Here is a 144,179-nt window from a genome sequence, read left to right on the forward strand (position 1 = left end):
TCCGGGTTTTCTTTACGGCATTTGCGTGTGTAAAAAAACCCGTTAAAACAGGCCGACTTTGTCCGCGATTTACAGGCAGACTACGACCCTGCCATAAAATATTTTGATATGGTTAGAATCTGTAGAGGATCTTCTTTACAACGGTACCATTATAATTAATATCGGACGGATAATAATGAAGTTATAACCATTTATATCGGTTCCGGGTTTTCTTTACGGCATTTGCGTGTGTAAAAAAAACCGTTAAAACAGGCCGACTTTGTCCGCGATTTACAGGCCGACTACGACCCTGCCATAAAATATTTTGATATGGTAAGAATCTGTAGAGGATCTTCTTTACAACGGTACCATTATAATTAATATCGGACGAATAATAATGAAGTTATAACCATTTATATCGGTTCCGGGTTTTCTTCTCGGCATTTGCGTGTGTAAAAAAAACCGTTAAAACAGGCCGACTTTGTCCGCGATTTACAGGCCGACTACGACCCTGCCATAAAATATTTTGATATGGTTAGAATCTGTAGAGGATCTTCTTTACAACGGTACCATTATAATTAATATCGGACGAATAATAATGAAGTTATAACCATTTATATCGGTTCCGGGTTTTCTTCTCGGCATTTGCGTGTGTAAAAAAAAAACGTTAAAACAGGCCGACTTTGTCCGCGATTTGCAGGCCGACTACGACCCTGCCATAAAATATTTTGATATGGTTAGAATCTGTAGAGGATCTTCTTTACAACGGTACCATTATAATTAATATCGGACGAATAATAATGAAGTTATAACCATTTATATCGGTTCCGGGTTTTCTTTTCGGCATTTGCGTGTGTAAAAAAAAACGTTAAAACAGGCCGACTTTGTCCGCGATTTACAGGCCGACTACGACCCTGCCATAAAATATTTTGATATGGTTAGAATCTGTAGAGGATCTTCTTTACAACGGTACCATTATAATTAACATCGGACGAATAATAATGAAGTTATAACCATTTATATCGGTTCCGGGTTTTACCATAAAGATTTCCGGATAGTTCCGGGTTTTATACCTGCCCCATTCGATAAGGGATTTGTTTACGTGCGCACCGCCGGTAATGTGATTTAAAGGTTAAGGTTGTTTACATTTAAATGTGAAGGTCAGTAAGTAAAAATTTATTGATGATTTCCAAAAATATGCTAAATGACATTTAGCAGTTAATTCGAGAATTGTTTTTTTGTGCCATATCCACTGAATTGTAATGTTTGCAGATATTTTCAAAGTCGCATTTACGTTCTTGCATGGTCAACAATGTTGTTAATGTGTTCGGATATAGATTTTCGGTCGGGTTTCGGACATATGTCAAAAGTGATAAATGATTAAAATAATTATACATAATAAAAGAACGATTATTATATAAAGAAAAAGTGTGACTTTTATGCAAGTAAGTAAGACACTTCATAACATTTATTTGCAATTAGACAACATTGCAAAAATATTCAAACTTATAGTTTTACATAACCAAGACAGATATATGTTATGTAATAGTAGTTAGTACTACTACTAACATGGATACAGCTCTACTAGACTAGGTTAGGGCAATGAGACATATTATATTATTATTATTAGCTCGGCTGTTTTTCGGAGAAAACCCCAGGTATTGTCATAGCCAGCTCGTCGTCCGCCGTCGTAAATCAAAGTGCTTCCACCTACAACTTTAAAACTTCCTATGTAAATGCACCTTGATGAGTTCTACATGTCACACCCATTTTGTGGTCACTAGGTCTAAGGTCAAGGTCACTGTGACCTCTAAAAAAAATATTCTGACAAGCTTTCATTTATTTAAGACTGCACCTGCAGGCAAGCGTGGCACCCAATATGCGGTGCTCTTGTTACATGTATATTCATACTGTACTTATATTTCTTGCTATATATATATACTTTTAAAGCCAGTGCAAAAGACTACATAAGAAGTGTATACAATCCCATTACCAAAGCATTCAAATGTTACATGCTTACAAATATTATAGTACATCCAGGCCCTTTCCTGGCGTATTTAACTTTTTTTAAAGGAAGTGTCATGTGATTATTATAGCTCAATTTTATTTCAATTACATATTGTTCTTTCAATCTGAATTATTATAAAGAAAATGTATTTTTCCCAAAATGATGAGGAAAAGGCTTGACACCTTGTGCATATGTTTACTAACTTTTTTTCTGCACAAATGCAAGGATGAATCTGTATAGTTTTAAGAGCATTGCTATTATCATTTAAAGGAATATCTGTTGAATGTTTATTTTGTTATCATAATCATTTGAATGTATTTTGGAAATAAATAAATTTTACATTCTATCAATTTATGCCAAAAAATTGTATCTGCTTTTAGGTAAAATAATTATAACACTACAGCACTTGAATGAAAGCAGCTATGATAAGACAACCCTGTTTCCGCTCATGTGTGCACCTTAGAAATGCCTTAGAAGTTCATGAGAAAAGTACAGCCTGCACTTTTCAAAAAGGCCGCCAAAAATGTTATAGCACACAAACAGAAAACAAAATAACCACAGTTGAGAAGAAGAAACCAAAAAGAAGGATGAAAGCTTGGTACATTTACCAGTATGGAGGTATTTACTTCTACATGTTCACTCCTTTGAGTTGTTTGAATTGTTTTTGTTTCAAGGTCAGAATTTTGCTTTCCAAAATAAAAGTAGATATCGTTATTAAGACTCTTTGTATGAAAATAACTTACAAAGTATAACTGCAAGTACTTGTATCATAGATGAGGTGATTAAAAAGTTTTAAGTCTATCTGCACTATGCAATATAGTCCATTAATTGACTGATTGTTGGCATATACCATAATGATGATGAATGAAGATGTACCTTAAAGTAACATTTAAAAATAAATCTGCCATTATTATTGGTATGGCATATGCACAACTGTTTCAGGCAATGAAGAATTAACGCTGTCAGAGGAAGCAAAAATCCCTGAGATCACAAGTCCTAAAGATCTTCTGATAGAGATCCAGGCTGCCAGTGTCAACCCAATTGATGTTGTTATGAGAGGTGCTATATGGATTTACTTTCCAACAAAGAAGAGATACAATCTTTCATTTCAGATTTCCTAACTTTCTGTTATGTAGACTTGATTAAGTGTTTTAAAGTAACTTTGTTACAATTAACATTTGGATTAGTTTTGCCTTATACAGCCCATAGGTTAAACAATGCTCTCCGACTGTCTGTATCAGCTGCTTTTCATTAAACAACTTTGCCATCATAGGTATAATTACTGACATGTGCTCTGCTGCTCTTATAGTGAATAATTTAAACCTGTTTCATCCTTATTCTCATTCCTATAAATATTAACAAATTTTGATACATTGGGCATGTACTTACTTATATTCCATTAATTTGGATCCGTATGTAAACTCATTAGGTATTTTCAACTCTCCTTAATAGCAAATAAAATATTACTTGTTATTTAAATGAGGTTTATAGGGATTGATTGTTATGTTGCTGAAAAAACACTTGATTTCCAATGACGCTTTTCATGGGGAATAATGACCTCATAGTTTATAAATAGAGTCAAGTTCTGAGAAAACTGGGCATATTGCTTATGCGTAAAGTGTCATCCCAGATTAGCCTGTGCAGTCCGCACAGGCTAATCAGGGATGACACTTTCCGCTTTTACGGTATTTTTAGTTTCAAGGAAGTCCCCTCTTACCGAAAATCAAGTTAAGGCGGAAAGTGTCGTCTCTGATTAGCCTGTGCGGACTGCACAGGCTAATCTGGGATGACACTACGCATATGCATTAAGCCCAGTTTTCTCAGAACGACTCATACTATTCCAGGAGGATACGGCAGGAATCTCATTAACAAGATGAGGACCTGGCTGGGCAGGGGGTCTGGTTCAGAGTTCCCACTGACACTAGGGCGGGACTTCTCAGGTATCGTCCAACAGACCGGTCATCTTGTAACACGCTATAAGCCTGGAGATGAGGTGATTTATTGACATTGTTGGTGTGTTAGGCAGTTATAAACTTTAATTGCTTTTATATAATTTAAATCAAAATGTTTCCTAAATTGTATTTTGTTGTTCTTTTGAAAGGACATGTGAATAGTTTATAGACATACATTTTATTTCAAACTGAACAAAATAAACACATGTTATTTAAAAAAAGAATGTGAAGTTTTGCCCCTAATGACAATCAGCAGAAAAGTGAAATAAACTCTGTCAGAATACAGAATGTGCAGAAATACAAATATTTTGGAATGCCATTCTGCTTCAAAGACTAACAAGACTTTTATCATTGAAGGTGTGGGGAGCACTAGCAGGGCAGAGGCAGGGAACACACGCCCAGTTCTGTATTGCTGGAGAGAATGAGGTACTACATACCTTATGTATGCATGTACAGTTTGGGGTATTACTGAATATCTCACCTCCTACAAAAATGACCTAATCTGATTGGCTTAGAGCGGTCACGTGCCCATGGAGTATTTTCCATACACCCCGAGTAATTTCCATACTACCTGAGTTATCGAGTAGTCGGTTGAGATATAATCGTTACACCGTTAGTAACTGAGGGTGTATGGGATATACACCCTCAGTAATTTAATACCATACTCGAGCGAATTACAGAGGGTGTATATCCCATACACCGACAGTTACTAACGGTGTAACTAATATTATCTGAGTTTTGGGTATTATTGATTATCTGGTACAAAGTTTTAACAGTTCACCAAAATTCACAATTTGCATAGTTTTCTCTACATCTAAGCGATAAGAATTACAAATTGATTGAAATACTCTATACAAATCAAAATTACCTGTGTTTGTTTTATCCCCTTGACTGCTTAAGCTAAAGTTTCTGTGTAAAGTTACTTCCCTTGTAAAATGTCTCGTTTATTAAAGCGAGATTATACGATGTTGTCAAATACATTGTATTTATGAATTTATATAAAAATACCGTGATAAGATGTGTAAAAAACTTATACATATATTTAAATATAAATTAAAATAAAAGTTAAGAAGAACATGTGTAGAAAAATGCGAAACAAGCCACATATTTAATTCTGAAACTGAAAATGTCTGTACAGTTGAATTTGCCAGCATGTATATCATGCATGTACGATGTGAATCTCAATTTAGTTTAATGGTGCATTTTAAATTCCTGCAACGATGTATATGCATACGACACACGAAGACTAACTCCGATCCTTATAAAAAGACGAATACTTCGGTTATTGTAGGAAAATATGAACGAAATATCTTCGTCACAATCGGCTCAGGACGCTTATTTGTCTTTGCTGCATTTTATGAAATTCTTCTTCAATGTATAGTTTTTCTTGCCTATTGTATGTTATTTTAACATAATTTTATCAATAAATTACAATTTAACACATATAAAAATGGTATCATCTCGCTTTAAACTCCTTAAAAACTCACAGAGTCATTATCGTGAGTCAGATCATCTTTAATTTTTTAAACTTCGATTTGTTCATTTCAAACCTCGTAGTAAAAGTAAATATTGGTAACTTTTTGACAGAAAAACCAAAATGCTTGCAACAACAGACACTGTTTTTGAGTTCTTGGCAAAAGTGGAAATAAAAGAAAAAGAATAAAAGCAACAACAAACAAAAAACGCTCTATGATTTAAAGGGATCTTTTCACGCTTTGGTAAATTGACAAAATTGAAAAAAGTTGTTTCAGATTCGTAAGTTTTCGTTTTAGTTATGATATTTGTGAGGAAACAGTAATACTGAACATTAACCATGCTCTAATATAGCCATTATATGCATCTTTTGACGATTTTAAAACCTAAAAATTATAAAGCGTTGCAACGCGAAACGATTGAATAATTTGGAGAGTTCTGTTTTTGTCGTTAAATTTTGTGAAACTACGAAGATTGCTTATATAAGGTATAAAATACGTCAAGAATGTGTACTCGGCGGAATAGCTCAGTAGGCTAAAGCGTTTTTACTTCAGGACTCTGGCAGGACTCCAGGGGTCACTGGTTCGAAACCTGGTCCGGGCAATGTTCTTTTCCTTTTTTAAATTTTTTTCTTGATTTTTTACTGGAGCTTTTATGATCCAATGTTTACATTTATCAATATAAAGCATTTAATGAATAAGTTAAAAAAATGCCAAAATCTGTGAAAAGGCCCCTTTAAAATAGACGATGTTATTTCTTTGTGGAAATAATTATTTTTATATTGTTTCGCTTGTTATACAGTGTTTGATTACTACTTCAGATTTCCAAGAAGCCCAGTTCTCTGTCTCACATTGAGGCTGCGTCTCTTCCATATGTTGCCACGACAACCTGGGCTGCACTCATCACCATGGGACACATGAGGGAGAACAGTTTCCATGATAAAAGGTGGGAACAAAAGCAAATGAAAGTAAATTGATAGTTTGATTGTTTCAGTGCTAGATTTTAAGTATTTAAGTGTAAAACATCTTAGTATTCGGATTTATTAATTAGCTTTAAGAATTCAGATGGCCACTTGTTATGCCCCCGATAGGGTGGCATATAGCAGTTGAACTGTCCGTCCGTCAGTCAGTGTGTAAGTCAGTCTGTCCGTCCGTCTGAAAACTTCAACATTGACCATAACTTTTGCAATGTTGAAGATAGCAACTTGATATTTGGCATGCATGTGTATCTCATGAAGCTGCACATTTTGAGTGTTGAAAGGTCAAGGTCATCCTTCAAGGTCAAAGGTCAAAAAACAAAATTCAAGGGAAGTAACAAGCTTTAAAGGGAGATAATTTCTATTTTATTTCATTTGGCAGGTACAGATCATTTTCACAAGGGAAGTAATATTTTGTTAAAGAATATAATCTGAAACAAATGTTAAGGTCAATGTCATCCTTCACCATCAAAAGTATAAAAATACAATCCAAGGGAAGTAATAAGCTTTAAAAGGGAGATAATTTCTATACCTGCCAAATGATATATTGAAATTTTATGTCAAAGCAGTGCAATAGGGGGCACTGTGTTTCTGACAAACACATCTCTTGTTCTTTCAGAATTTAATGCGTAAAGTAAATGGTATTTTTCTCAGAAAATGTACAGGCCAAGAACAAAATTTAGAGGCCAAATCTTTGTTTGCCTTTGCTCATTTGATAGGAAAGTTATATTGGATTTCAAAATAATTTACAATCACTTGAAAATGACAAAGTAATAAATAAGCCTGGATGATGGACAATAATAATCATGTGTTCTTTTTTCTTGAAGAACATTCTATTTTCTTATGCATGAATGCAAACCTTTGCAATTGGATCCACAATCCTGGCTGTTTCATGTACCAACCAAAACACATTTTTCGTGTCATATATCAACAAATATCAACATATTTAGTACTGACAAAATATATAATGTCACAAAAGTCTATATGAAAATACATTATCACATGGATTTAGGTTGTTATTATTTTTACATAATGTAAATAAGCATGAAAACCAGTTTATCACTGATTTCAAAGTGCACATGGGCAGTTTATTGGATATTTCATTGAACAGTATTTAATATGTTATATTTAAGGGTTTTAATTCATGGAGGGTCAGGTGGCATTGGAACTTTTGCTGTGCAAGTGAGTACAATAGAATACAATATTGGTGTCACCTGTACACTAGCAACTGAAAACTGCTGTAACTTTCATCTATTCTTTAATTTGAACCATTATATGCAAAATGACATTGTTTTCTATTGCTAGTTCATGACATTTAAAGCTGAAATTTGTATATAAATAGAGATAGTACAATTTCTTTATTAAACATGGATATTGTTCATTTAATGCATAGCTACTTCATAAGTGTATAATGTTAGTGTTTGTTGAAAAAGGACTTTTAATTTTTAAATTTAATTGGTGTTCACTTTGGCAAAAAATACAAATGATTTCTTTTACATGATATGATAGCAGAATGATAACTCAATTTTGCGTACAGTTTACTATTATTTGTATGTTATAAAAAATTGTCAATGGTGAAATGACCAAAATATTTCAAGGGCAGCTTCCAAAATGCTTTCTTCAAATTATAAAACAAATAGGTATGCTTAAATCATGTACTTGTACCTTATTTTAAAGAAAATAGTTTACTGTATGTTCCGTCTCTGTCTCAGTTAATTAAGGCGTGGGGTGGTGAGGTCGTGGGGACCTGTTCAACTGATGCAGTGGCCCTTGTGAAGCATATCGGCGCTGATTATGTGATAGACTACAGAACTGAGGACGTCCTGAGTCGTCTTGGAGATATTGGGAAGTAAGTTGTCACACTTCTGCTGTAAACCATGATTAAGGAGCTTTAAACAGTAATCCCCCTGCAACCAACCCATCCCTTAGACAAAGTAAAGTGGGTTTTAATTCACCATTAACACTGTCTGTCTATTCTTAGAAACAAATGGTCAGACCAAGTATGCTAACCCTTTTAAACATATTATACTCAACCTTGCATGCAATTCTGTGTATGGTATGTAATTTGTATGTATGTAATATTTAATAATCTAGGTTTGAATGAGTTACATTTGTATGCCCGTTTTTTGTGTGTTTTTTTATGCCCCCGGCAGGGTGGCATAGCAGTTGAACTGTCAGTCTGTTTATCTGTCTGTCTGTGTGTCCGTCCGAAAACTTTAACATTGGCCATAACTTTTGCAATATTGAATATAGCAACTTAATATTTGGCATGCATATGTATCTAATTAAGCTGCACATTTTGAGAGATGAAAGGTCAAGGTCATCCTTCAAGGTCGAAAGTTTAAAAATACAATCCAGGGAAGTAATAAGCTTTAAAAGGGAGATAATTTTTAAACCTGCCAAATGATATATTGAAATTTTATTTCAAAGCGGCGCAATATGGGGCTTTGTGTTTCTGACAAACACATCTCTTGTTGTTTTTGAATTTCTATGACATGATTATTAGAACTTGCAAATATGCAGCGCTGATGTAGGTGGGATTAGTAACTTGCAATCTCTAGTTTTGTGCTGTGATTAGAGGAATTTTTCGAAACCAATCTTTTTTGTTGTATGACAGATTTACGGTGCTTTTTCTGATTTTGATTTCCATTTTTAGAGAAATATATATGTATTGAGAAACAACTTTAAAGTTGACACATTAATCTTCTTTAATTCCATTGAATCCTTATCTCGAATTTAATTACTGGTAACGAGAATTTTTGAATATTTGAGAACAGACTTGCCCAAAATCAATAAATCAAAGACCAATGCGACACTCAAAATGCACTGCAATTATCACTGGCAGGTTGGACCTGATACTTGATCCAGTGGGAGGGGAAGCCCAAGAGGCCACCATGAAGTTTCTGCGTCCCTACCATAACTACGTCACCTTAGTATTCCCCCTGCTACCTAACGCTGATAAGCACGGTTTCCTTGCTGGAATGGCAAAATCTGCTGTCGACTTAAACTTTGGAATAACTAAGGTACCACCGACTGAAATGATATCAAAGATATGAGTCACACTCTTCGAAAACAGGGACAGTGTATCTGTGTAAAGTGTCGTCCCAGATTAACTTGTGCAATTTGAACAGGCTATTCAGGGTCGACACTTTCCACCTAAACTGGAGTCTTGCTAAGATAAACTTTGCTTTATACAAACAATTCCATAAAAGCGGAAAGTGTTTTCCTTTAGTAGCCCGTGCAGATTGCACAGGCCAATATGGGACAACACTTCATGCAAAAGCATTCAAACCCTTCTCCCAAAGCGGGGCTCATATTGAGCATATTTGTTTTAGATTTTTTCAGTGCGATAGGTTATTCAAGCATCCTTGCAAGGAAGGTCATTAATGTTTTTATGATGACTTTATTAATGAAAATTGTCGTTCCTTGCTGTAAAAAAATGATATTTGCATTTTGGCACCAAAACCTAACACTTTATTACATTTTTTGTATTTTTAGCTCACCTGAGCACAACGTGCTCATGGTGAGCTTTTGTGATCGCCTTTTGTCCGTTGTGCGGCGTCAACATTTGCCTTGTTAACTCTCTAGAGGCCACATTTATTGTCCAATCTTCATGAAATTTGGTCAGAAGATTGGTCGTAATTATATCTTGGATGAGTTCGAAAATGGTTATGTTTGCTTGAAAAACATGGCTGCCAAGGGGCGGGGCATTTTTCCTTATATGGCTATATATGGCTATAGTAAAATCTTGTTAACCCTCTAGAGTCCACATTGATTGTCTGATGTTAATGAAACTTGGTCAGAAGATTCATCCCAATAATATCTTGGACGAGTTTGAAAATGATGCCGGTTGCTTTAAAAACATGGCCACCAGGGGCGGGGCATTTTTCCTTATATGGCTATAGTAAAACCTTGTTAACACTCTAGAGGCCACATTTATTTCCAATCTTCATGTAATTTGGTCAGAAGATTGGTCTCAATGATATCTTGGATGAGTTTGAAAATAATTATGTTTGCTTGAAAAACATGGCTTCAAAGGGGCGGGGCATTTTTCCTTATATGGCTTTAATAAAATCTTGTTAACACTCTAGAGGCCACATATACTGTCGGATTTTCATCAAACTTGGTCAGAAGATTCATCCTGATAATATCTTGAACGAGTTCAAAAATGATGCCGGTTGGTTGAAAAACATGGCTGCCAGGGGGCGGGGCATTTTTCCTTATATGGCTACAGTAAAACCTTGTTAACACTCTAGAGGCCACATATATTTTCCGATGCTCATGAAACATGGTCAGAAGATTTGTCCCAATAATATCTTGTTATTTCAGATGAGCGACTTTGGGCCTTTCAGGCCCTCTTGTTTTGGAATTCAGTATATTACATTAAAAAATAGTATTTTTTTTACATTTTCTCATTTCCATTAAGTTTTACTCTAAAATATTCTTGTTCTCTGTTATTCAGTACATTTTACTTTAAAAGACAGATTGCCTCTTTGATTATCTCTATTTCACTACTTGCGTACAATCAATTAATATTTTTTATTCTATAATACATGTAATCATATCTTAATGTTGTTTTACCTAGTGATTTCACCATGAACATCACCTGCATAGATTGATTTTATTATTGTGGTGTACTGATCAATTGAAAGCCAAGAGTACTTTACAAATACTGGGTAGTTAACTTCACTGAATCAATTAAGAAGTGTATATGTGTGCACACAGTAAGTAGTCCGAGAATTAATATTCCACTTATGTTTTTCTACAGTGATTACAGTGTCGCCAATGACATCACGGCATAACACTCACATGGTCTGATTTATTCACCATGTATCAATACTCCTTATCATAATTTGTGGACTGATAAACTACCATAAATATATAATTATTTTTATTTTTTTCTAGGGTATATCAAAGGGGCTTACTAGTTACAGATGGGCCTTCTTTATACCAAACGGTGAAGCACTCAAAAAGGTTGCTGTTTTAGTGGACTCTGGAAAGGTAATAATATGAACCCTGCTACAGAAAAATGGGGCTTAATGCATTAATGCAAAGTGCTGTTCCAAATTAGCATGTGCAGTCTTCGAAGAAGAGGGGGTATATTGCTTTGCTCATGTCGGTCTGTCGGTCGGTCTGTCGGTCGGTCCGTCCACCAGGTGGTTTCCGGATGATAACTCAAGAACGCTTGGGCCTAGGATCATGAAACTTCATAGGTACATTGATCATGACTCGCAGATGACCCCTATTGATTTTGAGGTCACTAGGTCAAAGGTCAAGGTCACGGTGACCCAAAATAGTAAAATGGTTTCCGGATGATAACTCAAGAACGCTTAGGCCTAGGATCATGAAACTTGATAGGTAGATTGATCATAACTCCCAGATGACCCCTATTGATTTTCAGGTCACTAGGTCAAAGGTCAAGGTCACAGTGACCCAAAATAGTAAAATGGTTTATGGATGATAACTCAAGAACGCTTAGGCCTAGGATCATGAAACTTGACAGGTTGATTGATCATGACTCGCAGATGACCCCTATTGATTTTCAGGTCACTTGGTCAAAGGTCAAGGTCACAGTGATCCGAAATAGTAAAATGGTTTCCGGATGATAACTCAAGAACGCTTATGCCTAGCATCATGAAACTTCGTAGGTAGATTGATAATGGCTGGCAGATGACCCCTATTGATTTTCAGGTCACTAGGTCAAAGGTCAAGGTCACGGTGACCCAAAATAGTAAAATGGTGTCCGAATGATAACTCAAGAACGCTTATGTCTAGGATCATGAAACTTCATAGGTACATTGATCATGACTCACAGATGACCCCTATTGATTTTCAGGTCACTAGGTCAAAGGTCAAGGTCACGGTGACCCGAAATAGTAAAATGGTTTCCGGATGATAACTCAAGAACGCTTTTGCCTAGGATCATAAAACTTGATAGGTAGATTGATCATGACTCGCAGTTGACCCCTATTGATTTTCAGGTCACTATATCAAAGGTCAAGGTCACGTCGACCTGAAATAGTAAAATGGTTTCTGGATGATAACTCAAGAATGCTAATGGCTACGATCATGAAACTTCATAGGTACATAGATCATGACTTGCAGATGACCCCTATTGATTTTGATGTCACCAGGTCAAAGGTCAAGGTCATGGTGACCTGAAATAGTAAAATGGTTTCCGGATGATAACTGAAGAACGCTTATTCCTAGGATCATGAAACTTGATAGGTAGATAGATCATGACTCGCAGATGACCCCTATTGATTTTCAGGTCACTAGGTCAAAGGTCAAGGTTACGGTGACCTGAAATAGTAAAATGGTTTCCGGATGATAACTCAAGAACGCATATGGCTAGGATCATGAAACTTCATAGGTACATTGATCATGACTGGCAGATGACCCCTATTGATTTTCAGGTCACTAGGTCAAAGGTCAAGGTCACAGTGACAAAAAACATATTCACACAATGGCTGTCACTACAACGGAGAGCCCATATGGGGGGCATGCATGTTTTACAAACAGCCCTTGTTATTATACTGATATTATTATATTCCTTTAGTTGGGATAGTTCTTCTATTGTAAAGCATGTGTATCATACACTTAATTTTTAACTGTATTTTTTGCTTGGCAACATCATTCAATTTAGTGCAAATTGATTCTAGTAATTAAGCAATTAAGCAACCTCTGGGGAAAACTTTACTGATCAGTTTCGTAAAGTTTTATTCCAGATTAGCCTGTGCAGTCCACACAGGCTAATCACTGACAGCACTTTTCACTACAAAGGAATTATACGTTTAGAGGATTCTCTTTTTAACAAAAATCCATTCCAAGCGGAAAGGATCATCCCTACACAGGCTGATCATTGATTACTCATTACGCACATGCATTCCACCTGGCTTTCTGTGTGATTTATATGCATGTTTAGTGAACCCTGTTAGGTTTGCAAACTAGTTTATTTTGTATTGTTCATATGTATGCAAACACTAGTTAATTTTGTATTGTTTTTAAGTGTTTGTTGATTAATTAGGCAAGATCACTACTCCGTGAGCATCCCACGAAAGTAAGTGGGTCACTCAGGGGCGACCTGTGCCATCACAGAAATTCTTCAGAGATATTTGTACTCTGAGGCCTGTACTCCTACAGGCCCATTATTTTCCTTACTCATTAGTTTAAGGCATACCTATTATCGGCATTATTTTGTTTATAAATCGAGGAATTATATTCAGGTAGTATTGCCTTTTATTGAATTAGAGGCAGCTAAATTAATTGTATTTAGTTGTTCTGGAAGAAAATATTTGTTTATGACGTGATTTATAGGCCATTGGTGTAGTTTCTATTCAACAAGGGAGTTAATATATCGTATATGATAATGGTTGTAATTTGTGTAAGGGAGGTAAATGCAAAAAGAAAATCGTTTGCTGAACGTAGTGTTAAAGCGGGTATATACGATTTAGTCAAATATTTATGAATTTATATAAACTGTGTAAAAAACTTATTATATATATATTTCAATATAAATTAACATAAAAGTTAAGAAGAACATGTGTCAAAAAATGCGAAATAAGCCAGGTATTTAATTCTGAAATTGAAAACGGCTGTACAGCCGAATTCGCCAGCATGTATACCATACATGTACGATGTGCATCTAAACTTAGTTTAACGGTTTATTTGAAATTCTGCAACGATATCTATTCATACGACACACGAACACTATCTCCGATCCTAATACAAAGACGAATGCTTCGGTTATTGTAGGAAAATATGTACGTCACTATCGGCTCGGGGCACTAATTTGTCTTTGCTGCATTTTATGAAATTCGGCTTTAATGTATAATTTTTCTTGCCTATTTTGTGTTATTGTAACATATTTTATCAATATATTACAATTAAACACATATAAAAAATCGTATATACCCGCTTTAATCTATACAGCGTTCGCTAAACGTTACACTGTAAGAACATTCGAGTTCTTTTGACTTGTTTAAACCACGTAAATTGAATTGGATAATATGTATAATGTAAACAAAGATTATACGTAATGAACTAAACAAAACCAAACAATAATCAGCATCGTTTGCTATGACTGCCTGTGCGTATTTCAAAGTATACTTATTACTGCCAGTTTGCTTCGACCCTTTCTACTGTCTGTTTTCATCTCATTCTGTTTAGCATCTGTTTTATACTATAATATAACATAAAGAACAATATATTGTCTCTTTTCCTGTATTAAACTATAATATAACATAAAGAACAATATATTGTCTGTTTTCCAGATTCAGCCCGTCATCGATAAAGTGTTCAAACTGGACGAGTTACCCCTGGCTTACGAGAAGGTTGAACAGAAACATGGACGGGGCAAAACAGTGATTGACATGCGTGCTTGAAACGTGGACGGGACAAAACAGTTTAATACATGCATTTTGAAACATGGACGGAACAAAACAGATATTCACATGCATCTTGAACCATGGGCGGGACAAAAGCTTGATTAATATGCGCAAGTGAAACATGGTCGGAACAAAATCGTGATTGATATGCGCGGTTGAAACATAAATGCAAAAACCGTGATTTACTTGCGCGTGTGAAATGCTGTCAGCGTAAAACAGTAATTGACAAACTGTACCGTATTTGCTTGAAATATGGGCATGCAAAAGCTGTTAAAACAACGTGCACGCTTTAAACATGGGCTGGACAAAACGGTGATTGATTGGCGCTCTTCTATAGTAGAGCGAGTATAGGCTGGACTAAATTCGCTTCGCTGTTTTGGTGCAATGAGTTAAAATAGTTTTACATGTACTTTGATACAATAATTTTGTTGAGCATGATTTTCATGTGTGTTTTTCTGGTGTTCTTATAGTTGTTTTGACGAGTAGTGTTTGATGATTCACGCGTAATTTGATGCTTAATCTCACAAATAAACAGGGGCGTCCGCACATAGGGGCAAATGGGGTCAGCTGACCCCCCCCCCCCTGAAAAATCGATGAGCGAAAAAGATAGTTAAATATGGAAAAAATCTATACGTGTACAATTATGATTCCTGAATTGAACAATTTGGGTCAGAATGACCCCTGGTTAGTTTCACACGAACATCAACTCCCATTTACATGTAAACAAGTCATGGATGCGGTTATTGCACAATTTATTAACTCTCAAAACATTGTTTTAAACATGATTCATTCTTGTTCCTGTTGTACCATGACATTGCGTCTTGTTCAAAATTATCGATTTTTTAAAATTCGTCGATGGTTAGGACTGTATCTTTATAGTCTGATCGATAGAAATTTTGATGTGGTTCGGATGGAGTTGATATAACATGAACGCAGGCATACTAAATTATGAAAATCGGCTTTCTAGAGACTGGATCAGTGAGTCCATGTACGGAATATAAATCGTGCGTCGATATCATTCTTCACTGGTTCCACCAACATTTGCTCGGTTACTTGACGGCCACATTGCCGTGGTATTGTCACCAATATCCTCGGCTGATTTTAATGCCGGGCCGAATATATCCTCCGCGAAAATCGAATCTGCATTTTCTAGATGATCGGTGAACATCGATGTCAATTTATCAACGTGTTTTTTGACACTGATTATGTCTAATTGAACAGCCTGAAGTACTTGCGTGATGGGCTCTAAAATGGACGAATATTTGGCTATTATGTGGAGCGTTATCACAAATGTCGCCGTTCCCCATGCCGTCCATAGCTGATGTGCAGTCTGTCGTCCTATTGTATTCTGTTCGTTTTGCGCTTTATATTTTAACTGACGGCGTATTTCGATGAAATGGTTAGCAAAGATTCGTATGCATTACACCTTGTTTCGCTTTACAATGGTTTGTTCGGAACTAGCCGTCTTCTCTTAGGGCTCTCTCTGAAATACTTAATGTTTGCTTTCACAGCCCCTTTGTGCGTCAGAAATTGTATTTATATTATATATGAGAAAAGTCACTATGATCAAAGGAGAGAAAAATAGGTATAACCTACTCCAATACAGTCAATTTATCAATTCCAAATCCTAACTCGTAACCTTTCAAATATACTTCATGATGCACCATTATCTTGCCTTATTCTCAAAATTTTCTACGCCTCCGGCGGCAAAGAGGAAAAAAACCTTGACCCCCCCTAGGAAAATTCCTGCGGACGCCCATGCAAATAAATGAATGTGGCCCTATATCCAGATAATAAGTTAATGAACTGGTTCATTGTTTTCAATTCTTTTGTTCTAATTGTATGAGAGTTGTTGCAAATATATGTTGTACAAGGATTTTACGGATTACTGGTAATGCTGTTACATGTCACGTCACGGGAACGAAACAAAAAGCAGTTACATGTCATTACGGAGACGCCATTTCAGTAGCATTTTTACGGTATATGTGTATTTCAAAGCTAACCATGACAATAACCGAATTTATATTAAAAGTTTTAATGTAAAAGTATTGTTCTTATCTTATTTAATCATATGAGTTACATCACGTTGAACACAACAATTACGAATATTCTTATTTTAAGTAGATTCTAAATGAAATATATTTTGAGTTGTTTCCAACGTCAACTGAGTTGTGACGTCATATCCGTAAATAACTTGGGATTTATCCGTGCGCTTTTGTCAAATTATTTTTTTCTCGACCTGGAAATTTTAGATGTTAATTCGCCAAAATATCGCTTTACTCAATGAAAATAGAGAATATTACATGACTGTGGTGTTCCAATGCGTTGTGTTGCACGAGAAGATTGTGTGACCTCGTATTTCACGAGCCCTCTGAGCACAGTTTAGAAATTATTAGTGTTAAGTTTATTTATTATGTGTACCCTGTTATCTTAATGTGTACAGTGAAATTATAGGGAAAAAACTTAACACGTTGAGTTTTTGTACAAAATGCCTTAATTTCCATAAGACAAATAATAAAGTTAAAAACAAAACTTATTTTACAAATTTAGTTAGACTTAACGTTATAGCAATCTAAAGGTAATGATGTGGAGGTGATGTCACAATTATGGCGATGTAATACATATAAAAAAGTGAAGGCAGTATTTTTATTTTAAAAGGTAAAGGCAGTATTTTTTTAATAATAACTCCTTCGATAAAAAATGTTTTAATCTAAAAAGTTTCCCAAAATATGTGATTAAGAAAGATTTTACCGAAATAGAGGACATTTCACGAACATTACAAGTCATACTCTGAAATGTCGTGTAGGTAAGAAAAGTATGTGTTCAGACGTTTTTGCGAAAAAGAGGTAATGAAGTTTTAAGTTCGTCAATATAACATGTTTACAGTTGACTCACTTCAAATACTAATAGATTTTAGTTTCAATTATTCATCGGGAAATATCCATAACAAAAAGTGCTCTAGAATTTATACCGTTCGAGAATGGTTTCCATGAGGCTAGGTCCTCTGAATCTGAATCGATACGTTGCATGGCGTTGTATGGCATAGGTAGGAAGGGAAGAGGAGATATTAATCCAACGGTGGATTATTCAGCGCAGTCTTGAATCCATTGACGATGGCACGATAGGTAATTTCTAATTAAACATAAATCCAAAGTTTGTTCAAAATAGTTCACGTCTTCGATATTTGCTGGAGAATATTTATACAGTGGTGAATCTTAATGTTCGATGGTGTAAATAAAACTAAAAGACTATGATATCAGTAGTGTGTATTGTCGTATTTTAGTTTGTTTTCCACGCGGCTCGTTTTTAAAACGGCGTCAGACCGTTTAACACCACGTGCAACATTTCCTTTTTGAGTTGGAAACTCCACAGTCGCATTTTACTGCTATACATTAATATATAAATGCAATTAAATATCCTTGGTGTACAACTGTATATAGATGGAGGTAATGCCAGTACGTTATTGCCAAAAGACGTATTGGTTCGATTTATGAAGGATTGTGCGAGGTACATGATACGTCCAGTTCCATAGGCTGTCAATAGGCGGCTGTGAAGCACATACAACACTGCACAAGGTGCAATTTTTTTAACGATAAGTCAGTACATTTGGGTTAAGCGGGTCCCGAACCAGCGACCCAAGAATTATTGTGCCATTGTGTCGACATAATTGTCGTAGCTTAGCTTAAATAATTGGGTAAGGCGAATTTTAGGGGGGTGGGGGGTATTAGGGCATTTTCCCGGTTAGCATTCATTCCTCGAGGGATTTTTTTTTTAAGAAATGAACATGTTTTTCAGACCACATTATAGTTAGATATAGCTCATATTAATAAGCACCCTTAAAGCGAACATATTTGATCTTATTCATATAGTGTCTGTTTTTAAAACAGATATACACTTTTATGAATATACTGATTCAAAATAGAAAGTTAAGAAGAAGTAGAACCAGAAAATCAACGAAATAAGAGTTAATACGACTGCAAATAATCTAGTATCTCCAGCGTTTACTCGCCGGCGGAAAGCTGAAGGAAGATTATTGAAATGCCCATCGTCAGTTTGTCCATTACACTTTCGCTTCCGCTTCATAACTACTATATCCTTGGATAGATGTTCATAAAGCTCGCCCCAAAGGTTAATGGCATTGAGACTGAAGGTCAGTGTTTTACTTGTATGTCAAAGGTTTTAGCCATTGTGATGTCCGCTCCAATTCTCATATACCCTTAAAAGGATTTTCTTGAATTTTGCATCAAACGTAAAGGGTATTATGCCGATTTGCAAATGGCATAATTAGGTCAGTCATCCCGCATAAATTTCAAGTCGTTTTTCAAGGTCAAAAGTTTAATCCACCACTTTCGAGTCCGCTTAATATCTCATACAATCTTTTAAGCTTTTCCTTAAACTTGGTTGCATTATACCGGTAAATGACATTGATTCGATGCTATGAAGGCATGAGTCAGACTCGCTGACCCAATTGGAAGGATATACTTCAATGTCAAAAGTTAGAGCCTTTATTTTCGTATCGACTTAATATTCCCTACCCCCATTGTAGGATTTGACATGAATCATGACTCAAATGTTGAGGTCATTGAAACGTGCCGCCGACTCAAGGTAAAGGTCACGCGTTAAGGTCGAAAGTTTGAACCTCGTTTGTTATGTCCGCTCAAAAGCTCCTATATCCATTATCCGTTGGAAGATTTTTATGAAATTGAGCTTCAATCTTTACACAGTAGATCAAAGGGACGGTTTACAGAAGGCATGAGTCCGTCATGGTTGCTCAAGGCAAGTCACACTTGAAATAACGACTTTAACCTTCGTATGCTTCATATTGAATGATTTGCATGAACTGTGTATGGCGCGAAGAAAGTGTTTGGAAGGCAAGAGTTAATCGTTCCGACTCAACGTCAAGGTCACCACTTCAAGGTTGAACGAATCTCGGCGGAGGATTAAGCTGTCTCTTGGACCGCCTTGTCCTTTCTACAATCAACAACTTAAAAATGTACAAAACACGGTTGGGAAATCTCCTTTAAGCTCATACACATTTGATTGTTTCTTTAGCGTCCGGTTATTTTTTTAGACCTACCATCCAAGGAGGAAAAACAGTACATAAAAACACTTTCCTTTAAAAACTTTTACAGGGTAGAGCTAAAGTGTAGAACTGTTAACTATTAATAATTAGAGTTAGAACAATTACGGATATGTTTTTAGCGAAATAAACCGGTGTTGTTTACATTTGTTTAGTTAAGGACATTATTCATACTCTTTATAACTTGATTTTCCACATTGTTCAAATTTTGTTGTTTTATTGTTTTCAGTCAGGCTCTCATACGCAAAAAGTATAATCGAAATCGTATTGTCAAGAGTTGTTCCTTAATGTGTCGTTGTGATCTGTGTTTATTTACAATGAACAACATTCAGTTCATGGTAAAATTAGAAAAGAGTTCATGAATTTCAACAGTCATACTTCATTTTTTAAATACAATATTAACATCGAAATTGTATCTGCTCGCTTTGAAAACCATTGACCATTTACGTGGGTCCATTTGTCATTCTTTGTTTTCTGATACATCAATTACCCATATGCATTCCCGTCACTTATTTCAGTACAGTATTTGCTTTATTTTATTTCATTTTTTTTCAGAGAAAACTGTTGACCGCGGCCTTTAGGAAGCTGCGCCCTTGATCACTGGTCAATTAATTATTGATGCAAATGCGAAGACCATTTGAACCGCTAGCACAGAGCTTCGGCAATCGAGCAGTAGGGCTGCGCACGCGGTCTCAGTACGTCAGAAAGTTGCCGTCGTGTATAGATTCCGCATCCCCATCTTTGGCAGTTACACATATGAATATTAAAACACATCTGGTAAAGTACAAATCAGAAGCGATTTTACTTTTATCTAATACACAATTAGTATTCCCTAAAATGGAGAGCAGCTGAACGGATATAAATAAATCGATACTTTTTGCAAGAAAAAATCGAACACATTGTTATGATTGTGTATATATGTTTAACTAGTTTATAGTTGCTTAATATGTTTGTATGCATGCATAATCTGTTGATAATCTAAGGTATTTAGAAGTGTATTCACGTAAGAACTCTTCATTCAGGAGTGTTTCATACCCGTTCAGGGGTAACTTACCGGGAAAATAAGTATGTCAGACACAGCGTGCACACACTACATATGAATGCACACTGCATTTGAAGACTAAGAAACCAAGCTCAATAACTATTGCTGTTTCTTTGTATTTGTGTCAGAATTGAAAATTCTTTGTGGAAAGGTTTATAAGCGATTACATTTCATTGAACAGATGATGCTGATGACTCTCCATGACCACCACACCTTTACCTCCATCGGTGGAAGACCCATCTGCAACTTGAGATTCGCTGATGACATTTAACTCATGGGTGGCACCAGTAGTGAACTTCAAGGTCTCACCAACAGAGTCTATCAACGAGCAGGAGCATAGGGGGTGGAGGTCAGCCCAAAGAGGTCTAAGATCATGGAGAAAAGCACAACCAACACCAGCGCAGACATCCAAATAAACGGCGAGAAGCTACCAGAAGTGCTCAGCTTCAAGTAATTGGGCGCAACCTTCTCCATGGATGGTATCAGTACCGCTGAGATCCGAATAAGAATTGCCATGGCGACCGCAGCGACTGAGTTTTCCACCAAGTACAGGCTCTACAAGTCCACCGGCCCGTACATCCTACTCTAAGGCTGCGAGACCTGGGCCCTTCACGGACAAAGAACGCAGAATACGAGCATTTGAACATAAATGTTTCCGATACATGTACTTATTGGTCCACAAGAGCCCTTACTGGCGATTTATCGACGAAAGCTAGCTTGTTTTGGACACGTCACCATGCACGACTCCCTGCAGGGCCGTACCCAGGAAATTTAGCCTGGGGGGGGGGGGCAAACGGGGAGGGTGCGGTTGCCCCTCCCGAATTAATTTTTTTTATTAGGCACTGTTCAAGGTGAATTTTAATGCGTATACAAACGTTATTTTGTGCTATACATTTTTGGTATATATCAAGTAAATCAGCACCTTTCTGAAGTCTAAAGCTTTAACCATTGGTGTGAAACGATGTTTAAAGCTTTAGATTTCAGAAATGTATAATGTTTTATGAAGAAGGAAACGCAACCTCTAAAAATCAAAAACCTTTATTAAGAAATGTAACATAACGTATGACTCTAGAGGAGGTTTGATTTCAAAGAGAACATACTATTTATGGTTATATGTCAGTCACTGACATATAGCCTACTAGTATTTTCTCTTTGAATTCAAACCTCCTATAAAGTTTCAAAGTAAATTCATAATAAAATGTTTATCATCTACAACACAGTTTTCACAGAAAAGTATCATCAATTAAGAATGACTCTAAAGGAGGTTTGAACTCAAAGAGAAAATACTATTATGGTAATATGTCAGATAGATGAAGCAATGAGCACAACGGGTAATTGACAGATCGGGGATGTGTGTACAAGGTGATAAGAAAACATAGCCTAGGGGCTTATCTCCACTGGCGAGTAAATTAGCGCTAATGCCCTTTTGTATCAGGGGCAATAAAACACATCTGCGCATTTGTATTGCGGGGAAGTGTACTGTGGACCCTTTCATGTGAGAAAAACTTGCAGTAGGCCCATTATTAAAACAAATCATAACTCGACAGACAGCCGGGGGGGGGGGGGGGCCCGGGCCCCTGGGTACGGGCCTGCCCTGTGCAAGACTGTCCTCAAGGACATGCTAGAAGGAGGTCGACGTCGAGGCCGTCAGAAGAAAAGCTGGGTGGACAATGTAAATGGTGGAATCCCCTCCCATGGATGCATTACTCTCAGCAGCACACAACAGACTGACCTGACGAGGATTTCTGTATCGTCGTCCCCCATTTACCCTAACGAAACCGGTCAAGGGATTGATGATGATGTGATTAAGAAAAAACTTTGCAGACGAAACAATTTGTCTGATGGTGTTTTGTAACCCTGATAAAATGATCCAATGAAATCATTCCATCTGTAATAAATCTTTAAACACCTAAAACATCAATGTACAAAGTATTGTGCTGAAAATACGTAAAACAATAATGAAATTATATCATTTTATGCTTACGCTACAGCCAATATTTGTTAATTCGTATTTAAAATCACTTTTTTAATACTAAATGCTTTAACCGGAAGTTCATATATTGGCGGAAGTACACGGTCACTTGTCAAGGGAGACAATCCGTCACGACACATGAAATGAAACCGGTTAGGTGATAGTGAAAACTACACGTAGTGAGTTTAAGTCATGGGGAAGAGTCCGTTTAGAGTGATTTTAAGAATAATTCACTACGTTGTAGCCCTGACCACGTTCGTTAAACAATGGCTGCTGAAATACCCGGTGTTTCCATTCAAGAAAACAGACATTGCCAGTGTTCAGTCTGATGCAAGAAAATTGAAGAAACTTCCATTACATTTAGGACTGTTAGTGTTAGAGGACGAGTTCTCATACGCAGATATTGCTAGGTTAATATTGTGGTCATCAGCGATGGGAATATCATTTGTCAGTGTGTATGACGTAAATGGTAATTCATTTTTAAACTTTGCAGATTTATATCCTGTCATACTCTTAAGTCTAACCCTTTATACCCCCTGGTGGGCTATTCTATGGGTATTTCATTTTAAACCCGCAGTGATAATTTTTCATTTTTAACCAATGAGATTTAAAGTGCACATGTGCTGTAACAATGAGCTTTTTCCAAAAACAATGAGCTTCTTTCGTTTTCAAATTATTAATAAAAAAAAACTTGAAACATAGGGCTTTCCTTAGACCTCAAATCTCAAGAGTCAATGACTCTTAGGACCAAATTTTCAAGAGTCAAAATCAACTTTGTATGAGTCATAATTTTAACGCAATTATCTAAACATTTATTTCTTATATTCCAGTCAATAAAAGAGATAATGCAAACATACAATGTGACCAACATTGTGAGCATAGTGAAATCAATACGAAAAAAACACTCGCACTTGTAGAGACATAATGAATATCAGGGCTGTCAATTGTCCCAAATTCGAAATACGGCAAATTAAGCAGAGATTCAGAGACTGTAGGATAAAGGGAATAGAGGACAGAGCCCCTCGAGCCCTTGCTTATTGTTATTCTTTATTTTCTTTCTATGTGCAATTACTTGTGAGTATAATGCGAAATTTTATCAATCAGACCATCCGTAACACGGCATGTGTATTCGTCATTCTATAAAAAATGTAATCAAGATCGTTGGGAATAAATTAAAATCGACTAACCATACCGTATCCGGTAAGGACTGTCCGAAAACAGGTAGAGATGCGTCGTTTGCGAATGAAATTAAATGTGTTTTGTTTTTCTGCAGAAAATGAAAGCCAGTAATAAGTAACCTAGCAAATACGCAATTTATATATAATTCGGTTGACATATTGTTTTAAGTATGATATTGCAGTGCTTTACTTTGCTAATAGATAATTTATAGTTGGCAGACATTAGCAACGTTCGTAGAATGGTACGTTTACCATCAAAATACCTCTTTAAACTAACTAATCGGATTAACATTTATCTCAAAATCGACCCTGTGCCATCTTTACGGAAGACGTGCGACAAACACGCCGATTTTCTATGCCGTCTCAAATGGTCAATTATTACACCTATGTTGTAATCAATTAGCACATGCAGCATCCAAATTTGTCACTTTGCCACACGGTCAGTTATGCCAGTTCTATTGTTATTTTAGCAACTCTGATGCAAAACGTGTAAATTTACGTTGTAGACAGTACATATGCCAGCTTAACTTTGGCGTGTTTTTGAACGGAGCAAACATGGAATAAAACAGGGTTGGGTACACTGTATTCAGCATTGAAAATACATTCTGACATATTGTGGAAGTATTTCTCAAAATATTGCGGATATGGATGTTATAATTATATATTAGATTTTAAAACTGAAGCGGGTGAGTCCATTCTGATTTAGTGGGTTTAATACATGTCATTTCTGCAAACAGCTGATAACAAACGCTCAGATAAATAAAGGAACGTTGATACACGTGTCATCGAACCAGCAGTGTTTTAATTGGTCATTACTAGATTTCTCAATGGGCAAAACTCCGCCTACTGGGCGGACTTGTGCTTCAATGATTGGAAACGGATGATAACGGTTAGCGTCTACCATAAGATACTCCGCCCCAAGCCAATTATCGATTACTCTTAACAACTTTTGATCTCTTTGACGCAAGTCGGTACATTCCCCCGGGTCAAATGTGACGCATGACGTAATTTTCTCAAGAGTCAAACTAGGGTATTCTGTAATTTTCAAGCGTCAAAACCAGGGAGCTCAGGTCAAAGGAAAGCCCTGAAACATCAACGAAGTTTTAATTATTCATAAACAGTTTAATGTCGAAAACTTTAAAAGTAACTGTTATAACTAAAACACATAACATTAACACTGAGTTCCGAGTTTGTTGTAACTAAAAACACATAACATTTAGGCAAAAACTTGTTCGAAAAAGTAGATGTACTTGCCTCGCTGACGCTCTCAGATGATGCTAAATGTTTATTACTTTTGGCAAGTCCATATGCAGCCTTCAAAGTTAATTGATCTTGACAGGGTTTTATTTTTTTTGGGGTGGCATTTTGACAGTTCAGAAAGCAAAAGCGGATGCGAAAGTTTGGATGGTTCTACGTCGTCTTATTCAACCTTATAGTTCACGCACAAAGAAGAGAACCAATATTAAACGCAGATAAGAATGACGTAGTACTTATGACGTAGTACACATATGTTACAGTAAAAATCATGCGCAAAATTCAGACCGTGTTAAGTATTGACAAGTATCTTTCCAGTTTTGTCTTTCATGAGAATCCATGTGCTTTTTTAGACGCATATATTTTTGTCACATGCGATTTTGGTAATTTAAATGAGCAAATAACACAAAACGCAGAAAAATTATCAGTGAATTGCCCTTTTGCTTTTGTTTGCAAACAAACCTGTTCAACATATAGTTTCTTTATCTGAAAGGAAACAACTCTCGCTGTCAGTTTTAATCAATGCTTTAAATGTTTATACATTTTTGAAAGCACTTTTTGTATGATATTGATTTTTTATTTTATTTCAAAAAATAAATAATGATGCATTTGAATTGCACAAGTTTGGTTGTTGTTTAACTTTTGATCATGTATATGATGTTTCCAGGCCTGGTGAAATTTAATGAAAAAGTACTCGCTGCAGAAGTGCAGAAGCAGAAAGGTCTACAAACAGATTCAGAGAAAATAAAAACTGACATTTACATATGTTGTGGAATTAAAAGAGTCGATGCAAAGCGTAAGCATCTTATGTTTGTGATGTCAGTTAATTCAGGAAAACATAAAACAATTACATTTTTTTAAATTGCACTGTCTCTTAAAACAGTGTTGGTATTCCCTTATTTTTCAAAATTGTAATAGAGTTGCTTTAAAGAATAATAACATAATTTAATAGTATAATTTAAATGGGGTTTATTTCATTCATTATGTATACATCAATAAGTTGTCTTTGTACAATTAAAAAAGGAATCTTTTGATGTCTGGGTTGGATTCCACAGTTAACATTTGAGAAAAAACTGATTCTTTATTCTTGTAGGTCTTAGCTCACCGCAGACCACAGTGTTCCTTTTATCGATGGATGATGGGTTTCAGTCGATCGTAAACATTACCAGAAGTATATATAGTCGAGTAAAATGTAAACAGATGAAAGTGTCCGAGATAGATCCTCATTCCTTAGATACTGTATTTCAAGGTAACTGTTAAGTGATTTAAATACAGCAAAATAACACATACTTGCAGTGCTGACTAACAGAAAAGCAAATTAGTTCACAAATGAACTTACAAAATGAGATATATGGATGATAGAAATGACCTTATTGAGCTAGTTTAGAAATATCTTCTGCGGGATTTGTTTCAATCGATAGTCACTCAGAAAAATAAGCATAACATTTTTTATCAGTGAGTACGCAATGGCTCGGAGTGTATTTAAATTGCAAAAAAACGCGAGCATTGACACATGTTTAATTGGGCTTGCGCTAATTATATTATTCATCATTGACGGTCTTGTGACATTTGCTTTGTCAGAAGTAAAAGTCTGGCAAGCATAATTATTCTTGTATACTGTAAATTTTCATTAATGTTCAAACAGTTATTAGTCACTTTAAGTATCTGGAAGTAAATATATTTTAATTTAGTTGTTAACACATCTCTTTGCATGCTGGCGTAAGAATCAAGTTATATAAAAATGCTAGTGGGCATAATCTGGTTTGATTTTGTTTTAACTTTTTTCTTTGAAATACCCGAGGTTGTCTCACAAAGAAGTAAACATGACTAAACCTGTTATTCAATATTACGCAACATTTGCTCTGTTTCAGAAGAGACTGGCTACCCAGATCCTGACATGGTTATTAGGTTTGGTCAGACAGAATCCCTGCTTGGCTTCATGCCTTGGCAAGTGCGGCTCACCGAAATATTGTAAGTTCAGTGCTAACTCTCTGTCATTTCTTATATTCTGTTGTAATCTTAACAAAAATGATACCTGAACACAATGACGCATTGTTAAGTGGAGCGGTAACTCTTTTCTTGTATTCAGTGCTGCTTTAAAAAGAAAATGATAACCAAACACACAAGGGTATAAAATGCTCTTTAATAAGCTTAACATGGCAATTTTAGAGTGCAATTTCTGGCATTGTGAGTTGGATTTTAGTTTGCAAGAGTTGCATATTAGATAAACACAAAAGTCAGGATATTCAAAACACATTTCAATTTACCTTAAGTCTCAACCTTTTAACTAGACTGAGCTAAAGGATATAGGGTAAAATACTATTCATGTTTTTTAACAGTTATTTTGCATATTGCATTTGGGTTTATTGATGAAGCCTTGTTAAGTTGCTTGACAAATGTTCAACAAGACTTCCAGTTGAAGTGAATGTTTTTGTTGTCTTTATCTTCAGGTCATTACCATCTCATCAATGTCTAGAATACAAAACATTTAGGTCGGTGCTTCTCAGTTATGGCAATACACAGCAGCGATTTGGAAAATAACTCAGACACCAGTCGGCAACTTGCCAAAAGTTTTTGTCACAATATCTCATGTGTCAGTGTGATTGATGATGAAGGCTGGAAGAAGTTACAGCAAAGAAGTTCCTATTCATTTGCTGGAAGAATAAATGAAGATTATGTTTCATTCACAGTCAATCATGCACAAATGCAGTTTTATGCCCTCACTTTAATGATTGGCGGCATATAGGTATGCCCAAGTCTGACGGTTGGATTTTTGTGTCCTGCATACTTCGAAAAGTTTAACAGCTTTACTGGTGAAACTGAATACTACATGAATTCATATCAACTTGTAAATTTGAGCATTTGGGTATTTAAGTGATTGTTTTGAACATCTGCAAAGTTTTGAAACAAAAGTGCAATATAATATGTACATCCTTGTCACCCAGATGCACAAATTCGTTTAAAAATATTGTGTCATGACCTCAAAATGTAATTGGTGTTGTGTCTGTTCTTGCAAGAAAATTCTGTAATGGCATTTTGTTTAAGAAAGAAAATCTGCTGAAGCTAAAAATTTAATGTGTGATGGTGTGTATGTTTGTTTGGTTATTCAGTCATATCAGTTATTAATATTTTTTTAAAGCTTTGGCCAGTATTGGTATATAAACATCAATTTAGAACTATTTCTTGAAAGTTAGGAGATTGAATAATCAGAATTGAACAAGTGATGCATTAAACAATTTAACACTTATGACTTAACTTAAATGCTATATGCTTTAAAATATTTGATTTCTAAGATGCAAGTTATTTTGGAATTATGTAAATTTCACTGGCTTAAACCATATTTTTCACATGAGTGGTTTACTGCAGATAATTTTTCATATGCAAAATGAACCAGTAGACAAAATTGTGTAACTTCTTAGAATTTGTATATTGACCCACCTGACCATGACATCATGTTTTTTTGTTGATTTCTGGTTGTTCATTGAAATTTTTGAACATACTTGAAGATAGTTTATTAGTTTTTATTAGCTCATCTATTTTTTGAAAAAAAAATATGAGCTATTGTCATCACCTTGGCGTCGGCGTCGGCGTTGGCGTTGGCGTCGGCGTCCGGTTAAGTTTTGCGTTTAGGTCCACTTTTCTCAGAAAGTATCAATGCTATTGCATTCAAACTTGGTACACTTACTTACTATCATGAGGGGACTGGGCAGGCAAAGTTAGATAACTCTGGCGTGCATTTTGACAGAATTATGTGCCCTTTTTATACTTAAAAAATTGAAAATTTTGGTTAAGTTTTGCGTTTAGTTCCACTTTTCTCAGTAAGTATCAATGCTATTGCATTCAAACTTGGTACACTTACTTACTATCATGAGGGGACTGGGCAGGCAAAGTTAGATAACTCTGGCATGCATTTTGACAGAATTATGTGCCCTTTTTATACTTAGAAAATTGACAATTTTGGTTAAGTTTTGTGTTTAGGTCCATTTTATTCCTTAAGCATCAAAGCTATTGCTTTCATACTTGCAACACTTACTAACTATCATAAGGGGACTGTGCAGGCAAAGTAATGTAACTCTGACTGGCATTTTGACAGAATTATGTGCCCTTTTTATACTTAGAAAATTGAAAATTTGATTAAGTTTTGTGTTTAGGTCCACTTTATTCCTACAGTATCAAAGCTATTGCTTTCATACTTGCAAGATTTATGAACTATCATAAGGGGACCGTGCAGGCAAAGTTATGTAACTCTGACTGGCATTTGGACGGAATTATGGGCCCTTTATACTTAGAAAATTGAAAATTTGGTTAAGATTTATGTTTTGGTCCACTTTACCCCTAAAGTATCATAGATATTGCTTTCATACTTGGAATACTCACAAACTATCATAAGGGTACAGTAAAAGGACAAGTTGCATAACTCTGGTTGTCATTGTTACGGAATTATGGCCCTTTTTTGACTTAGTAACTTTTAATATATGGTTAAATTTTGTGTTTCGATCCACTTTACTTCTTAAGTATCAAGGCTATTGCTTTCAAACTTCAAATACTTACATGCTATCATGAGGTTACTGTACCTGGCAACTTGAATTTTACTTTGACCTTTGAATGACCTTGACTCTCAAGGTCAAATTATTAAATTTTGCTAAAATTACCATAACTTCTTTATTTATGATTAGATTTGATTGATACTTTGATGAAACTACTCTTACCTGACATACCACAATAGACTCCACCCAAACCATCCCCCGTGCCCTCCCCCTCCCCCCCTCCCCCCCCCCCCTATTTTTTTTTTTTTTTTTTTTTTGTAAGATCATCTCACAAATGACCACCACACCCTCACACTATACCCCCACCCCACCCCCCCCCCCCACCCCCCCCAATTTTTTTTTTTTTTTTTTTTTTTTTTAAGATCATCTCACAAATTACCACCACACCCTCACACTATACCCCCCCCCCCTCCCATTTTTTTTTTTAAACTGTTATGTTTGAAATACCGTCCAACCATCGCACCCAAACCCCCCCCCCCCCCCATCGCCCCCCCCCCCCCCCCCCCCCCCCCCCCCCCCCCCCCGATTTATTGATTTATTTATTTATTTTTCGCTTTTTTTGGAAGATAACGTAATAAATGTCCACAACCCCACCACACTATACACCCCTCTTCACTCCACTCCTCCCTCCTTTGTGATTGAAAATGAGAGTCCCTTCACCTTTAAAAAGAAAATAGATGAGCGGTCTGCACCCGCAAGGCGGTGCTCTTGTTTTATTACTGGGTTAGTTAAACGAAGTCATAGAGGATATTTTTCTATGATCATGAGTGAAATAACAAACGATCTTACACTGACATGAACAAATTTTCTGTTTCTTTTATGCCCCTTTTTCAAGAAAATAATTAATAGCTGTTTCCCTTTTGCTGAAAAGTTACCCTTTCTGGGAGTTTCTCCTGTGGTGTGCCTCAAAACATTACAAAATGACATTAGTGTGACAAAATGATGTCATTATACCAGCGAAATTTTCCAGTTAAACTCTTTTACAATGTAAAAAAACGGTGAAAAAGCATAAAATACATTGAAAATGTGTTGGATTCGGTGGAATATTGATTTTAATTCACTCGTGATCATAGAAAATATATATAAAATTATTTATGATGATCTAAAAATAGAAAAAGGAGTTCCAAAAATTTGTTCTTTTCATCGGTGAAAATAACAATTTGTTCTTTTCACTGCTGTTATTTCACTTCAGAAATGTCCTATTTTATCATTAGGTATACAAGAAAATTGTTTATTTATATTCCTGGCATTACTTTAATATTTTCTCCAGCCCCCTTGCAAAAAGCTCGATATAGCTCATAAAATGGTTTAGTGTATTTGTATGTGCACATGTGTAGGCCCTTGTCGAGACTGGTACTTCGTCATTTATTGTGCGTTAATAAAATAACTAAATGCAAATTTTCAACATCATGAGAAAACATGCAGATTGTAACAACCTTCACCTTTTGACCACAAATGTCTACGGTCAAGGTCATGCTTAGAGGTCGATTGTCAAATTTGGCAATAAAACATCTTGTGCAGACTGTAACTGTGTCATATTGTCATGTGTAACAACAGTCTCCCTACCTGAAAGGTCAAGGTCACACTACAAAGTCTTAAGGTCAATACATTTTGCCATAAAAGGCTTTTCCAGACTGTAAATTCAACATGCAACTTTAAAATAAATTTCCTAAAGTGTTAACCTTTTGGATGAGGGGGAGTGTGCCCTTAGGCAAAGGGCACATTTAAGGCCAAAGGTAAAACATGTGCATGGTTCTGCTTGTTAAATGATTAAAAGCATTATTGAAAATTGGCCTGACATGTTGGGATCATGTATCTAGTAAGTCTGATATTGTTTAAAAAACTATGCATTTAATAAACCTCTTGTAAAGTGATCAGTGAATATGTTCAATTGTATACATTTATCAGTGATTTAAATCAGCAAAAGGCAGGAAGCCCCTACACAAGGTAATTTCAAAGAATCAATCAGTTTTATTCAGATGGGCTTGTAACATTCATTGTTTTTCTTTCGCTTGATTATTAACATATGTGGGTTTTATTGATAAGTCTGCTACTTAAATGACTGCAATTATTTGATCTACATGCAGCAGGCATGCATACATATTTGAAAGGGCATTTGTGCTTACTGTAATACACAGACTAGGTTTTAAGAAAGCTTGGCACATGTAACTATGCCTAGTTGTTACAAATATTACTTATTATTAGTGACATTTGTTATTAGAACCTTAGTGCTTTTGTTAGCTATAATTCAATTTATTATTGCATGTGTACGCTAATATTCAACACTGAATTTGACAATTCTCTCTTACCTGCTCATCAGATGGTTGTTTGGTTATTCTGGACCCTTATTATATTACCATAGGTTAGGTTTTTTTTGGAATATAAGATCATGAACGTGTAAATTCTTTCACATTTTCACTCGCTTCCTGTTGAGTGTGCACTGACTTGTGGCCATCACGAGTTAAACTAGACTTTGTACTCGCATGGAAGATTAATATACTTGAGAGAAATCCTGTGTAATTGATGTATCAAGTTTTGATGAGGATATTACATTTTATGTTTAAAAGTTATTGCTTCATTATGACATCCAATCATGATACGTTCACGTATTATGTGAACATGAAAATGTAGGTTAACAAAGGGGAATGCTTTCACACAAATAGAACACTTTTTGAAGTAATTAAATAGTCGTTAAACAAAATAGTTGATTTCTGTCCTTCAAATATATTGGAATTATATGGTTATAGAGACTTCCTTAGTTTCTAGACATTCTTACATGCAATCTGTATTCTAGCGAGAGTTTTCTTACAATTATTCACAAACATATTCATTAGATATACATTTTTTAGAGAAATACTATTGATAATACATCATTTTGACCTATCCCATACTATGATTGAGTCGAAACAACATGGCAAGCCAATTGAAAAAGGAAGTGACTGTAATCTGTAATTTGCATAATCTTCCATTGATGAATCTGTGCTATGTGCAAAACTTGTTTAACCCTTTCAGTGCGGGAACCAAATTTTGAAGGCCTTTGCAAACAGTTTGGATCCTGATGAGACGCCACAGAACGTGGCGTCTCATCAGGATCCAAACTGTTTGCTATTCTGATAGTATTCTTTTAAAAAAATCGAACAAAATGCTAATTTTAGAAATTCAGCAGACGACATTTTAGCAGAAGACAAATTACCCAGCATGCAAAGGGTTAATTCTAATGCATTTAATCATAGTGCTGTTGCCATTCTGTTTGTTGCAATACATGGTGTTTGTTACATGTTTGATTTCAATAAATAATTCAAACACAATGATCTTTAAAAATATATGTCTCTTGACTCGAATAAATGGTAATTATGCTGTGAATAAATGTTTGCATTATGAATTGTATATCTGACATAAATTGTGTATTTGGTGGGTGTTTAAAAATCATGTCATTTGTCATGCGTCACATACGGTAGGTTTACAATTTAAAGTTGTATATTAATATATTTTGTTAATGTATATAAAAACCAAGATAAGAAAAGAAATAAAGGTGTCGCACTTTATGTGTTGTATGTCTATTCTGCTGTTGTAGCAAATCTTCTTATATGATTATTCAATGCATTAAACGTCACTTCTATTGTCAGCAGAAAACACAAAAAGCTTTAGGTCTAGTTCACCAGTGTTTGTCTTTTTCATGGAATGGATCCTTAAGCACATCGCTGTATCTTTGCTTTTTAATCATTGCTTTTAGTATTTTCTTCATGTTGTTTAAATGAGAGCATTTCTATGGAGAACCGCCGTTTTAGTGTATAAAGGTTAGCGTGTGGGGAGGACATCTTATTTATGTATCTCATAATCTGTAATGTTTTGAAAGATTTATGTAATTGCATCACAACGCACATTGTACCTTTCCAGTGGTTTTTGGTAGGTTTATTAAAGGGTCATATTCTTAGAGGCAAAAATAAATGTTTTTCCAAAGGCTTGTCCCAAAATTCCCAATTTAGCTTTCTGTTGTTTGGAAATGAGTGCCATGAGGAAATAGGACTATTGCAGGTGTAATAAATAATTATGCCCCCCTTCGAAGAAGAGGGGGTATATTGCTTTGCTCATGTCGGTCGGTCTGTCGGTCGGTCTGTCCACCAGGTGGTTGTCAGACGATTACTCAAGAACGCTTGGGCCTAGGATCATGAAACTTCATAGGTACATTGATCATGACAGGCAGATGACCCCTATTGATTTTGAGGTCACTAGGTCAAAGGTCAAGGTCACGGTGACCAGAAATAGTAAAATGGTTTTTGGATGATAACTCAAGAACGCATACGCCTAAAATCATGAAACTTCATGGGTAGATTGATCATGACTTGCAGATAACCCCTATTGATTTTGAGGTCACTAGGTCAAAGGTCAAGATCACGGTGACCCGAAATAGTTAAATGGTTTCCGGATGATAACTCAAGAACGCATACGCCTAGGATCATGATACTTCATGGGTAGATTGATCATGACTCGCAGATGACCCCTATTGATTTTGAGGTCACTAGGTCAAAGGTCACGGTGACCCGAAATAGTAAAATGGTTTTCAGATGATTACTCGAGAATGCATACGCCTAGGATCATGAAACTTCATAGGTAGATTTATCATGACTTGCAGATGACCCCTATTGATTTTGAGGTCACAAGGTCAAAGGTCAAGGTCACGGTGACCCGAAATAGTAAAATGATTTTCGGATGATAACTCAAGAACGCTTTTGCCTAGGATCATGACACTTCATAGGTACATTGATCGTGACCCGCAGATTTTCAGGTCACTAGGTCAAAGGTCAAGGTCACAGTGACAAAAATCGTATTCACACAATGGCTGCCACTACAACGGACAGCCCATATGGGGGGCATGCATGTTTTACAAACAGCCCTTGTTCATATTTTTTTGAAGAGCAGAAATAATGATTTTCTATCACAGATTCCTCAAATATTATAAGCAAACAATTTTAAATACAATGTGAATTAAAAAAAATCTAAATTTCCCAGGTTTAGGTCATATTACCAAAATTGATGGCATATTTTTTTTCTGGCTTTTTCGGCGTATCTGTTTAACATCACTTTTGACCTTACCTGACCTTTGTAAGTGTCCAATAAAATTTCCCACGGCTAGACACGAATAATTACACTTCATTTATTCCATTGGCTGATTTGAGCATACCACCAGAACATTGGAAACATTACCATGTCTTTTTAACACTGTTTTACTGCGTGTTCAGCATGAAACAATTTTATCTCTAATGAAAAGGCTTGATAGATAGAACAGTTTAACACTCGACTCTTGACATCAATACAGTTTGTGCGTGCACCTTTTATTTTCAGAGGATTGCCAGCGCCAGAGCGTTTGTACTTAAAGACTATGTTCTCATATTTAGTAATTACATCCATATTCCTGTCTGTGTACCAGTATATTCAAGTTCATAAAAGTATCGTGTTTCCCTATCCTGATATTCTTTTTAGCCAAACCATTTTAAATTGTTTTGGAAATTGAACATTTAACATGTACAAGTATAAAGTTTTAAACAAGCCGTCGTTCCAGCAGTGGAAGCATGGCCTCACTTTAATGCATTGCATTCCAACCCGCAAGGTATCCGGGTCAGTTCGCATCCAGTAAAATAATAGTTATATAATATAGACGCTATCGTGAGAACTAGATGAACTTGAATTTTCGTTAGACCAGAAATATGTTAAATGAAGATATTCACCGATATAATTATGGTTTGTCAATAACAGATTCTAAATGTGTTTTCAACAATACCATGATAAATATTATTTTAAAAATTTGATTAATTTAACAAGAATTATTCCACCATATTGACTAATATATTAAGCATGAGCGCGATGATTCTCGATACTGTTAATAATCGAATCAAATAGCAATGCCCGGCAAACCACTAAAACATGTTTGTTCGAAGAATGCGCGTATAAATATTAAAAATATGTACGGATACTTCGCGTGTGGCCGGTTGACTCATATGTTTTAATTTCACTTCCATTCTTGTTTTGGTTTTCGGTTTTGTATCTATAGGTTTATGACCAGCAATATGTAATAATGTAAAATAAGCCGCGAAGACTCCGCGTAACATCCCGTACTGCATGTGATGCAGCTAAGAACTGCACAGAAAAAGACATTCGCTATCTTTGATCTCATTCATTGAACATTTTACCTTTCACCAACTCCAACCACAATCAACGCCGTATATCTTTTTTAAAAGATATTTCTTGTTTTATGTATATTTACTTAATAAGTAGTCAGATAGATCTAAAAACATAATTTTAAGTACCCTTTTAGGCATTATAATCAAAAAGCAAATTCGTTGAATTGATATCCCCCGCCAATATGCTTCTGGACACAAGCGTTATATTGGACATTCAAAAAAGCATTTTTTCAAGATACAAAGGGCCATAACTCCGTTATTAACAGATGGTGTACAATGACATTTGGCGTGCATCATCCTCTTATCCATATAATATATATACTCATACCAAGTTTAAATGAAATCCGCCAAAGCACTTCCAAGATATGGCTCAGGACGGACGGAAAGACAGACAGACAACGCCAAAACAATATCCCTCCGCCTATGGCGGGGGATAATAAATCAGAACAATATGTAGTCATAAATAATTTATTGCATGACTCCTATATATACATTTTGATTTTAAAATGACGCACATCACTTAACAAAATAAGGGTCACTGTATCAACAAGATTTCTTAATGAACAGAATACTAATACCTATAGGCATTATAAATCTGTCAAAAAACAATCAAATTGTTTAAAGCAATTTACACTAATTTTGTGACCATGTACGCTTCATATTTGCATTTTATCAGACAAACAATGGAACTAATTCATTGAATGAAAATATAATTAAATAACAACTATGTACATTATTTACAACTAAACATCAACTTATCCAGTGTTCAATAAAAACAGGCACATATTTTAATAATTTACTTACATTTAAAAAAAAAATAATTGAATAGAGAATTAACATCAATGTTAGGGATAAGCTACAAAGGTTCCCTTTCATATACAATGTCAATTTACGCTGATGTATAAAATGATGATGTTTCAAGTATATGAATGCTGAATGGGTATCTATGATATGATTGTTTTCAAGAATAAGCGGGTAAATGAGATTTAAGATCTTTAAAAAGGTTTAAAAGATGTTGTTTCAGAAAGATTTAGGGGTAAACTTTCGGACCATTTCACAGGTTAATTTTCAGGCTCATTTCTGTCTGTTCATGGCTAACATGACACTTTTAGCAAATGGTTCTCTTAATAATGTAAAAACAAATAGGCATTTGCCATTTTATGTTAATTGTAATACCAAAAACAAGCGATGTGTTTGTGAAACACTATGTCCACATATATATGACCTTTGACCTTGAAGGATGACCTTGACCTTTCACCACTCAAAATGTGCAGCTCCATGAGCTACACATGCATGTCAAATATCAAGTTGCTAGCTTCAATATTGCAAAAGTTATGGCAAATGTTAAAGTTGGGACAAACAAACAAACCAACAAACAGGGCAAAAACAATACAAGTACATATCTTATAACTAAATGTTTTGTAATTGTCTTGTTTTATTTATCAATACAAAGATATAAAAGCAAATATTATTGGTAATTTAAAGACTTTACATTCAAAATATGCGTTAATGGTCCATATAGCTGTGAAATTTCACTGAATAAAATGTATAATCTCAGCCTTTATTGAAATTAAATTTCATAACAGTTTTTGTTGTTTTTGTTTTTATATTTTTTTCAAACTAAGCACTTATACCAAAGTACAGAGTTTCTATCTTCTGTGAATCTAAATAAACATACTAAATAACTTCAAAGTTGTATAAGCCACCCAGACTGGTTACCCTCAATTCTCTATGTATCGGGGCTTCTACATAATACCAATCATATTGAACTTATTCTGCAATATTACAAAGCCATCCCCCTTGAATAATGCATGTAAAGCTGTTAAACCTATGTATTTATACAAGGCTTTTTTGGGTAATTTTCCCAGATGCACATAGTAATTCTTGGAATATTTGTTGAATGGAAATATTTTTTTTCAAAATAACTAAGGAGGGGTTTCAACCATCTGTAATAAAACCCATTAGCGCCTTTTTAAATTTAAATAAGTTGGCAAAACACTAGAAACTGAAAGTTTATTCTAGTTCAATTTCATCAAACAAATCTCTATGTAATCTCTTCTGTCAGCCAACTGAACCAGTGCTAGATGGGGGTCCCTGGCGACTGTAATGTTTGCCCGGTACGTAGCGAACATTTTCTGGTCTTGTGGTTGTAAATGTAGTGGTCGGCCATGAGCTGGTAGATCCTGTAATTAAATGTGCAAGATAACATTCATAATATAGTTTATATTCAGTTTTTACTGAATATTTTCACTTATTGCATTTCGCATATACTGTGTTTTGTGCAATTTCATATTTATGATATTTTAATAACATGAAAATATAAGTTTATCAAAATAACATTCATAATGTAAACATGATGTAATTGCTGTCTTTACTACACTATTTTTCTCTTACTGTATGAGACTGCTCAGAATAATGCCAACATGCCAAAAGAAGATTTATCTGCAAGAGCTTTAAAATGTATGTGCCCGTAAAACCAACAAATTCTGAAATGAGAGCAATCTTAATATGCTCCTTCTTTAACTTTATTTGTAGGGGTAAAACAAAAATGATATTGAAAATCTAAAATGTGTGAATGGACATTTAACAGATTAAGTGTTAGCACGCAAGAAAACAATGTTAACATGTTAACAATCAGAACAAATGAACATAAAATGAGAAAAGTGAATGGCTATATAGCAGTAACTTCTAACATTAAATTACCATCCTATCCTGGAAATGAAATAGATGAAAACATAGAATGAGCTCAACAAGCATTTCAACAAGTACAAACACTAACATACAAAAAATGGCAAAATACAAGAATGCCGGACAAAACCCCTCCCGGATAAAAACCCTCCCGTCAGTTTTATAGGGGCCGGACGAAAACCCTCCCATGAATAAACGGGGACGGACAAAAACCCTCCCATGAAAAAACGGGGGAGGACAAAAACCCTCCCATGAAAAAAACGGGACCGGACAAAAACCCTCCCTGAAATCTGAGCCACGAATTCAACTCAACAATTATTTATTAAATTTTAATCCGAAATCGGTCATTTCCGAATGTCACACAGTATAATGTTACATACGTTTTGACAAATAAGCATAATCAATTGATAAACAAAAACCAACATTGTAGACACTTGTGTGCCTTTACACAAACAAATTGCTTTTTATATGTTGCAGATTCACAGTATGATATTTTGAACAAATGTTGTCAGCATTGAGTGATTTTTTCGGATTAATGAATGCAACATTGTGTGAAGCAAATACATTTGTCGACGTTTAATTGCTTTTAATTGTTTCTGTGATTAAACTACTTAAAAACTATAAGTAGTTGCAGATTCACAGTTTGCTATTTGGAGTTAATTTTGCGGATTAATGAATGCAACAATGTGTGAAGCAATTACATTTGTCGGTGTTTAATTGCTTTCAAGGGAGGGTTTTTGTCCGCAGTTGCAGATTCACAGTTTGCTATTTTGATACATATGATTGTATGCCATTAACTAGTTAATTGTTATGATTAGCTGATTAGTGGGCCTAAATAACTGAATCATTGACATATTTGACAATAGAGTATGCTTTATATATTGTCTGCAAAAATGCAATTGAAAACGTTACAGTCAAAGCTAAATTAAATAAGTAATTAAGACAAATTAGTTACATGCTAACGAATTGTTAGTTGTTAACAGAATTTTACTTTCATTTTCGCAAAGTTTTAAGAAACTTCCCGGAAAGCACGTTTTTTGCATGAATGAGCATATGACGCGATTAATCGTTGCACTGTATCGTATTGCATTCAATCTAAATTTAAATTCACTTGTCTATAAATGGCCTCATTTTATGTTTTAATTGATGTTGTTATTATATTGGATTATCGGATATATATGCACATTAGAAAGCGGTATGTTTACAGTTAATGGATACACATTTTCTTTCAATTTCATACCCCTGAAAACACAATACACACAATGGGTAATTCTATCGGATTAATGAATGCAACACTGTTTCTTTTACGGGAGGGTTTTTGTCCGGTCCCGTTTTTTCATGGGAGGGGTTTTGTCCTCCCCCGTTTTTTCACGGGAGGGTTTTTGTTCGCCCATGTTTATTCATGGGAGGGTTTTCGTCCGCCCCCTATGAAAATGACGGGAGGGTTTTTATCCGGGAGGGGTTTTGTCCGTATTCCAAAATACAAGTCATAAAAGTGTGTTTTGAAACATTAATTTTGCAATTGACAAAAGGACGAACAAAACAGAAAATAAACTGAAAACAATACTCTAAATGACTCTTAACATTATCAAAACGATGAAAAACGCCAAATGATTTTTGCCGATATTGAATACAAACTTTAATATTTACATGAATGTATTATTTATATGCATAAAAATGCAGTGAACTTCAATGCCATCTGTTAATATGCATAACGGGCACAAATTCTTTTATCAGTTGAAAAAAAAAGAATTACAAACCAGCTATGAGAAACTAAAACAGTTGAAAAGACCTTTTCAAAACTGACCAGTGCATGATTCTAGCGCTTGAGACAATTATGTCAAACAAAGATATTCTATTACAGTTAAATTGCAATTTTTGTAAAATAAATATAGCTCTGTGTGTGAATGAATGACATTTATTAAGTTGTACTCATAAGTTTTGGCATTTCAGGAATTAAATTATTAATTTTTGATTCTCATGCTGTGTATTTGCCACTTAAACAGCATTTCAGTCATATCTTGCTGGTCCATTAACTGCCTCATACTATTCCTGTGTAAGCTGGTTAACAAGTACTGAGTGCACATACTCATGACAACTGCCCTTGTTGCAACAGAGGAGAATGGAGAATGGCCTTAGTAAGGATTCTATGCCCAGTCCCCACACAAGTAATGTGGCTGGGCATGGATCAAACCTGTGAACTTTAGATTAAAAGTCCAGCGCTCTACCAACTGAATATGTATGTGAATGTATGATAAGTGTAATGGTATAGAGAAATAGATATTAACCTTGTTTGGGAAAATGGGCTTTATGCATGTGCGCTAAGTGTCCTCCCAGATTAGCCTGTGAAGGGACCACACTTTCCGCCTAGACATGTGCGCTAAGTGACCTCCCAGATTAGCCTGTGAAGGGACCACACTTTCCGCCTAGACATGTGCGCTAAGTGACCTCCCAGATTAGCCTGTGAAGGGACCACACTTTCCGCCTAGACATGTGCGCTAAGTGACCTCCCAGATTAGCCTGTGAAGGGACCACACTTTCCGCCTAGACATGTGCGCTAAGTGACCTCCCAGATTAGCCTGTGAAGGGACCACACTTTCCGCCTAGACATGTGCGCTAAGTGACCTCCCAGATTAGCCTGTGAAGGGACCACACTTTCCGCCTAGACATGTGCGCTAAGTGACCTCCCAGATTAGCCTGTGAAGGGACCACACTTTCCGCCTAGACATGTGCGCTAAGTGACCTCCCAGATTAGCCTGTGAAGGGACCACACTTTCCGCCTAGACATGTGCGCTAAGTGACCTCCCAGATTAGCCTGTGAAGGGACCACACTTTCCGCCTAGACATGTGCGCTAAGTGACCTCCCAGATTAGCCTGTGAAGGGACCACACTTTCCGCCTAGACATGTGCGCTAAGTGACCTCCCAGATTAGCCTGTGAAGGGACCACACTTTCCGCCTAGACATGTGCGCTAAGTGACCTCCCAGATTAGCCTGTGAAGGGACCACACTTTCCGCCTAGACATGTGCGCTAAGTGACCTCCCAGATTAGCCTGTGAAGGGACCACACTTTCCGCCTAGACATGTGCGCTAAGTGACCTCCTAGATTAGCCTGTGAAGGGACGACACTTTCTGCCTAGACATGTGCGCTAAGTGACCTCCTAGATTAGCCTGTGAAGGGACCACACTTTCCGCCTAGACATGTGCGCTAAGTGACCTCCCAGATTAGCCTGTGAAGGGACCACACTTTCTGCCTAGACATGTGCGCTAAGTGACCTCCTAGATTAGCCTGTGAAGGGACCACACTTTCCGCCTAGACATGTGCGCTAAGTGACCTCCTAGATTAGCCTGTGAAGGGACCACACTTTCCGCCTAGACATGTGCGCTAAGTGACCTCCCAGATTAGCCTGTGAAGGGACCACACTTTCTGCCTAGACATGTGCGCTAAGTGACCTCCCAGATTAGCCTGTGAAGGGACCACACTTTCTGCCTAGACATGTGCGCTAAGTGACCTCCCAGATTAGCCTGTGAAGGGACCACACTTTCCGCCTAGACATGTGCGCTAAGTGACCTCCCAGATTAGCCTGTGAAGGGACCACACTTTCTGCCTAGACATGTGCGCTAAGTGACCTCCCAGATTAGCCTGTGAAGGGACCACACTTTCTGCCTAGACATGTGCGCTAAGTGACCTCCTAGATTAGCCTGTGAAGGGACCACACTTTCCGCCTAGACATGTGCGCTAAGTGACCTCCCAGATTAGCCTGTGAAGGGACCACACTTTCTGCCTAGACATGTGCGCTAAGTGACCTCCTAGATTAGCCTGTGAAGGGACCACACTTTCCGCCTAGACATGTGCGCTAAGTGACCTCCCAGATTAGCCTGTGAAGGGACCACACTTTCCGCCTAGACATGTGCGCTAAGTGACCTCCTAGATTAGCCTGTGAAGGGACGACACTTTCTGCCTAGACATGTGCGCTAAGTGACCTCCTAGATTAGCCTGTGAAGGGACCACACTTTCCGCCTAGACATGTGCGCTAAGTGACCTCCCAGATTAGCCTGTGAAGGGACCACACTTTCTGCCTAGACATGTGCGCTAAGTGACCTCCTAGATTAGCCTGTGAAGGGACCACACTTTCCGCCTAGACATGTGCGCTAAGTGACCTCCTAGATTAGCCTGTGAAGGGACCACACTTTCCGCCTAGACATGTGCGCTAAGTGACCTCCCAGATTAGCCTGTGAAGGGACCACACTTTCTGCCTAGACATGTGCGCTAAGTGACCTCCCAGATTAGCCTGTGAAGGGACCACACTTTCTGCCTAGACATGTGCGCTAAGTGACCTCCCAGATTAGCCTGTGAAGGGACCACACTTTCCGCCTAGACATGTGCGCTAAGTGACCTCCCAGATTAGCCTGTGAAGGGACCACACTTTCCGCCTAGACATGTGCGCTAAGTGACCTCCCAGATTAGCCTGTGAAGGGACCACACTTTCCGCCTAGACATGTGCGCTAAGTGACCTCCCAGATTAGCCTGTGAAGGGACCACACTTTCCGCCTAGACATGTGCGCTAAGTGACCTCCCAGATTAGCCTGTGAAGGGACCACACTTTCTGCCTAGACATGTGCGCTAAGTGACCTCCCAGATTAGCCTGTGAAGGGACCACACTTTCCGCCTAGACATGTGCGCTAAGTGACCTCCCAGATTAGCCTGTGAAGGGACCACACTTTCTGCCTAGACATGTGCGCTAAGTGACCTCCCAGATTAGCCTGTGAAGGGACCACACTTTCCGCCTAGACTGGACTTCTGTTTAGAAGAGACCTCCTTTAAAAAACAAAAACAATTTCAGCGCAGTGTTGTCTCTGATCTGGTTTGACACTATACGCACATGCATTTAGCCCCTTTTTCCAACAGCATGACTCATATATGAATAAAAGCTTACAGATACCTGACTCTGAGCTGTGTGTGGAGGTGTTGAGAGCTGCCGCTCTCTCTGCAGACAATGCCTCCAGCCTCTCTGTGTAGAAACCATTGAAGTCCAGCCTGGAAGGACCAGAGTATAGAATATACAATTAAATATACATATGCATATAACAGTGTGCCAGTTTGACATCAAAACGGATTTTAATGACAATGTGTTTATCCATTTGGGAAATTAGATCCTGGTTTGCAAAAAATTTGGAAACTGTTAAATTAGTTTCATCAGCTGTACTCTCTGTATTAATTATTAAGCTGCTATTATAATAATTTTACGTATCTTGTGCACTGAAGCACAATTGACCTAACAATGAGGTTAGATTGACAATTTATTAAGCAATTCAAAGAGCAAGAACTTGATTGTTCGCGAGTCTGTGTGTGATGCCTTTTGACACTGTTAGATCTATCTACAAAAGTTTATAAATCCTATCAAAAAACACACATTAAGCTGTCTTTATTACATTGTTTAACACCTTGTTCGCCATGAAACACCAGTACCAGAACACTTCTTCTGCATTTACCTTTCAATATAACTGAATTGCATTTGTGTGTAAAGTGTTGTCCCAGATTAGCCTGTGCAGTCTGCACAAGATGATCAGGGACAACACTTTTCCCCTATACTGTATTTTCACTAAGAAGAGATTTCCTTAAAACCCAAAATATAATTAAAGAAGAAAGTGTTGTCCCTGATTAGCCTGTGCAGATTACACAGGCTAATCTGGGACTACACTGAACATAGTTTTCCCAGAGAATGGCTCATATTTTTGTGTCGCATACCGGTGAGTAGAGTTATCCTGCTTGTCTAGTGACAAATAAGATGCAGTAGATATGGTGTTGCATAGATACCCTGAGGTCCTGGGTTCGGTCTTTACTACATTATCAAGCATTATCAAGAGAAATTAAAAGACAACAAGAACTGGCTTCTCAAAGAAACAGACTTGAGTGTGTCTATAAAAGCCCTAAGCTTTCAATGTAATAGAGATATGTGTACCATAAATAGGTTTAAACTATTAAAGCACACATGTTTATATGTGTTTTTTTGCAAATTGGATATGGCAAAACAAAAAAACTCATTGTGAATTCAATTAATTTCATTGACACAAACTTGTTTAGATTTTAAAAATCAGGTATATTTGTTAGTATTCAAGTCCTGGATTTTGTATACTGTCAGAAATAAGACTTTGGGAGTTAGTGTTCATTAATTATGTGATTTCATGGTTAAGTAGACCAACACAAATGCTTAACAATAAGTGTATGACAAATTATATTATTGTTATATTATTAAGTTTTATCCCTGACCTGAAATAATTGTCACTCATTTCATGTCAAAAGCAGACTTGAGTGTCTATATAACCCTCCAATGTTAACGAGCTAAAATAACTAAGTTTAACATTTTTAAGCACATGTTTAAATATGTGATCTTTTCTTCATGTTGGATAAAATACACACAACTCACTCTGGATTCATTTTATATAATTGATGTGAAATTTCATGGATTCGTTAAAATTGAGTATATTTGTTAGAATTAAAGTCTCAGATTTTTATAATATGTGATTTAAGACTTTGAAGGTAAACGTTCCTGGATTAATTGATTACATAGTTGAATGGACCCACAAAAATCCACGAAAATTAGTGTCTGAGGAATAGAATTATTTTTTCAGTATCCTCGATCACTAATCACCATTGCTCGTTACATGCATTAGTTGTACCTGTATAAGATGTTAAGGAGCTTGACCCCATCAATAATCACCATTGCTCGTTACATGCATTAGTTGTACCTGTATAAGATGTTGAGGAGCTTGACCCCATCAATAATCACCATTGCTCCTTACATGTATTATTTGTACCTGTATAAGATGTTAAGGAGCTTGACCCCATCAATGATCACCATTGCTCCTTACATGTATTATTTGTACCTGTATAAGATGTTAAGGAGCTTGACCCCATCAATAATCACCATTGCTCCTTACATGTATTATTTGTACCTGTATAAGATGTTAAGGAGCTTGACCCCATCAATAATCACCATTGCTCGTTACATGCATTAGTTGTACCTGTATAAGATGTTAAGGAGCTTGACCCCATCAATAATCACCATTGCTCCTTACATGCATTATTTGTACCTGTATAAGATGTTAAGAAGCTTGACCCCATCATTGCTCTGTGAAAACTCCATAATCCTGTCTAGCAGCTCCAGCAACAGTCTGGAGAAGTTGGCATCAAAGTTTGCGATGGTCCGTTCAAAGTTCTCATTGCGGACCAAGTCATCAACATGTTCGGAGAGCACCTGGACATTTCCAATATTTGCTTGATTTTATAGTCATCAAATACTAGTAGCTGATTCTGTATTACCATATGTTCAGATAACTCTAGATAAAAATGGTGCCTTTAAGGGACACATAATGTGTTTTTTTGTAGTTGTTTAAGTACATAACATACATATTTGTAATTGGCTTAATTGCAAATGTATATATAATTGTGAATGTATATACTTTATATATCAAATAAATCCGCAGTCAAACTATAAGTTATCTAATTTATTTTCAAAAAGTCACGTACCCCGGTATGTAAAAATCTTCAACAATGAGATACAGCGCACAAACAAAACCGTATGGTTTGTTCTTATTATCTCAAGAAACCAAATCACTAGTCACTAAATGTCAAGAAAATAAAATGTACAGCAAAGCCCAAAACGGTGTAGCCTATTGCTAATTACCTTAGCTTTTTGTTTATGTTTTTCTGAGCTCTTGCCCTTGTCAGCGAAGTCCCTGGGGTGTTTGTCTCCCACCAGGGCGTCCATCTGGACCTCCGTGGTATGTCCCAACCTCTGAAATGAGCCACTTAATTATTACAATAACTTCCATATCCCAACCTCTGAAATGAGCCACTTAATTATTACAATGACTTCCATATACATAACTCTGAAATGAGCCACTTATCTATAACAATGACTTACATGTCCCAACCTCTGAAATGAGCCACTTAATTATTACAATGACTTCCATGTCCCAACCTCTGAAATGAGCCACTTAATTATTACAATGACTTCCATGTCCCAACCTCTGAAATGAGCCGCTTAATTATCACAATGACTTCCATGTCCCAACCTCTGAAATGAGCCACTTAATTATTAAAATGACTTCCATGTCCCAACCTCTGAAATGAGCCACTTAATTATTACAATGACTTCCATGTCCCAACCTCTTAAATGAGCCACTTAATTATTACAATGACTTCCATTTCCCAACCTCTGAAATGAGCCACTTAATTATTACAATGACTTCCATGTCCCAACCTCTGAAATGAGCCACTTAATTATTACAATGACTTCCATGTCCCAACCTCTGAAATGAGCCACTTAATTATTACAATGACTTCCATGTCCCAACCTCTGAAATGAGCCACTTAATTATTACAATGACTTCCATGTCCCAACTTCTGAAATGAGCCACTTAATTATTACAATGACTTCCATGTCCCAACCTCTGAAATGAGCCACTTAATTATTACAATTACTTCCATGTCCCAACCTCTGAAATGAGCCACTTAATTATAACAATGACTTACATGTCCCAACCTCTGAAATGAGCCACTTAATTATTACAATGACTTCCATGTCCCAACCTCTGAAATGAGCCACTTAATTATTACAATGACTTCCATGTCCCAACCTCTGAAATGAGCCGCTTAATTATCACAATGACTTCCATGTCCCAACCTCTGAAATGAGCCACTTAATTATTAAAATGACTTCCATGTCCCAACCTCTGAAATGAGCCACTTAATTATTACAATGACTTCCATGTCCCAACCTCTGAAATGAGCCACTTAATTATTACAATGACTTCCATTTCCCAACCTCTGAAATGAGCCACTTAATTATTACAATGACTTCCATGTCCCAACCTCTGAAATGAGCCACTTAATTATTACAATGACTTCCATGTCCCAACCTCTGAAATGAGCCACTTAATTATTACAATGACTTCCATGTCCCAACCTCTGAAATGAGCCACTTAATTATTAAAATGACTTCCATGTCCCAACCTCTGAAATGAGCCACTTAATTATTACAATGACTTCCATGTCCCAACCTCTGAAATGAGCCACTTAATTATTACAATGACTTCCATTTCCCAACCTCTGAAATGAGCCACTTAATTATTACAATGACTTCCATGTCCCAACCTCTGAAATGAGCCACTTAATTATTACAATGACTTCCATGTCCCAACCTCTGAAATGAGCCACTTAATTATTACAATGACTTCCATGTCCCAACTTCTGAAATGAGCCACTTAATTATTACAATGACTTCCATGTCCCAACCTCTGAAATGAGCCACTTAATTATTACAATGACTTCCATGTCCCAACCTCTGAAATGAGCCACTTAATTATTACAATGACTTCCATGTCCCAACCTCTGAAATGAGCCACTTAATTATTACAATGACTTCCATGTCTCAACCTCTGAAATGAGCCACTTAATTATTACAATGACTTCTATGTCCCAACCTCTGAAATGAGCCACTTAATTATTACAATGACTTCCATGTCCCAACCTCTGAAATGAGCCACTTAATTATTACAATGACTTCCATGTCCCAACCTCTGAAATGAGCCACTTAATTATTACAATGACTTCCATGTCCCAACCTCTGAAATGAGCCACTTAATTATTACAATGACTTCCATATCCCAACCTCTGAAATGAGCCACTTAATTATTACAATGACTTCCATGTCCCAGCCTATGAAATGAGCCACTTAATTATTACAATGACTTCCATGTCCCAACCTCTGAAATGAGCCACTTAATTATTACAATGCCTTCCATATCCCAACCTCTGAAATGAGCCACTTAATTATTACAATGACTTCCATGTCCCAACCTCTGAAATGAGCCACTTAATTATTACAATGACTTCCATGTCCCAACCTCTGAAATGAGCCACTTAATTATTACAATGACTTACAAGCTTCACTTTAAATGAGTCTCATTCTGGGAAATGCATGTGCGAAAAGTGTCGTCACAGATTAGATTGTGCAGCCTGCAAAAACTGGATACATGTAGTAGTTTAAAAGAGAAATCATTTAACTAATAGTTCCATAAAACCGATCAGTGACATCCCTGATTAGCCCGTGCGGATTGCACAAGCTAATCTGAGAAGGTACTTTTTACACATGCGTTAAGCCCTGTTTTCACAGAGAGCAGTTCAAAAGTAATAGAATGATAAGTTGCCATATTTGAACTTACTTATGAAAGAGATCTTAGTTAAAAATGTATATTGGTAGATGGTTTTAGACAGAGTAAAAATATAGCTAAGTTTATTAGTGAATCATTAACCTTTTTGTGTAAAATATGTCATTCATTTCAATAACTAGATGTTGAATATGATATAATTATACTGATAGTCATTTAATTTCAAGTTCAAACATGAATTCATTTCGATGTGGTAATCTCTAGAACTTTGATTTATATTTTAAAAAACAGAATATTACCTACTTTACAATGAAGCTAAACGTAAACAAGAGCACCGCATAACGGGTGCCACGCTCGGCTGCGAAAGTTTGTCAGAATTTTTTTTTTAAGGTCACAGTGACCTTGACCTTTGACCAAGTGACCCAAAATGGGTGTGGCGTGTAGAACTAATCAAGGTGCATCTACATCTGAAGTTTCAAAGTTGTAGGTGGAAGCACTTTGATTTTAGAGCCAATGTAAAGGTTTTAGCACGACGCAGGCGGATGTCTGACGACGAGCAGGCTATGACAATACCTCAGGTTTTCTCCGAAAACAGCCTCGCTAAAAATTGCCTTAAATTGATATTAAAGTCATGATAGTTCGTAGCTAACCTAACAATAATATTTGAAAATACTTCAAGAACTGTTGAAAATTGAACAGTGCTGTAGTCTTAACATGACACTCTTTTCTGTATGTACAAATGTACTCATAGTAGATCTTTATGCTACATGTTCCAAAGACATAGAGGAAAGATGAAGATGACATTCAGAAATAAACAGAAAGTTGTATTGGTAATGTGTCATCACAATATATTGGAACAATATAATTTCAAGATGGATAATTTAGAAATTTACTGAATCCAAAAATATGGAATGAAGTGAAGTAAAGAATTGTACGATGCTAAAGTAAGAAATTAAACACAGCAGCTGTAAAAAATGAACAAAATATAAAAACAAAAATAATTTTCATGCTCAAGTGACATCATCATGTCGAAAAACAACTATTGTGTGCTCTTTTAAGTGTTAATATACATTGTACAACCTATAGCAGAGGCTTCAACACTCTTGCTACCAGAAAACAATTATTACTATGTTAATAAATGTGCCATGTACTTTTTGTTAACTTATAGTAAAATGCCCAAAACATTATTAACTAAGGTAATCTGGTTGTCAAAATCTAATTCACTATGGTAACAACAGACTGTAAGAATTATTTTTTTTTGCTAGCTATTTTTAAGAAATAAAGATATAAAGTTAATTGTAACTTGAACCTAACTTATTATCCTAGCTAGTACTTTCTACAGTTCTGTCAATTATTGGACTGTTATCTAGAACATGATTGCAGAGGAAAGAACCAGATTGTAGAACCTAGGCTCCATGCTTTAAACAATTTTCAAAACTAATCTTAATCATACTGCAAATAATGGCTAATACATTTTCTAGCGTTTCTTGCGAGCAAGAAAGTGCTATCAGCCTTATTTGCATATTATGTTGATAGTGCCTTCTGACTTTCATAGATTTACAGTACAACAATTTTGCTTAAATGAGAGCAAGAGCTGCTATAAGCATTTATCAGATATATGCTGATAGTACGTTCTGGCTCTCATTGTAGGCATAGGCTTCATACATTCAATTCAGCTATTGATTAATATTTCAAAGTGAAACATTTGTTGGTCTATATTTAAAATAAAGAGCAAGAGCATTTTCATCGGCAAATATTTTTCTTCAAACTGTGAATGAAATAAAGTAATTAAATAGTCATGGAGCCATTTCTGTCAGAGACATGAAAACAGCAGTAGAGGACAGATTCATGGTTACATCGGTGCTAGTGCCAGATGGAAGTTCTAGACTGTCCAGTGTACCTTTATATCAATGTGCATCTTCTAAAATGTGGATCACAATATCAAAAATAAGTAAGCAGGCAATATAAATGGGCCATGCTCTGTGAAAAGGAGATTTAATGCATGTGCGTAAAGTGTTGTCCCTGATTAGCAATTGCAGTCCGCACAGGCTAATCAGGGGCGATACTTTCCATCTAAACTGGATTTTTGCTAAGAAGAGACTTTCTTAAAAAGTAAATATGATACAAGCGAAAAGAGTCGTCCCTGATTAGCCTGTGCAAACTCCATAGACTAATCTGGGACAAAAATTAACGCACATGCATTTAACCCCTTTTCACAGAGCACGACCAAAATGTATATGGCTAAAAACCAGTCACACATTAGAAATGCTCCTCCTAAGCCAAACCTTAGTACTTTAACAGACACTGTATGATATTTTCACAAACATACACTATTAAACTATGATTATGTGCATAGTTAACACTTATAAGTTATAAATGAAACATTATAATTTATTGCGACTGATTTGTTTCCATACATTTCATGTGGAAGGTAAACCAGTACAAAGCTTAACAATTCTCAATTCAGTTCTTTAAAGCTAAAAATCTAAAAATTCATACAATTTTTAAGAGGCATTACTTTGGCAAAAATAGCATAGCAAGTTCCTCATGTAATTCCTTAATTTCAGAAAGCAATACACAAAATTCCAAAGCAAGCAATTCAAAATGTTTATACCTGTAAATGTTTATAAAATTTATATAAAATGGTATGTGTTTTTAAAACCATTGAAAGATATATTAGAATGCATGTTTGAGAAAATGTGTTAACCATTAACATATGCATTTGATGTTCTACCATCGTATTGCACAAATCACTAGATTCAAAATTTATCAGCATTAAAAGTTTTGAGCACATAAGGTCCTTGACACAAAAATTCACACACAACAGGACACAGGGCACGAGCGGTTTGTACAGTGAGAAGTTTCATAATGCTATGCAGACCACTATAAGCCTGGGGTAAATAGTCTGGACAAAACAAATTCACACACAAATGAGGAATACAGGACATTGCCAGATTACGGTTTATGAGGCATTGCTGGTTTCTGGTTTATGATGCATCGCAGGTATCTGGTTTATGAGGCATTGCAGGTATCTGGTTTATGAGGCATTGCCGGTTTCTGGTTCATGATGCATTGCCAGTTTACAGTTTACGAGTTGTCATACCTGTATGAAGTTAGAGAACGTGACGCAGACCATCATGAGTTTGTGTACAATCTTGAGCAGCTGGGGGTTGGTCAGCATACAGTCCTTGAGGCAGTTGTTGAGGAAGTCAGAGTGAAAACCAAGCACATCATCCACGTTGGAGACCTGGAACCAGAAACAACTTAGCCTCATTCTAGGTTAACTGGCCTTAATGCATGCACATACAGTGTCGTCCCAGATTAGCCTGTGAAGTCTGCGTAAGCTTATCAGGGACGACACTTTTCACTTTTATGGAATATTTCATTTAAAGAAAGTCTCTACAAATGGAAAATCCACTATAGGTGGAAAATGTTGTCCCTGATAATCCTGAGCATAATTACAGTCTAAGCACATGTATTTAGCACTGTTATCCTTGATGGCCATGTTTATCAACAAACGGGAAGGATTAACAAACTCAGCAGTTATATCATTAGAAACAAGAGCACCACATAACGGGTGCCACGCTCGGCTGCGAAAGGTTGTCAGATTTTATTTTTGTATAGAGGTCACAGTGACCTTGACCTTTTGCCTAGTGACCCAACAAGAGATGTGTTTGTCAGAAGCACAATGCCCCCTACTGCGCCGCATCGAATTAAAGGTTATTACTTTCCTTGAATTTTGTCCAATCCAACCGGGGGGGGGGGGGGGGGGGGGGGGGGGGGGGGGGAGAGGTGGGGAGGGTCTCACAGTCAATTATGACCATGTCAGACATCACTGACAACCAAGGCCTGTGGTTTAAAAGAGATCTAAACCAGAGTTGATCATGTATCTATGGACATACGTCCACAGGTATGTAATGAATAGGGATGGCATCGAATACCAATATCGGTATTCGAATGTTCGCAAATTCATTCAATCGAATATTCGAATATTCGCATAAAACGGCTGGATTGATTTTTACCTTGTTATGTGTTAATTTACATTGGTTTGTAAGTTATATCCGTTTGCTAAATACGAGGCTGTTTATTAACGTTGCTATCGAATAATTGTATCGCTGTCGACTAATACTATGACCGATACTGTGATCGGGCACAAATAGAATGAAAAACACCGTGTCATAGAATTTTATTTTAAAATGATTCCACAGATTTATAGCAGACCGCGCATATGTTAAACTAAGTTTACACACATTACACGGTTCGGTCTTCTTATCCACAGACCGTGTAAAGTATTCCATACTGCAGAAGGGGCTGGTGGCATTTTCAGATTTGAATTATGATTCCTTGATGATTGTTTAATTTATATCATCTGTTACTTTTGAGTAATTCACATATTTAAATGTCTGTGCAAACTGTGATCACATAAACTAAATTATTATTCGCAAGTAAATTGAAGCCCTTTATTGGTACCTAATTGACAAACAACAGTTTGGGCCCTTTCCTATAGTAAGTATATTGCATTGCGCGATTTGAGTAATTCACACATTTTAATGGCTGTACATACTGTGATCACAAAACTTAATTATTATTCGCCAGTCAATTGAAACCGTTAATTGGCACCCCATTGGCAAACAACAGTCGGGGCCTTTCTTAGAGCGTGTATATTGCATTGCGCAATCAACACTGATACGGGCCGCGTTATCAGTTTGACACGAAGAACGTCACGTCAATCATGTTACTCCCAAGTGATTTCGGTTGCTTTTTAGTAAGCGATTCGCAGGTCATTAAATATTAGTGAAATTACGTTTGAAAAAAAAATGCGAATATGCGAATATCATTTTTATTATTCGAATGCTGACCATTCAATCGAATATTCGATTATTCGAATAATTTTGCCATCCCTAGTAATGAACATCAAAGAAATTATAATTACATGTATATCATTAAAAAAACTTTGACAAATCAATCATTTGGGTTATAAATATTCAAAATAATAAATCTGTACAGTAACTGTGAAAAGAACTTCAATTTTTGGTAAGGAAATATATAATATGAGATTTCCCTTGAAAATAATTGTCTGTAACAAATCTCTATTTTTAGTAGCAAATAATTAAAAGCCACTACTGTGACTGTAGATTCACCACTCAAAATGTGCAGCTCCATGAGATACACATGTATGCAAAATATATAAAGTGGCTATGTACAATATTGAATAATTTTCTCCCTTTTTTAAAGCTTATTACTTCCCTTAAATCTGTTTTTTTTACCATAGACCGTAAAGGATTACCTTGACCTAAACCTTTTACCACAATGTGTTTGTCAGAAACACAATGCCACCTACTGTGCCGCTTTGATTTATTTAACAAAAATATATACGTGGGCAGGTCAGATAACTATGTCCATTTAAAGCTTATTACTTCCCTTGAATTTGTTTTTTTCGAACCTAGACCTTGAAAGATGATGTTCACCTTAAAATTTTACCACACAATATGTGCAGCTCCATGAGATACACATGCATGCCAAATATCAAGGTGCTATCTTCAATATTTAAAAAGTAATGACCAATGTTAAGGTTTTAGCATGACGCCTACGACAGACGACGAGCTGGCTATGACAATAGCTCGGGTTTTCTCAGAAAACAGCCTCGCTAAAAATGTTGTAACCAAGCTTCCTGTAGATTGGACAATAAATGTGGCCTCTAGAGTATTACAATAAATGTGGCCTCTAGAGTATTACAATAAATGTGGCCTCTAGAGTATTACAATAAATGTGGCCTCTAGAGTATTAAAATAAATGTGGCCTCTAGAGTATTACAATAAATGTGGCCTCTAGAGTATTACAATAAATGTGGCCTCTAGAGTATTACAATAAATGTGGCCTCTAGAGTATTACAATAAATGTGGCCTCTAGAGTATTACAATAAATGTGGCCTCTAGAGTATTACAATAAATGTGGCCTCTAGAGTATTACAATAAATGTGGCCTCTAGAGTATTACAATAAATGTGGCCTCTAGAGTATTACAATAAATGTGGCCTCTAGAGTATTACAATAAATGTGGCCTCTAGAGTATTACAATAAATGTGGCCTCTAGAGTATTACAATAAATGTGGCCTCTAGAGTATTACAATAAATGTGGCCTCTAGAGTATTACAAATGTTGATGGTACACAACGGACAAAAGGCAATCACAAAAGCTCACTATGAGCAATTGTGCTCAGGTAAGCTAAAATTGCTTTAATATTGTAAGCCTGAATTTGCATGCTACTGGATGTGGACAATTTATAGATATGAGCCGTGCTCTGTGAAAAGGGGGTTTAATGCATCAGCGTAAAGAGTCGTCCAAGATTGGCCTGTGCAGTCTGCAGAGGCTTATCAGGGACGACCCTTTCCACTTTGATGATATTTTTCGTTTTAAGAAAGTCTCCTCTAAGCAAAAATCCAGTTTAGGCAGAAAGTCCATCCCTGATTAGCCTGTGTGGATTGCACAGGCTTCTCTGGGACCACACTCTACGCACATGCATTAAAGCCCCTTTTCACAGAGCAAGGCACATATATATGTGTGTGTGTGGGGGGGGGGGCCTTTTTATGAGTGCCTACAGTGTTCATGTTGGTCTGAAAGACATGCCAGCTTGGCTCCACGACCTCAAACATCATGTAGTACTCAAAGTTCTGCACAAAGTTGAGCATGCGCTGTCTCAGGGCGAAGGCGGCCGAATACCAGCGCGCAGACTGGATGCTGTACATCTTGGCTGTCTTGTTCCCCACCCACACACTGCACAGCTGCCTCTCTACGTGCTTGGTGTAGAACAAATGTCGGAATAACATCTGGTATCTCGTTAAAGCCTGAAAGAAAAGCATAGAACAAGTGTCGGAATAATATCTGGTATCTCGTAAAAGCTTGAAAGAAAAGCATAGAACAAGTTTCGGAATAACATCTGGTATCTCGTAAAAGCTTGAAAGAAAAGCATAGAACAAGTTTCGGAATAACATCTGGTATCTCGTAAAAGCTTGAAAGAAAAGCATAGAACAAGTTTCGGAATAACATCTGGTATTTCGTTAAAGCCTGAAAGAAAAGCATAGAACAAATGTCGGAATAACATCTGGTATCTCGTTAAAGCCTGAAAGAAAAGCATAGAACAAATGTCGGAATAACATATGGTATCTCGTTAAAGCCTGAAAGAAAAGCATAGAACAAATGTCGAAATAATATCTAGTAACTCGTTAAAGCCTGCAAGTAAACCATGGCTATGTTTTATATCATTATATTCAAGATAACCTCAATAAATTAGAGGGACTTGAAAATATTCACCTTTGGTAGTGCCATTACTGAATGTGTTAATCTATATGAATATTAAATTCACAATGTGATTGACAAAAAATAACATGAGAAACTGGCAAATAAAAAAGTTCTGCAGTTAATCAACCAGTAGGATGATGGGCTGGTATGTATATATAATTTTGTTCAGCTACCATGCAGTGCTCTATATGCACATATTTGTTAACCATTGGAAAAAATCATAGTTCAATCATATCTTTTATCTCAAAACATGGGTGTGATTTAAGAAGCATCTAAGGGGAGGAAAATGACCTACCCTCCTAACAGGATTTAGTTAAACTCTTCATTTTTATACAGATACAGCAAAGTTACAAACTATTTGCGAAATAGGTTTAACATTGACAGGGACGATATCAGCTGAAAGGAGGAAAAATCACACCCCTGACAAATGAGCACAACATAAATACAACTGTATGCTAGAGATACCTTCCTGTTGAGGACGAGAGAGACAGGCCATTTCACCACATAGTCAAATGTGAACGACTCTAGGCCAGACAGATGAAGGTCCGTGGGATCACTGCGGTATCTCTTGTAATCTGGAACAACAACAACAGTACACGGACTGGAAGTTTGACCCTCTCAGATAGGAATCGCATCCATTTGTAGTCCCTTAGAAAATCAAATTAAATACCTTTCTTGAAAGAATACAGCTGTAAAGGTTCCATTTCAAACCCTAATTAGCAACAAACAGCATCAAACCTGAACAGCATGCGAGTTCCCCGCAGGATGTTCTGGTTATATGCTGGTTGCATATTGCCATTTTCACTTGACTACTGAGCGGGAAAAGGTTAACTTAAATCAGACTTTGACTTCGTTAGGCTTTTTGAAAATATAACTTTGTCAAATTATAGACTTCAGACCGTGCTCCCTTGCCCTGTTTAGTCCATCAGATTTTTTGTTGCACATAAATTGAAGAACATGTGTAACAGGAAAATTAGTGCATCACCATATGTTTGAGCATTGTGTTAGGAACAATGCAGAAACTATTAATGGGACATCTGTGTCCCTTGAACAGCGTCTAGTTAGTGTTCAATAAAGTAATATATGTATGTTTTTATACCAGATGTTAAATTTTAAGTTAAGTAGGAGAATTTTACCAGTCAGTAATGCTTTCAACTGCTAACATACCATGCTGAATCTAATTGGGTTGATTTGCGCTCCTTACCTCCTTCCAAATTGGTTTCAATGGAAAGAATAGTGAACATCTGTGTGATCAAGTCATACTGCAGCAAATCCACTCTGAAATTGACAATTATTCCTCAATTTTATATATCTATTTTACTTTCATTTACGTAAGTATGTTAGTTAAATAATGATATCTAAGATTTTGAAATAATGATCTTGTGAGTAAAATTTTCAAATATTTCCCTAATGATTTGTTACCCTTGCCCTGTTTGACAATCAAACAATACACTATTTTCTTTTATCAATTTTGAATTATTAATTACACCGCTTCGTGCTTACCCTATACCATGTGATACAGAGTAAGTTGAACAACCTTGATTTACTTCCCTTTATCAGATTGTGCAGGGTCAGTTTGAAGCTGTTTAAGGAATTTATCTGACCAATGAGCAAGTATCATCCTCCACCACCATAGACGTAATAACTAAACTTAGCTTAACTGTAAAGTGTACTGACATTGTCTTGTTTACTTCCGTAACATCATTTTATGTAACTGACTTGATATGAACCACAACTGACCAAATAAGGTCTCCACATGAACTAGGTTAGCCAATGAAAAATTAGTATTCTGTACGAGGTTAGATGATATATATTTACAAATGTTCATTTGTTTGCAGGTTTTGATTTACGATTTTACATCAAACATCTTTCCCAAATATTTCTTAAAGCCACAGACAAAGCTTATTTGTTCAATAAAAGACATTTAAAAATAATGAAACAAGTAAATGTGTTGAATAGATATCTCCTGCCAAAAATAAATTTTGTGACAGACTCACAGACTGACAGACGGATGGACTGAGGCACAGACAACGCAAATTCTATATCCCTCTGCCTTTGGCGGGGGATAATAATATTCTTTCAAACAGACGCAGAACAGAATCTTTTCACAAAAATTACGTCAGCAAAACTACCATCCATACAAGGCCCAGTGTCTCATTTTCATTTTATACTAAGCCTAGGGCTTACTATGTCATCCAAAAAATTAGCAACAAGCAATTTTGCTGAAACCAAACCAATTTGGTAAGAGCCTTTTCTTCATAAAACTCCATAACATAGGTTAAAAACAAGAGATGTGTTTGTCAGAAACACTATGCACCGCTTTGATTTATTTAATGTTTTATATCATTTGGCACATTCAGATAATTTTTACAAGGGAAGTAATATTTTTTTAAAGGATACAATAAAAAATATTACTTCCCTTGTAAAAATGATCAGTACCTGCCTAATGATAAATAAAAATTATCTCCCTTTAAAGCTTGTTACTTTGCTTGGATTTGTTTTTTTTTACCTTGACCTTAACCTTTCACCACTCATCAGGGATCATATTTTCCGGCAACATCAATCGGTCCGGATATAAATGGGAAAAGTATCCGAAAATGTGTATCCGAAACCATGACAAATTACGTTATAATATATACCATTGATTTTGCCATTCATGAAGGTGGTATAATACATGTACAAGTAAAAGTTCCTTAGGCATTTTTTTAACGGAACGAGTTTTCTCAACTGGTTTTATCATTTGGTATTTCATTGTTGTTTCGTGTGCTGTTTTATCAGACTTTTTTCATCGTTGTCAATATTATTAATCTGTGTAAGACTATACCGATGTTTTAAATTGTTGTCGACTCGATACTATCTTACAGACGTGCACTAAAGCAAACAAATGTCTGTGCGTAAGTTGGCTACTGACAACAACAAACCAAATAATTAAGAAATAATTTGTTGTCAAATAACCCACGTCCGATAGTTTAGATGCGTAGGGATTTAATCACGAGAGCGAAGCATTTGAAACCACGCATCTAATTTTCCGGTCGTGAGTTATTCAACAACAAAGTATAAAGTACACGAATTATTTCGATTCTAACACGGTTTTACTTAAGATTTATTCAATGTATATTATTTTTCTTGTGTACTATTTTCAGTGAAGTTCCGCCCATAAAAATAACTTTCGGCTGTTCTGTCAATCAGATCCGCGACTTTCATTCATAATTATATTACTGGATTATTACGCTGGTGGAATATGTATTGGCATGTTTTGTTTATTTACAGCGCGTGCATTCAGCCGCGTCTTTTCGGATGCGTTTTTAATCCGCTGTTCATAAGTTTTTGATTCTTGGTCTGACGTGCAATAAACCGGTCCTGACCGGTTTAGAGACTGCAGCGAATAATTTATCACACCTAATCGAGATAAGAATGTCATTAGGGTGTGTTAGCATGTACACTGTGTAATCGATTTCATGACATAGGAATTTTAATAGCAAATAGAATCGGACCGACTGTTTGGGATTTTCAATCGGTCTTTCATGACCCCAATCGGTCTAGGACCGGCAAAACCGAAAAAAATATGATCCCTGCCACTCATAACTTGCAGCTCAATGATATACACATGCATGCCAAATATCGAGTTGCTATCTTCAATATTGCAAAAGTAATGGCCAATGTTAAAGTTTTTTGACAGACGGACAGACAGATAGACAGACGGACTGACGGACAGTTCAACTGCTATATGCCACCCTACCTGGGGCATAAAAAGAAGAACCTTGATTAAGAAATCTAAATTGGGCTACAGTGAAAATTCAAACAAGAGCTAGCCCTCCAAAGCTCAACATAACACACTTGAGATCATCTTTGTACGGGTCCACGTTAGCAGTGCTGGTTCTCAGTGCCAGCTCCAGCAGGGACTCCAGCCTCACACAGTGGATGTTCTCCAGGTCTTGTTTCATCTCATCCTCCGTCATGTCCATGAACTGAACGATGAAGTCTCCCTTATCCAGTAGGAAGTAGTGCTTTATAGACCTGAACAAAGGCAAGCAACATTGTGAAATTTTATGCAAACTTTGGATTAAGGGCAGTGGCAGTGATTGATGAAAAGGCCCTCACGTAAATTAACGCAAAATGCATACACCCTCATATAAATATATGCAGACGCATAAACTTTGATATTAATACCTGAACAACATTAAACGGCCCCTGAACCTCATTGAATTGCCATTAGAACATTTAAAAATATGACAACTGAACGTGATGGCAGTGTCTTCAGAAACTTTTTAAATACAGTCCATAAACCTGACTAAATCGTCCTCAGAAAGTTTAAACATACGGCCCTTACACCTTACTGCATTGCCCTCAAAAGGTTTAAAATCTCTTTACAGTCCCTTAACCTGAAAGCATTGCCCCAAGAACATTTAAAAAATACAGCCCCTGTAGCTGATTGCATTGCCCCCAGAAACTTCAAAAATACGCCCAATGTACCTGATTGCATTGCCCCCAGAAACTTAAAAAATACGGCCAATGTACCTGATTGCATTGCCCCCAAAAGTTTAAAATGACTGTTCCTTAACCTGATTGCATTGGCCCTTAGAAACTAAGAAAATTAGACCCCTGTACCTAATTGCATTGCCCTTAGAAAGTTTAAACATACAGACCTTTAACCTGATTGCATTGCCCTCAGAAACTTAAAAAATGCGGCCCCTTTACCTAATCGCATTGCACTAGCTTTGACAATAAATCCCGTGTACCTGATTCTTGCCAGCAGTTCCTTCTCCTCCATGAGCAGGTCGAGTAGCAGCTTGCTGGCATAGCTGTAGGCCCGCTCTATGTGCTCATAGTACTTCTTCTCCTTCAGCGTGTACACTATCTCCTCTGCACTGGGGCATTGCACATCACGACCTGAAAGATAGGGACCATAGATGAATATTGATTAATATAGACATCGATTTATCTGTTGGCATTTCTAATAGGCAAACTAGCTAATCGGCTACTATAATTTTGAAAAAGAAGCTTAAATTCATTCACATAACATTTTTCCTTTTTTAAATTAACAAAATGGCTGCACATTCAGATTAAATTGTGATCGATTTTTTTTACATGGATATTATTTATAATTTATTTTGTTACAGGGATTCATTAATTTGAAAGCAGTATAATGCTAGTAATCACAATTGTCACTTATCACAATATTATATCATATGACTATAATATAAGAAACAAAATCTTAAAATGTTTAGTTTGTGATTTTTTACTCCAGTGTTTTGGCTGAAGAATTTAATATTGTAACCTGTGTGTATTATTATTGTTTCAAAAGGCTGTTATTCATTTTTTACTATTATCAACTGAACTTTGGTCTTATCAAAGAGATTACTTTACCTACTAACACTTTTCTTTGGTAAGCTGTTTTACCAGTACTAAGAGAACATTCTCAGGCCAGTAACTGACAACTGCTCTACTTAAATAACAGGTACGAGGGAAATTACCGTAAACATAATTTCATGACCATAATTTCCCCGTACAATTTGCCAGACCTTCATTTTTCTGACTTGTATTCCAGTGCTCTTCTAATTCAGATAGAATACCAACTCAAACCTTCAATAAGAATCTCAATTATTATCAACACATAAAGGCCACTTACCGCACTGTCTCACCACATTGAGGTATTTGCCTGTGTTGAGTATCTTGTCAGCCATCTGTTCCAGGAACACTGGTATCCTCTCACGACAGATCGTGTAGTGGTGCTCCCAGTAGGTAAACCATAGGTTAAGGAAGTTTCTTATACATTACTTAAATATTAGTTCAAAATCAAAGTCTAATTTGAGACATTTCACCAATGACTATAAATCAGGATCCTGTCGCTAATTCGTTGACACATAATTTCGTGGATTTCAAATTTTCGGGGAAGATTGACAGTCATAATAATTAAACTTTTCTTAAAACAACCAGAGTAATAACGAAGAATAATCTGCTAATCTTTGTTGACAGCAAGGCTTGAGGTTAATGTGCACTGAAGCATGAAAGTGTTGCCGATAATTGTCGACAAGAGCGAATAAGCGGTGATCTTGTGGGTCCCCGCTCGCTAATTGCTATCAAAGTTGTTTTGACAATATTTGCAATTCTCTGCTCAATCGGTCCCTAGTAGGAACAATTGAGTAATAAGGTCCCCAAAATACACGTGTGAAAACCGTTATGTCTCTTTTAACTTTAATTGGCACTAATTGACATATGTGATAAATCTGCAAACTGTTAATTTGACAACGTCACGTAAAAGAGAACAATCGTTGATGTACAGTTTAAATTCCGTGCTTTATTTAAAGTAACATTACTACTCAAAATCAACAAACATTGCGTACAATTGTTCGTAAATAAACTTAACCAATTAAAATCAGTGTTCCTTATGGCAATTGCCAAAATTTCAACGCCAGATGTGGTCTGGTAAAATAGATGTTTGTAGATACAAAATGCTCGTTTTTATTATTGTTTTGCATTATCTATTCATACGACACATGAACACTACCATGGTGTTCGTGTGTCGTATGAAAAGATATATTCGCGGGAATTAATTGTGGCCACAAATAAATAAAAACAACCATTTTGTATCTACAAAAATCTATGTAATCATACCACATCTATTTTGGCTATTGCTACAAGGAACACTGATTGTAAAGGTGTTAACTTTATTTTACGAAATACTTAACAAAATTTTCGTTGATTTTGAGCGTTATAGAGACTTTAAAAAGTATTATTAACCAAACACATGACAAGAAAACAACATATTGTATTACATAGCATATCTCAATCAAATATCTCAGATAACCGAAAACAATAGAGAATGTCGGAAATGACATTCGGAAAGGACCGATTTCGGATTAAAAATGTAAAAAGAATCGTTGGTACTTGAATTCGTGGTTCAGCGGAACAACGAAATCCACGAAAATTTGTACCACACGAAATTTAATGGTTTTACAGTATAGCACTAACAAGAGCTGTCACCATAGGATGACTTATGCCACCTATAAAGGCTTGGTAGAAGTCAAGAGCTTTTTTCGAAACCTAAACGCAGATTTCGAAACCTTAACGTGGACCAAGGTTCAAGGTCAAGGTCACAGGGGTCAAAATTTGTGTGCGTATGGAAAGGCCTTGTCCATATACACATGCATGCCAAATATGAAATTGCTATCTGAAGCGACATAGAAGTTATGAGCATTATTCAAAATCTAAACGCAAAGTGTGAGGGACAGACGGACCGACATCACCCCATGACCTGGTTTTTGACCCGGCATGACCCATATTCGATCTTGACCTAGATATTGTCTTGATACAACTTCTGAACAAGTTTGGTAAAGATCAGATGAAAACTACTTCAATAAGAGAGCGGACACCATGCTAATTACTATTTTTTGAACCGGCATGACCCATATTGAACTTTACCTAATTATTGTCTCGATACAACTTCTGACAAAGTTTGGTAAAGATCGGATGAAAACTATTTGAATTAGAGAGTTGACACGAAAAGTGTGACAGACTGACAGACAGTGCAAAAACTATATACCCCCTTTTCTTCGAAAGGGGGCATAAAAAGTTACATCATACAAAAATCAAAGGGCAAAAACTCTTATCAAACAAGAAACGGCCAGAGACGGGTGATGCTCCACAAAGGTTTTTTTTTGTCACAATATTGCACTATATATTCAGATAAAAGGAAACGTCTTGAGGGCAAAGTAGTTGGGGGGACAAGAATTTTTTTTATATAAAATTTCAAAGGGCCATAACTTTGTGAAAAATCATCCGACCAAAACCCGCTTATAATATGCACATCTCCTCTTGGTAGTGAAGCTTCCCATAAAGTTTCATTAATTTCTGGTCATTAGTTGCTGAGAAATAGCCCGGACAAGAATTGCACTATATGTACAGTTAATGGAAAATTTCAATGGGCCAATACTCTGTGAAAAATCATCCGACCAGAACCCGCTGATAATATGCACATCTCCTCTTGGTAGTGAAGCTTCCCATAAAGTTTCATTGAATTCCGGTCATTAGTTGCTGAGAAATAGCCCGGACAAAAATTGTGCACGGACGGACGGACAGACGAAGCGGCGACTATATGCTAAACATTTTTGGGGGAGCATAAAAAAGTGTAGTGTTATGGTTTATATGCATGGCACTTCTTCTCATTGACATCTATACACACATGGAGTTTCATGTTAATATCTAATATAGTTTCTGAGATAAAGCTATGCAAAGTTTTGTGACAGACTAAGGGAATGACAGACGGATGGACCGACAACGCCAAACCAATATCCCTCCGCCTTTGGTGAGGGATAATAAATAATAAACAAGAGCACCGCATAACGGGTGCCACGCTAGGCTGCGAAAGCTTGTCAGATTTTTTTTTTCTCGATGTTACAGTGACCTTGACCTTTGACCTAGTGACCCAAAATGAGTGTGGCGTGTAGAACTCATCAAGGTGCATCTACATATGAAGTTTGAAAGTTGTAGATGGAGCACTTTGATTTTAGAGCCAATGTAAAGGTTTTAGAACGACGCTGGCGGACGGCTGACGGCGGACAACGAGCAGGCTATGACAATACCTCGGGTTTTCTCCGAAAACAGCCTCGCTAAAAATCTTTGGAGTTGGTGCTTGAAACATTGTATCATAACTTTAACGTTCCACATAATGCTTTATGAGATGGGCCCCAGAAATTTTGTAAAAACAAGATCATTTATTTACTGAAACTGATTGTTTCAGTTAGCTATGATTTCTAGCAGAGCAACTTATGAAATTCTCATGATACATTCCCTGAAAGGCCCATATTGGAATGCGTATGCTTTTTACTAAATAAGTTATGAACCAATAAAGGATATTCATCATTGTATTCCTCCTGAAGTTTCTCCTTCTGTATAGTGACATTCTCCACCACCAGAAACTGTAGAATAAGTATCAACAAGGCTATTGTCAAGCAATATGGTCCCCTACCGGCTCCACCATTGTCAGAAATTCCACCATTTTCAGATATTTTTTTTGACGTAGGAACAAAATGAAATGACGTTCATAATGTCCATATTGCCATCTATCCATGTTGCAAGTTTCATGAAAAAATATTAAGAACTTTTAAAGTTATCGTAGGATCCAGAAAAGTGTGACAGACAGACTCACAGACAGACGCACAGAGCGCAAACCATAAGTCCCCTCCGGTGAAACCGGTAGGGGACAATAAAACATCTACATGAGCCTCAATCTAGGAAAACATGCTAGTAATCAAATACACTGACACTACTTGGTTAGTTTTCAATAAAAATCAATCAGAGTTGTTTAAGCCAGGCTAAATTAACATATATGTAGTCATCACAAACTAGGTACTATATATCGCACCCTTGGTGCAAAAAGGTACCATATGATATTGAAAATAGAAGGCACATGGTACCTTTTTTGCAGCAATGTGGCATTATATGTTGAATAATTCCACCATTCTCTTATTTTTCAAACTTAATTTTGAAAATAAAACTAACGAAAATGGATTGAGAAAAAAATATCACAAACTCTAATGGTGTCATTTAAAAGGATTAAATCAGGTCACTATGCAGGGCATATTTTCTGTGTTTTTTTAATAGGTGGAAAAAAAACAGCATAATTTTTACAGCAGTTTTTCCCTCAATGCAGGTGAAAGGAAATAAGGTCATGTGGCCTGAACTAGAAATAGTTCAGTGTCTCTTTCTCACCTCAGAGTATGGGTCTGTTATGGTGCCTTTATATATCCACTTCTCCAGTATCTCAAGGTATGGAACACAGGCCTGTTGGACAAATACTTCAAACGTAAAACATCAAATTAATGCTTAAATTCTTAGGTTATTTAATAAACAAGAGCTATGTTACAAATATGACTAATGAATTATACATCCCACACAACTTTGTCAGTTATGTTCAAGGGAAAATAACTGGAGTGTGTGGACCACTGGGAATAAAAGAAGCTTCCTGCACTTCTACACTTCGTGGAGATGACATATTTCAAGTTGAAATAAAATCATTTGGGAAGTTTTCTTAGCAACATATGCCTGCAGACCAACCAACAAGAAAACAGATCAAACCCACCGATATGGCCCATCCTCACAGTGGTATAACAACATCTATAATATTAAAATGAATACTTTTTAATAGATTTACACCATAGCCCTTTGAGATTAAAACAGATATGTATATTATAACTTTTTTTTTATTTAACAAACTTTAAATATGTCATAAGTGAAAGCAACAAAGGGAATGGTCGTGAAAAAAGGTTCTGTCACAATTACCTAGTAAGGAAATATATACATGTGATAATTCCACATTGTGTAAGGGACGCAACTACTTACAGACTGAGTGAGGTACAGACAGAGTTCCTGCCCTTTCACATCCCTACAACATAAGTAGGTGTAAACAGAATAGTCATGTGGTTTTAAGTCACAGGAAGCATATTATGAAGTAAAAATACTTTTAAATGATGTCTATACAAATTTATCATTTTAGAACAATTTGTGAATAATATTTCTCAAAAAATGTTAAGCTAATAAATGTGAGATGTTACAAGGTTACAGTATACTAAATATTTTTGGTGTTCAATGATATACCCTCTAACAAAGGTAAATTATTTATTTGAAGACAATTATCTGTATGGGCACTTGCCATGACTTTATTTTTGAATATTTCTGTGTGCATGTGGAATGGAAAACATTATTTTATAAATACACTTTTTTGCTTTTAGGTAGGAGACTAGATGAGACTTTGACAGTTGGGGGGAAACCCTCATCAACTGGAGAGACATCACATTGCTTATGTCTTGGTGCCAAGTGTTTGCTTGCTTAAACTTGCCCATAGTCAAAGCTTACCCAATAAAGCTTGATGTTTTTTCATGCAGAAGACTTAGTACAGCTCCACCAATACATTCCCCCTGAAATACAGTCATTAAAAATGATTCTCAAAGCATCTTCAAGTATAGTATTACAATCTCTCTCTTTTTTAGTATAAATGAAGGTAAAGAAATTTACATGCTACAACACTTGGGGATCATATGGTAATCAATCAATTATAGAAAATAAGCTGATAAAACTTAGATGTCGTGTTTAACACTTAAATTTATATGCAGAAGTACATGGTTAAGCCTGTGATGATTAATCAAACTACCTTTTTAATGCTGCTGGATTTGTATTTACTTATAATAAATAACAAGAGATTACCAAGCAATATGGTCCCCAACCGGTGAAACTCCACCATTGTCAGTAAAAAATAATATTTTTTTTTATTATATGTTGCCATAGCAACCAGAAATTTTGACATAGGAACAAAATGAAATGACGTGCATAATCTCCATATTGCCATCTATCCATGTTTCAAGTTTCATGAAAAAATATGAAGTTATCGCAGGATCCAGAAAAGTGTGACGGACTGACAGACAGACTGACAGACAGATGGAGTTAAAACCATAAGTCCCCTCCGGTTCCACAATAATCATATTAAGGTCACAGTGACATGGCTGATATGATATCTGCCGTAGGGGAGATCCCAATCCCAACTAGTTTAGTTTTCTTAAGATTTTCACGTAAAACACCAATTTCTGGTTCTACCCAGGAAGGGGACAATGGTGTCTCAATAAGCAGATTGATAATACATACATAAATAGGTTTAAACAAATAATGTTTACATTAATTTGCATAACTATCCAATCATTACTCAAGGATGTCGCAAGTTTCATTTCAATGAAGATATGAGTTAAAACACAAGTATGCTCATGCCATAATATTAACCTTCTTTTTAAAAAAATGCGGCTTTTGATAATACCCTCGTTTCCATTGATATCACCCAACATACCTTTTAGAACACACAACACTTAACCAATGAGATGATCAAGCAGTCCTACCCTGTTAATGGAGTTCGACACAGATGCCATGATATCCAGAGTTTTGATTGAGGGCTGGATGTAAAACCACAGCTTCTGAAGGGATAGACTGCCCTGAAATGCAAATGTAAACAAACTAAGAGAACATAACATAAACAATAAATATAGATGATCGATCCAAACTAAACATTATTTGGACTAACAAAAACATTTTATGTCCCCACCTCCATATCATTTGATGGCAGTATGATAAACCAGTTTCTATTGGTACAGTTCTGCTGAATTGTCTTAAGAACTCTTTTAATGACTGTCATTTAAAATCATATTCAAAATAAATGTACTCTTACGTGTGTTCGTGATATTGGAAGCTGGTAAACACAATTTTGACCTGCTGCTGTAGCTATGATACCCAGATTAAAATAATATCATATTGATACCAATTATATCAATTTATAATTGGTATCAATATGATATTATTGTGATAAGATTTACCGAACTATGACATATGCGGGTTGCCAGTACACTGGCATAAAATGCAAGCAATATTGGGGAGATGGGGAGGTCAAAAACACGAGACTTAGATTGAGCCTTTAAGGTGACTCTTATGCCTGTATACAAGCCATGCACTGCATACATGTCTGAGCTGCTGCTCCAGCTGTGCTACCAGCACCATGTAGTCCTTGATCAGGGTGCGCATGGCAGAGCTGAGGGCATGGTTCACCAGGCCGTACTCAAACGCTGACTTCTCTGAAATGAGTACAAGGAAAAGGGATATAAACGTCAAGGTTTAATAGTGGGAATAGTGTCTGCTTTGCCATCAAGAGGTCCCATGTTTAATCCCCTTTCTGTTTTTTTTCTAAAGATTTCTTTCCAAGACACCAAGTACTGATTCGTTTGAGGAATAGACTCAAGAGTGTTACAATAACTAAAGCTTTTGATTCAATCAAATTAAAACAAGAAATGCTCCCCAAAGTTTTTTTTTGTCACAATATTGCACTATATATTCAGATAAAAGGAAACGTCTTGAGGGCACAGTAGTTGGGGGAACAATAATTTTTTTATAGAACATTTCAAATTTCAAAGGGCCATAACTCTGTGAACAAGAGCACGGCATAACGGGTGCCACGCTCGGCTGCGAAAGCTTGTCAGAATTTTTTTTTAGAGGTCACAGTGACCTTGACCTTTGACCTAGTGACCCAACAAGAGATGTGTTCGTCAGAATCACAATGCCCCCTAGTGCGCCACTTTGAAATAAAATTTCTACTTATCATTTGGCAGGTATAGAAATCATCTCCCTTTAAAGCTTATTACTTCCCTTGGATTTTGTCCAATCCAATAGGGGGGTGGTCTGTAGACAGTCAAAAATGACCAAGTCAGACATCACTGACAACCAAGGCCTGTGGTTTATCAAAGAGATCATAGCCAGAGTTCATCATTTATCTATGGACATAAGTCCACAGGTATGTAATGAACACTACTATTAACAACTAAGTACATAAATGAGAATTATATAATTTATAAATCTTTGACAAATCAATCATTTGAGTTATAAATAATCAAAATAATAAATCTGTACAGTAACTGTGAAAAGAACTCCAATACTTGGTAAGGAAATATATAATATGAGATTTATAATTATATAAATTACTTACCTTGAAAATAATTGTCTCTAACAAATCTCTAGTTTTAGTAGCAAATAATTAAAAGCCACTACCGTGACTGTAGATTCACCACTCAAAATGTGATACACATGCATGCCAAATATATAAAGTGGCTATGTTCAATATTGAATAATTATCTCCCTTTAAAGCTTATTACTTTCCTTAAATTTTTATTTTTTACCGTAGACCTTGAAGGATGACCTTGACGTTGACCTTTTACCACAATGTGTTTGTCAGAAACACAATGCCGCCTACTGAGCCGCTTTGATTTACTTAACTAAAATATATACGTGGGCAGGTCAGATAACTATGTCCATTTAAAGCTTATTACTTCCCTTGACTTTGTTTTTCCGACCCTAGACCTTGAAGGATGATGTTCACCTTGAAATTTTACCACTCAAAATGTGCAGCTCCATGAGATACACATGCATGCCAAATATCAAGTTGCTATCTTCAATATTTAAAAAGTTATGGCCAATGTTATGGTTTTAGCACGACGCCTATGGAGCGACGAGCTGGCTATGACAATAGCTCGGGTTTTCTCCGAAAACAGCCGAGCTAAAAATCATCCGACCAGAACCTGCTGATAATATGCACATCTCCTCTTGGTAGTGAAGCTTCCCATAAAGTTTCATTGCATTCCGGTCATTAGTTGCTGAAAAATAGCCCGGACAAAAATTGTGCACGGACGGACGCACACACACAAGCACGGACAGACGAAGCGTTGACTATATGCTCCCCCGAAAATAAATTTGAGCATAATAAATGTAGTAAATGCTCATGTCTAGGTTTGATTTGTTTATCGTTTTAGGCTTATCAATTCATTCATCATTACAATGCATAATGTTATAGGTCAAAATCTGGAAATTTCATGAATATTGACTTTGTTGCACACCAATAAAACAACTTCATTAAATTAATGTCCATTAATGTCCATTAAACACAAACTTCTTACCTTTTTAAAAATTAAATACAACTCTGGGCACTTTTAGAAAAATTCATAGTTTCGGTAAAACAAGGCCCTTCCTTACTTTTGCCAATGCTTTCAGATGCTTTCTGGTTTAAACCATTTCTAAAACCTTGGATTACAAATGTTATTTACTCAATTAATTTTTTACCTTCAATAAACCTAACAACAGTTGAATAGTTTGAAGCCAGTGGCAGAATTCTCTTCACCATTTCTTGCAGGGAGGCATCTGTGAACATAAATAAACTAGAGCTTTGTCACATATGTTATGACCATAATATCTCCAAATTTCTTAGTCAGCTATGGGCAATGGCAACTTACTCTGTGTAAATAATCGATTATATAAAATAGTCTTGAATATCTACACTTCATGGTGATGGCATATTTCAAGTATGAATTCAAACGCTTCAGAATAATTAAAAAGTTGCTCAACAAACTTACAACATTTTATGCCAAGTAACCAAGTGACCAACTAACTGACCAACAGAGAGAATCCAATATACCTCTTCAAAAACTTTGTTTGCATTTGTATTAAAATACAACAACATGTGAAATATATATGAAACAAACTAGGCTTCATGATTTCATGTTGAGATAAATACAACTAACAAAGTATGTTTTGGCAGGGAGTTAGCTGAAGCTATCATTGAAATGACCACCAGAGAAAAAAATATATACACATCAACCACTTGTAAATTTGATATTACTTAACAAAATTTGTTTACCTTATACACCATAATAATAATAGCAAGTGGGTATATACATTTTGAGCAATAAAAACACACAAAACTAATTTATTCAACACAATATACCTAGACTTTGGTCAATCATGAATTCTTTTGGAGCATATCGCTCAGTGAGGGCTCTAGCCAGTATGTACTTTCCCTCTATACCCTGGTGAAGACAAAGAGGGCATATTAAAAAGTGATAGCAAATTCTGAAGCTAAGAACAAAGATGAAACATTGTCCATTGTATTATTTATATATCAAATTTATATATCTTTATATATTATATGATAAATATCTAATATAATATCAAAGATGTTAAGAAGTCGAAGTTTTTTTTCCTCAAAATACTCCATCAAAAGTAATGTAAAAATGAATCGGTAAGCTATTGGGTAATTTGCAAGTTGCATATTTCCAGATTGACTTGTGATGTCAAGTTTACTAGCAGTGTTAGAACAAATACAAATCAAATAAGAATAAAATACCAACATGGGCATTCATAAAACATTTTTTAAGTGATAAGTACCAAATAAGAGCAAATGGACAATAATTATTATTGTTTCGGTGAGGCTTTGTAATAAGTAAATACAGAAAAAGTATTTGATTGGTTGTTATTTTTAAAACTATACAAACATCTTTGCAAATATTGCTTGATTTACACCAGAATAATGTTATGATAGGCATTGAATACACAACACATATATGCCAATGTCAATCCACTCCCCTTCCCTATAGGCTTATAATTTTCAATACCCTAATGTGTATTAAGATGAACAAGAGTGCCAAACTGTCACATGATACGCCCGTTTGAAGGTTTTGTACAACTTGATAACTTTACCATGACCCATATTTGAACTTGAACTACATATCATCTACACACAACTTCTGACCAAATTTTATGAAGATCAGATGAAAACTACTTCAATTAGAGAGCGGACACCATGATAAATGCTTGAGATGCACTAAGTGACCTCATTACCTAGTTTTTGACCCTGCATGACCCATATTTGAGCTTGACCTAGATATTGTCTAGACACAACTACTACCAGATTTGGTGAAGATCGGATGAAAACTACTTCAATTAGAGAGCAGACATCATGCTAAATGCTTGAAATGCACTAAATATTCCTGTAACCAAGTTTTTGACCCAGCATGACCCATATTCAAACTTGACCTAGATATTTTCTAGATACAACTTCTGACCAAGTTTGGTGATTATCGGATGAAAACTATTTCTATTAGAGAGTGGACACCATGCTCAATGCTTGAAATGCACTGAAATGAAGTGACCCAGTGACCTAGTTTTTGACCCGGCATGACCCATATTCGAACTTGACCTAGATATTGTCCAGATACAACTTCTGACCAAGTTTGGTGAAGATAGGATGAAAACTATTTGAATTAGAGAGCGGAAACTGCTGTGGACGCCGCCCACCCGCCGCCAAGGTGAAACTGTAATACGTCCCGTTTTTTTTAAATGGGCGTATAAAAATGCTACGCTTTATCCAGCACTTTGAGGGGCTTTAAGAAGAAAAAGTTCTAGCTAAGATACTTATTTTTGATAAATGGCAAATTTGCTGAATGGTAGAAAAAACTTTGAATTGAGACAACGGACATTTATTAGATGTTGGTCTGTTGCTGGTGGTTATGCCTTACCTGTAGGCAGCACAGCAGATCATCCAGGATGGCGTGCTCCTGCATCATGGTAGGCAGGCTGCCCAGGGGGACAATGTTCTGAGGAAAAATATATAAACAAAATAGCTGTAAAACAAGGCATTTAATTGTGCAGATTGAGGGGAAAAAGTAAAATAACTAGGCCTGAAAATATGAGTGTATTTGTGTGGGAAGGCTTCAATGATGAAAATGTTCTGAAGAAAAACGAGTTAAATAGCAATGAAACCATTAATAGCATGCAGATAGAGAAGAAACAAACGTGAAATAGCAAGGCATGAAAATATGTGTGTATTTGTTCTGAAGATCAAAATGAAATAAAGTAATGAAACAACAAGGCCTTTAAGTATGCAGACAGAGAAAAAACAAAGGAAAAAATAACAAGCCCTCACAGGCATAGTAATGAAATTACACCGGCGTAGAGCATGTCTGAGTGCAGTTAAACATTACCAAGGCCTTTTACTTTAGTATGTTAACATAAAGCTGGATTTAAAATTGTAGCTACTTTGCTGTGTATTTTAGGAAAAAGAAGATTGCCAGGTAAATAATGCTTTGTAAACATAGGTCATGTTGAAGACATAATATTCAATTACTGTTTACAAAGACCCTGAACACACATGTACAGTTTCATGTCAATAACTCTTTGAATCTCTTTGACACAGCCAAGAATTCCTGAGTACAAATAAGACATCCATGTAATTCTGATAAATTGAAGGCCAGAGGATATGGGCTTTGGTCAGTGGACTCGCTCAATTACCCTGAACACATAAAGAGACATTTTATTTCATCAAGTTTTCAATTGACATTCCTAAAATACAGTTTAACCATCCAGTTATCAATCTTGATATCATCAATCTCTCAATCCTGATTTGTTCCTGCCCGGCCAATTTAGTTTGAACACTACAACAGGAGTAGGTATGACATACCGAGTCTGTGGGTCCGTCCACTCCGACAATGAAGTCCATGGTGAGGGCGGGTCGCTGAAACAGCCAGTCAGGCTGGTGGGGAACGTTTACTGAAAGGCGGAGTATATGTCTAGGTGAAGCATATTTTTAATATTCAATAAACATTTTATACTATTCATTAATACCACAGAGATAACTATAGGCAATTTGAATTGCATGTATACTTAAGGATGCAGACCATGGTAAGTAAAACTAAAAGGCATCAAATAAATAAAGAGAATGTAATATTTTATGGATCACATTCGACAAATAAACCAATTTGGACTACAACAATAAAGTCTTTGACATTGTGTTTATCATTGTTACACTGCATACCGTTTCTTTGAATTGGTCTTTCCCTAAGTGCTTTCCGTAGAATTTCCGATGTTGTTACTTGAGAAAACGCTGGGCCCTCCTTCAGCTTTTTTAGCTGCATCTGTATCTGTTTAAATAATTAATATGGGTAGTAGTTGTAAATTATGTAGAAAAAGGCTTTGACAGCATGGCAAGAAATACGGAAGTTTTCTACCAATGAAAACACCTAATGACAATTTAGTATTGTGCATATTGTGCCCGACCACAATGGGGACTGAACCCCGGACATCCTGGTTTCTATTAAGACAGACACTCTACTGTGTCGCTATAAAAGCTAGCTACAGTCCACTCTCGTTATCTCGAAATCGGCGGGAACAAGAACAAATATCGAGATAACGAGAGTTCGAGATATCCGATTAGGCGTTTTCAAAGAAAAAATGAGACGCAAATTGCCTTCTAAGTGATCTAACTAAAGCCGTCACCGTGTGGCATAATACTCTCTTCCTGATATATACGCGTTTTACGAGGCACGATTAATTTTGCTATTTAAATGCTTAAAATGACGTTTAAGTATTACAGAATTGCATGAACACATGCAGTTATAATTTTTCTAAACTGTCGAGTAATCGACGGTGTATATACGCAAAAATATAACTCAATGCATTTTGGAATGTTGTTTGTAAAAACAATTAGTCTTTCGGCCTTTCGGCAGGCTGTGTATAAATTGCAGTTAATTGATGTTAAAGTGACACTTAAAGTGACAGGCCTTAATCAAGTGTTAATGGCTAACGACATTACACATGTGTGATCATTGATGCAATTAACGGATCAATTTCCTACTGCACAGTATCGGGTGCAGCCGGGCGAAGCGGGACGGTGAAGTATCAAAGAAAAAGTTTCTCACCTTTTGCCGATACTGGAAAAGTTACTCGCACTTCGAGATAAACCATGGTAAATACATGTTAAATCGGGACTCGGGACAAAATTTTATATCGACATATCGAATTATTCGACATAACGAAAATCAAGATAAGCGATGTTTATTTATATAGATAAAGAAGGAAAAAAATGGGACATTGAGCTTACTTCGACATATCGAGAATATCCAGATATCCGATGTCGAGATAACGAGAGTGGACTGTAATATAGCAAGGCAGTATAGGTTCTCCTTATACCGAACCCAGCTACACAAACCTTGCTTTTCATACATAAAACAAGTTTTATTAATATATCTTAAGAACAAACAGCAGACCAGCAGCTGTATAGCCCAATATAAAATTTACTGTCCACAGCTTATAAACATGTACATTTTTTAATTTTTAATTTGTATTCCTTTAAAGTAACAACGACCTCACCATGACCTTTTGTGGAAAATAAAAGGCTAAGATTATACTTAATGATGTCATGTAATTTTTTTTACAGATATTATGAAGGTACTTTATTTCAATGAGTTGTGACAAATGGATGGAAAATATTCTATCCCGCCCTCACCTAGTAAAGCAGGCACAAACATAGCAGAAAAATAGCATCTTCTTGTATTGTTGTGCCCATGTGTTGCAAAAATATTACCTTTTGCTTTCATAAACATTACAACAGATAAAATACCTTGAAAAAAAATCTTGAACAGAAAATTCATAAAACAGAAAATAAACAAAACATTCACATGCTAGAATTTAATTACTTAGAGAAGTGTTAAATACTACATGAAACTTGCTAATTCTTAAACTGTCATGTAACAAAATTATTTAAAATTTAAAATAATCAAGCTTGCAAGCAGACACTGGGGCGGAGTAAATAACATGCTTTTGCTTCAAAATGTTACTTACAATCGTACATAAAAAAATCATAAATAAAAGCAACATTCTTATTATTTAAGTAAAGTAATAAAGGTTGAAGTATGATATTAATTCAGTTTGTGTACCGATTGTAATAATATAGTGAAAACACATAACATATGGTGAATAAAGTATGTGAATGTACATGCCTTAGTAAATTGTGTGTGTATAATATACATATATTATGAAATAAATACAAGCATTTTAACAGGAATAACGCAGCTCTCTGTTTGCCTGTTAAGAAAATAAGCTCAAGATACCTCCAGCAGATTCTGAGGTGTGTATTTCGAGCCAGGGGCAAGTAACTGTGCCGGGATGTCATGGGGCGCAGTTGTGGCCCCTACTGCCTCTGCATGCTCCTTGAATATCGTCTCCAGGACCTCCTTCACCTGGAAATAAGACAGACCAAAACATTGAAACATGCTTTTGCAAGCCAGCAAAAACTTTTTTTAGACATATGGTGGAGAAGCAATACCAATTCTTCTTTTTTGTCACAAATGTTGAGAAGAATATTAAATAAAATGTGTTTTAAATCTGAATAATTAAAATGATTTCATCTACTGATATGAATTAGAAATTACTTTATAATATAACAAGAGCACCGCATAACGTGTGCCACGCTCGGCTGCGGGTGCATTTTTTAAGAAATGAAAGCTCGTCAGATATTATTTTTTTAGATGTCACAGTGACCTTGACCTTTGACCTAGTGACCCAAATATGGGTGTGGCGTGTAGAACTCATCAAGGTGCAGCTACATATGAAGTTTCAAAGTTGTAGGTGAAAGCACTTTGATATTAGAGCCAATGTTTAAAACCTTAACAAAATGTTAAGGTTTTGCGGACGGCGGACACGACGACGGACATGACACGCCACGACGAGCTGGCTATGACAATACCTCGGGTTTTCTCCGAAAACAGCCGTGCTAAAAATAATAGAAGGTTAAACTACTTTTTGAGGAAAGCTTTTCTAATAACAGACAAGACCAAATGAGTATGTAATTGGTTATCTAGGCTATTTATGCAAAATACACAAATAGATTAGCTTAAAATCGTCATGCATGAAAATGTTATATGAAAAGTATTCAATTACAAGAGTGCCAACTCGTTACAAAAAATGCCCGCAAAAAGGTCTGCGTTACATTTATCAAGTTAAATGATTATAAGATTAAAACTAGTTGCATAAGAGAGAGAGATCAACTAAATTTCGCAAATTAAAGAATATTTATGAGCAATTATTTAGAAACTGAGGTTCAGCCGACCTGGATAGCTGGTTATCACACTTGGCCAAGATTTTAAGCCTATTAGATTGTGACCAAGTTTGATGATCACACAATTTAAACTATAAAAGTTAAAATGGAAGACAAGGTCGGTTGGCCAATATTCTACCATTCAAGGGCCATAATTCAGATGTGTTTCATGTGATCTGGCTGTTTATCAAACTTGTCTGAGATAACATACCCAACATACCCAAAAACATTATCACCAAGTTTTATTATGATCTTTTTACTGTTTGAGTCAGAAATTGTCTTTTTTTTAATTTAAGGCCACATAGGTAAACAAGAAACCGTCAGAGACGGGTGATGCTCCCCAAAGTTTTTTTTGTCACAATATTGCACTATATATTCAGATAAAAGGAAACGTCTTGAGGGGCATAACTTTGGACAAAATAATACGATGGATGGTTTAGCAACTTAAAACTTTCAAAGGGCCATAACTCTCTAAACAAGAAACCGTCGGAGACGGGTGATGCTCCCCAAAGTTTTTTTTTGTCACAATATTGCACTATATATTCAGATAAAAGGAAACGTCTTGAGGGCACAGTAGTTGGGGGGACAAGAATTTTTAATAAAAAAATTCAAAGGGCCATAACTCTGTGAAATATCATCCGACCAGAACCCGCTGATAATATGCACATCTCCTCTTGGTAGTGAAGCTTCCCATAAAGTTTCATTGAATTCCGGTCATTAGTTGCTGAGAAATAGCCGGACAAAAATTGTGCACGGACAGACGGATGGACGGACAGACGAAGCGGCGACTACATGCTCCCCCAAAAATAAATTTTGGGGGAGCATAATAAATCATCTAACCAGAACCCACTAATAACATGCGCATCTCCTCAAGGTAGTTAAGCTTCCCATAAAGCTTCATAGTATTCCAGTCAGTAGTTCGGGAGAAATAGCCCGGACAAGAATTGCACTATATGTACAGTTTATAGAAAATTTCAAAGGGCCATAACTCTGTGAAAAATCATCCGTCCATAACCGGCTGATAATATACACATCTCCTCTTGGTAGTGAAGCTTCCCATAAAGTTTCATTGGAATCCCATAATAAGTTGCTGAGAAATAGCTCAGACAAGCATTGCACTATATGTACAATGGAAAATTTCAAAGGGCCATAGCTCTGTGAAAAATCATCCGACAAGAACCCGCTGATAATATGCACATCTCATCTTGGTAGTGAAGCTTCCCATAAAGTTTCATTGAATTCATGTAATAAGTTGCTGAGAAATAAATCGGACAAGAATTGCACTATATGTACAATGGAAAATTTCAAAGGGCCATAACTCTGTGAAAAATCATCCGACCAAAACCCGCTGATAATATGCACATCTCCTCTTGGTAGTGAAGCTTCCCAAAAAGTTTCATTGAATTCCGGTCATTAGTTGCTGAGAAATAGCCCGGACAAGAATTACACTATATGTACAGTTAATGGAAAATTTCAAAGGGCCATAACTCTGTGAAAAATCATCCGACCAGAACAGGCTGATAATATGCACATCTCCTTTTGGTAGTGAAGCTTCTCATAAAGTTTAATTGAATTCCGGTCATTAATTGCTGAGAAATAGCCCGGACAAGAATTGCACTATATGTACAGTTAATGGAAAATTTCAAAGGGCCATATCTCTGTGAAAAATCATCCGACCAGAACCCGCTGATAATATGCACATCTCCTCTAGGTAGTGAAGCTTCCCATAAAGTTTCATTGAATTCCGGTCATTAGTTGCTGAGAAATAGCCTCGGCAAAAATTGTGCACGGACGGACACACGGACGGACAGACGAAGCGGCGACTATATGCTCCCCCCAAACTTTTTTGGGGGAGCATAAAAATGTTTCATGGGATCTAGCTGTTCATGAAACTTGGCCAAGACACTATGTCAACAAAAATCATCAGCAATTTAAATCCGTTTGAGTAAGAGACTAGACAAGGTCAATTTGACATATTTAAAATTGCTTCTAGGGATCTGGCTGGTTATCAAGCTTGGTAGAGACATTATGCCCACAAACATTATCAACACGTTTTATGAAGATCCCATTTAAACTGTATGAGTTATTGAGCAGACATTGTCCTCCTGAACGCCGCCCGCCCCCTGCCTCCCTCACAGGTGATTCCATAATACTTATGATTTTTATAAGGCTTTAAAAAAAGATCAAATAAACTAAATTTTAATGGATTTTCTTTGCCAGGGGGATTAAAAACATATAAGAACTTATTTGCCTATAATTGTTGTGACAGTTCTTTCATCGTTACAAAAACAGTTGTAAAGAAAATGGGTAGTTGTTTGGAAATTTTCCATTTGGGACATCCAAATAATGAGAATGTTGTCTGACCAAAATATAACATGTATGTTGATTTTCTTCTGAATGTCTTCTTCTGGAACATTTTACAAAACAAACCTGGTGTTCATCTTCCAGCTTAGATAGAAAGAAGACAAGAGTATCCAGGTCTCGGACACTGAAAAATGGAATAATTTGTACATGTAGCATGTAATTCTACATGAAGAGGCTTGAGTCGGACATTGTAGCAGTCATCAAAATTCTTTGTTGACAAAGGAAACTCATTTTCTTAAATTATAACTTGATACAGAGTAAATGTTGCAATCCTGCATGGATTATATATGAAGCTGAAAATATCAACATGCCAAATTAAACATTCATGAATGCACGGCTTTGGAGATGGTTCTATTTTGATCACTGCTGTTGCGTTTATACCAGATACTTATGTTTCATGCTCAAATCTATTTCAAAGCTAATTTAAAGCAATTCAACTTTTTGATTGATTCAAAAGTTTTAGGAATACAGAGACACTGTCATATCTGTTTACCTGGAAAGAACCAGTACACTTTGTAAATAGAAAAAATTCTGGAGAATGCCCTCCAAATCACTATTGAACTCAGGACCAGCTAATCAATGGAATGGATACCATTTCAAGCGAATGGAAAGAATTAAAAGGATTTAATTTAATGGGGTGAATTCTGAAAAAAAATGCAACTCTTTATGCTAGCTGAAAAATGAATGAATCCAGCATAAATTAAAAGATTGGTAAAAATGTATCACAAAAAATCAGTATCACTACAACAGCTTCAAAGTAAATCTCTACATAATGTAAAGTTACATACTTCTTTGATTTCAAGTCATCATATTTTGCCATGAACTCAATTGGTGTTTTTGTAGACTCTGCAATTTTCCTCTTTGCCTGATTTGCTGAAACCTGTAGCAAATGTTGAACAATTAAATCATAATGATAGCACATAAAATGTTTAAATGTTTTATCGGTACTTTAAGAGACATTTGAACGAAGAATTTTTTTACAGTTGATGAGGTTTTTGCGTGTGTTGGAAAATTTATTTATAGTGATACCTTTCAGAGGAAAAACTTTAAGAGTGCAAATCATTGGCAACAAATATTTTAAGAAAGACAAACCACATTACATGCATATGGCCATTACTGACATGTAGTTCTTTATAAAAAATAATGAAAATAACTTGATTAGAAACTGTATATATTTGGCAGCCATTAATGTTGAAGTCTTCATGTATACATTAAAATATGTTTGGTTCCAGCCCCTTAAAGACACCATTTAAGCCATCAATCGGAGGGACATTTCATGAAAATTGTTAATTTGATGATCTCAGTTCAATAAAAAGTATTGAGGTATTTTGAGCCCCTATGCCTAACATAAATCTTGAACCAATTCAAGTTACATTTGTGGTGATGTAGGGTGTGGTATTTTTCAACAGCATTTCGGTATACACTTCGGCTCCAACAGTATCTGTTGATCTAACACTGAAATAAAATGTCTTAGCATTCATGTTGATATAATGGTAAAATTATGTAACCTTTTGACATATAGTATTTAAAGTGAATTATTCACGGATTGGTTTAATGCTGAAAAAAGAAAAGAAACAAACTCAAAGATGTAAAAGAATGCACATATTATGTTCAAACAAGTCAATTAATACTCTTATTTTTAGAAAATTGTTATAGTCTTACACAAGTGCTGGAAATATGTTGGCAATAATATAAAAAGTCTGAATGGCCCAGTGCTTTGTCATAAAATTGAATCTGCTGACAGCTAATATTTTTTATTCAACTTTTTTCTTGCTTTTATTAAAATTTTGTTAAAGGCTATAATAAATAGAATTGTTTGTGTTACAAGTGACTAAATTGTTTAATGACTTTAAAAATCACGACATTCTCTGAACACGTCATTCCAATGAAAACAAACAACAACTTTGGATTAATTTTATTGGATTAATTTCAGATAACTCAATTTTAACTAACAATAAATTGAATACACTCACTCACAAAATGTTATTAAAACAGATTACAAGTCTCACTGCTTTATGTGAAAGTAATTAAGAGGTAGAATTATTTTACCAAATGTTAATATCAAGAAAAGTTAAAATGCAAGAACCCAGGGCTCGAAATTAACACTCGCACACTCGCAAAATGCGAGTGAAAAGTACAGATTGCGAGTTAAGTTTGAAGCCACTAGACTTTTTTGGCGAGTGAAGAAATAGTGAAAAAAAAAGAGTTATATTGCTAAATGCGCTCAATGCTAAGTCGCAGGTCAATTAATAGAACGTCCGAATACCCATATGCGGAAGCTCGCACCTTGTATGTAGACTGGTTGGGGTATACTTATAGTACATATATGCGGATGGTATTGGTACAAAGATAATGAAACAGTTGATTATCCACACATGTTCACTATAAAAGACAAAAAACCTGAACAGCCATGTCGTCGAAGCGAAAAATTACTAGTTTCTTTTTGCCCACAGATTGAAATAACAATACGAAATATAAAGCAAAGTTAACCGTTGAGTTGAGAGAAAAAAAAACGGAAATTTAATTCTTCCACGAAAACAGTGAAAAATGGGAAAAAGAACTTCATATATAACACCAAAACTTGTGGTTGATGTCATATTTTATTTAGTTTTAATAGTACTAAACTAATGTCCAAACTTGGTTTTATTTATGTTTCCAGCAAAATTTGCGAGAATGTTTTTTGATTTTGCGAGCTGGTATTTAAGCTGCTGGCAATGTTTTGCTTGTAGAAAGAAAAGTTAAATTCGAGCCCTGCAAGAACCATGAAGTATTGAGACCTAACATACCTCAGTTGATTCATCAACTCGCTGACATGGTGGTGCACCTTGAACTCACTCATGACTTCGTCTGTAAGTTCTACTGAAAATGTATGAGAAATTCATTAAAATATCTATGAAATTAATATAAATGTACAATGTACTTAGATCTGACTTCTAGTACTGTTTTTAGAATGGAGAACATTATTAAGCACATGAAAAACAAAGGTGAGATTTACTGTACACCAATACCAAACTTATTTAACTCTGTTGTGTTCTAGGCAATATGTAGTAGGTCATATGCAAGAACACATTTATATTATATATATGCTAAAATGAATTGATATGTTTTTAATAATATTTTGTTCCCTTTTTTGTAATTTCAGAACACCAGAAAGCTGTTGAAGCATGCAAACTCCAGCAATGTAGGCAGGCTGCTAAGAAAGAGTCAATCAATAAGACATATAATTTATTAAATGCCCTGTTACTAAATACACTTATTACATTGCTGTTATTTATGCACTGTCCTTAAATACACTTATTAAACATGCTGTAAAATGCTTTGTTTTTGTTTTTTTATTATTATAACATGATCTTCACTACCCCAGGTTGGCAACAACTTTTTGAATTCAGCATAATTAAGTATAGCTAAAAAACTTCAGCGAACAGTTTATATAGTATTGACAGACCTGTGTGCTGAAGCGAACCCCATATCGAAAGTCAACCAGAGTTGTAACATATTTATGTCATGCTATAAATCAAAGACAGTTCATTTTCTTGGAAACATTTCTACATATATTGGTGAATGAATATAAATTACTGCATCGGGGCATATTTTAAGGTTCAAATGTTTCAAATGCATCTTACAATAGATAAAAATAACTCTCATCAGTCTGAAATTCACAATTTTGACGCCATTGTCTCTTTGTCACGTGACGAGTTTTCATTTGGATACTTTGGGATCGACCTTGACATTTTTTGCTGAAATTGAAAACATTACTTTTGTTTTCTGAAATCTAATTTGTGATTAACAACTTACTTCTGGTGGATTAAAAGACTGATTTCAAAGTGGATCAGGTAATTTTAAATAATTTTTACTTTGAGTTTTTATTTACACTACAATTTGTTTACAATTTAAAACAAGCAAGAATAATTTAAAATACCGGGATATGTCATTCAGACTTTGAAAACACTTGAGCACATGGTATGTTACTAAATATAGAAATAACGTCATATGACCGTGAAATATCGGGGGATTCTCAATTAAAAAATGTCTGCCGCATCACCGTTTTTCTCGATATGTTAGAGCAGAAAAGATAAATTTCAAATGTTTAAGATAGTATTTTGTGAAAGAATACGTCAGTTAAATGTGAAAAAAATGTCAATCTTTCTGATCAAGTTGTTGATTTGGGACAATAACTGCATTAAAAAGCTGTTTTGGACCGGTTTTTGTTAACTGTCAACTTTACGGGAAATTCTGGTTGACTTACCTAATGGGGTTGGTCCATAAATTTAAAGTCGCGCCAGTCAAAAATCATAAAAAGCAACATTTAAAGTTATGGTAGCCAGAACTAGAGTAAGTAGACATCTTTATAAAGGGGTTATGGATGTTTCGGTAAATGACCAGTTCGGTAAATTGATTTATAGAGTAAAAGTCGTGGATGTTTCGGTAAATTGATTTTATATAGGAGGTATACCTACAACGAGGTGTTAATGACACCTATTATCGGCTTACAATAACATTAGGGGCATTTATTTGCAAACTGTGGATTAATTTTGATGTACATTAATTGAGTTGTTTGGTACTAATTAAATTATCTGTTTAAATGTACGATGTTTGCAAAGTGTTATTATTAATTATCCAGGCTTGCAACCTATTAAATTTCTAATCGATGGAGGTAATTTATATATTAAGGTCATGATCGTTTTGTATTTTATATATGTTTTTAAACATTTAGTTGATAAATACCTTAATTAAAGCAGTTAAAAAAATATAATAATGTGGCTCTTACAAGAGGTGGCCTCCACGTGGCAAGAGCTGGGCAACATATTCATTATGTTGGCAAACTACCTCATGTTTATGTAATGGTTAATTTTCGGTGGTTTAAAATAATAAGATCAAATATGTTTGTTTCGTATGTAAATAAATTTCTCGCTTTTTTTTCCTACAAACAGTTCTGCACATAAGGTATTATTCTTAAAATAATCTAGATATTTATGTTTAGATCGTGAACATGCTTTAACACTGGTGGCCGAGTTTTTACATACACGACCAGTAACTTTCAAACTGTGAAATAAACAAACGTTTTCCTTCTTTAATCATGTTTACCAAAAAATACTGGTGGTGACATCAAAGGATGTTTATTTGTGGTAAAAATAACATTATTATGTAATTAGGTAATTATAAAATTATCATGGTCATTGTCAAATAAGAAATCAATGAGAGGATGAAGAGAAAATTTTCGCGGGTTATCGAGTAATTATGGTAAGTGTTGTTGCTCAAATGTTAAAGTATGTATATAGGCAGATGATTTCTTTTACTGTATCATACAATCATGGCTGAACATCCATGTATTTACTGCAATATTGAGGTCACTTCTCGTGCGCACGCTATTGCATGTGATTCATGTGGAAGATGGAGTCACCGTAGACACACCGGTAAGTCTTAGTAATTTCTTAGTGATAATATAGATACATTAAAATTGTGAATTGTGTTGTCGCCTGTAATGTCGTGATTTAAAACTGATCATAAGTAATGCCTTAATTAACGTAAATTAACAGATAATGGTTGTAAATATAAAAATCATATTATGTTATAACTTTGCTTTATTTATTTTTTATTTTTAGAAATTACCCATCAGCAGTACATGCAACTGCGCAGTGGTGAGGTACAGATAGAGTGGTTCTGTAATGGTTGCAGGAACGTCGACGAACCACCACCACCACTTGAAATCCCGGTATCGCCACTCAGAAATCTTGCACAAGAAGATCTAAGACATGGGGGTAACACTACCATACCAGATGTGTCATTCGACCTAGCCCAAGAGTACGAACGACCAACACCAGTGGTAGACACGTCTTTACCTGATGACCTTGAGCTGAACGACGAAATCCCCGCCGACGACGCCGTAATTACGTATGAGATTGTGGAGTCCGGGACTAAGCGAGGTGCGGCGAAACTGATCAGTTCGGATGGATATTCTTACACGAAGGGGGTATGTATTTTACGTTTCATTAAAATGAATTACATACATTGATAATACATAAGATGTCTGATAAATGCAGCTCCCGTACATGGATCCACGGCAGTGTATGGCGACCCCTCAATTGGTGCGTGTTTAGAGAGGAGGTGCGAACGAACAACGACTTGGAAGGTAACTATAATACAATTAGCATTATTAATTTATAAGTATGAAACAATTCACATTGTATATTTTTCGTATATTAATCTTATACTTTCATATCATACTATAACGGTAATAAGCATTTGTTTCATAATAATGTTATTAAAAACTGATAAAAAAATGACATAATCTTGTTATTAAGTACAAACATGTTTTTATTATAATTACAGGATGGCATAGACGCATCAACGCACGAGCGTGTTCAGCCAACCTCGGGCTTTACAAGTTGGCCAACCTTCTCAGAGAGGAATCTGAGACTGTTGATCTTCATATACGGCTGGTGAGCCAGCACCTTCTCACGAAGATCAGGCGGAAGAAGTATGTTACGATACACGGCAGACTGCATCAAGCATGGGATGACTACGAAGAAGAGAAGCTGACAACAACTGAACTTCTGAGGATCATCAGCCACATCAATGCCCTCGGACCATCCACAGCGGTCCACCACATGCTCGACGACGACGAGGCTTGAAAGATGAACGACTGATATGGTTGAAATGTAACATTAAATTGAACAGTGTCGTACATGTATCTAATTTGTATTAGAAAATCTGAATGATAAAAATGTGTGATAAAAATGTAAAAATATTGTAGTGCGTCAAAAATGTATCTAATTAATATGTGCTTACTCCCTCATTTTTTTTAAATGACATGAAATATTCAAATATATATATATAGTATCCAAGGTTTAGTTGTTGCTTATTTATATTATATGGTAAATAAAACGGATTACAAAGTAGATCAGTTATTATTTATTTATTGAACCGATTTGTTAGGGCAAAAAATGATATCAGATCATCACGGCAGCTTGCTATTACACAGTGTATTCATTCGGCTGGCGTTGTGTTATATGTCAATTTTATCAGTTTTCAAGTATGTGTATCTCTTCGCTTAACTCAACGTTCAATGACACGCGCACTTAACATAATTATAAAACATAACGCGTATCATTATATTACTTTTTATTAATTACGTACACGTTTTAAATTTTATATATTGTTTTTTTGTGTGTTTTTCGCAACCAGAAAGAAATAATAAAACATATAAATAAATATAAAATTCAACATGAAACCTTTATTCTTTAATCATAAAAAACTTTTTAAAATAGCATTAAACGTAATTGCAGAGCTTACATTTATTCCGCCATAAATCATTATTTCTTATTTTTACTATTATGTTATAATTTTGTTAATTAAATAAAAGCACCAATTTAAAAACCAAACAACAGTATTGCGTTATTTAAATCGTAAAATTAACTAAATTCTTTACCTTAGGCATGGCATTAATTACTCAACTCAAAAGTAATCCACAGTTTGCAAATAAATGCCCCCAATGTTATTGTAAGCCGATAATAGGTGTCATTAACACCTCGTTGTAGGTATACCTCCTATATAAAATCAATTTACCGAAACATCCACGACTTTTACTCTATAAATCAATTTACCGAACTGGTCATTTACCGAAACATCCAGCACCCTTATAAAGCCCAGAGGGATCCGTGATATATGGTTAAAAAATATAAAGGGACAAGTGGCTTTGGAACACTATATACGGTTGCTTAAACACATATAAGTTTAATATACATTTGATATCTGGCCTCAAAAAGTTGGGGTCAGGTGTTAGGGAAAAAAAGTAGTTGCAATAATACAACTCCCAGCTATTGGCCCCTTCGGATCGCTGTACGTATGTAAAGTTGTGAGCATTCAAGAAAAACTAGGAAAAAAAGGTTTTCAAAATGTCATTTTTCAGAATTTTAACATGTTTTTTTCTAAATAATTTTTCTACATGCTTGCACCTTAATTTTTGATATGATTGGGCAATATCCAACTCAAAAAGACTGTGAATATACATGCAATATATGTCTCTGGTTAGTACTATTGCTTTAAAATTTCGTTTGTTGACATTCCCGCTGAATGGTGGCGGCCATCTTGACTAAAATAATCTTAAACTGAGTATCACATTTTGAATTGCGTATATCATTTCAAACAAAAATACGATAGGCAAGATTTAAATGCGGACATTTAATTTATCAATTGCATTTCAATTAATTTTAATGCACTTAGCTATTACAATTTAACAACTTAAATGTAACCGACCTTTAGTTTAGAGATTAGAGATCTCCACAGTAAACAACAAGAATGAGCAAGCGCTAAAATCCTATATGATATTATTTTGCCATTAAACATCAATAATCTGGACTATGGTTGGTTCTCCAGGTATATTAGTTACTCTTAAAGGTACTAGCGTGTGAGTCTGATGGCAAAAAAGTCACATTACATATTTAATTCGTGTGTGATCATTCGTGCACATTTCATTTCGTAACCCGGTTTCTAAACGTCATGAACACATTTACATTTTACATTTTGTTTATGTGATACATACATACATATCCGGTTAGGGCCGCAGGCTGACTCATGGTCAGAGACCCAGGTTCTATCCGGTATTACTGTGTATAATTGGTCTTCCATAAATATGTCCAATAGGTTTTTAAAAGTATTCAGTGACGGCACTGTTACGATTTTATCTGTTAAAAGGTTCCATGGTGTGATAACACTCTGAGAGAAGAAGTGTTTAAATGTCAATGGATTTGTTAGGAGGGACTGTATGATCACATACAGCACACTCAAAACGATATGCATATTACAATTGTTCCATTGGCAAACATACAGTAACTTGCACATTTCATTTGAACAATTCACCATAAAAAATATGTTATTGCTTGAACTGATTGTGATTACAAACTGATAGGTTGACTAGACAATAATTACAGTCAAAATAATAAAATTGAGGATAATGAACAGTTTTCTCGGACTCAGTCTTAGATCTCTGTGAAATGTCATTTCATATGTGACCGCAAGGTCAGAACATGTCTTAATTATAATAGTATTACTGACACTCGCAGAGTTTTAAGTAGTTTTAAGTAGCCAATCAAAGAAAAGTATTGACTTAATCAGAAGTTTTTACTGGGCCAACACATTTAACAGATTTTCGTGTGTTTCCAAAGATTGAAATAGAGTAAAACAGCTATTATTTAAGAACATAATAAGTCTAGAGGGCGTTGTGGGAATTGTGAAATGTACATGGCTTATAAATTACAAAATTGTATCATATTGCAGCTTAAATAAAGCTGCACACATTTGATAAAACGTGGAAATCAGTTAACAGTCAATATTAGAATTTTTGTTTATGGTAGACTAAATATATACTTATGCTTGCTCAGCTTTGACATAGTGACACCAGATGAAAAAAATATTCACCTTAAAGAATCCCTGAATGTATGCTTAATTCCAATTCAGAAAAGCTTGAGACTTCAAAAAAGTACAAGCTATACTTGCTAAGATGCAATGAAGTGTATTCCTCAAGTTTTTAAAAGTAAGTTTTAACACTAGATCTGTTTAATAAGAATTATTTAAAAATTCTTGATTATTCTAATACCTGTAAATTTATTATTATCCGTAGACAAAGGCGGAGGCATATAAAATTGCTGTAGTCCGTCCCACATTCTGTTTGTCTGTCTGTCATTGTGTCTGTCCTTCATTCCGTCCATCCATCTGTCACAAAATTTTTGAAATTAGGGGGGATATGAATTCAAAGAATTTTCTTGTTTACCTTGTTTTCTGCTTGTTTTCAGGTTGACAGTCATTCAAGAATTGTTTAGTGTAATGTGCCAAGATGTTGGTGGAACGCTACCGACCCATCCTGTACCTACAGTACCTCTTGCTGTTTGTGGATCTGTTTCTGAACTCTTTCATTGAGTTACTCAGATTTGAAAATGTCATACTTCTTGTGTTACTAGTGTAAGTGTGTGTGTGTGTGAACTTGCTCGTTAAGGGGTGTTGCTGCAGTTTTGCTGATTTTTTTCCATCAAATAGATTTTGTCAAAAATTTATATTTAAGATATACATACAAATACTATATGAAAAAGGAAATAAAAACATAGGGTCACCGGCCTTGTTTTGATTTTATTCACCATTATATAACATGTACTTTTTCAATAAAACTTAAAAATCTCTAATTGCGTAAAAATAATAAATAGCCTATGAAATTGGCAACATGTAGATATTATTTAAGCTAAGATAATCATATACCATTTAATTAAACCACACACTACCAATAAAATGGAGTACACAAGTTAAATTTTAAGAATTTTTTATTTTTATGTCACCCCAAAAAACATCATTTTTTTACTATTTTAACCACATGAATGGAATTAATTTTTTTTCTGCCAAACAGAAATCTGTGAAACGGCTCAAATATGTTCATCTACGTATTGTCATCATAAAACAAATAAAAAAGGGGTCACCGCACTTTTAACAGAGATTTTTTGTTTTAATTATCCCTACCGTCTAGACGTCAAATTTCATTAAAAAAACAGCAATAAGACAAAACCCGAGTACCGATACATAGATTGTCCGAAATATGCATAAACATTAGAAATTGTTTACAATCTTAACTGGGATCACAACAGTGTACCAAAAGACATTACTAAAAAACAATATTTAATCACATACATAATACCATACAGTATCAAACTCGACCTTAATCATTAATAACTTACATGTTCACAGATTTCGGCATGTTTTGATATTTGTGTTTAAATGCTATAAATTGATAAATGTAAACAGCAGGACTAAAGAGCTCCAGTATAAAACAAGTATGAAATTAAAGAAAGAAAAAAAAAGTAAAAAAAAAAGTTAACCCCACCTGGGATAGAACCACTGACAATTGTATTATGAACCAACTCGGTCATTTCTGATGATACTGATAACAAAAATATTGAGTTGTGATAATAGCATCATTGGTGTTGCTATAAATATATCTTCGATTAAATAAACTGCCGCAACACTCCTTAAATACATTATTACAATACTATATTTACTTAAATGTAAATGATTAGTATAGTAAAAAACTAAATTTTGTCAATACATGTACTGTAATGTAGTTATTATAAACTTGTTGTTTTATAACTAACTGCTTATTTTTTTGTGTCCCCAAAGGAGGGCATATAGTGATCGCACTGTCCGTCTGTCTGTCCGTCTTTCTTTCACACTTTGCGTTTAGGTTTTGAAAAATGCTCATAACTTCTATGTCACTTCAGATGTAACATTCATATTTGGTATGCATGTGCATACAGACTAGTCCTTTCCATACGCACACAAATTTTGACCCCTTTGACCTTGAACTTAGGGTCCGCGATTAGGTTTCGAAAAATGCGTTTAGGTTTGGAAAAATGCTCATTATTTCTATCAAAGCATTTATCATGTTTATCAAGGGCTTATATCATCGGATGGAGACAGCTCTTGTTTAATTACTTATAATATCGTTCAATCAAATTGTTCACCAATAAAGTGAATCACATTGGTGTGCTTTTGTTATGTTGTTCAGAAAATATTGTCATATATACTTATTTCATGAATAATTTATATGTTTATTTATAAATTGTATTATAACCTTTCATTAATTATACAAATAACCTAAGGTTAGTACACAGTGTCATACCCAAGGTTATCAGCGTACAGCTGATTATTCATCATACAGTACATTGATATTAAAATTAAAATTTAAACAAATTATACCAAAATTTTCCACAGTTCTAAGAACTGTATACATTTTCACAATCATAAATAAGCCAGTCATCCAAAAATAACACATTTGGCCGTATCGAGTGTTCTGTACTTGTATCTATTCAAATTCAATGCAGAAATCACATTTTAGTAAAATCTGCCATGCTTTATAGGAATTAAAAAAATTGACTTGTATGACCTGAAAATGTTATGCATTTAGAGATATAAAATATGTGTGATATGTCAGTATGCATTCATTTTTTTAGTTTATATTTCTTTTTTGTACAAAATTGAAGTGAGTGAACTGAAAATGATATGCTTTTGGACATACAAAATTGAAGTGATTACAACGAAAACATTATACATTTTGCCTTATTACATTTATGTTTTAAAGGAATGACTTTCAGTTCATTCACTTCATTTAGTTTTATCAACCAAAAAAGTGACTGACCAGTGACCATATGGTTTCATTTCCCTCTGATATAGGTCATTTTGTAGTGATATTCTACATTACAGGATCCAGGATGTGTGTATACTTTTTGCGGCTATCGTCGTCTTCCTTCTCTTCTTCAACACTTTCATCTTTCAAGCAGGCCTTGTGAACATCCTTGTTAACAAGTTCAGGGTCACCATCACAGTAGTGTTTGTCTACTTCTGCCTCTGTGTGGGCCTACACGTATGGTATATGGTGAGTTCAGTGAATTTGTAGTTGTAAAAAGTATTTTACTTTTTCCCACTCTGAGGCAAAGTGGAAATGGCTATGTACAAACAGCATAAAACCAGAACAGCCTGCGAGTAACTTGCAGTCTGTTCAGGTTTTATGCTGTTTGCTGCTCATCTAAGGGTTTGAGATGAAGCCTTAAATACTTGAATCCATTAAGAAAGGTCTTAAATTAAATTAAACTTTCTAAGGGACTTGTATTTATGAAGCTATAATTTCATGATTTTTTTAGACTGAATAATAATAATATAATAATACTCAAGACTCACATTGGATAATTTGTTATTCTTTACTCCTGCTGTAAGCACAATTCTTAACTCCTGCTGTAAGCACAAGTGTTATTTTGAATAGACAATTGGCATTTTTATGCCCCCGGTAGGGTGGCATATAGCAGTTAAACTGTCCGTCAGTCAGTATGTCATTCTGTCCGTCCGTCCGAAAAAAAACTTAAATGGTCATAACTTTTTTAATATTGAAGATAGCAACTTGATATTCGGCATGCATGTGTATCTCATGAAGCTGCACATTTTGAGTGGTGGAAGTTCAAGGTCAAGGTCATCCTTCAAGATCAAAGGTAAAAAATAAATAAATAAAATCTGTCCGTCCGTCCGTAAAAAAAAAAAATCAAGGTCACGGTCATCCTTCAAGGTCAAAGGTCAACAAAAATAAAAAAAATCAAAGCGGCGTTCTCATGAAGCTGCACATTTTTAGTGGTGGAAGTTCAAGGTCAAGGTCATCCTTCAAGGTAAAGGTAAAAAAATAAATAATTTATCTTCTTTCAAAGCGGCGCAATAGGGGCCATTGTGTTTCTGACAAACACATCTCTTGTTTTCAATATTTAACATAGCAACTTGATATTTGGCATGCATGTGCATCTCATGGAATGCACATTTTGAGTGGGGAAAGGTGAAGGTCAATGTCATCCTTCAAGGTCAAATGTCTAATATATGGCGTCTGTCTGTCCGTCGGAAAACTTTTAACATTGGCCATTACTTTTTCACTATTGAAGATAGCAACTTAATATTTGGCATGCATGTGTTTCTCCTGGAGCTGAACATTTTGAGTGGTAAAAGGTGAAGGTGAAGGTCATCCATCAAGGTCAAATGTCAAATATTCCGTCTGAAAAGTTTAACATTGGCCATAACTTTTTTCACTATTGAAGATAGCAACTTGATATTTGGCATGCATGTGTATCTCCTGGAGCTGAACATTTTGAGTGGTGTAAGGTGAAGGTCAAGGTCATCCTTCAAGGTCAAATGTCAAATATTCCATCCAAAAACTTTAACATTGGCCATAACTTTTTCAATATTGAAGATAGCAACTTGATATTTGGCATGCATGTGTATGTCCTGGAGCTGAACATTTTGAGTGGTGAAAGGTCAAGGTCATCTTTCAAGGTCAAAGGTAAAAAATTAAAAAATAATTTTCATTTCTCCATTCAATCTCTTACTTACTTCTCATGGAGCTGCACATTTTGAGTGGTGAAAGGTCAAGGTTATCCTTCAAGGTCAAAGGTCAAATATATGGCTTCAAAGCGGCGCAATAGGGGGCATTGTGTGTCTGACAAACACATCTCTTGTTATTGACATAAAATGCTTAAATTACAATTTATTCATGAAAATATACATATTTTTATGTGTTTTATATGCAGCAATTAAATAATTACGGTTTATTTTTGCTGTTGTAGACATTGAGATGGGCAGACCCTAATACGTGGATCTGGGGAAATCAAGGCATTAGAGCACTTTTCATCATTCAGAGAACGGGTATGTATGAGAGTAACTATATGACATGTCTTGTAAATTTAAGCTTGATTCCTGTGTCATGAAAGTGCAACAAGTCATTTTTTTTAAATAATGAAAGCATATTAAAACAGTTTTGCATTTTAAATTATTTTTGTTTAATTTCTGCAGCTTAGGAACAACAAATCTAGTAAAACTAATCAGTAGTGCCGTAAACACACTAATTTCCCAAAGATTATAGTGAAAATGTGATATTTTGACATAAAATCAGAGATTGAAAAGTAATTAATGTTAAACTGAGGTTGTTAACATGGATATATATATACACGTACTCTGTTATTTCTTTGACAACCATGCTTATGCTTGCTTCAACATGTTTGACTTCTAAAATCTCACCAGCCTTTGTCTACTTTTATTCCATGTCAACATGTTCAATGTCTGTAGACTACTAAAATCTATGCAACCTAAGTGTTGTACTGCTACTATTTCTATAAGCATACTTTTTATGTCCCCCACCACTATAGTGGGAGACATATTGTTTTGCCCTGTCTGTCTGTCTGTCTGTTTGTACCAACTTAAACATTTTGCAATAACTTTTGCTATATTGAAGATAGCAACTTGATATTTGGCATGCATGTGTATCTCATGGAGCTGCACATTTTGAGCGGTAAAAGGTCAAGGTCATCCTTCAAGGTCAAAGGTCAAAAAAACTAAAAGCGGCGCAGAAGGGGACATAGTGTTTCTGACAAACACATTTCTTGTTCTCTTTAAATCCAATGCGATTATGTTCAGGTTTTTTTTTAATCTCCTTGCAGCCTCTGTGTTTTACTACTACTTCTACAAGCGAACGTGTCTGAAGCTGGCAGACCCGCGATTCTATCAGGACTCAGACTGGATACAGAAAGAGTTTGAAAAGAGACGATAGTACTTGAGTGCTTGATCCATGTGGAAATATTGATCTGTGATAAGCATGCCATTTTTATAATAATGGACCATGTATATATACTACTACGCTACTTGGATGTTTGCATGTATTGGAGTGTTACCTTAGATTTGCTATTGTGACATAGTTATTTATTTTATTGATATGATTGCCGTGTACTCATTTGATTTTTATGCCAACGAAGGTGGGCATATAGTCTGTCCATCACACTTTTGCATGTAGGTTTCGAAAAATGCTCATAACTTCTATGTCGCTTCAGATGTAACCTTCATATTTGGTATGCATGTGTATATGGACAAGGCCTTTCCATACGCACAAAAATGTTGACCCCTTTGACCTTGAACTTAGGGTTCGCGTTTAGGTTTCAAAATCTGCGTTTAGGTTTCAAAAAAGCGTTTTTCAGGGGCATATGTCTTCGAATGGAGACAGCTCTTGATTGTTATTTCTTATGAAATATATGAAGGACAGGAATATCCACACTTTTGCTGCCCTTATTGCATTACTTGCTAAAGTTTTGTTGGTTTTTACGCCGCCCTCATTTTGAAGGAGGTTGCATATAGCAATCCCACTGTTCGTCTGTCTGTCTGTGCAAAACTTCCTGTCTCTCCAGTTATTTTGCCATATATTGATGGATTGGAACATAACTTTGCACAAATGTCAACCTTCATTAGATGACATGTCATGTATAACACCCGTCTACCTACTTAAAGGTCAAGGTAGCACGAAAAGGTTGAAGGTCATTTTTGGCCATAAAAAGCTTTAACATTTCTGTTTTACCCATAACTTTACCACATATTGAATCAATATTATATATAAAAAACCAGGAGTCAATGACCTCGTGCTTGACATTTTCAGGGGTCAAAGTACTTAAGTCAACAGCAGTTATTTGTGTATGAACTGAGGGGAAATACTCTGAAAAAGACACAAACTGTGAAAGTATATTTGGGAGTTAGCTTCTGTGTAAAAACCATGCCGGGCATAGTATTTGCTGGAGTCAAAAGTGAAAAAAAAATCAAGATGCTTGCATCAAAAAGCAGTATTCTGCCTAAATTGAAATCCCTGATCGTTTCTTGAAAAGAACAAGGCACAAGGGTTAACCTTCTCAACACAATGTGTTGCTTTTAATACCGTCTACCTCAAAGATCATGGTAATATTTAGAGATCAAAGTAAAAAGTTGACCTAAAACAGCTTTCTGGACTGTAAACTTTTCCTTTAGTATGCAATTAAAAAATAACCTACTGTAAATGTCCACCCTCAAGAAACAGCAAGATGGCTTGTATTACCTGTATCCTTTCCTCAAAGGTCGAATCACTTAGAGGTCGAAAGTGAAATTTTACCATAAAAAGCTCGTTTTTGACATAATGGAGTTTTGAGACAAAAGTGGAATGTATTAGAATTTATGCCCTATGGACACATGGTGTTTTTAGCAAGAACAAGAATTTCGATATTATATTTTTCAAGGTTTCCTGAGCATAACATGGTGAGCTTTTGTGATTGCTTTTGAACCTTCATGTATTGTTCTCATTAGCCTCCTGAACACTATAGAGGGCGTATTTCATTAAACTTGCTCAAAACATTTGATTTTATGATTTCATTTTTGAGAGAGATATGGTTATAGTTGATTAAAAAGCATTGCCACTATGAAAGGGGGGGGGGGTTCCTTTTTGTAGCTATAGTAAAACATTTGAGCACTCTAGAAATAACATTCTTTACATACTTGTCTTGAAACTTGCTCAGAACATTAGAACAAATTGTGTTGTTATGATATCTGGGCTGAGTATCAAAATAATTGTGTGCAAAAATGTTGCTGCTTGGTTTTGGGGCAGTTTGCTTTATAATTGTGAAACCTTGTTAATACATGTACTTATTACTCAGAACACTTTAGTTCTTTGCGGTTCCAGATAGGCTGCTAAGGACCTTTGACCCTCTTGGCTATTGTTTATTTCATAGCATTTAATATCTGAAAAGAAATCTTCTTTCTGCATTTTGTATGTTACACCATGATATCTTCATAATTTTACTTATTTTGTATTGTTGTTTGCTCACAGACTAATTGTGTCTTGTTCTGAGAAAATTGGGCTTAATGCATGTGCGTAAAGTGTCGTCCCAGATTAGCCTGTGCAGTTCGCACAGGCTAATCAGGGACGATACTTTCCGCCTAAACTTGATTTTTGGCAAGGAGGGACTTCCTTGAAACTAAAAATACCATAAAAGCGGAAAGTGTCGTCCCTGATTAGCCTGTGCGGACTGCACAGGCTAATCTGGGACGACACTTTACGCACATGCATTAAGCTCAATTTTCTCAGAACAAGACACAATTTGTCAAATTGCAAAATCAAAATGATAATTATTTTCCTCAATTTGTAGAGTATGAATCTCCAAAGTGTTTCATATAATTTTAATGGATTACATTTACGAACAGTCAGGTCATGCTCACTTGAAATCTTGGGAACACAGACCAAAACAGATAGCCATCAAAACTGTGAACCAAATGATTCCTGCTTTGAAGGGTATTCTTATGTCAACCTGGCCATGTAAATTAATTACTTTAAGCAAAGCACATACACGGTTATTTGGAGTTTAAACAATAGTTTATAACAGTTCTGATACCGTTGAAACAACAATCATTAAAATGAATGTATAGATGACACATTTCATATGCAGCACTCTAAAATGTTTAAATAAATAGAAGGATGTAAACAGTAATAAGACAGTCCAAAATGTGAGTCTAAAATATTAAATATTTAGACGTGTACAATAGTGTGACACAAATATTTATCACAGGCTATTTTTTAAGGATGATAATATATGTGGATGTGGGTTATTGTCCATGGGATGCGAATTTTTTTTATTTTGAGGAAATGACTTTGTCATTGTTGTGTGCCCTTACATTTTTGTAAGAATTCCCTACCATATTTTACTCTTAACTTATATTATGTCATATGTTTGAACCAACCAAAAATAAAAAGGTGTGAAAACTGTTAATGGGTAAAAAGTTTGAATCATAAGAAAACGGATATTCGATGGAGCTTAAATACACACATGCATGTGTGCATAAAGTAAATATAGTAATAAAATCTTGATCCCTGATCTTGGATTTTACTGTATTTATTAGTTCTGCAGCAATACAGAAGAGTGAAAAATTTATTTACTTGGTTAGAAGATTTTCGTTTAAAACAATTGTGCAAACAAGCAAAAAACTATAAAGTGTTTGCCATGCTGTAGGTCATTTATGGTTGATGTTTTTTTAAAGGATATTCTGCTCTTTTCTTACTTATGTGAATCAAACATGCACATTTAGGTTAAACTTACTAGTTTTGCTTGGAAATGCAAAAAGGAAAGGAAAAAATATTCCTTTGCTGACCCTGAAAAGTACTATGTAAAATCAACATAACAAAGGTGCAAGGATGCAAACTGTCAAGTTTATAAAACTGTGTGACAGGAAACATGCTAAAGGCCATTATTGAGATGTTTACTTATCATGTACATTGTATAAGAGCTATTTTTGACTTATCTTTATGTTCATATCAAGTAGATTTTATTTTCTCGTGTATATTAAACATTCTGCTAAACTGACTTTAACAGTTGGATGTTTATTGTAAATTTTTTTTATTTTATTTACATGTACATATTTTATTCTTCTATGAACATTTTACAAGGTTTTATTGTCAATCTTGTACCTTTATATGTCGTATTTATTCCGTCCAATTGTATTCTTATTACTGACAATATTGGTAAGCAATAGCTTTATTGCTGTAATTCTATATTAGGTAATAACATGTCATTTAAGCTCATCTGACCACTAATTGCTAATAGGTGATTTGTTGTGGTCAGTGGTTGTCTGTCATCATCATCTTTTTCTTTAGTAATCATTGTTTCAAAAACATAACTCTATATAGTCTTGGTGGTAATAAACAAATAGCTTGATACAAATGCTCCTACTTGACCTTAGTTGCAATAATCCAACTCACAGCTGTTTACCCTCAGGGTACCCATAAAAGCTCAGAGCATTCAAGAAGAACTAACTTGAACTCAGCAAAAAAGACTTAAGTGATTTTGATTCATTTTATTTTTTATTTAAATGACATTTTAACTTCCTTTGCAAACACATTTATTTTTTCCCCCACCCCCCCTTTGAAGAATATAGGGTATATTGTTTTGCTAGATGTCAGTGGGTCTGTCGGTAGACCAGTTCGTTTTCTATCAATAACTCATCAACAAATTTACCGAATGGCTTGATTTTAAGCTCTACTGGCCAGAGGCCAGCGGGGCTTATGTCATGGCCCTGTGTCAGTCGTGCGTGCGTCCGTCCGTGTGTTCACTTTTTCTTTAAACATCTCCTAAATTACTGGTCTAATTCTGGTGAAATTTCTCAGGAATGTTCCTTGGGTGAGTCTCTTTCAAATTTGTTCAAATTATGCCCCTGGGGCAAATTTGACCCCGCCCCGGGGGTCACAAAATTGAAAATTTGCTTATATAAGGCCTATTTTGTGAAAACTTTCAAAATCTTTTCGTCCATAACCATTGGGCCTAGGGTTATCAAATTGGGTATGTAGAGACATCTAATAGTCCTCTACCAAATTTCTGCAAATTATACCCCTGGGGTCAAATTTGACCCTGCCCTGGGGGTCACAAAATTGAAAGCCTATTTTGTGCAAACTTTAAAAATCTTCTTGTCCATAACGGTAGGGCCTAGGGCTACCAAATTCGGTATGTAGTGACATGTAATAGTTCTCTACTTAGTTTGTTCAAATTATGCCCCTGGGGTCAAATTTGACCCTGCCCCGGGGGTCACAAAAATGAACATATGCTTAATATATCCGCGGCCCGCGAAATCTCTCCGCATTTTACACTGGTAGATTCTGCCTAAGCATTTTTAAAACGAGCGATATAATTGGCTGTCGTTTCCCAATCTACCAATTAAAATCAGTTTCATAAAATGTGTTTGGTATTTCGTATGCAAATGGCGCCGCTGTGAAGCGAAAATTAAGATTATTGAAGATTATTGAAATGACAAATATTTATTGAAATAACGACTGACATCATATAGTTTGATAGGAATAATGAAATGTGTTTGTCAACGAAAAAGACTACGTTTTAAATACGATACAAGAAACACATATTTTGTTTAGAAATGTGCACAGTGAATTTGTGTCACGGAAACCAGGGCTTCCACAGGTACTTGAAAAAAAAAATTTGGTTCTTATATCGATAAATTCACAGGTGTATTGAATAACACAATGCAACAGCATAAAAGATCAAACAATGCACACATATGTCGTTGTGGTTGCCAGCAGGAAGCGTCCATCTATGATAAAACACCTTTTATTTGATGAAAATCCACCAAGTATGTCCAAAAACAGATAAAAGTTTCACAAATATGACCCAAAATTCAACGTGTGTAATTCAGGACGTCCAGCTGTCAGTAATGAATGAAGGTGATTTTTGGTCGATTTTTCACCTGTGAAATCATTGTTGGATACCTTTACTCTTATTATATATATATATAAGGACCAAACTTTTTTCAAGTACCTGTAAGGGCTTCTGTTTGCAAATTGGGAGTTCAGTCTACTCGCGATGTAAAACAATTTAGAAGAGGATCTTTCGAACATGGAAATATACAAACATGATTTGATTTATATGATAGTGGATCTGTGTATAATCAGATTCATATGCATATTCTGCTTTATTATGTTTGTCACGCTGTTCAGTTTATTGAAATAGCATTGAACTAAAGTTGTGAAATGCATGATATTGAAAGGTTAACAAATTATATATATTAATTTAACTCAGTTTAATACATCATTAACACAAGAAGAATACTCAAGTGTGTTTGTTTATATTTAGTCCATTAACCTTGTTTGTATTTAACATTATATAAAAAAAAATGTATTGTTTTGTTTGTTTTCACCAAATGGTTAGTATTATTCTTTTATGTTAACATTCTCAAAGTTCTTGTTTTATTATAGGCCCTATTTATCAACAAAATTTTTGAAAGACATCATTTTATGATTTATAAACAGATTGCAAGATAAACTTAACAACAAATTGTTACACTGAAATTAAGTGATTTTAATATTCAGTAGCAAAAAAGTAAGGAGAATCCAACTTAAAAAAGATGTATCTATTAAAAGTATATTCTACCAATGCCGTGAAGAATCCCCTTGTTTATAACATGACTGCCGCTAAGTCTATTACTAGCAACCTATCAGAGAATAGGTCAGATACCTTATTTCAATATATGGCAATCCTAGTATTTTTCAAAAACAAACATGACAGGTAACCAATGTCAGATGGAAAAAGTAAAGGAAAGTTAGGTCAAGCTAATTGTTTGTCATGATATCTCTTTAAACCTCATGCCATATGCAAGTAGTGTTGCCATGATCGCAACATCTTGATGAATTATAATTCAATTTTTTGTCTCATAAACATTTACTTTGTTTAACAAACAACCTCTACAAAGTTATCATTCCTACTGCCTTTCGGCACCTCATGAACCTGAAAAACTCGTAACTTTATGTTTCCTCAGGCAAATATCTTCTTTGTACAATAAACAATTTCTTCACTACGTTAACAATCCTTCTACACTCACTAATGCCTTAAGAATGAAGTAAAGTTCAGGTGATCTACGTCATTAGGTATTTTGCATATGTTATGAACTATATAAGTAACAGAAACTTTGAAACCTACAAACACTTTTTGGAATTTTGGAAAAAGATTCATGATTGAATGAAGGAACTTTTATTAATCTTGTAGAACATGCGTAGATTTAATCTTCAGCATCTAAAAATATGTGAAATAGAAAGAACAACAATATCTTTTGGAGAGATAAATGTACCTACGTTATAAGCAAAGGACCTGTGCGACAATTCCCGGACTTTTTAGTCTGTTTAGTTAACACCGTAGTAACGTTTTCTATACATAAAAAATGCTCACCCTTTCAACTTTAAGCGCCCAGTGGGACGAGGGATAGAAAGAGAAAGTCACATGCTTGAGTACATTTCAACCCATTCGCATTGCACGCTTTTTTAGCATAAAAAAACACTGGAGCGATACAGGGCCACCATGGCCCTCTTGTTTCACATGTGCATTGGCCTTGGGAAGTAGATGACCCCTATTGAAATTGGAGTTACTAGGTCAAAGGTCACTGTCGCAATAAGTGTGAAAATCGTTTCCAATCAATAACTCATCAACAAAGTGACAGATTGGCTTGATACTTCACATGTGCATTGGCCTTGGACAGTAGATGACCACTATTGAAATTGTTATAACCAGGTCAAAGGTCAAGGTCACTGTCACAATTGTGTGAAAATTGTTTTCGATTAATAACTTGTCAGTAAATTGACCGATTGGCTTGATACTTCCTGTTGGCTTTGGACAGAAGATGACCCCTATTGAAATTGGGGTCACTAGGTCAAGGTCACTGTCACAATAAGTGTGAAAATCATTTCCAATCCATAACTCGACAACAAATTGACCAATTGGTTTTATACTTCACATGTGCATGGGCCTTGGACAGTAGGTGGCACCTATTGAAATTGGGGTCACTAGTTCAAAGCACTGTTATGATCTCCAAGGACTATTATTGGCTGTCTTGTATAAACAAACTATCGGCATTTGCGTTGTTTTTTTTTCCCATATATATTTTTATACAACATGTTTTGGATAGATTACCATGTTTTTTTAGATTGCATGGTTTGCAGAGTGAAAATTAGATAGTTTGCGATAATTATACCGAATCTGGGAAAACGTAGTTTTATTATGTTAAAATGTTTGAACATTCAACTCGACCTTCTATTTACACTATTAAAATCCTTGAAAAAACTTTGGATTGCTGTGTTGTGTCTTTTTACTTTGAAGAATAACATTTTTTTATTGAAAATATAATATTACATTAAAACCCCTAAACATTCAAAATCAACGAATATTTCGTAAAATATTTCAAAAAATAAAGTTCACACATATTTCTCATAGCTACGTTGTGCTTCCGACGCCTCCTGAAAAGCCAATCTCGTGTTTGCTAGTTAATGTTCGGATATCGTTGATGGTAATTCACATGGAATATATTGTCACACCAAAAAAACGAGCATTTTGTATCACGTTAAATCTATGTTACCATACCACATATAGCGCTGAAATTTAGCTATTGCTATAAGGACCACTGATTTTTATGTCCCCCACTATGGTAGTGGGGGACATATTGTTTTTGCCCTGTCTGTTGGTCTGTCTGTTGGTCTGTCTGTTTGCGCCAACTTTAACATTTTGCAATAACTTTTGCTATATTGAAGAAAGCTACTTCATATTTGGCATGCATGTGTATCTCATGAAGCTGCACATTTTGAGTGGTGAAAGGTCAAGGTCATCCTTCAAGGTCAGAGGTCAAATATATATGGCCAAAATCGCTCATTTTATGAATACTTTTGCAATATTGAAGATAGCAACTTGATATTTGGCATGCATGTGTATCTCATGGAGCTGCACATTTTAAGTGGTGAAAGGTCAATGTCAAGGTCATCCTTCAAGGTCAGAGGTCAAATATATGTGGCCCAAATCGCTTATTTTATAAATACTTTTGCAATATTGAAGATAGCAACTTGATATTTGGCATGCATGTGCATCTCATGGAGCTGCACATTTTGAGTGGTGAAAGGTCAAGGTCATCCTTCAAGGTCAGAGGTCAAATATATTTGGCCCAAATCGCTTATTTTATGAATACTTTTGCAATATTGAATATAGCAACTTGATATTTGGCATGCATGTGTATCTCATGGAGCTGCGCATTTCGAGTGGTGAAAGGTCAAGGTCATCCTTCACAAGGTCAAGGTCATCCTTCAAAGTCAAACGTCATATAGGGGGACATTGTGTTTCACAAACGCATCTTGTTTATGAGTTATTTTTATTTTACGAAATAATCGTTGATTTTGAGTGTTTATGGGGTTGAAGTTGTAGGACATTTTTACAAGATAAATGTATTGCCTGTATGGAAACAAAAACTTCAAAAAGACACAGTCGGGAGTTCATTTGCACACACATTTTGTATTCAAAAGCGACCTTTATGTTCTCGTTAGACGTTTTTTGTTTTAAATATTTAAAAAGTATTGTAGTGTAAATAAATAATATAGTTATTTGTGTTTATTTTTCATGTTTTATATATAATAACATGTTCGATAAAGTGCGTATTTTATGTTTATTTTCTTGTTCCAATTTGTTCTACCGAAGCTAATAATGCAGCTCATTGCCAATGCGCAAAACAAATACAATATTTTGAATCACTGAGATTTCAACAGGGAGCATTGTAATGAAAAAATATTTTTGTAATGTTTAAGTTTTGAAAAAATTTGTTGTAGTTGGTTCTTAGCCGGCCGCTGGTAATGCTACTTGTCAACGACTTTATATACATATTACTTGTTATACACATGACTTTTCCAAAACAAATACACATACTTTTAGTACGTTTTATTCAATAATTATATATATATATTTAAGCCCCCCTGCGAAGAAGAGGGGGTATATTGCTTTGCTCATGTCGGTCGGTAGGTCGGTTGGTCGGTCCGTCCACCAGGTGGTTGTCGTATGATAACTCAAGAACGCTTGGGGCTAGGATCATGAAACTTCATAGGTACATTGATCATGACTCGCAAATGACCCCTATTGATTTTGAGGTCACTAGGTCAAAGGTCAAGGTCACGGTGACCTGAAATAGTAAAATGGTTTCCGGATGATTACTCAAGAACGCATACGCTTAGGATCATGAAACGTCATGGGTAGATTGATCATGACTCGCAGATGACCCCTATTGATTTTGAGGTCACTAGGTCAAAGGTCAAGGTCACGGTGACCCGAAATAGTAAAATGGTTTCCGGATGATAACTCAAGAACGCATACGCCTAGGATCATGAAACTTCATGGGTAGATTGATCATGACTCGCAGATGACCCCTATCAATTTTGAGGTCACTAGGTCAAATGTCAAGGTCATGGTGACCCGAAATAGTAAAATGGTTTCCGGATGATAACTCAAGAACGCATACGCCTAGGATCATGAAACTTCATGGGTAGATTGATCATGACTCGCAGATGACCCCTATCAATTTTGAGGTCACTAGGTCAAAGGTCAAGGTCACGGTGACCGGAAATAGTAAAATGGTTTCCGGATGATAACTCAAGAACGCATACGCCTAGGATCATGAAACTTCATGGGTAGATTGATCATGACTTGCAGATGACCCTGATTGTTTTTGAGGTCACTAGGTCAAAGGTCAAGGTCACGATGACCTGAAATAGTAAAATGGTTTTCGGATGATAACTCAAGAACGCATACGCCTAGGATCATGAAACTTCATAGGTAGATTGATCATGACTCGCAGATGACCCCTATTGATTTTGAGGTCACAAGGTCAAAGGTCAAGGTCACGGTGACTGGAAATAGTAAAATGATTTTCGGATGATAACTCAAGAACGCTTTTGCCTAGGATCATGACACTTCATAGGTACATTGATTGTGACTCGCAGATGACCCCTATTGATTTTCAGGTCACTAGGTCAAAGGTCAAGGTCACAGTGACAAAAATCGTACTCACACAATGGCTGCCACTACAATAGACAGCCCATATGGGGGGCATGCATGTTTTACAAACAGCCCTTGTAACATTTATAAATACATAATATTTTCAATTTATTCTTGAAGACAATTATTTAACAACATAAGTTTTTATATCAAAAGCAACATGCACACTCCTCAAATAAAATTGATGGGACATTGCACTGCTTTGCAAAGAATGATTACATATCAAGGTTAAAAGAACACACTTGTACTTCTAAGAACACACATATGATGCATTTAAAAGGAGCAAACTGTACGTGTTAAACATAAATGATCTTATATCGGCAAGTACATGCATATTATACAGTTAACATATTTTTTAATTTTTTGATAATCATTTTAAATGCAAGTGGTATTTACACTGTAGGGAAAATTTGATATAACAAATTAAATTATAAAATTTCGTAGAAAAGCGGTCTCAAATCCTTATAACAATAACTTTGGCATAACAATATTGTGAAAAATAAAGATATAAAATTGTAACATTAAAAACAAAACAATAAAATAAAAACATGAATATTATAAAACAGGTATAAAAGCAATCATGTTATATATAAAAATATTATTTACAATTAAATTGCAGCAAAATTTGAACAATTAAATGTGTAACGCCAATTGAAGCTCCAGAAAAACTACGAATTCTACTTAAGAGCAAATAGCAAGAGGGAATAATTTGGTAAGTGTAAAGTTCTGGGCCCGTATTACCGGTAACCAAATCCATTCTTAGACTTTTATGTTCAGTATCTGAATGTTTACAGGCTAGAAATATTGCTTTTATTACAAATAATTTTCTGAATGAAGAATTGTATAGTTAGAGTTAAACACTTTCATGTTATAATGAACTGTATTATACGTTTAGAAAAAAAAACCCGTTTAAATGCAGTATTTTACAATAAAACAAATAGGAATTCAAGGCTCACTTAAAGAATCTAAATCCCAAATCACTATACATGCACAATCAAGTACTAAATACAATTGGACTGGTGAACACGTGTTTTGACTTGTACCAAAAATGCCCTATCAGTATTAATTAACAAATGGTGAGAGTTTGAATGTGATCAAATGCATGAAATTTTCTATAATCTTATGTTGATACTTTTTTCTTCCGAATCATTGAGAACGTACCATACATTTACAACAATTATGTACAAACGGTAATACATGTGCAAAATATACACTTGAAGCATTTAATAAACAAACCTAATACAATATCGGAATACTGATCCCATCAAAATCACGGTATCGAAATTTTACCATGCTAATAAAATAATTACAAGCGGAGTATCATGAAATACGTATTGTAATTACACTTTGGTAGTTGTGTATATTTTGTATTCGTATTTAACATGCTGGCATGTTAGATCGTTTATGTAAAAGCTACCATAAGATTATATAGAGGATATTTGTTGGATTCGGTGGATTATCGATTTTAATTCACGAGTGATAATAGAAAATAATATTTTCACGAGTGGCGCAGCCACGAGTGAAAATATACATTTTATATGATCACGAGTGAATTAAAATCGATAATCCACCGAACCCAACAAATTTTCTTTTTATTTTATGCTTTATTTCACAGTTTATATACATTGTTAAAGAGTTTAACTAAAGAATTACGTTGGGAAAATGACGTCATTTCGTCCAAAAAATGACGTCATTTAACATAAACAGTGAAAATTATCGATAATTTTCACTGATAATTTTCATTGTTTGAAACAGTGAAATTATCAGTTTTAATTCACTGATATTTCTCTATAAACCACCGGAAAGTATAAAATAAATACGTCTTATCTTATTTATAACAACACATTATTAAGCACTGTAAACGACTTCATGCTCATTGAGATATACCCGTATGTAAAAGAAATAAAAAAAACTGTGCAAGGGTTTACGCAGTTATTTCATACTAAATATACTTGATACTTTTCAAAGCAAACCCAATGTGATATGTGAATTACCAATTATTATAGTGTAACAATAAAAAGTCCGTGTGATAACAAAACAGAACAGAACACATGTTTCATTATGACTTGCACAATCTACATCGTCAGTATAACAAAACAAATAAAACATGAGTAAGAAGATTTATGGCACGTTAATCAATAATTTCATAAGATACGTAGTTCACTATTATCAACAAACACCAGCAGCCAATTGTATAAATCTGGATTTAAGTATTCTTAAAAAACAAACATGTAAATAACAAATGCCACATGTATTTCGCAAATATCACAATAAACAAACACCAAAAGCACCCCACACGCACCCCGGATACCAACGGAGAACAAGCGAACCACTCAAACCACAACATCCACAACCCCATACCCCAAAATAGTCTTATTAAAGCAGAAGTATTCGAATATAATACATACGCATACGAAGATTTTTTTTGCAACCACTGCATTAAACCGACATCTACACCTAATCAGTCACACCAAAACGAAACGATAAGAATATCCGTCTTTAAATATAGAAAATAAGAATAACTTGTTACCTAAATTTTTCAGTACTTAACAAACCTAAAATGATCACACTTTTAACAATTTCCATGTGGCGGACATTTAAACATACTAAAATTTCAGTATAAAATTAACACAATTGGTGTAGGGTCGCTATATACGTTAAGATCTTCAATCGTAAAACTATTGATTCGCGAAAAATTGCATTCTGTTGTGACCAGATAATTAACGACGCGCCTTCTTGAGAAAGAAACGTAAACTTGTCTGAATCGGGCAATCTACCGTTTAGAATGCGAAGACTGGTTGATTGACAAAGGTCACTAAGTTTAACACCATGATTGTTTACAGTATCATCGGGTGAGGCTCGGTACAGTGGTTAATCTGGAAAATAATCGTTATCATCAATGCAATCAGCCATTCAATCACGTATAATATAATCAAATTTATCGCCTACACGACTATTAAAATATCCAACTATATAAACATATACTAATGTTTCGTATCTAATCGATTCTAAAACGTCATATATATCTACATAAAAAAATATTGTACACCGAAGAATCTTTACCCCATACGTAAACACCGCATACTTAAGCATTATTGTGAATATGACAATCATTTGTATCCGATTAAATCCATAAAACAGTGTCTGGATAGTTCCGAATAATTTCAACACAGTTCAAAATGAATCTTTTGAATCTGAATATAAGTAACAGTTCCACCACTCGAGCGCTTCGCGATGCGATGTTGGAATTTTCTGAAGAAATGAAACGATTTATAGCCGGGTATATTAACGAGTCGGAAGTCCACGTTTCATACAGAAAAATTATGTTATTAATAATAACAATGTGAATAAAATCGACGCTGCCTCATTTAAAAGCAGTTAGCCCATGCACGTTCCATGATAGCATGCGAATCTCACCCCCCTCGTATTCCTAGTCCCGAACTGGCTACCCGTCGACAAACATGCAATCCATGCTGTGTTACCTTTGCTGCGGGCTTCCTTCACACTTGGCACCAACATTCGGCGTTTGTTGGCCTCTTCCTTCGGGAACTACTCGTTCACTTAGAACGCGCTACTCTCCAGCGCGCTCCCCAAATGCCATATGTGCTCTCTCTCCTTAAGCAGCGTGAACTTGGCTACAGTACTCCTGGGTCTACCTTCACGCTTAGGTCCTATTCAATGCACTGACTCGAACCTTATTGTGTCTACATTGTCCTTTGCGACCTTCAATTATTCGTGTATAAAGCCTCTCACAATAGTTTCTACGTCTTCTTGTAGCTTCCGGAATACTACTTAACACAAGATTGCTCCCCATTGAGTGTGACTGTAGATACGTAACTTCCTCTTGCAGGCTGTCCTTGGTTTTCTCTAACACAGCCACCTTATTATTAACCATAACTAGGCCAAAGTCCGTGGAATCAGCTCTCTCTTCCACCTGTGTGATCCTTTCCTCCATTCCGGCGGGGGACCGTTTCAATAAACATCGTAGTACACATTTACGATACGATACATTTTGCGAAGATACATAATTGCTGATGTCCATATCATATAATTAAATATTTTCAGTACTTAATTAATTACGTTGGCATCTCAAGCGCCGTATATTTGACGAGCATGGCGAGCTAGTTCGTCTACTTATTAAGATTACAAAATTCTCTCGTAAGTTAAAATGCTCGTACGATCGTTTATGAAACGCCCCCCCCCCCCCCCCCGTTCCTATCCCGAATTGCAGTCCACAGCCTTTTGAGCTCCATATCAACATTGCAAACCAATTTCTCTAATACCATCAAGTCTCTTTTCAACATTTACTAATCGGCCATCATTATTTTTCAGATACTCAAGTATTTTCTTACTAGTATTAGACATTTCCTGTCTCCATGGTTCTATATAAAGGTCCTACGCCTATCTAACTACTGTCTACAACAGCATCTCTGGCTAGTAACTAAAATATGTTAGCACCAAATAGAAGAGTTTGTTTCGCAGAGAATTTCACTCATCGAGATCTTGTTTTCCTCAGACGGGCCTTTTATTTTGACATTCTTGTTTTTATTTAACTTTTCACTTTCACTGAAGTTACTGTCCATATTTCACTTCTTTTTATTTCTCATAACACTAATTTTATAGACAGTAAATTATCACTATTTCAAATTTAAAATCCAAAGTTTTTGCGGGTAGTGTTCTTAGCTTTTTTCGACAAAAATATATTTGCAAATTTTTGACAGATATCCTTAACCGGGGTATTTAAACCAATTCTTCTTTTCTATGCCTTGTTATGTATTACTAGAATAACTTTGTCCATCCTTTTTTTGCATTTTGGACAAGTTATTGTTTCCTTGTAACACAATTCGCAAAAAGAAATATCTCCACAATTTTGACCGTCCTGAAGCGTATTAAAACACGCAGCCCTCCGTATTCGTTCCTTGCACTTGGTACAGTTAGCCTTTTTTAACAGCTGTGCATTTTCTCGTTCAAGATCTGCAATGTTTTTTTTAATAGAACATAATTATCGAATAAGTAAAAAAATCATTACAGGAACAACTAACAGTAATCTATTGTTGAACAAATTAGAGGTTGGTTATATCGTCATGTTTTATGTACGAAGGCATATAGGTAGATACAAGCAATTGTATTGCAGCTAAATTTCTAAGTTTAGCTCGCCTGCATTAACATTTGCACTGACATTTATGCATTGATATATTAAAATAAAGTTGTAGCTAAACCACATTGACTTTTGACCTCAATGAGCATACATTATACTCTTGGATTGTTTCCCATATATCATTCGGTTTTGTTCGTGCACGTTTCGCACGAGTTTAACGAGAGAGGAACGGTTCGATCGATTTAAATCGCGTCTTATGTGCCCGTATTCATCAACCCATTCATAATTTCAAGAATAAAGAATTATAATGAGTACCAAGGAAACTAAGTCCAGCGTTTAAATATATACAGGCCAACACTGGTGATTATTTATAAAATGTTCTAAATGCAGAACGATGAAGATAGAGGAGGTTAATGCCAAGAGTGACTTACTTCATCAATTGTGCATCGATTTACATGAACTCTGTCGTATTAAACGCAAAAATGAATTTCCTTTCTGGGATCAAATTTTAAGAAATAACATGATACAAAACTCGCGTGACCTACTCGTCGACGATCTGACCCGATTAAAGACTGAAATCTTCACGGAGTAAACGGCATTTTCCCTGCAAAATTCACGGACCTTAATTGGAACCATAATTCAATAAAACGTATGAAAAACATTCTTACCGTTCTTGCAGATACATTAGGCATCAAAACCTTCCAGCGCCTTTTGAAACCTTTGTTTACACACCTTTCAACTAGGTGACATTTTAAACACACGAGCGATTTCATTGGTCCAACGCGTAGGTGTGTCTTTACTATTTAATATTATTAGTTGGATCGGGTCAGATCGTCGACGAGTAGGTCACGCGAGTTGTGTATCGTGTTATTTCATAAAATTTGACCCAGCAGTTGTAAAAATATGGCAAGATATGTACATTTCCAGAAAGGAAATCTGTTTTTGCGTTTAGTAAGACTGAGTTCATGGAAATCGCTGCATAATTGATTAATTAATGACTGTTCAAAGCGATGCACCCTATTTTCGGTCATTTTGAGTTCAATACCTATATATATGTAAATAAGTCATACCATATATGATAGTGCAATGTTTGTTTCAGAGAAGTTGATTTTCGTTGTAGTTTGATTATTTTCCATTCACAAGGATGTTTTTACTAATTATTATCATAGCCACACGCTTACCACAATCAAATCGTATAATTTATGCTCATCAATTTCAAGAGTGACAGGGTATTGTTGTAGAGCTATATACCATATGAGCAGACTCCGATTTTTTTTTTAATAAGTCACATACCAATTGCGCCTGTTGCTGTCTCTATATTCGGCCGGTGATCCTGTAATGAGAAAGTGTATCAATAAATCATATATCCTATCAATGCACACATCTGTTAAAATCAAAGTACATATAGACGTTTTTCTGTACCGAGAAGGAGACCTACTATCGCACTAACACATAACAACACCGGCACCCACTAACTTGAGCCTTAGTACGCTCTACAGACTTGCTATTGATTTACATCTTACAACTATAATTAAATAATCCAACGACGACCGGTTAGCGACTCTTCAGCTCAAACTCATATTAAATATACATACAAATTTCAAATATATCCAGATATATACCAACGAAAGCAAACATGACGAACAAATAGTAGCCGTCGCCGCATATGTACTATACAACCATCAACATGCCATCACCACATACAGTAAAGTAAAATATTAAAAGTCCCTGTCTATATTTACGTGTGAATTAGTAACAAGAAATATCTTTAAAAAAGATATACGGCGTAAATAGTTTAATGAATGAGATCAAGGATAGCGAATGTCTTTTTCTGTGCAGTTCTTAGCTGCATCACACGCAGTACGGGATGTTACGGGGAGTTTTCGCGGCTTATTTTACATTATAACATATTGCTGGTCATAAACCTATAGATACAAAACAGAAAACCAAAAGAAGAATGGAAGTGAAATTTAAACATATGAGTCAACCGGCCACACGAGAACAAACCTGTTATAGTGGTCTGTCGGGCATTGCTATTTGATTCGATTATTAACAGTATCGAGAATCATCGTGCTCATGCTTAAAGTGATATTATGGGCATTTTGCACTGTTGAATTGAGCTGAAAAGAATTAACAGGTCAAAATAGTTAGTTAAAATGTGGTTACTGATCAATTATCTGCAACTCACCTTGCTACCAGTTGTTTATAAAAATATATTTTATATTCGATATTCTTACGTGACCCACCCAGTCCTGTAAGCCGAAATGATCCGTAAAACAATATTGTGTCTTTGTGTCGTATGAACAAATCTGCACTAAAACTAAATTTAGGTTCAACTCGTAAACGCATGATCAGTTGTCAAACGAAAGTACGGTTAATATTCAAATGCATTATTTTTCTCTTTGTGGTATATTGTTTTAGTATGTTGATGCTGCATTAATTACTATAAGTGTATATGAAGTAGAAACATCAAAAATAATCAACGGTTGCGATAGACACCTATAAACTGTTACATGCTCATAATATCACTTTAGTATATTAGGCAATATGGTGGAATAATTATTGTTAAATTTATTAAAAATAATATTTATCATTGTATTGTTGAAAACACATTAAGAATCTATTATTGACATACCATAATTATATTGCTGAATATCTTCTTTTAACATATTTCTGGTCTAAAGAAAATTCCAGGTCACCTAGTTCACGGATAGCGTCTTTATTATATAACGATTATTTTACTGACCGCGAACTCCGGTGATGACCTGTATATAAACTCTGAATGTCCGCGACTTGACCCGAAACCTCGCGGGTTGAAATGCAATTCTTTAAAGTGAGGCCTCGCTTCCACTGCTCTTTATACTTTTACATGTTAACATGTTGACAGGAATATGGAAGTAAGTACTAAATATGAGAACATAGCCTTTTAAGTATAAACGCTTTTGCGCTGGTAATACTCTGAAAATAAAAGGTGTACGCACAAACTGTATTGATGTCGAGAATTGAGTGTAAAACTGTTCTATCTATTAAGCCTTTTCATTAGAGATAAAATTGTTTCATACAGTAAAACAGTGTTACAAAGACGCGGATATGTTTCCAATGTTCTGGTGGTATACTCAAATCAGCCAATGGAATAAATGAAGTGTATTCATTCGTACCTAGCCGCGGGAAATTTTATTTGAATTTTATTGGACACTTACAAAGGTCAAGTCAGGGTGAAAAGCTGGCTTATGCAGCTTACGCCGAAAAATGAACAGCGCTCAAACGTGGCTGAACGAAATAGAAACACACGAACGACCAATCTACACTCAGCGCTCTGCAAGCGCTAAAATCAGGTGCATCTAAAATGCGACCTGACTTAATATATTCAGTGTTTAAGGATATTACAAAATTTACAACTTAACATATCTCACGGGGCGTGTCCTGTATCCCGCCCGACTCCCCATTTATATAGTGGGTGGAACAGTGGGTGGGAATAGGCGATGGCGGCTTCGGACGGGGATGTGTGAGGCCCCTCGGTCGATATTAGAATACTGTTAACTACATGAGTTGTAAAACGTTGGCGTAACAAATACCATGATATCATAGCCTAGAATATGATGATAAGGCACGAATGTAAAATATAATTCAAACATATTGATTTCTGTTTGATAAAACGTCTTTATAACTAAGCATTTAATCACAACTATAAACCTATGTATTTTACAAACTTACTCTGAAATTGATATTTTAAAATACTATCGATAACTCTCCCATCCTAAGCATTTTACAAGGAGCAGTAAATATATTGCCGTATCTACTAAGCATCGCCGTAGCTTCAACTCAACTATGTTTCCATCTATTCAAACAATGGACAACCTGTTGTCTCGGGAAGCCAAAGGGAGGAATTGGGATAGCTTGTCTCGGTTGCTTCGGTGGTGGGAGGCTCGGGGGCGGGATCTGGTGAGTGGGCGGGTCGGTGTTGGCTTGGTCGGCGAGGGTTGCGCTTGCGGGGGGACAGCGGGTTTTGTGGGCTGCAGACTGAAACAAGACGAAATTGACTTTCACGACGAACCGACAGTTGGCATTCTCCCGCAATTTCCGCTCAAGACAAACACACAACAGACATATGCAATACATAAAACATAACCCATACATCACACCATCATAGCGATCCCACTTTAGCTTGTAAATTACCGCACATCATCCAAAACGCAAGGCTTTTAATATATAATATTTCACAGCTCCTTTATATTTCGGCATCAAAATTTCTCATCTGACGAGCCACAGATGTACATGGCTACAAGAACACATTTAGGTCTCATTGGCCACCGCGCTCTGATATTCTTTTCAAAATTATTTCTTTCGTGAATACCCGGGAAGCCGGGGTAAATTTGACCTACTTTGGCTCAAAATTAAAATGTCTCTCCTGAAAGATCTCAAGGGCAGGTAACTACATACAGTATTTGGGAAGATTCGGCGATGACATTAAATCTGATTATACGCACACACACACGCGCGCAACGCGCGCACGCGCGCACACAAACACGCACACACACACCGAGAAGGAAACCTGCCTCTGCTGATAGATCGGGAAAAAGAGTGGTTTTAAATCTTAAAAGTACAACGAAAACAACATAAACATATCAAAATGTGACATTTTGGCATTGGGTATCACCAAAAACAATAACTTAAAAAAAGCAAAACCGATTGATTAATCAAGTTATATTTAAGGCAAATATAGATTATATTGCGTAGTGTTTGTGAATAACCTTTATTTTGCGGGTGTCTTGATATAATTTTAATTATTTTAAAATATATGATTTAATGACGTTTGCGTACGATTCCTTTAAAAAGTACAAAAATGTTACAAACTGCAGTTATGCAATATTATATTTATGACTTTTTAATACACAATTTAAATAAAAATAATTTAAGGATATACATCATGTTTACTGTAAGTTGAGCTAATGCAAATTTAATGCTTTAAATATTTACAGCACAACACTTTTAAACAAAACAAACGCCATAAAAGTAATTATTCATACACACGACCTTGGAATTTGGTTGATCACAAGGCGAGTACAGCGGGAGATCATGAGCAGTTGAAGCTGTCTGGAATAAATGTACTGCTTCATTTGGGTCGCCTTCAGTATCTTCGTCTTCGACAGACGAATCCGAATCCAAATCGTTAAGCAAATATGTATTTTTTCCGCCTGAAAGATTATCTTAAACCAATCAGCGTCTTCAATTAACACGAATTAAGTGAAGCATCAATAGTTATGATGGTTTCGTGTTTATAATTTTCTTTTCTAATAATTTTATGAATTGATTGATATATACATTATCATTTATACATCTCGAATATGTCCATGTTTCAAGTTTCATGAAAAAATATGAAGAACTTTTAAAGTTATTTCAGGATCCAGAAAAGTGTGACGAACTGACCTACAGAGCGCAAACCGTAAGTCCGGTTTCACCGGTAGGGGACAATAAAATACCGTTGTTAGCCATGTGTCTTGCTTCCCATCAAAATCAGAGTGAAGAGAAGTGTTTGTCAAATCAATCTTTTTTCAGAATGTTTGCCTGCAATTAAAAATAATTCTATACCACGAATTTATCAAATCGAACCTTATATATGGGTATACATTGTTACTCGTTAAGTATTCTTCTTAGAATGACCATTGATATGCATAATACCCTTGGAAAAAATAACCGTTGTAGAGCATTTTATTTGACGAATATTCAGCACATCTCAGCTGGTCTGAAAGGGAAAGGAGTTGAGATTAAATACTCAATCGTTTTGACAACAATTGGCATCGAAGCACTAGAACTGTACAATACACGCTGAATTGAAATATTAAAATGTACAACTTCTCAGTCAGTTCAAGAAATACTGCATCTCTGCATTCGAGAGACATGTACTATACACTAGGAGGAAACAATATATTGCGTGCGTTAAGCTATCTGTATAAATCATCTTTATGGCGTTTAGCATAAACTCGAACACAGAAATAATATTTTAATATTAAGGGTGTGTCTTCATAATTATCATTATTGTCTCTAACATGGCTTAACATTTTATTACAGTAAGACTATTTTATCATTAGATGATTATTTTATAATCATAATTATTGCCCAAAATAATGACATCAACACCCAAAGAAAACGACATAGTATTGCGAATTTCGTATGCTGAGGTAATCCCATTATTGATTGAGTCAAGCAAAGAAGATAAGTTCGTGTGAGATGTTTACAATTATATAGACGCTGTTCATGAAATATGATCCGTGTGCATTGCGAACCTAATTCTCACACAACACACAAGTAATATTGACAAACAACTCGTATAACAAGTATCACGTTTAGCTTTATAATCTCTATCGTGAACCGTTTCAGGTTGTTCTATCACGCGTACTGTTAACCATGCACGTGTACACGGATCAATTAACAAAGAAGAATCATAAACACACGAATTAAAAAAAAAGGCGAATCAAACCTTTGCGATGCTTGTCTTAATCTTCGTTCACATTAAAATTGGGGTGGTATTGTATTAGGAATAGGTAATATTGCACGTTTTGTTTGCTTTAACATCTTTTCTGCAAAAAATAATATAAGTAAGGGAAGCCTTGTTACATACGTCGAAATTTCATTCGTATTCCATTCCATCATCTGCGTAGCAAGAATACAATATTTGCAATATATGTGGCATGTATTTTAATATTATCCCTCGCTACTATAAAGGGGGGTACTGAACTAGCGAATGGCGTATGTCTTGTATGTCTAATGTCCTTCTGTCCGTATATGCAATAATGTCCGAAGGTGTTCTTCTACATTTTTAAACATACAACATTCAAACTTTCAGGCATTGATCGTTATTTGCATGTTAGACTTTTATCATCCGACATGAAAGATTCCAAAAGGTATGCCATTTTTTCAGCCAGGCAATCCATAACATCATGATTGTTATAATGTCCATTAAAAGCAAAATAGCTTCTCTGAAACCGCAAGGCCCCAAAGTTATTTGTTTGGTATGTAACATGGCATAGCAGTCCTCCACAAAGTTTTCTATAAGAATGACCATGGGGTAACAACGGACCGTGCCCTTTGGATCACAATGATACTATTGCATACCAACCTAAACAAAATGCATCTCTGAAACCACAAGCTCCAGAGTTTTATTTTTTATTTGAACATGGTATTGTAGACCTCTGTCACTAGGGTTCAAACTATTCACTATACCGGAGGTCACAAAATTTATATAGACTAACATATCAAAACAACTTTTTAAATTATTTGTATCCGAAAATGTAGCACAATAGATTGTATTAAATTGCAAATTGATCATCTACAAGGTGTTTTAATACCATGCCCCTGCGTTCAAAACTGATGAAATTTTTATGTTTCAACTTGCTTTATATTTCGACATGCGTCTTTATGGCTATTCTTTTTCTTTACGAATGTGACACACTCTACTTGTATAAAGTACTAACTAGGGTCCACGAAACATTCATACCGATCAATGTGCTTCATTTCTTTTTTATTTAGAAACTACCATATAAATATTAATTTATAAACCAATACAACATTCATTTTGTGTTTGTTCTTATTTTGTAACCTATTTACATTGCATAAATACAGTGTATCGGATCCGTGTGAATGGGGGTTGGGGCATAGCTAACGCGAAAGCAAGATGTTTTTACTACGCGTCACATTTGAATTGCTATGCCATCACACAAGGAATGCATTTTCATTTTTCTCGACACCCTGTACACAGAGTGCTCTACTAGTAGGCAAATTTAGAGCCATTACTGCATAATTTAACGGATTTAACCACTTATCAATGCGTAGGAGGAAATGCATTTTTATACCATATGTGCATGTTTCAAATTATGCATGATTAAACTTAATATGCATACCATTAAATCCAGTGCTGTTTTAATCATGGTCATTCTTTTATTAGAATATATATTTGGGCATATATCTTCCCTTACACTCTTTCGTAACAAAATGGAGGCGACAAGGATAACCAAAATCTCTCTCAAATCTACCGAAATAAAAGATAATTCAATAAAATGTTGTGATAAATTAAGTAATTTAATTTATACTACTTAAAAACTCCGTCAATGTATTACTGAAATACACATGTAACATTTTGCCTTCATTGGCGTGAATAGTATTACAACCTTTATTCCGTTTGTATACACCAACAGGAATATGTCGGCTTCAAACATCTTGGATATTACACATTTTGAATGCATACATACTTCAACGGTTTCTTTCAAGTCGAATTACGGGATAATCGGCGGTGGTAGCGATGTTTTTTGCGTTATTAATGTAACTTGAAGTCGATTTGTGATTTATTGTGACGTGTGGCATATTTCGTTTACTGTAGGTGTTGTACTAAAAAATGTTGTGTTGCTTTGCTTTTTGTCGAGAACCCTACAATAACGCTTGCTGTGTCTTAATTTGTAATACAATTAAACAGTTAATTACAATTATGCCCGTCCACATACTGAATATGGCTACCGCGGCATGCTTTTGGAGATCCTATGAAGTGTAATTTAAGTAATTTGCATTCATTTGCCATACAACTATTGCAACGTGTAGGTTTTTGTGTTCAACACACAAATAGTTGGCGTAACAGAAATGGATTTTTTTAACATATAACAGCAAATATTTTTCAGTATACATTTACATGTATAAGGAAATATTTTAGTGTGAAATTTAATATTCAAAAGGACACATATACAATATACATATAAATACAATATTCAGGTTCGTTACAAACCTATCTGTCAGTAATACTTTTAAATAGAGTTTGGCAGATTTAAGTAAATTTGGGAAGATTTGGTTAATGTAGTTATTTGTGTTACCATATATAATGACTTTATTTGTGATCAATTGTGAAATCATGGATGTCATGGTCAGCAACAGATGAATCATGAATCAAAACAACATATCGTGTCAGCCATTTTAGTGAACAATATATTTTTACATGCATATAGTGTGTTTGTTTTTTACAAAATTTATGATGAACACTTTTATAAAAAAAAGTTCTTATGTACTTAAATTTATCCATAACCTGCCTTTTCATTTGACGGAGTATTTATTATTATTACTAAGTGATATTTTTAATGATATGCATAGTGATCGCATAGTGATCCCACTTTATTTATCGTAAATTTGAGAAAATAAATGTATTTGATAAATATAACGTTCGGCCGCCTGAAATTAGTTATACGTATCACGAAAGGCGTGCACATTAAACAATATGATGGTGTTGCTAAACCTAAGTTAATGTGCTCTGTTCTTTAGTTTTCAGTAACATATGTAAACATTCCAGAACTATCTCTTTATGTTTATCACAGAAAATGTCAACGCTGTACCTCCTTGAAATAATACAGGCACCAGATTATTTAACAGTTTTCATTGTTAAGGAATTTAAGGGACAGTTTAATTTAGACCATCAATACGGAAAGAAAACAAAATTAGGTGTTCACATAGTCGAAAACAAACTATTTTATTTTGACAATATTTTGAAAATTAACAAATAAAATAAATTACTATGAGAAAAATGTGCGATAAAGTAACACATCATAAAACAAACTAAATTGTTTTTTTCGTATAAGTATGAACCTTAAAACCACGAAGTTTTGCAATATTCAACGGTGTTTTAACGCCAATTGACATATCATCGACAAAAGCAACAAAATAAATAAAAGTGTGTCAAACAAAAGCTTTGTACTAATAATTTATTTTGTACCGAATGAGCACTATGCTTGCTTTATTCTAGTTGATTATCACGCATTATCAATAATGTTTCACAAGTAAAGAAAATGGAAAAAAATCCATACATAGCACTTTCTTTTTACAGCATTTTACATTTATTGAATTAATAAACTCATTATATGTTACAATACTGCTTTAATGTATATTTATTTTAATGAAAATAACATATAAACAATTACGCAATGTACCTGCCTGATTACAATACGCACTGTGATCCTCATAAGGCCTGTTACGTATTTCGTCAGTTTTAAAAATAAACCTCACGGGTGTATGACGCATCAGACACGACCTAGGTACTGTACTGTTGTGTACTTTAAGGATACAAACAGATTCGGTCGCAAACAAAACACAAACTATTCGAAAAATTACAAAGACGGTCCTAGATCATCTTGTTAATTCAGTTCGAGAGTAAATACTGTCCTGAATGACGTCTTGATAACCATTTAGGTTTGGCCAGTTGAGACGAGATGTTGCATAACTGGAACAACCCTTTTGAGATTAGGACCACATAGCCAGGTAACATAATAAAGGTGGTCCTCACGACATTGTTATTTAACCGACAAATCATTTGTAGAGTTATTTTGCTGAATAAGTTTTGAAAGGTCCACCTACATACGAAAGGTAGCTGTTACTTGTTACTGTCGAATACTTCAAGGTTACTGTCAAAATCAGAACGTTTCATTACGGCCTCGATATTTGACCTTTACTTTTTAATTCACATCATGCACAATAAATACAAATAACTTACATTTTACATACCCAATATGGCAAATATTAACGATTTGTGCGTTTAATAATTTTATAAACACACACGTTCGCCCTTTTGCAGAAGTAAATACTAGCATGTGCGTGACGCCATGAAGTGAAATGTGTTGTTTCACGTAGTTTCCAGCTTTTGATATCTGCACACACTGTGTAGTTGAGGTAGAATAATAAACCAGCATTAGATAATTTAATCCGAATGAAACACACAATATACTAAATCGGACACTGCTCTTAAGTCTTTTAATTAGAACGACCGATCGATGTAAATTTAAGTTTAATAGAATATTTATAGACTTTTTTCTGAAAATCATGTGAAAGCGAAAGTGATTTTCGAGAAAAGCAATCTTGCTCTTGTGTGCATTTACATGATTCATTTGTTTACTGTGATACGCAATCGTTGTTTTGACAGACGATATGTGATTATCTCAACCTAAAACAAAGGATAATAATACCTTTGGGTTTAATTGATCCATAAAACACAAAACGTAGTTTGCTATTATTCGCAGATTTGTGTGTTTTCAAATTTTGACCCGATTTATATAGTGAGTAGAAACACACTCTGAAAGAGTCGGCAGAAGTGTACCTGCGACGTGTGTGACTGACTATTCGGTTTTCATTAAACTTGGCTCAGATGTTAATGCAGAAGCGGAAATATTAATCCATATCTCATATATCCTGTGCTCGATGTTCATTAAACATTGCCTAGGTATGTGTAGGTACATGAACCATTTTACGGAAGGCTATGGTCAGTCACGCCAAAGAACATAATATAATAAACGTACGTATCATGGCCATTCAGACGGGCAAGCTTGAAAGTTTCCACCGTACCTTATATCACCATGAAATGTGTCTTTCAAATATTTAAATAAAATTATGACGATAACAAAGGGATTCCAATACGTATGAGCTAAAAATAGATAATTCGAGATCCCATAAATATTTTTCCAACAGTTCTACATAAACAAAAAGTTAAATATAGTTCGTATGATTGAATTACATTGAAAAGTTAACGCGATGAACAAGTAACATCCGGTTGCATGGATTGAAGACCCATTATATGTATTACAGATATTGTTTATATTTTACGGTTTCCATTTCTATAGCTGTTATGAATACTCCATGATCTCTCTCCAGTTGTTTTGCACGACTCTTTCTAATAGTAAGGTTAGTCAAAAGAGTAGATGTCAAATATATTCACTATTTGTAATGTTTTTGTTTACTATTGATTGATTGATTGATTTTTATTCAGGTTTTAAAACACATAATATACAAGTTATCTTTCAAAATAACATAACAATTTTAACTAACGGCATTTGTGAGATTGCTGCTGATCAAAACCTATGGTATAAAAACTGCCATGAAATAATATAAAATATGATTTGACCAAGAAAATGAACGCAAAAGTGAAACAATATAAAATAGTCTTAAGGAAGCGTATCACCTCAAATTAGATTTGAAGGGAACAGATCAGCAACTGCCTCACACTTAAAATATGATTTAATGTGACTATACTGGAATATAATATATTGCTTGATTATCACAGTTAAACATGTCACATATATTTGTTATCACAGATTTTCAGCACAGACTAGTAATTTGATATATTATAGAAACAAATTCACAACTTTAGGGAAAACTTAGTATGTAAAAAGAAATAACTTGGATAATATAGTGTAAAACCTAGGATTGCCCATGAAAGCTCGAAAGCTTATTTCCAATGGGGTCCAGTTTAGGTTATACTTACTATGATATAATCCTGTGAGAAAGTTACACAATATGAACAATAAGTCCCTGATAATTTGAGTATACATGTAAGTTGTTACAATCATGTTTCTATAATATATTTGCCATGATGACTAGTACACACATATTATAAAAGTACAATTAAAGTGTTTTAGCTATGCACAATAGATGGTTCTTAACAGCTAATTTGAACTTGTGTTTATTATCAATTTTCTTTATTGTATCTGGCAAAGCATTCCAATCGCTAATTGCACAGTAGTAAAAGGTAACATTTCCTTTACCATAGCATATGGGCACTTTAAAATTGTATGTGTTTGCCCTTGTTTATATATGAATGGGTATCTTTCACATATACACAATTTTCTTTCAAGTATGATGGACACTTGTCTTTAACAATTTCAAAAACATGATTCAATCTTAATTGTTTATTTCTATTCTCAACATTTAGCAATGACATATCTGACAGGTTACCTTGATTAATACTTTCTCTAGGACCCAGTCCATAGATAAATCTGACAATTTTATTTTGACATATCTGTAATTTGTCTTTTAAACCTTTATTTAAACTTGGATACCAAGAGGAACAAGCATAGTCAATGTGACACTGAATCAAGGCAGAACATAAGTATTTTCTAGTCCTTGTATCTAAAGACTTAGCATTTCTATACATAAATTTAAGACGAGAGTTTACTTTGCTAACAATGTTGTTTACAATGTTTTCACCAGATAATGTGTTATCAATACTAACACCAAGATATTTAACAGCAGTTGAGGGTTCGATTTTATGCCCATTACATTCAATATTATTTTTTTTAGTTGTTTTAACTTTCACTTTGATCCATATACAATACATTCAGTCTTCCCCAAATGAAGGGATGATTTATTGTCAACTAACCAGTTTGAACATGAATCCATGATCCTGCTTAATTTTTCAGAAATAACATGTGGATCATTGTGTGCATACAGAATAGCGCTATCATCAGCATAAAGGATCAATTTACAGTCGGGATCAATACTTATAGACATGTCATTAACATAGTATAAAAATAGAAGGGGTCCCAAAATACTACCTTGGGGTACCCCACAAGTCACTGGTTTAAAATCTGAGATGTTGTTGACACATACAGTTTGTTTTCTACCAGATAAGTAAGACATAATCCAATCAGTATTATCCATACCCATCAATTTTAATTTACCACATAGTATATTATGATCCACTGTATCGAACGCTTTCTGCAGGTTAACATTACCATGCCAGTATAGAGTCCTTTAGAATTATTATTTCTAATATGATCCATTAAGTGGAATAAACAGGTATCAGTAGAATATGAGTTTCATAACCCAGACTGGAGTTCATACAATAAATTATTATCTAGTAAATATTTCTCCAGTTGTGTATAAACTGCTCTCTCTAAGATTTTGGATATGATACTTAAGATACTAACAGGTCTATAGTTTCCAACATCAAGATGACTACCTTTCTTAAACAATGGTTTCACTCTAGCTTCTTTCATATCACCAGGAACACAATTTTCAGAAATAAACATATTAATAAGAAATGTAACAGGTAGTTTTAGAAAACTAGCAGAATCCTTCACAAATCTGGCAGGAATTTCATCTAAACCAGTACTTTTGGAAGTTTTTAGATTTTTAAGTTCTTTAAGACAAAAGATTCAGACACATGCTTTAAGACAAATGTACTATTACTAACATTTCTTTTTCTATAAAAGTCTAGCAGGGCAGAGGAGTTTAAATCAAACAATTTGGTAGGGGATGGTAACTTTTCAACAAGCTTTGTTGCAACAGAGGTAAAAAGTTGTTAAAATGAGAGGCAACTTTCTTAGGGCTAAAACAGTTTTCACCATCAATATTTAATACAATATTTTTATTTCCAGATTTAAGAGATTTATAACCAAGCTGTTTCAGTTGTTTCCATAAACTTTTAGGGTTATTTCTGTTTTCAGCGATCTGATCTGAAAAGTATGTTGATTTGGAAGAGATAACTTCCCTTTGTACAATATTTCTAAATTTACAATACATCGAATAGTCATCATGACATCCTTGTTTTCTAAACTAATACAGATAGGTGTCTCTAACTTTTATCATATGCAAAATTTCAGATGACATCCAAGGTTCAGTCCTTTGTTTGAGTCTTACTTCTTTAACAGGTGCAACTGAGTTCAAAACTGACATGAAAATATCTTTAAAAACTAACCATGCACTGTTAACATTTTCAGCATAAAAACATTTACTCCAATCAGCATTTTGTAACTTATCAATGAATATCTCACTTGTATAATTTTTTATACATCTAACTTTAGAAAAATAATGTTTATTGAAAGTTTGTTTAGAAATCTTTCTTGTACAAAATGTCATAAAATGGTCACTTAGACCAACAGAGATAACGCCATATTGACTAAGTCTTTCTTTGGAACCAGTCAAAATATGGTTTATAATGCTGCTGGTAATAGGTGTGATTCTAGTTGCTTCACTGATAATATGTTGTAGATCAAAAATTCCCAAAACATTTAAATAAGATTTTAAAAGGGAACTGGATTTCTGTTCAAAACAAATATTTGCACAGATATGTTTCATATTATTTCGTTTTGAGAAGCGCGTTGTTGGAGAGCCCCCTACTTGTGCTTCTCCAAAAAGATACTATAGGGTTGCCATCCGCTTAACTGGATCATGCGATTACTAAAAAGTATGGACGGTAACTAGATGAAACTTAGTCTTCATGTAGTTATAAACAGCAAAGTGAGAACAATGCAAGAACTTAAAGTTTCTCCAAAGAAAAAGATAAGATAGGATCTCCAAAAGAAGATAAGATATAATACTGACACGTGGTGTACATAGTAGGCTATGGGTCATATGTGTGTCCGTTAATTCGTCCTCTATAGTGCGAAAAAATATGGGTGACATGTATATTGAGCGAGATGATATCAACGGTTTTTATAGTGCGAGGTAATATCATTGGTTATAGAGTAAATATGATATCAAATGGTTATATAGTGCTTATCAAAGTGTTATATGGTGTTTGTTCTTTTCTTTAGAAAGCTTTCGGCCGCGTGTGGCTTGATGGCCAATGACATGCTATGAGAGGATTTATAATTGACGAAGGGCGGATGCAAGTCATTCAAGAACTCTACGGAAACGCCACCAGTGCAGTACTTCTCAATTGACAGCAGATTGACTTCTGCAGGACATCAGTGGGCGTCTGTCAGGGATTTCTGCTCTCTACCGTCCTGTTCAACCTTTTCTTAAGAAGATAATGCAGGAGATTCTTCATGACCACCACACCTCTACCTCCATCGATGAAAGACCCATCCTAAACTTGAGATTCGCTGGTGACATTGACCTCACGGGTAGCACCAGGAGTGAACTTCAAGATCTCACCAACTGACTCTATGAAAGAGTAAGAGCATACGGGATGGAGGTCAGCACGGAGAAGTCGAAGGTCGTGGTGAACAGCACGACCAACACCAGTGCAGACATCACCATGAACGGCGAGAGGCTAGAAGAAGTGACCTGCTTCAAGTACTTGGGCGCAACCCTGTCCAAGGATGGTTCCAGTAACGCTGAGGTCCGAATAAGAATTTCCATGGCGACCGCAGCGATGGCCAGACTGAGCAGGTTGTGGACAAGCAGTTCCATCAGCTTCCTCACCAAGTACAGGCTCTACAAGTCCCTTGTAGTCTTCATCTTACTCTTCGGCTGCAAAACCTGGACTCTTCACGCAGACATAGAACGCAGGATACAGGCATTTGAACATAAATGTCTTCGAAGACTGCCCCGCATATCTTATACTGAGCACAAGACCAAAGAGTACGTCCGGAACATGACTGCAACACTTGTTTGTCCACAAGAGCCACTACTGGCGACAGTCAAACGACGAAAGTGGGCTTGGTTTGGACCCTTCAACAAGCACGAATCTCTGTGCAAGACTGTTCTCGATGGCACGCGAGAGGGAGGTCGACGTCGAGGCCTTCAGAAGAAAAGCTGGATGGATAATGTTAAAGAGTGAACATCCCTTCCCATAGATAAATTACTCTCAGCAGCACACAACAGACCTGAATGGAGGAGGCTTTCTGTATCGTCGTCTCTCATTCCCCCCCCCCCCATCGGCAAAACCAGTCAAGGAATTGATGATGATGATGATGATGATGATTTATTTTTAATTCACAATGTTTGTAGCACTCCCAATTGTTAATAAACCCATTTCTGTCATGTCATTACTTTGTTGTAAAATAGAATTTTCACCGCCGAATCATAAACAATAAAGTTTGTTCAAAATGACAAAACTTGTGCCGCTACCGACACAATTACCCGTAAATGTTTTAAAACCAAAATGTATCTATCTATCATATAAACAAAAGGAAGAACTTTTCGCCAGTTCAAAAGCAAAATAGATAAGCAAATTATTTGCAAATTTATAAAACTTGTTTGTGATGCTTATCTCACACTTCTTTTGAACTAATAAAGATCGAATATACTTTTTTCTCTTTAACGTTTGTTTTGCTCCTATAAATGAAACGATATGAGACGATTGCTGATACTATAAACTGATCAATGTATTTGTATTCCAACCAATAACATCTAATTACGATAATGAAGAATGACTTTCAAAATCGGGAAACGACACTCATATACAAAAGCTAGTACATAGGTTACATATTTAATCTTTATATTTCTAAATCACTCATGTTTTCTCAAAAAGTTTACAGTACACAAGTTAATAGCAACGACTATTTTGTTAAGGCAATAATAAATAAATCTTTCGAAATACAATACTATTATGTCTATTCATGTATTTCCCGTGATTAACTTACAATGCATAACCTGAATTATATATGATAACTATTGTGCCACATCCATTTCTAAAACGTTGCAAAATATCTACTATTGACAGAGAAGCAGTAAAACACTTTTAGAAGTATTAGTAATACACTTGTTGATGACACGATAAATCCGTCTTATATACTCGTCCAAGCTCGTACTACGACGTCCTTTATTTAACACTGATTTCTAATAGAAAATCTTACCAAAGTACTTGACAGATTTTGTTTCACTGAAAAGATATGAGATCGCCTTAAACAAATTTATTTCACTTGTAAAAAGCACAATGGAAGTTTTGCACTCGTTGCCCCAGTAATTCAACACTTACCGATATTGACAAATTCATATATTCTACATATATTGCAATGCTATTGTATGCATTGACTTAAAATTACACAGTCTGAAAATTCAATTCAATGGTGTAGTATGTAATGGTTCACAAGCATGTTATCAAGGGGCACACCACTTGTATTGTTAGCCATGATTAAGAAGCATTCAATAGAGAGGCACAACACTTATATGTTGAAGTGGCCCCCCGTATTTGTTTTTGTCGGGAATTCATAACGTTGACGTTTATCCGCTAACATGCAAGCGACGTCATGTATACTATCGACGTCACTTCTTATGTTGTATATTCAAGTTCGTATTAACGTTTATTAAAAGGTCGAACCTAACACAACTAATTTCGTAGTTTTTTAAAACTATGCGATCATACGCAACATTTTGGTGCCGTGATCAAGATATCCCAATATATCCAATTAATAATCCGCACCAACCAGAAGCGAAATTTCAAACAGATCGTTGTTGTGTTCTGCGAGCGGGTGGGCTAATTTAAGACCTCTCAGATACTCCAAATGACGTATTTCCGTGGGTATGTTCTGTAATGGCACTGCTATCGTTGGCACTACAAGAACTTCCAGTTTTATCAGATCTCTCGTCTCGCTTTTAAGGTAAATCTCGCTTGTAGGTATGGACCGAACCCCTTGTGACATTCCACCAAACGAAGCCAGAGAAATAGTGTCATGTCCGGTAAGAGGGAGATGTAAAACCCTCGCGAGGTCCTCTGTAATAAAGGATCGCTGTGCACCCTCGTCAAGTAAAATGTTGGCGGAAGAACTATGACTTTGAGATAGAACTTCGGCTACAGCAGTCTTCAAAAAAACGTTTGTTCTATCATGGGAGGCAATGTGTAAGATTGCACTGTTGGTCATAGCCGACTTGAAGGGAATGGCTTCCGGGTTCATGGACGAGGCGGGTGTCGTCTTCTTTGTGCAAATGCTGCTGTGATGTTTACTTTTACAATGACGACATCGAAATTTAGATTTGCATTCCGACACGTTATAGTGGTTCAGGCATTTGAAACACAAGCGTTTGCTTTTCACAATGTCAATTCTCTGGTTAATGTCTATAATCTTGTTGCAAACCTGGAGTTGATGATATTCACTACAAAATGGACATCTCAGCGGTTTGACATTACTTTTCATGGGACGGCTTACCTCCCTTTTTGAAGCTGTGAGGAATGAGGCAGTCTTGAGATGAAAGTCTTGATCGTTGCTATAGCCGGCGTTCATGATTCTGATTTCCCACCCGATGGCCACACATAGCTCCTGAAGCTGCCACTTGTCATCTCCGTGATTCCTTATAAGGTTGCGTCGCACATCCGGTGGGAGCTTATTCATAATGATGGAACAAGTAGAACTCCGAACGAATCTTGTGACTGTCCCAGTGACTATAGACCCCGGATATAGGTTTCCATTTTGTCATTACATTCACGAAGACTATGTACGGAATTGCGGGTTGGCGGAAGTTCTAATAATAATGTCATGAAGTTATCAATTGATGATTTTGTGCGTCTGCCCGTAGCGTTCCCGCAATGGTTTGATCGCACTCTGGTAGTTTCTGCCTGTCAACGGAAATCCTCCCATCGCCATAGCTGCGCTCCCTTCGATTGAAGATCGAAGATAAGAAAACTTTTGTACATCCGTAAGTGTTGGGTTCTGGTGCACTGCTGAATGAAATGGGTCCCAAAATTTTTACCACTCGCTAATGTTACCATTGAAAGTAGGCAATGTCATTTTCGGGAGTTTCGTAGACGCGATAACGTTATTCGCTCTATTAGATGTTTGCGTTGGAACACGTTCTAGGGAAGATTTCTCTTCCGGTTGCGTTGAATGTCATACTTCGCTCGTCGTGAAATGATTTTGATTTTCATCTCTTTGTTCACATGTTGCCTGACTTAATTTCTTGATTTTTTCTTGATATCTATGTAAGCTCATTTCAAGTTCAATGGAATACTCCTCACTGTTTAATAGTTCAGTTTCTATATCTCCGAGGTCTGCATGGTTGATCATCTTTTCATTCAATCCTCTTATCGTATGTGTTTTCTCTTGAATGATGTCCAGTAGTTTCTGCGAATCGGAGGTGGAAGAATTTTCTTCGAGTTTCTCAAATTGTTTTGCTATTATTCGACGTTGAGCTGCACGCAACGAAATGAGTTTGTTGAGTTGAATTTTGCTTTTAGTCACGGCACCAAAATGTGTTAAAAACTACGAAAATAGTTGCGTTAGGTTCGACCTTCGAATAGACTTTAATACGAACTTGTATATACAACATAAGAAGTGACGTCGATAGTATACCTGACGTCGCGTGCATGTAAGCGGATAGACGTCAACGTTATGAATTCCCGACCGTTTTGCTGATCTTATACAGTGTACTCATGTTTTGTCTTTCCGCTCCTGTGTCGAGCTTGTCAATGAAGTTTATCTCGTCCGCGTTTTCATTACGTCTACCCCAATGTCCATTGCTCTATTGCTATCATGTAGCGGTTGCTTGATGCCTTTATTATATACCTTTCGCAGCCATTTCAATTTGGCTTTCTTTCACTCATCGATCTTCTGCATGTCTTTGAGTTTCCAATACAAATTATAGTTAAACAACAAAACTCACTAAAGTCAGTAATAATAACTAACAGCGGGAGGTTAACAATTGAAACCATATACGATTTTAAACTACTGATAAATGTCTTACTCCAAGGCGGTTAACCCAAGTGTAACCATTTCTTTATATGTTAAGTTTGGTGTTGTACCGTTAAGTCGTGTTGCCATTTATTGCATTTTCCCTATTAACAAGACGGCGAATGGTGAAACGATTCCATCGTAATAATTAGTCATTTTTTTTATATAGTCATTGTGGTCAGTGAAGTACTAGTATGTGAGTTCCATGAACCGCCAAATATACATATACGTGTGGTCCATCAAGATTCATTAAATAAACGAATACGTATAACAAGCTTCATTTTAACTAAACATCATGATCGGAAGATGCAAATTTTATTCAGACTAGGTACTGACCAAGGGATTTTGTATTTGTGAATCTTTATATGTTTATATTTATTTTCGTAGACTATCTTCTACGGAGCTATTCCCGTTTTTGGCAATTGGCATGAGAAGTAGATGTTTCGGTATTCAATACAATAATGTGGAACCTTTGAAACTATTTTCGCGGACTGTTTTCATCTGGTCACTGGGCTAAGTAATAAGTTCAATAAAGTAAACCTTATTCCCATCTCAACTTGTCACCAGGTACGAACCACTTTTTTGTGACACGCACGTGCGTCACATGGATCTTCGCAGATCTACTAAATATTTAAGATAGTGGTACTTTGAATGACAATACATTACCCACTAGATATATTACATATTTGTTTGTACGTTAAATAAATAAAATAAACCTAAGAAAACAGTATTCATTGAGTTCTAAAAGCTACCATTAGTACTCTGCATATAGAGCGTTTGTTCAATATCTAAGTCAGTGGTTACTTTACATTCCATGCAGTTGGTTCACAAAGTAGTCCTATGCTGTAAAAGTGCCATAAGTCTCAAGTTTATTATTGTAGTAAATGCAATGTCATAAGTTCCTGTTAACGTTTAAGTGATTCATGCATGAACACAAATCTGCCAGTGTGATTAGTCAAGAATTTAAGTAAATTCTAAATACTATACTTGCATGTTTTAAATGTTATATTTATTTGAACAATTGTTATGTCAAATACCGTAATTCTTCAAAAGCATGGATATTGTATATCTAATTACATAACGCCAAAATCATTTTTCCGAAATACATATTTATTAAAAAACTTTTGTTTCTTCACATAACAATCATTACTTACTGTTTTAGATTCTTACTATAAACACAAGTGTATATTTACATTTGGTACGTTTTGACAAGATTGATTTCATTCAGTTAACTGCATGCGAACGACTACTCTCGTAGGGCTATGCGTGTGCCATGTATTTAAAAACTAAAGAATTAGAAACATCATTTTCTCTCACTATATTTATTTGAATAAATTTGTGAAAAGACCATTACATAATCTTACTGAATTATGGACCTTATGGTTTCAGAGATGATTTGCTTTTCTTTTTTTCATAAAGATTTCATAACCTGTCACACCTTTGAACCGAGGGGCATTGTTTGAACTGAATTTGTAATGGACCACTTAATGATTACCACATGTATATGTTATATTGAGCTTAAAAGTTAAGGAGAAGTGTTTATAATGTTTACTATTTACATGTGTTTATGTTAATTAAAACAGTTAACTTGAGATCGGATCAATTTTTATCACATGAACATCAATTGAAGAAACTTGGTTGTAGAATCTATACGATGTTACATGTCACGTACCAAATTTCTGGGCTTCGCGTTTTTCAGACAAGACAGTTTTTTTAAGTTTTCACTATATACAACTATACAGATAAGAAAAACAAGTCACACCGGGCGGGATGCATTCTGAGCCGTTGTTTCATATTATATATTTAACTCATAGGCTTGCGGTTTCAGAGGAAATTGTTTAAAAACCTTTGTTTAGCTCTGTAGACGTACATGTGAACCAGCTGACCGGATGGATTAGAAAATTTCTGAAAGAGGTCAATCATGTTGCATTCTTGTGCCATTTCGTGAACAGCCCCATAGCGGTCCAGAGCAAATGCCGTTTGAAGCGAATTATTGAAGACGAGCTACACGCACCGCACGACGACGGACAGCCACCTCATTCTAGAGCTGAACTTGAACACTTCATGCCCAAGTGAGCTAATAGAGTTAAGGTATGCGGTTATTTCTTTGACCTTGGTGCAGATGTTCAATACGAGTATGTACTATCAACAAGTATAAAAATGTATAGTATTCACAAGCTAATTTTATTCTAGACTCCACAATACACTGGAGTGTTTGATAAATAGATGGTGTAGAACTCATAGTATACTATTTTCCTCATTATACGTGATAGTTTATTATTTCGTGCAAAATACAGGAAGGGGCTATACATGTCAATGGTTTGTTTTAAAGTCGTGATGTACTAAACGTGGTTATGGAAAGGCTATAAATCAACAATAATTGTATGTAAATTTAAGCGATGAATTTCCTACGAGACCCATGCGATTGTTGTTGTTTTTGCTTTTATTTAATGTTTTGGATAATGTGAAAAATTCTACAGCTAAGTAAAATATTCTAAGCCCAATATTAAGAATAATTATAATGAATGAATGTGTTGAATGACTAAGTTATTTAAAAAATGTTCGGGCTTCAGTGAGCACAAAGTAAATCAAACATTTTTTGTACGTCGAAGTCTACAAGTCCCTAGATAACCAAAATATTGATGTTCATCTTTTACAAGACAATGTAATATCGTTTAAACAAACATTATTCAACAATATCATCCTAAATGCTTTTACAAGTTTCCAGTCTAAAACCATAATTATTATTTTACACTACCAAAAGAAACAACATTGAGATTTTTGCCATAATCGATGGACTTATGACTAATAACAACCCTGTTTTTATTGGATTATATTAACACACAAACGAATAAGTAATTTAAATAGTTTGTGGTTTGAGAGTGCATTACAGTATACATTAGACATATTTAGCGTAGACATTATTACACTCTGTGAATTAAGAAAGCATAGGCTTATTATTTTTAGTGGGAACTTGAAGAATCTTTTCTTGAATAAACCACTGATTTCATATGTTTGGCTTTTATATGTGTGTAGCTATGTTTGACCGTTGAGTTCAAGTTTTAATGAAAACGATGATTTTTAGGCATGATAAGTGAGTCATTTTCATTTTGTCCTTAAGCTCATATAAATCCAAACTTCCACTACGATTTTTATTATCATATTTGCCAAGTTATTTGAAAATAAAATCATGTTTGACGAATGTACTGTACTTGAAAATCTTAAGCATGGATTTCTAGCCACTATTACGTTTGCAAAAGCGATGATTTAAAAATTAATCTTTGCCGAAAGTGGCAATTGCATTTGGAAGAGCATGTAATTGTTAACATGAAGATTATTTTGTATATATGTCTTATTTTTATTTACATGCCAACATGTACAACTCTAATGAGCCGTATAATAATTTTACGCTTTCGTGAAACAATTTACGATTAGAAACGTTCTACAGCTTGCCAGTTTATTACGTGTTTGTAAAATAAATTATGTTTATTAATTGGTTGTTGATTACCATTCTTATATATCTAAATGTTCCAAGCACATTCGCCCAATAAAAAAATGCTTCTGGCATTCATGTATTATTATGGTCATTACAACGTTAGCCGCTATATGGCATTTTTTTAAATACCGCGAGCCTTGTGGTCACAATGATCCTCTGGTGTGTTGTTTGTATAAATACTGATCAGCCGATACACACTATTTATTTTTTATTCTGCCGCCCCCCTCGAAGAAGTGTACGTATATTGCTTGCACCTGATTATGAGGTCGGTCGGTCGGTCGGACGGTCCGTTAACCATTTGTTACGGAACGATATCTAAAGAGCCCCTTGACCTACAACAATATTAATTGGTATGATAGTTGCAGGAAGCATGTATTAGATTGTCGATTTTGATGTCAAATTGGCAAAGGATTTATTTGCTATGAAATTAAAAAGGAATTATAGTGATTTTAAGAGCCGTTAATAAAAACAAAACACTGAATAAGAAGACTTTCAAGCACTATCTGAAAATTGAACACCATAATTATTGGAGAGATTGTGAAAATGTGCGTTCAAAAACATTGTATGGAATCATCTTAGGATATCAGTAGCCATGTTATTAAAATGCAATAACAGTCTAGGGTTATAAATCCTCTTTGACTGGTGCTGATGTATGCAAAAAAACAACACATTTGCATCCAGTGTATTTTTAATTCAAGTTCTCAGCTTAGATTGTTTTAGAAACATTAAACTTTTCATGATGCCAAGTATGGTGTCAAACAATTGCTTTCTCATTGGCAATTAACTTAAAACCTGATCAGACGTGAACAAGGAGGACCCTTATGAATTTATATTCAATAAATAAAATATCAAGGGCACATCATGAGCCAATGAGATGCAAGTCCAGGGAGGAAGGTGGTATACATGTTTCTCTTGTTCATTTTATATTGGTGTAAATAAAATATCATGGTCACGTCATGAGTCAATGAGATGACTTTGCTGCAAGTCCAGAGAGGAAGGTGGTATAAATGTTTCTGTTGTTTATTTCATATTGGTGAAAATAAAATATCATTCCGAAAATGCCTTTGTTAATAAGTAACGTTAAGTATTGTAATATTCCATTTACATGCATGATATACCTCCTTCATAAAAGACAAATGAAAGATATTGTTGAATTCAACGATTTGATTACATTAGCTACAATAAGACAAATTCATTTATCATGATGTGAAAGACTCGCATGAATACCTCGTATGCTGCACACTCTATGCTGCACACTCAGTAAGTGCCTTGTTCGGGTCTAAAAATAGAACGGATTTTAAAAATGTTGCTCGGAACATGAACGGATGTTTCCGATGCAAAACATTTGAAAGTATTCCGCTCTCCCACTCGTTGGATACATTAACTGATTTCATTTTTGGCAGTAAGAATATTTACAGGTAATTAATATAGTATTACAAATATTATATTTCCCCCTATGCCAAATGATACACAATACTATTGTCTGAAAAACGCGAGGCCCAGAAATTTGGTACGTGGCATGTACAAATGAAGAAGACATATTTGGCAATAAAATAACCAGACATATTTAAACAATATATAAACAGACTCATATGGCATTAAACAACGAGACACATTATATTAAAATATAAAATCAGACGGAATATTAAATGTTCGAATATGTTAGCTACAAAAACTGGCAAAACTTTATTAAGACAGTAACTTAACAAGATATATCTAAGAACATAAAACAGCCTAATATGATAATGAAATAAACATACAGACTATATTACAATAACAAAACAGACGAAATAATGAATGTTCAGTATATAGTAACTACACAAACTGGCAAATGTAAGTGCAAAATATTATGACGATAAAATAATCAGACATATTTAAACATATAAAACAGACCAATATGATAGTACAATAACCAGACATATTAAAGTCTCTATAACGCTCAAAATCAACGAAAATTTCGTAAAATAAAGTTAACACCTAAACAATCAGTTATCCTTTTAGTAAAAGCCACAATTTCAAAGTTTCAACGCTAGATGTGGTATGATTACATAGATACAAAATGCTCGTTTTTTTTAATTTGTGACCACAATAAATTCCATGTTAATTTCCTGCGAATATATCTATTCATACGACACACGAACAATAAAATGGTACCATGTTAAAACCATAATAAAAACGAGTATTTTGTATCCACAAACATCTTTTTTACCAGACCACATCTGGCGTTGAAATTTCGACAATGGTCATAAGGAGCTATGCTTTTTAATTGTTTAGCTTTATTTTACGAAACATTGTACTAAATGTTCGTTGATTTTGAGTAGGAATGTTACTTTAACAGACAAATGTATTCCGTACTTGTATCTATGGAAACCAGTTAATAACATTCGTTTCCGCGAAAATAAATATTATTAATTTATATTCAGCAACTAATACGTCTTATTTCTCAGTTTTCTCAGATAGAAACAAGTTGAAATAGTTTCACAGGGTTTCTCCACAAATACACTTCATTAATTGATATAGATCTAAGTTATAAACCATTTCATGATTTTATAACAATATTGAATACTGATGCCACTCATTAAATGGTGGAATGATATTTGTTGTGTTTTGTGCCATGTCAATAATCACTGTCCTCCTATTACAATTAAATTTGATCTACACGCGTCTATGCCACCACGATCGTTAATATACTGTAGCTCCGTAACAATGTCGTGAATCTCCGGTTTATGACAACCTGAAACAAAACAGTATAGCCTTGACGATGATTGGTGGTGCATTCAGTGATGTGCCCTTAATTATTTAGTCTACAACAAGCGTTATAAAGTGTCTATCACTTATTGTTATTTAATATTTGATAATTTGACAGTTAGCTGCAATTTAGGAAGAAAATGTCACTTTAATATTTAAGTAATACACAATCCGAACCTATGTTTGCTAAGTTTAGAACAGCTACATGGAACTGTTCCATTTCAAACCCCATGTCTCCGTTGATCATTCCAGAATGTCTCTCAACAACGTCTTTCAACATTGGAATGTTCAGCGCTTACTTTTCAACCATCGCTGGAGTTACCTTCATGTATCAAGTCAAATGTATTGCATGATATCTACATGTAAAGCTCATAAGCTGTATGAAATCAGCGTCCGTGTCTAATACTATAAATATAAGGTGGTATATACTGGTATGTATACATGTGTGTTCAATCTGAACAATACCGTAATCTGTATATCCAAAAATATTGTGTTGGTGTAATTAACGAACGTAAATGCTATGGAATTAAATACTATACAAATCTGGCCTAAGCATCAGACGCCAAATCATGGCCAAGTGACCTTCTGTTATATGGTATTTTGTGAAAATAATACTTGCCAAGTTCATTTGGAAAGAAGCTTACATTAATATACCACTGATCCGAACCAACAAACTGAATATTGATAGTAAAAGTGATCACACATTAAAATCGATATGTGTCGACATATAACACAGAAATAAAACGTTTCTCAGAGGTAAGCGATGGTTATATAGTTACCTCTGTGTTGGTGACTATTAGTTTCAAGCAAGCATCAAGGCATCGGATAAACCCAAATTGTGTAGTGTACGTGCATTCATGGTGACACAGAAAGTGTTTAACCAGTAGGACATCGCAATCTTCCGTTAGTATTTGTTCTGCCACTATATAGATAGTTAAGGAAAATAGTTAATTAATTAAAAAATACTTTATACTAAACTAAATGTTAAACGTTCATATGTTTTACGCAACCCGTTTTCATATGTTGCAATATGATTGCAACGTTGAAATTGTATGTGTCAAATTTCACATTTAAAATGAGAATAACGTTTAATTAATGAATCACATCTTAGTTCAAGTTTATTTAGTTAAGCGTTTTATAGTATATACATACAGTATATGCAGGTCTACCAAATCGAAATATCGTTCTTGCAGATAATGCAATAGTTTAAACAATTAATAAGTTTACAACTTTTCTTATTGGTGCATGTTTATTTGCAGGTAAATTGCATGATCACTACAAAACGGTATATATTGACTGAACTAACTTTTTACCTGGTGTTTTTGGATTTCCTGTGTCAAACAGAGGGTTTTCATAAACAATTGTTTGCAAAGGGCAACCGTTGCAGAATTGTTGGTAGAGGTGTTTATTGAAACTTTGGGTGAACGGGATGCGTATGCGATCAATATCTCCTACCTTATTTATGCAACGGTTCAAACAGTCAAATCCGTTAGTGTTTTCAAACTTGGGACAATGCACTTTAACATTGTTCTGGTTGCGGTATGCTAGAAATTGAAATTGCTGTGTACGATGATCGCTCCTGATTGATTTCATTACCGGCCAAGAGCTTAACGTTAGGATCATGTAACAACGCAGCTCGTATCTATTGTCACTGTGTACATACAGAAAAAATGTCGTGCATGCCATATTTTTAATTCTTATGTAGCTCTCCATGAACGAAAGAATGCTGTCCAGTGTTTCGGTTTGAACTGTCCGCAATCGTTCCAGCATCGTCGGATCATCGAGTTTAATTTCAAAGACACGATCCCTAATTGTATCTGAAAACAAAACGATAGCATCAGTGATCAATTGAAACCTGGTATAATAGTTGCCTAAATTGTGTTCTTTACATAGTTCAGCTTTAAACAAAAATATGGGGTTCATTCTAAATAACAAAAAATAATACCATATCACGTTATTAAAATTAATTGAATTAAGTTATTTAATCGGAAATCAATTTTTAACAGTTGATTAGCATTTGATAGCATCTCAACGTAAGTATGTTACAAATACAATTTCAATGGAAAAGTTATATTTCCATGTTCACTTCTAATCGGCAGCTATATACAGGCAATTTAAATTATTTCGAATAATGCACCAATAACATTACCAGGTCCTGGGTTTCGTTCGATACAGGCGCGTACCAGAAGCAAGTAGACGAAACACGGACGGTGAAGTACATCACTATCTCTCCAAAGAAGTTTATTTGAGAGCCTTAACAAAAAGGGAAATAAAAATAGTAATAATATAAATACTTTCAATAATTAACATTAATAATTCTAGTATTAGTATCATTATTATTGACTTAACAAAAACAATATATTATAACATACTATTATTATTATTATTTTATTAATTATTATAATAATAAGTATTCTTATAATAATGTTTTTGGCGTTTATGAGATGACAAAAAAGAGTGTATGCCTTCTTTTCACAAGCCAGAATTAAAACGTTTATTACATGTTTATATAATAATTATGGAATTCAAAACTTAAGTGATATTAATGACATTCCATCACAAATGATGGAAATGGTATTGTTTCTTTAACATCCGGTTTAAAATGGCAAGCAATCATTAAATAAGCACAAACAACATGCATTACTTTCAGTCGCAATCGACAACTTTTATCGACCATTGAAATAAAGTTAACTAAAGTAGAACATTTCAGCTTATCAACCGTATGCGATTGATTATCTATTTGCTCGATATGTGTCAAATGTTCATTTGTAACATACAGAACAGAAAGGCGTTATATACTTTACTCCTTTTAGTTGAATGCTTATACGCTCGAACGCTTACATTATTACATAATTCTTGTCATCACGTTGTTTTTAAATATACACATGTTTTATGTGTTTGTTCTTTATTGCTATACACGTTTTGTTAATATGAAATATTTAGTAGGATTTTTGTTGTTGATAAGTTTATGTCATATTTATAATTATAATAACCTATCTTCTCAGAAACTAAGTTTGACAGCATAATTATGTTATGTTTTAGGTAGGCAATTAAACACATTCCTGAGACGGTAATTTACACACGAACCATTTATAAAATAAACTCGTCTTCATCAATTCATTAAAGGGAGTATGCAGGATTTCTCTGTCAAGAAGTAATTCTTGCAATCTTAAACCAACATATGAATATGGCATAGGAATGCTAAATAACATAAATTAACAATCTGTATATGGTACTAGAAATCAAATATTTTTTACTTCAGTAAATTTCTGAACCGGCTGGTTAAAGACGATGCTGTCACTTTTACTCGTATTTGTTAGGAAAGAAAATTGTGTCTTTGTGTCTTATGAACGAATCTGCACTAAAAGTAAATTTAGATTCACATCTTACATGCATGATATGCATGCTGGCGAATTCGACTGTACAGACATTTTTGATTTCAGAAATAAACATCTGGCTTATTTTGCATTTTTCGACAAATGTTCTTCTTAACTTTTATTTTAATTTATTTTGAAATATATGTATAATAAGTTAATTTTATATACATTCATAAATATTTGACAAAAACGTGCATACTCCCTTTAAACAAATGGTATTTCTATCAGTACGTACCACAGTAAGAGCATGGCAACAAACAAGCACATCAGCAGGAACTGTAACAGAATATATTCTAGTAGTCTGTTTTCATTACTTTCCAGGTCTATAACAAACCTCCATTTACATCCAAAGAGAAATAAAGCGTTATTTACCGCCTGCTTAAAAAGTTTTTCTCCGTTCAAATTTTTTTTAATGGGAAATGCGTTCTATTTCTTCTGAAAGCCACATGTATACTGAATATTGTGTAGTGGTTATTTTTTTGATAATTACTTTACATGACACTCTCAAGACGTACGAATCTTTTTTTAAGCGTTAACATTTGGATGTGGGGATGAGATAGAAAATATGTTTTGCATTTCATCTTGACAACACTTGCACAAACTGTACATAACCATACATTCAAGACTATTTACTGTTAGGCTCCTGTCTAAAAATATATCGTTTTCTTATTATTTTTTCTGGTTACACATTAGTTGTGTATTAGTTATTTAGTAGGTTACGTAACTTCATTGCATGGTATCTTCACAATATATCTTTATTACACAAAGGGTCACCGCTTGAGTGCAAGTGTGATTTAAACTTTATTCTTCACTCAAACTTGTCTAAACGTGCATACATTTTGTATTAGCATACACGCTATGATAACTTGATAATAAGTCGTATCGGAAAGTTTGCACTTGGGTATGTACGTTGCAAGTTGCTGCGATCTGGTGTCGTTAATTTTGTCAGTAACGTTACCTTAAATTAGGGTACCCTAAAAATATTCGCTTTCCACAAAGTGTTAGCTGTTACTTGCAATTGAGCTATTAGCCAAATTTACTTGATAAAAAGGCTCAAACGACATTTAGCCATATATTTTTTCATCTCAACTTGACCAATGCTGTACTACATCATCATTTTATCAATGATAAAAACAATACCAATAACAAGATTAGTCCCTTCTTGTGCGCAAAAAGTAAAAAACAACGTGATATTGATAAAGCGATTTTGTAATGTCAAATGAATGCACTTGTGGATCCGTTCAGAGAAGAAGTATTAAGTACGTATTTTTGTCCTTATATAAAAACCTTGTCCATATATATACAAAGTATGCTTTATTTGACGTGATAAAATTTAGAAAGTATTATAGGTGACTCGTATACATGTTCTGGCATTGAATTCATAACGCTCACATGTAGTATACAAAGATGAGATGTAAAAATCCTTATTAAAAATGCATTTTTTGACCTTGAAGACATCTATCATGGTTTGTTTACAACCTGCCGACTGATAAAGGTTAACACTTGATATTGTAAAATGACCTTCACAGAATCAACAATAGTTGTGTCGTACGTGCAGGCTGTTTCATGAAAATATAAGTATTATGCAATTTTGCCCTTGGGAAAGCAAGATCCAACGTCAGCTTTGTACCTATATATTTAAATATATGTCATTTCATATGACATTGTATGAAACGAGTAGAGGTCGAGTCATCTGAGTAATTCAAATGAATTTTCTGAATGAGTGAAATAACTCATGGTGTAAAAAGGCAACTAGTGTAGCATCTCTGATGTCACATGCCTTTAAACTAAAGAGCTTCACATATTTTTACGTTAATACTGCAGTTTATAAAATTATGGATCGTGTTATGACGTTGAATGCAATTTCGAAATAAACATCATTTTACAAGAATTATAAATTAAAGATAACATTATGCGACAGGTATATAAAACCATAAGCAGCAAATAAAAACTCTAAACTGTTTTATCACATTGAAATTAGAAACAGAGAAAGCATGTTAACAACAACATTTTTTCAAGGTGTATATTATAAACGATGTAATTTTGAAAAGTACCTACCGATCCGCTAATTTCTGTCGTGACGTTTTAAAACGTACCTTTAAATAAGCCTTGCTAGCTTTACCGTCCACATTGTCATTTGGGAAAACTTGAATATAACACCACAAATAATTTTAAAGTGAGAATATAAAACTTACGCATTTCTAAAATATGTCGTTCATATGTTTTATATTGATTGTTTAAAGGAATTTAATACAAGGGGTCAAATGGCCATAGGTCGTTCACTTAAAACTCTAAGTTCTTAATGTTCTGAGCAAGCATTTTTTTATAACTCGACCGAGATATCATATAACCCATTATTCTGAGGAATAACCATCATGTTTGGCAAATGTTTAGCATATAGTGTTCACAAAGTTTCACTATAACCATAAATAGGAAAATGCATTGGAAACATGGTTTTTGATGGCCCAGAACCATGTTGAACTTGATCAAAATATCATAAGAACACATGCTACGAGCAAGTTCATGACGAATTAGCAAATAGTGTGACTCCTAGCGAATTGACGAGGTTTCACTGCTGCCATGTATGAAAAAAGTGCCGCCTAATGGCAGCCATGTTTTTCAACAGACCAGAACTTTTACTCTTAACAACTTTCATGAAGATTTGACAAGAAAAAAGTAAGTTTATTCCGCAAGGTGTTACTACACCATATACGAACAGCAACTATCTGTCCCCTGGCTGCAATGTTTTTGACCGATTTGATTGAGATATCGTATAAACAATGTTCCGAGCCATTTCATGATTATTGGAAAAGAATGTGATTTGTAGAGTCTTCACAAGATTTCACTATAGCGATGTAAGGAAAACTGCTAGGTCCCGTAACAATGTATATTTTTATCGGCCGGGAAACCCTTTTAAGCTCATTAATATTTGGCGAAACTGTCACTTAAGTGTTCACAAACTGTTCTTTTTTATTTGACCTAGTGAACTTAGTTTTGACCCCACGTGAACCAGTTTCGATCACGGCTGTGATATAATTGGGGCAAATGTAAGTGAATAATATGTTCAATTACCGAGTTATTATAGTGACTGTCAATTAACTTCTCTGAATCAGGGTGTGAACGACCATTTCACCAGAACTTTTCTTATTCACAGGTTGTGTGACAGTTCAAGAATTGAAGAATTGATATTCATACTTTTTGAGATTTATTATACTTTTTTATAACTATTAAGAATATATCTTTAAAAAAGAAATGGTTAATGAAAATGCGTTTAAATCATAATTTATATTTGTTTGCATTAGCTTTCATCCTGAATAATAATACGTGTATACTGTATATATGAGCATTCTTTGTAATATTGAATAATAATATGACATTATGGTATAATAATGTATAAATATATAATAATGATCAAACGATGCATAAATGTAAGACTGCTATCACACATAATGTTGATATTAAAGAATTTGTACTCATACATTCCTGTGGTGGCTCAGGTTCCATCCTCTGAAAATAGGTTGTAGACGGTGCATAGCTTCCACAATCAATATTACCAGTCTCCTCTCCTGAAAGTGGAAAATTTGAGTCTTAGATTGTATCTGAGGAATTACCATCATGTATGGTGAATTGTTAGGATATAGTGTTCACAGTGTTTCACTATAACCATTCAAAGACAAATGCATTGCAACCATGGCTTTTGATTGCCCAGAACCATATTGAACTTGATCAAAATATCTTAAAAACACATGCTACGAGCAAGTTTCATGACGAATTGGCCAACGGTGTGACTTCTAGAGAATTGACAAGGTTTCACTACTGCCATGTATGAAAAAGTGCCGCCCGATGGCAGCCATGGTT

The 144,179-nt window shown here is 35.2% G+C and overlaps 5 protein-coding genes, 2 long non-coding RNA genes and 1 other non-coding gene across 13 annotated transcripts; 5 read left to right on the top strand and 3 right to left on the bottom strand.

Moving 5' to 3' along the window:
* Nucleotides 1-1,077: 1,077 nt before the first annotated feature.
* LOC127851170 (reticulon-4-interacting protein 1 homolog, mitochondrial-like) lies at nt 1,078-17,255 on the top strand. Of its 2 annotated transcripts, none has more exons than XM_052384791.1 (11): nt 1,078-1,139; nt 2,368-2,605; nt 2,930-3,046; nt 3,832-3,980; nt 4,297-4,365; nt 6,233-6,357; nt 7,522-7,570; nt 8,101-8,237; nt 9,234-9,411; nt 11,294-11,389; nt 14,662-17,255. In XM_052384791.1, the coding sequence occupies exons 2-11, from the start codon at nt 2,398-2,400 to the stop codon at nt 14,770-14,772; spliced, it is 1,239 nt and encodes a 412-aa protein (XP_052240751.1). In that variant the 5' UTR covers nt 1,078-1,139; nt 2,368-2,397; the 3' UTR covers nt 14,773-17,255. The 2 variants fall into 2 exon arrangements, with proteins under 2 accessions (XP_052240751.1, XP_052240752.1); XM_052384792.1 differs by lacking the exon at nt 1,078-1,139 and adding an exon at nt 1,312-1,424.
* Nucleotides 13,413-13,566, bottom strand: LOC127851977 (U12 minor spliceosomal RNA). Its single transcript, XR_008036088.1, has one exon. It is a non-coding gene; the product is annotated as a U12 minor spliceosomal RNA (small nuclear RNA).
* Nucleotides 17,256-22,862: 5,607 nt separating the features above from the next.
* LOC127851171 (dehydrodolichyl diphosphate synthase complex subunit nus1-like) lies at nt 22,863-28,238 on the top strand. Its single transcript, XM_052384793.1, has 5 exons — nt 22,863-23,338; nt 25,969-26,097; nt 26,395-26,550; nt 27,173-27,272; nt 27,752-28,238. Exons 1-5 carry the CDS (start codon nt 23,062-23,064, stop codon nt 27,840-27,842), a joined length of 753 nt encoding a protein of 250 aa, XP_052240753.1. The 5' UTR covers nt 22,863-23,061; the 3' UTR covers nt 27,843-28,238.
* An 8,235-nt stretch (nt 28,239-36,473) lies between these two features.
* LOC127850583 (gamma-tubulin complex component 2-like) lies at nt 36,474-87,868 on the bottom strand. Of its 5 annotated transcripts, XM_052383711.1 has the most exons (29): nt 87,732-87,868; nt 82,563-82,635; nt 81,150-81,231; nt 80,565-80,656; nt 79,843-79,900; nt 76,427-76,555; nt 74,353-74,458; nt 73,999-74,087; nt 73,058-73,135; nt 71,488-71,569; nt 70,827-70,904; nt 68,682-68,794; nt 68,069-68,161; nt 67,041-67,102; nt 66,528-66,570; nt 65,898-65,969; nt 65,043-65,104; nt 61,816-61,928; nt 60,926-61,076; nt 60,024-60,203; nt 57,391-57,464; nt 56,652-56,761; nt 55,487-55,732; nt 51,993-52,136; nt 46,402-46,512; nt 45,809-45,972; nt 43,657-43,751; nt 38,731-38,739; nt 38,071-38,210 (listed from the first exon to the last, which is right to left on the bottom strand). In XM_052383711.1, exons 2-28 carry the CDS (start codon nt 82,613-82,615, stop codon nt 38,735-38,737), a joined length of 2,685 nt encoding a protein of 894 aa, XP_052239671.1. In that variant the 5' UTR covers nt 82,616-82,635; nt 87,732-87,868; the 3' UTR covers nt 38,071-38,210; nt 38,731-38,734. The 5 variants fall into 5 exon arrangements, with proteins under 5 accessions (XP_052239670.1, XP_052239668.1, XP_052239669.1 ...); XM_052383710.1 differs by lacking the exon at nt 38,731-38,739 and having other exon boundaries at nt 36,474-38,210; nt 82,563-82,632; XM_052383708.1 differs by lacking the exon at nt 38,731-38,739 and having other exon boundaries at nt 36,474-38,210.
* On the top strand, nt 84,543-85,812 carry LOC127850585 (uncharacterized). The gene is made up of 2 exons (XM_052383714.1): nt 84,543-85,190; nt 85,380-85,812. Exons 1-2 carry the CDS (start codon nt 85,088-85,090, stop codon nt 85,787-85,789), a joined length of 513 nt encoding a protein of 170 aa, XP_052239674.1. The 5' UTR covers nt 84,543-85,087; the 3' UTR covers nt 85,790-85,812.
* LOC127850586 (uncharacterized) lies at nt 85,819-86,675 on the top strand. Its single transcript, XR_008035368.1, has 2 exons — nt 85,819-85,906; nt 86,107-86,675. It is a non-coding gene; the product is annotated as an uncharacterized LOC127850586 (long non-coding RNA).
* Nucleotides 87,869-88,033: 165 nt separating the features above from the next.
* LOC127851440 (transmembrane protein 138-like) lies at nt 88,034-95,097 on the top strand. The gene is made up of 5 exons (XM_052385209.1): nt 88,034-88,152; nt 89,568-89,733; nt 92,017-92,188; nt 93,909-93,987; nt 94,779-95,097. Exons 2-5 carry the CDS (start codon nt 89,609-89,611, stop codon nt 94,886-94,888), a joined length of 486 nt encoding a protein of 161 aa, XP_052241169.1. The 5' UTR covers nt 88,034-88,152; nt 89,568-89,608; the 3' UTR covers nt 94,889-95,097.
* A 19,363-nt stretch (nt 95,098-114,460) lies between these two features.
* Nucleotides 114,461-121,161, bottom strand: LOC127850444 (uncharacterized). The gene is made up of 4 exons (XR_008035304.1): nt 121,091-121,161; nt 116,052-116,136; nt 115,606-115,766; nt 114,461-114,591 (listed from the first exon to the last, which is right to left on the bottom strand). It is a non-coding gene; the product is annotated as an uncharacterized LOC127850444 (long non-coding RNA).
* Between the last annotated feature and the right edge of the window lie 23,018 nt (nt 121,162-144,179).

Source organism: Dreissena polymorpha, chromosome 11, assembly GCF_020536995.1.
Source record: "Dreissena polymorpha isolate Duluth1 chromosome 11, UMN_Dpol_1.0, whole genome shotgun sequence".
NCBI lineage: Eukaryota > Metazoa > Mollusca > Bivalvia > Myida > Dreissenidae > Dreissena > Dreissena polymorpha.

What these genes read in the sequence shown, in the direction of transcription:
- LOC127851170 (XM_052384791.1), top strand. Translation starts at nt 2,398, where the DNA reads ATGAAAGCAGCTATGATAAGACAACCCTGTTTCCGCTCATGTGTGCAC. An exon ending in GTATTGCTGGAGAGAATGAG is followed by an intron (nt 4,366 to 6,232) that starts GTACTACATACC and finishes TTACTACTTCAG; the next exon opens with ATTTCCAAGAAGCCCAGTTC. An exon ending in CGTCTTGGAGATATTGGGAA is followed by an intron (nt 8,238 to 9,233) that starts GTAAGTTGTCAC and finishes TATCACTGGCAG; the next exon opens with GTTGGACCTGATACTTGATC.
- LOC127851171 (XM_052384793.1), top strand. Translation starts at nt 23,062, where the DNA reads ATGGGGAAGAGTCCGTTTAGAGTGATTTTAAGAATAATTCACTACGTT. An exon ending in TAAAAGAGTCGATGCAAAGC is followed by an intron (nt 26,098 to 26,394) that starts GTAAGCATCTTA and finishes TTATTCTTGTAG; the next exon opens with GTCTTAGCTCACCGCAGACC. An exon ending in CTTAGATACTGTATTTCAAG is followed by an intron (nt 26,551 to 27,172) that starts GTAACTGTTAAG and finishes GCTCTGTTTCAG; the next exon opens with AAGAGACTGGCTACCCAGAT.
- LOC127850583 (XM_052383710.1), bottom strand. Translation starts at nt 82,615, where the DNA reads ATGAGTGAGTTCAAGGTGCACCACCATGTCAGCGAGTTGATGAATCAA. An exon ending in AGCTGGAAGATGAACACCAG is followed by an intron (nt 76,556 to 79,842) that starts GTTTGTTTTGTA and finishes TCTTATTTCCAG; the next exon opens with GTGAAGGAGGTCCTGGAGAC. An exon ending in TTCAGACCAACATGAACACT is followed by an intron (nt 52,137 to 55,486) that starts GTAGGCACTCAT and finishes TTCTGGTTCCAG; the next exon opens with GTCTCCAACGTGGATGATGT.
- LOC127850585 (XM_052383714.1), top strand. Translation starts at nt 85,088, where the DNA reads ATGGCTGAACATCCATGTATTTACTGCAATATTGAGGTCACTTCTCGT. An exon ending in GAGTCACCGTAGACACACCG is followed by an intron (nt 85,191 to 85,379) that starts GTAAGTCTTAGT and finishes TTTTATTTTTAG; the next exon opens with AAATTACCCATCAGCAGTAC.
- LOC127851440 (XM_052385209.1), top strand. Translation starts at nt 89,609, where the DNA reads ATGTTGGTGGAACGCTACCGACCCATCCTGTACCTACAGTACCTCTTG. An exon ending in ATACTTCTTGTGTTACTAGT is followed by an intron (nt 89,734 to 92,016) that starts GTAAGTGTGTGT and finishes TCTACATTACAG; the next exon opens with GATCCAGGATGTGTGTATAC. An exon ending in GCCTACACGTATGGTATATG is followed by an intron (nt 92,189 to 93,908) that starts GTGAGTTCAGTG and finishes TTGCTGTTGTAG; the next exon opens with ACATTGAGATGGGCAGACCC.